Here is a 144,179-nt window from a genome sequence, read left to right as displayed (position 1 = left end):
CTCCTCCTGTCTGTGGAATCATCCAGACACCCACCAAGCTCATCTCCATTTCTAAGTGTCATGTCACAATAACTAGAAACATATTTTACCCTGAGGCGCCAGGGACCAAAATTATCATGATCCTAGACAAAGTTCCTACCAGGTAACATGCAGCCAAAATACACTCCAAACAATGGCAGAAGGCAAAAGAAATTAAAAAAAGAAAAACACAGAATCCCAGAATCCACAAAATAAAGACTAGTCCAGATATCAACACCTAGAATTATAATCATCTCAAACCTAGATGCCTAGATATCAATGTAAAAATATAAACAATAACAATAACAACCAGAACTCTGTGTCTCCACTAGAGACCCATAACACTACTGCAGTAGCCCCTGAGTATTGCAACATAGTTGAAGCACATGATAAAGTTGTTAACATACCATTTATGAAAATGATAGATGTCCTTACAGATGAAACGAGTAAATCTCTCAAAGACGTCTGTGAAAACACAAATAAACAATGGAAGAAAATGAATAAAACAGTTCAAGATGGGAAAGTGGAAAAATCAGTAAAGAAATCTCTAACTGAGGAAAACCTGTAAACTAAAAATGTAGGAACTCAAACAGGAACCTCAGATTCAAGTCTCACCAACAGAATATAAACCGTGGAAAAGGGAAAGTCAGGCACTGAAGAAAATAGAAAAAAAAATAGACCCCTTTGTAAAAAAAATGTAAAATCTGAAAAACTCCTGGCACAAGGCATTCAGGAAATCTGGAATATTATGGAAACATCAAATCTAAGAATAATTGGAATAGTAGAAGAAAATCAGGTCAAAGGCATAGGAAATATTTAAGCAAAACCATACCAAGACATTTCCCTAACCTAAAGAAGGAGGAGGCAAAATGGTACCCGAAGTAAGCACAACACAAAGTAGACTGGACTAGAAGGAAAATTTGGTACAGAAAAATCAAAACAGTGAATGTATGAAACAAATAATTGAAAGCTGAATTTGAAAATTAAACAATTAATCACTTAACCAATTAACACATGAAGGCAGAGCCTAATACTTGACTTCTCTGTGGAGTCTTTAAAAGTCAGAAAGTCATGGGCAAATGTTATACAGACTCTAAGAGATCGTTGATACCAACCCAGGCTACCATACCCAGCAATTTCAGTTACCATAGTTGGAAAAAATCAGACATTCGATGATAAATCTAAATAACTGTCTACAAATATTGCCCTAAAGAAGGCACTATACAAATAATATAACCTAAAGTGGTTCCCATACCCTAGAAAAAAAAAACAGGGAATAAATGATTCTGGATGAACAAATCAAAAGAATAAAAACACTCACACCAACACTGACACACACACATGTCCAGCACTACTAACACAAACACCACAATAATAACAATAACAACAAAATAAGAGGAATGAACAATCACTTGCATTAATGTTTCTCAATCTCAGTCATTGCAATTCCACAATAAAAATACATACACTGATAGAATGGATGTGAAAACAGAATCCATTCCTCTTCTGCATGCAAGAAAAATGCATTTACATCATGGATAGACATCATTGCATGGAAAAAGTCCAGAAATACACATTAAAACCAAATGTATCTAGGAAGCATGCTAGTGTAGACATTTTAATATCTGATAAAATATACTTCAAAGCAAAATTAAATGTGAAGAAATAGGAAAGGACACTAGACAGTCATCAAAAGTAATACTCTATGTAGATGACATTGCAATTCTTTTTTTTTTTTTTTTTTTTTTTTTTTTGGTTTTTCGAGACAGGGTTTCTCTGTGTAGCTTTGCGCCTTTCCTGGAACTCGCTGTGGAGACCAGGCTGGCCTCAAACTCACAGAGATCCGCCTGGCTCTGCCTCCCGAGTGCTGGGATTAAAGGCGTGCGCCACCACCGCCCGGCTGACATTGCAATTCTTAACACCTGCACATTAAAATTAAGGACACACAAGTACATAAATAAAACAATCTACATCTTAAATGACATATTGACCCTCAAACTTTGAGGAAGACTCAATGTTCCACTCTCATCAGTGGTCCTGCAATTCAGGGTACAATTAAGCAGAAAAGTGCTGACTTGCTGATATTAAAAAACAAATGGGCCTAAGAGTGACTTTCAAAACGTTTTGCTCAAACATGCACAAAAAATATAATACCTTTTTTTGCAGCAGCTCATTTAACTTTCTCCAAAATTGAACACATACTCAGATACAAAGCAAGTCTCAATAGATAAGAGAAAAAATGAAATAGCACCATGCATCCACTCTGAAAACCATGCTTATATCAGGAATCAACAAAAAAGGAAACAGAAGAAACTTTGCAAACCCATGAAAAATAAAGGACTCATCACTAAATGAAAAGTAGCTTAAGACATAAATTAAAGACTTTCTAAAGTTGAATGACAATCAATACAAAGCATACCAATATTGAGCACAGGAAAGAGTAAAGAGAGTTCTGAGAGGAGAGTTCATAGCACTAAATGTCTACATGAAAAAAGAAGAGATATCTCATACTACTAACAAAACAGCACACATGAAATCTGGAGAAAAAAAGAAATCATACCCAAAATTAGACAGCAAGAAATAACTGAACTCACGGCTTACATCCATAAATAGCAAAAAAAAAAAAAAAAAACAAATATATATATCTCAAAATCAATGAAACAGAAGATGTTTCCTTGACAAAATCAATAAAATTGAAGTACCCTTGTCCAAACTAATTAAATTTGGTGAGAAAATAATTCCAAATTAGAAAAAATAAAAAGGAAAAGATGACATAAAAACAGACACCAAGGGTATCCAGAGAATCAAAAGGACATATTTTAAATACCTTGTCTCCACTTAACTTGGACATTAAAATATATAGATAATTTTCTCAGTGCATACCACTTACCAAAGTTAAATCAACATCCCATAAATAATTTTAAGAGAATTATAACTCCTTGTGTAATAAAAGCAGTCATTTGAGCTCTCCCAACCAAAAAATAAAAAGAAAAAACAAAAAAAAACCTCAGAACCAAATATTTTAGTACAGAATTTCACAGAAGACCTAACACAAATAAGGTGGAGACCATATTAAGCCTAGTGGATTCCTTGAATATGGGCCTAAAGTTTTAATTCTCTGCCTATGAAGAGAGTTTGTTGGTAAGAAATAATGCTCTGTTGGTGTCCCAGTTCCTCCCCTGAAATACTTGTCTGGTTACAGGAGATGGCTGATTTAGGCTCCATACTCCCTATTGCTAAGAGGATTAGATAGGGACACTGTCATTGATTCCTGAGAGTTTCCATTGCTCTAGGTTTCTAGATCATCACAGAGATGCCCCAGACTCCAGTTGTCTCTTCCAGTACTGTCCTGCAGGGGACTGATCTAATCCATCTGCATACATGTTACAGTTGTGTAGCTTAGTCTTCTTGTGGGAGTACTAACAGTGGGTTGAGGGTCTGTCTCTGATTCTGTTGCCTGATTTTGAGACACATTACTCCTACTGGTTTGCCTCCTCTATCCTTAGTAGAAGAGGAAATGCCCAGTCTTACTGCAACTTTATATACCATGGCTGGATGATATCTATGGGAGGTCCACATGTATCTGAAGAGAAACAGGGGAGGAGTACTGGAAGGTTGTGTTAGGGGAGTGGGAAGATCAGAGGGTCTGGGAAGAGGGGAGGGGGGGAAAATTGATTGGGATTTAAAAACAAAAAAAATATACACACACACACACACACATAAATAATGTTGTGTGGAATACCATGACGGTGTATAAGGTGTTCATTAAGGTACTAGACGTTAGTTTTGACATGTGCATTATGTCCAGATAGGCAAATCCATAAAAAGAATAAGTATCTAGTCCATTAAGATGAAAGTATTTTGCTTTCTTCTTTTTAATTTTCCAACTTTTATTAAAAACATATTCTCTTCTCATACAATATATCCTGATCATAGCTTTCCTTTCCTCCACTCATTCCAGTTCCACCCAGTCTTCCCTATTAAGATCCACTTGATTTCTTTCTCTCATTAGAAAAGAATGAGCTCCTAAAATGTAACAACAAAACATAAAGTAAAATTACTATGTGCTAAACCAAAAGCCAGCACATCATGGGATCTAAGTAATATGTTCAAAGAATGTTGTGCCTAAGTAGCACATCCCTTACAGGACAATACACAGCATCCACATATCCTGTTAGGTTATCTCAGTTCATCTTTCTATGCTCTTAATAGATAAGTGATATTTTTCTGTGTATAGGTGATGGAGGGATTTCCTAATTTCACTGCCAACTGAATTATTTAAATGTTTCAGTCTGCCTTCTACGTATGACTCAAAAAGAGATAATAACGGTTATCAATCTTCAGACTAGTGTCTGTGGGGTTTTGTTCACTCCACTCTTTCATACATTCTTCAGGGAGCTTATATACGGGTTGCAGCATCCACTCCCTAACACAACACAATACAAAGTACTTTCACTGAGTTACCTTATGCTGTGAACTAGGAAATAGAGGCCTCCTCATCACAGCTTCATTTGGTTTATTAGATGAAGGATTCATTTAGAGGCTTTAAATTATCATGCTTTATACGGAAAAGAGAAGGATTTCCCATCACCCTCGTATAGGGTAAGTAGCTGGTAAACCCCCAAGGTATGAATTAGAACAAATTATCTACTCAATGGTTTACTAAGGATTAACTAGGACAGCAGTTGAGCAGTAGCTCAAAGCCCAGAATCTGAACAAGAAATTTCATTTCTGAATTAATTAGCTCATTTGGAATGGAATAATTTAGTAGGACCATTAATTCTCTCAAAATGAGAAATACATGGATTGTATCAGGTGTGGACATTACATTGATCTTCATGTTTAGATGTATTATAGAAGGAAAGGAACTCTGATAGACAGACGCTAAACAAGGGAGAATCCACCTGTTTCCTTTAGTTTTGTAAATCACGATGACTCAATCATTCTGGTGGGTTTCATCCATCATGGGATTTTGATCCTCTCTTTCCCACTACACTTGGAACGTCATCATCTAATGTAGCCTGTTTACAACAAGCTCAGTTGTTTTCATATGAAAAGTTTCTTGCTTCATTCTTGTGACCCCATTATCCAAAGAGGACTTCATCCCTGAGCTCTTACTGTCTGTTGTTTTAGATGAAATCACGGTACCTATGGGTGTAGAAGAAAATCTATAAACATACTTTCCAGCTTGTTTTTCACGTGAATATAGGGCCTCAGATGCAGAGCCCAAGGGTAGAAAGAGTTCCAGAATTCTCAGTGGCAGTGGAGGAGGTATAAGAAAGTGCTCACACTGTGACAGCCTTCTGGGTTATTGTGACAGCCTCACCCATCAATAAAGTTAGAAGCACATATGGTCACAAACACTTGAGCTAAGTATAAACCTGCAGGACACTGTGAGATCTGGATCCATCAGACTTATGTCTGAGCAGACATGTGTGTTGGTGGGATGTTTTCTTTTGGTTATTATTATCAGTATCTTGTTTAATCACAGTCATGCATATACCTATAGCTCCTCTGAGTGTTATTTCAGAATCAAAGAAGACTTTCACCATGAAGGAGATGTGGTCATTGGTGTATTTTTCCCTGTTCATGCTATCTACACAGGTAACAAGTTCCACATCCTAATCTGCTGTACTATTTCACCAACCTTCACATATAGTAAGTGCTGTTGTTCATTTATGTTGTTTCAGATTTCATGTTACAAGTGACCCAGGTGATATATGTATTCAAAACTCTAAAATTCCTGTTTTTATGAGGAAAAACCCTTCTCCAATCCAAAAGTCCCTATTTAATTGTATGTTAGTCTTCTTTTATTTTCTTTTCTCAAAGATGATACAATAAGGTTACTTGTTTAGTAATTATAGCTTCCAAATATGATAGTTGTAATCTTGTGATCTTACTTGGCCATGCCTATACAGCCACATGTTTTTCATGTTACATCTTCAGAGGGAAGATGGTTTTATCACAGTTTGACCTGCCTCTTCAGGGCAGTCCAGAATTCTAGATGTACTCTTATGAAAAGAGGTGATGCCACCAAAAGCTGTTCCTATGGAGGGATGTGATGGTAGGGTCACAAATTTGCATGTGTTAGATGCCACTGATTTAGCAGTAAGAGTGTGAGACTTAGAAGGTGGGAATACTTCTTTGTGTAAACATCTCTGCCTGTCTGCAAGGCTCTTTTGTAATTAAATTAGTTATTTGCTAATCTTTTATTCTCAGACTTGTTTACCATTTTACATGTTTGTTCCATGCATTTTTAATAAGTTTTTTTTTAGTCTCATTTTGATGTGTTTGTTCGTAAGACACATTGACATGACTGTGGCCATGTAGGGTTGTTTAGTATTAAGTCAGAAATAAAATCAAGCTAAGTCTGTGGTAGGGAAATATTTTTGTTACTATAAAAGATCAATATGTTTGTTTTTCCTTTTTTCCTTTCTCTCTCAAAATCTACCATTGGACAATCTTGCCTAATTTTTTTCATACAAGTTGGGGTACAAGAAGTGTACATATCTGGGGGGCTGGAGAGATGGCTCAGAGGTTAAGAGCACTGACTGCTCTTCCAGAGGTCCTGAGTTCAATTCCCAGCAACCACATGGTGGCTCACAACGATCTGTAATGAGATCTGGTGCCCTCTTCTGGCCTACAGTCATACATGCTGTATATGTAATAAATAAATAAATCTTTATTAAAAAAAGACAAGGAGGTTCTAAGTCAGAAACAAGAGAAAGAAAAATAAACGATTTCTTCAAAAAAAAGTGTACATATCTGAAAACTAACATCATTTCGTAGGGCTTCTGATTGCATCCTTTATTACAGTTTGAGAGTGAATATGTATGTTCAAAAGGGAAGGTGTCATTTGTCTTTGAGCCTCTGTTTCTTTGTCTCTTTTCAATTGTTTCTGAATTTTTACATGCCTAGAAATACTCATCTTAGTTTTCAAGATTACAAAACTAATGAGCTGTGGGCAGGAACTTCACTCCACTACATTGGTTTCTGTGTGTTTAAAATTACTAAATGGATTTCACTTTAAGGCTATGATAACTGTTCAGGTAATATGATATATGAACATTAAAATTTTATACCGACTTTCAGATTAATATGTTATCTTTTCTAGGCAACATGACTTCGTCTATTGGAATGCACATGGTACAGACTTTTTAAAGCATTTTTTACTACATTTTTGTGTGTGTGTCCATGCACACTCATGCCTCAGGTCTCACATGCAGGTGAGAGATCATCTGTGGAAGGACAACTTAACCTCCCACCATGTGTGTGTTTGGATCAAACTCCTCTCATACTCAGTGCTAGGTTTTTGCCCTGGGTGAGCCATATTTTCTTCCATATGTCAAATCCTGTTATATATAGTGGATGTTATCCTTCCAAATTAAAATTGGCATTATCTCTAGGTATATATGTGATGAAGAACAAATCCCTCCCATTTACTTAAAAATGTGTTTGACTTGATATGACAAAGTAGATTTTCCCCAAAATACAAACATTTCCTACATTAATAATTTGATATAAATTCATTTATCATATGAGTATTATGTTTCACAATTTGGATGTTAAGAGATTTTCTCTTCTACTATAAATATATCTCCTTTTGTGTGAAGTTTCACACATCTTATCCAAAAGTATTTTCTTGCAGCTTATTCTAAAATATCTTGCATTGGGATGCTTGTTTTAATTTTTTTATTACTTCATCTATTTTTGAAAATATAATATGCACACTCATGCCTCAGGAGAATTTCTCTTTTCCTTCATTACCTCCAAACCTTCTCACATAACTCTGGTTCCTCCCTTTAAAATTCATGAGAGGTTTAAAAAATTGTTAACAGCAACAGTTGTTGATTACCCAATGGAGGCCTTACTCTCTATGTAGAGGGGATGGGGTGGGATGGGGGTATGTTAGGGGAGTGGGAGAAGATGGAGGAGAAACGGGTTGGTATGTTAAAGGAAAAAAAATTAATAAAAAATTATATATTAAATTATATGGAAAAAAGAAAATAAAAATATAAATTTCAAGATTAATCAAAAAAGTAAAAAAATAAATGTTACATGCATCTATATCTGTATATATATGTTCCTAAATACAGACAGATCAGAATATATAAAGCTACTGTACTATATGTTTTTTGAGGGTGACCATTTGATATTTGATGTTTGATTCGTTTGCTCTTCTTTGTCGAAGATTATTTCTCTGACTCTTGGCACTCCGTTGTCTCTAGCTCTTTGTTTAGGATTAAGACCTTCTGATGTTTCTCCCAGCCCCTTTGGTGTCTATTATTTTTTCCTCATTCATATCATATTTAAGCAATTGTGTTCATGAAATTTTCAGGAGAAGACATTAATTATAAAATGTCAATTTTTTTTAAACATATTCCCTAACTTGGACTGACAAAGATTTATCAACATTGCTTTTTATTAATAGGAATACATAGTTCTATTATCTTTTAGAGGATATAGTTTTGGAAAACACTACAAATACATATAAAATATGTACATTTTTTCCAGAGTTGAAAAAAAAGCAATAAAGAGTTATAACTATCAATTTTCTGAAGCATAACTCATACAGAGAAAGTCACTTTGCACGTTTTCCTCATGTGTATTAGCAGTGAAAGTGGCTCTACACCTAGCTCCATGCAGATTCTGAGCTCTTTCTTCCATTGTCACTTATTCTGGCAACCAGGGGACCAAGACACAAGGCACACATGGAACTGTAAACTCTGTATTCCTATCTGAAAAATAAACTCCAACATCCTTCACTTCTCCAATACAACCAAACACTTAAAGTAGTTATCAGCAAGTAATGGTTAAGATAGGATAAAGTCTGCTGCTATGCCCAACACTAGCTAATACCTTCCATGTTACTATCTTCCTCAATTTCAAGTCCAGGCTTGGAGGAGTGTGGTTTGGACCATGATCCTGTGTTCATACCCACAGTGAAAACACAAGATTCAGGAAGAGGTATAAGGGCAGGAAATGGAAGAGCCTGGGGACCTATGAAACCTTATGATTAATGAGGCCATATTCCAGACATAGTCCATTTGAGAGCAGCTTCTGTGGCTTCCCGTTTCTTTATCTGGGTGTGGTGTCTCTATGGTGTTAGCACCTACCCTCACCACTAGAGGAGTGGAGAGGATCACATTGTAGGGCCCTTTCCAGATTAGTTCCAGTGTCCCTTTGGCTGCTCACTTGAGACAGAAGATACCATTCTTCTTAAGCTAGGTGAAAGTGGTGGTGGATTCAGAGGTGGGCTGGGTATCTCAGATAATTCAGTATGGAGAACTGGAGGGACCTTAGTGCCTTGATAGAGGAATGGTTAGAGAGTTTTGTCAAATGCTTGTCTCTGAGCCTGGGAATCAGGTGGGGAATTCTTCCAAATATAATCTCAAAGCTGGTTAACCCCTCCCTCTACTGGGTAGAGTAAACTGAGGCAAAGTAAAGGAGGAGGCCTATCCATCATTCTCTTTTCGAGAATTTTGTTAAAGTTTCCTTTTTTGTTCTGATCATTCTTTCTGCCAGCTCAGAACTCTGAGGTGTAGTGCACAGTGAAGTTTTTGCTCTATGTCTAAAGTCATAGCTATTAATTAAGAGGGTTTTTGGTATGAATATCAGGCCGTTGTTGGATGGATGCTAATGTTAGACAGAAGCCAAATCAGAGCGTCTCTTCATGCCTTAGTTTTTAGCTACAATTGGAACAGTTTCAGTCTAGGTGGGGAACACTTCAACCCACTAAAAGATGGTATTTCCAAGAAAGTTGCAAGTATTTTTATTGTCACCAACAAGCCAGATCTTGGTGAAAGTCAAAGTCAAAGTTTTCAAAGTTTGACAGGGTGCTGTTCTCTCGTTTTCATCTTTTACTTGGTAAGTACTCTCTGATTTTGTTTCCCTTCAGCACTAACAGAGATAGCCCACCTTAGTGTGTTCCATATAGGTATAACATACCTTGTTCTAAACAAGACAGACACTTGTAGTGTCCAGATGAGTAGCCTGCTTAATGCTACAAGTATCAGCAGTATCTTGACACAGCAAACTTGTTTGCATTGTTAGTAAGATAGAAGCAGTCTCTATAGATCTTTGACCAGTGTGCCATCATGTGGCTACAGGTTGCAATCATTTGGACTGACATGTCATGGGGAATTTCCATGGCCCCAACATTTGGGTAAAACCCCCTTTGTCATTTGTATCATGGAGTGAAAATGAGAAGGTTTTGAGGCGTCTTTAAGTTCTAGGACTGGAGCCAATTTCAGGGATATTTTAAAGCCTTGAATGTTTTTTGTTTAGACTCAGTCAAGATCAGGGACTTAGTTCCCGTGATTTGTGCTTGTGTATAGAGGAATTTCTGTTTCAAAGAGCTCTTGTATCTACAGCCTAAAATACTGAGCTACATCTAGGAATTCTAGAATCTGTATCTTAGTCTTTGCAGTTGGAATCTGTAGGATGGCAACAATCCTGCTGAGAAAGTCTCTTTTTCCCTCTCTTCAGCTTGTATCCAAGAGAGGTAGCCTTCTATAAATTTGGCCTTTTTTAGACAACATTCTATAGCCCAAGGTCTGTGACTCCTGTAATAGTCCCTCAATGGCCCTTTTATAAACTATTTTCCCACTAAACTTTTGATGGAAGGGCAGGAGTTCAGCATTTTGTGTCTATACAAACAGGGTTGTAGAGTTTTTGAAATTCTTTGTCAATCCTGATCCAGGTAAGTTTTTCACTGTAGACCTCTCTCTGGGTTTGTGAATTTAAAAGCAAAGATGAGTTGACTCACTTCTTCAAATGTGAGGCTGAATAATACATCATTCAGGACCAGGAGAGTGTACACCTTTTTCTCTGGAGGAATCAGATTCATGAGATTCAGAGGTCCCAGGTTTCTTTACAGGTAAGGATGACTGTCAGACAGACCATCAGAATGCCTGTCTCTTCTCACCTGGCCATGTGGGCATTAACTTTCCCTTTAACTTCCACAGTCATTGGGTATTGTTTTATCTGGAGAGAGGTATCTGAACCTGTTAGGTGATCAATTATAGGAACTTGGTGCTGGGCCAGTGCTGTGGTGTTGTTTTCTCTGACAGAGGTCAAGACAATAAAATTCTGCTGGATATCTGTAAGTCTGTATCTCACTACGAGAGAAAGTGGCTTTCAGTTTATGCAAAAGGACTCATCCCACTCAGTTCCTTGTTGTTAATCACACTTTGAGCTACCTCCAGCAACCAGGACCTAATTATACGTTAGATTCTTTGAATTTCCTTAACATTTTCTAATATCTGTTTCCAGCTAGGTGACAAAGGGCATCTTGTTAGGAGCTGTCTTTCACCATTGAAAAAGTACTTAGTAAAAGTTATATAAAGTTCTTTGGTCAACTTGGGCAGAGACTCGACAAATGATACAGGACTTGACAATTAAACTATTTTTTTTCTTTTCAAAATTCCTTAAAGATATCTTTATCCCTAGAAAGCAAAAAGGAAAAGAGAATATAGATATGAGATAGATCATCGAATCTACTCTGAGAAAAATGATAGAGAAATAATAGGATAAATAGGTAGATCACTGAATCTACACTGATCAAGATGGCTGGGGGTGAGGTTGGAGTGACTCTCGGGCAGCCACATCTTTCCCGACAGGATCTCGCACATTGGATGTTACCAAGTTGACACCACTTTCACATGAAGTTATCAGCAGACAAGCTACAATTAATATTGGTACAATTGGTCATGTAGCTCATGGGAAGTCCACTGTGGTAAAGGCTATTTCTGGAGTTCACACCGTCAGATTCAAAAATGAACTAGAAAGAAATATTACCATCAAGCTTGGATATGCTAATGCTAAGATTTATAAACTTGATGACCCAAGTTGTCCTAGACCAGAATGTTACAGGTCATGTGGAAGTAGTACACCAGATGAGTTTCCTACAGACATTCCAGGGACCAAATGGAACTTCAAATTAGTCAGACATGTTTTCTCTGTTGACTGTCCTGGCCATGATATTTTGATGGCTACGATGCTGAACGGCGCAGCAGTGATGGACGCAGCTCTTCTGTTGATAGCTGGTAATGAATCATATTCTCAGCCTCAGACTTCTGAACACCTGGCTGCCACAGAAATCATGAAACTCAAGCATATTTTGATCTTACAAAATAAAATTGATCTGGTAAAAGAAAGTCAGGCTAAGGAACAATATGAGCAGATTCTCGCATTTGTACAAGGAACAGTAGCAGAAGGAGCACCAATTATTCCCATTTCTGCTCAGCTGAGATATAATATTGAAGTCGTCTGTGAGTACATAGTGAAGAAAATACCAGTGCCCCCAAGAGACTTTACTTCAGAACCCTGTCTCATTGTTATCAGGTCATTTGATGTCAACAAACCTGACTGTGAAGTTGACGACCTTAAGGGAGGTGTAGCTGGTGGTAGTATTCTGAAAGGAGTGTTAAAGATAGGCCAGGAGATAGAAGTGAGACCTGGTATTGTTTCCAAAGATAGTGAAGGAAAACTCATGTGTAAACCAATCTTTTCCAAAATTGTATCACTTTTTGTGGAACATAATGATCTTCAGTATGCTGCCCCAGGTGGTCTCATTGGAGTTAGCACAAAGATCGACCCCACTTTGTGCAGAGCTGACAGAATGGTGGGACAAGTGCTTGGTGCAGTTGGAGCTTTACCTGAAATATTCACAGAACTGGAAATTTCCTATTTCCTGCTTAGACGTCTTCTGGGCGTTCGAACTGAAGGAGACAAGAAAGCAGCAAAGGTCCAAAAGCTGTCTAAGAATGAAGTCCTTATGGTCAACATAGGATCCCTGTCAACAGGAGGAAGAGTTAGTGCTGTCAAGGCTGATTTGGGCAAGATTGTTTTGACTAATCCTATGTGCACAGAAGTAGGAGAAAAAATTGCCCTTAGCCGAAGAGTTGAGAAACATTGGCGTTTAATTGGTTGGGGTCAGATAAGAAGAGGAGTGAACATTAAGCCAACTGTAGATGATGACTGAAGAATCCAAGTTAAACAATGCCTTGGGATGGAATTGGGATTTCTTTTAATATCTAGGGGTATATTTTCAAAGCAATACTAGGGAATTAATTTCGTAGCTCATTACCTTAGTAGTAGCTGTAAGAATATTCTCATATTTTGGTGATAAATTTAACCTCAACTTCTAATATAGGGCCTACAAGTAAATGTCAAAATACATACTATATTGGGTTGAATCTACATTTTAGCAGAGGTTAAACATTCTAAAATGATGTCTGATTTGTCAATGAGTGAAAGTTTGAAGTGAAACTTAACTACAACCAGCCTTTGCTATAGCACACATATCATGAACCTATCGAAAATGAAACCGGTCTCTTTTTCATGATTTCATCTGTGAGTGGCTCCATGGTGAAGGACAGTTGTTACTGTCAAAAACAAGGGCCCACACTTTCCGTGACCCACTCCCTTTATTGGATCTTCTCTTATCTGAAATTGGAAGGAAAGGAAGACCAGTGAGCTCAAACGAGCAAGGCTCTTAAAAATTGAGTGCTCAGTCCCTTGCCACAGGTGACCCTTTGCTATTAGCTTTTTCCTGGATGGGACCAGGAGAATTCAGCACCAGAAGGTGTCGCCCTCTTCCAGTGCCCCGAGACTGTGTCTTTCTTATTTACACCTAAAAATCTCAGTCTTCCCTCACCAACAAATAGTATTATAATGATGGATGATTGATAGTTGACAAAGTTCTGTCCAGGTTGTTTCCTGGGGTCTTTGTTTTAGTAACAGAGTCTCCTGCATGACGAACAAGCACCTGCTGACTACTGCCCCTAGCTGTAGTAGTTGGTAGGATTATGGTATAAATTATGCTATTAGTAATCTTTGAGTCTTGGAAGAGATAAAGACTGTTCAAAAGCAGAGTATGTTGGTTCTAAGTCTATCCCCCATGTGCCTGCAATTTTCCTGTGCTGTGTTTTTGAATTAATCGTGATTTTGCTTAATTAGATGTTCTATTAGAGCAGTGATTTCCAACTCTAGCTGACATGAGAATTGCTGGGGAATTAAAAAAAAAAGCCAGGCAGTGGTAGTGGTAGTAGTGCATAATAACTTTAATCCCAGCACTATGGAGGCAGAGGCAGCCAGCCTGGTCTACAGAGTGAGTTCCAGGAAGGTCAGGGCTACACAGAGAAACCCTGTCTCAAAAAACTTGGGGGGGAACAACTCCCCAGTGTTGAAAGAAGTTTAGGGGGTTGAGAAATACACATACTGAATAGTGTCACTGGCTTTTGGTAGTTTGATATTTGACACTCTTGTTTGCTTTTCTTTTGATTTGCATAAAAATGGGATTTAATTCCACAATTAGTGTGTTGTGATCTTTTGCATACTGAAGCTGCCTTATAGAGGTGTAGACCTGTGGCTGTGAGTTTTTAAGAGTTTTGAGGAAACTATTGACTTTAGGTATTTGATTGACTCTGAAGGATTGTATTGTAGCATGAAGAACACATTTAAATAAAACAAGTTTCTGAGTCAAGCATTAATTAAAAAAAGAAATAATAGGATAAATAGGTAGATCACTGAATCTACACTGAAAAGAAAAGGGGGAAGATATAAAAATGACAAAACGTAGACTACTGAATCCATTATGAAAAGAAAAAAGAGAGAATATGGTTATGATAAGATAAAAGGGGAGATTATGGAATCTGCTTTTAAAAAGGAGCTACTTGTTTTTAATAAGAAAAATAATGAAAATTTTTTGTCTTAATGAAAATTTTTTTGTCTGAGTTTATCAAATGTTACTGGACTGGACATTGTTATATATTAATGGAGTTTTTTATCTGAATCTGTCAAATGTTAATGGACTAGACATCAATAATATAATCTTGACTGTGTATATTGTATATACTTACTGGATATAATTTGTCTTGTATTAGTTATAAGCTTTTTTAAATTTTAGACAAAAAGAGAGGAAATGTGGTATTGTATTCCCCCAAATATTGTGCACTCTAATAAACTTATCTGGGGTCAGAGACAGAGCAGCCACAATATTAAACATAAAGGTTAGTCAGTGGTAGCACATGCCTTTAATCTTAGCATTCCAGAGGAAGAAATCCATGTGTTCAAACATACAGCCAAGCATGGTGACTCATGCCTTTAATCTCATAAAGTGAACCTTTAATCCCAGGGTGTGGTGGTAGAAAGCAGAAAGGTACATAAGGCGTGAGGACCAGAAACTAGAAGCATTTGGCTGGTTAAACGTTTGGCTGGTTAAGCATTCAGGATTTTGAGCAGCAGTTCAGCTGAGAACCATTGGGATGAAAACACAGAAGCTTCCAGTCTGAGGAAACATGACCAGCTGAGTTGGCCAGGTGAGGTTAGCTGTGGCTTGTTCTGTCTCTCTGATCTTCCAGTGTTCACCCCAATAACTGGCCTCAGGTTTGATTTTATTAATAAGACTAAGATTCATGCTACAATTAGACAGAGGAAAATCTGTTTGGACCAAGCTGTGTTGTCTGGCAGAAATCACCCTGGAAAGAACCATGGGGAGTTTTCTACCTTTATTTCATTTTTTTTTTAAAGAGAGAATTCTGGTTTTGAGTTTTCAAATTATATGGATCACTGAATAACAAAAAAGACTTAAATCATGAAAGAGAAATGAGTAGGAATTTCTCTTTTCCTTCAGTCTCAGACCGGGGGAACTCCCCCCTTTTGCAAGAATGCTTAGAGCAAGCTGAAAGTGGAGGGAATGCTCCCCTGGGGAAACTACTCCACCCTCACTTTTTGTATCCTCATTAGATGTCAGAGGCCACAGATCAGAGGCCTGAATCCTCAGCATGTCCACACAGGGACAAGCCTGGACTCTGAGTAGGAGTCAAGCAACAAAACAAAAAAGAGAAAGTGTTCCTGCTCCTAGTGTGGGAGAGGTGGAACTGTTTGATTGTTTGTTTCCCTGAGGTAACTATCAGAATCAAAAGGATTTTGGTCCCCAACAGGAGAAGGCACAGGTCTTAAGTCAGGGTGCAGGAGGGTGTCACACCAGTGAAAGACATAGGTGAATACAGGGAAACAAAACTGTTGCAATACATAGATGGACACACACACACACACACACTAAAAGCAACCTGGGCTGGCCACCACACATTCATACACTGAACAGACCAAGGGAACCCCATGTCATCTCACATGGTTCCTGGACACTTGGCCAGCAGTCATCTCTGACTTCTCTCTTATGTGTCCAAACTTAAAGTACCTTCATCAGAATTACCTGCGGAGGTGACAGACCAAGAGACTTTCTAGTTTGTTTCATTTTGGGGGTGAAGGTGTCAGATTCCTCAGATTCCTTAAGCAGAAATTGATCAAAGGACATTCTGGATACATGGACCTCTGCCTGCAAACCCCCTATGAATTCCTTTATCCCTGCACTCTTCCTTGCTCTAAGGAGCTCTGAGACACTTTATATCCAGAGGTCTTGCTCTGATACCTTGGTGGACCCTAAAGAAACATTGTGGATACTGACCATAGAACACTGCTTGGACATGAGTTCAAGGCAATAGAAAGTCTTTATTGCTGGCTTAGAACTATACTAGGTGCTCACGATCACAGTTCAGCCCTGAAATGTTATCAGGGTGAGCTATTAAGCACAAAAAATCATCTCTGGGTTGATACATTTCAATTAACAAGACAAGTTAGCCAGAAGCAGAACTACTCAAGTCAAAAGTAAGTTAGTACATTTAGAGACATTACAGAACAATGGACTTTGATAAATTATGTCTTTGTTTTCATTTTGGGCAGGTGGTGCTTTCTATGTGCTGAGTTTTACAGGCTTAATAACACCTCTATTGCTGAATCAGTTGTGCTAAGGGCTGAGGGACTACTAAGTTTTGAGCTCCTGTTACAGTAGTTGAACTATGAAAGTTACCCAGTGGGGATGAAAATTATAGTAAAGTAGCATCCTGATATCTCCCTATTCTATGACTCAGCTAAATATTGTCTTTAACAATACCATCTTTCCATGAAGTTCTGAAAGAACAAATAACATATTTATGTAAAAATACTTTATTAGTATTTGAAAATTTTCAAATAATATATCTCAGCCACATTAATCCCTGACTCTTCCAACCAAATCCTTCAAATTTACTCTCTCAGCCCCTCTTCATGTTACTTCTCTTAAATTGAAAATATGTTGCAACATTTGTCCTGGCCTCTGTCTCATAACAGTTTTTTGACCTGCCTTCTTTGAAGTTTCCTGGTGTTTAGGTTAAGGTATTGTAAATGTATTAATTGGGGTCAGACAATCTGCAGTTGGTTAAACAGTATATTATTACAAGTTAGGGCATTCTGTAATGGTCTGTGTCTACCATATAAAAAAGCATCTTTATACTGGGGGAGAGCTATACTATTTGTGGATATAAGGTTAAGTTTAGATTATAGTTAGAGATTATACTAGTTAGAAAACTGACAGTAGTAGGTTCTTCACTAGAGTCCATGCCTTCTGCTACAGGTAGTTGTCAAAATGTACAAGCACAGTTACAGGCAAAGCATCCTTCCTATCCCATCATGCCTTAAGCCCAATTTAGTAACTGTGAGTTATCCAAGGCTCTAAGTGTCATGATTACACCTATCAGAATATCTGACTCTGCTTACTCTTGTTGTCATTCATTGTCCAAAAGATGGATAGGATTACTGGTAGCTTTTCAACATTGTGAGGTTGTATGACTCCTTCTGTAACACTGGGAGCCAGTCCTTAGTAGGGAAGCTTCCTGGTAAATACAGATTGATCCTTTCACCTACTGTTTGAAGTATATGATGTGTTCAGCAATAAGATCTTACCTACTTTATCTAAAAGGCGTGAAAGTCTTGGGCAGCAGTCTATTTTTGGAGGAAGTCTCTTGGACTCCCCTAAGAATTACAATTCAAAAACAGGTTTCCATTGCCTGGCAATTGTTTTTTAAATTATTATTTTATGGTATTCTGATGAAACCTATTTTTCTGAATGTCAGGTATTAACAACAAAATAAGGAATATCTCAGAAGTTAAAAATGCTCCAGGTCCAAGTGAGGTTATCTGAGTCCAGATCCACAAAAAAATTCTTGAGTCAACATGTGTAATCTAGGGATCGTGAGGAGGAGAGGAGACTTAAACATGAGAAGCCCTGGAAATATGCAATAAAGATATTCTGACATATACAAGGGGAAGAGTAGAGCCTTTGTTAAAAGGAAAAGTAAGGTCAGGACTTCTTGTGGAGGTTGTCCTCTGTCTTAGACTCATAACATTTAATTCCAACATTTTCACACACAATGGCACATACATAAATGGTACAAAAGTAATGTTAACTCACACAAATATAATATTGTAAAAGTATCAAAACTATTTATAAAGACAAACCACATTAATTCAGTGGTATTCTTTGATTAAAATATTATTTTGCGCATGTAGATCTCATCCATTTCTCCATCACTGGGTGATCTGAGTCTGGGTGACCTCACTCAGGATGATATCTTTTATTTCCATCCATTTACCTGAAAACCTCATGATGTCATTGTTTTTCTCTACTGAGTAGTATTCTATTGTGTATATTTACCACATAATGGAGGGCAAGGAACGGGGGTGGGGGATGAGAGCTTATAAGAGCAGGAGGTTCGAGCTGGAATGGGAACAGTTTGGGAGAGAAAGGAAAGAGATACCATGATAAATGAAGACACCATGTGAATAGGGAGAAGCAGAGTGCTAGGGAGGTTCCCAGGAATCCACAAGGATGACTCCATTATAGACTACTGGCAATAGTCAAGAGGGTGCCTGAGCTGGCATACTCTGATGATCGGATGGCTGAATACCCTAACTCTCATCATAGAATCATCATCCAGTGACTGATAGAAGCCGATGCAGAGATCCACAGACAGGCCCCAGGTGGAGCTCTAGGAGTCCAATCAATGAAAGAGAGGAGAGATTCCATGAGCAAGGGATATCTAGACCATGACTGGAAAAAGTACAGAGACAACTAACAAAACTAGTAGAAACACATGAACTGTGGACCAATAGCTGAGGAGCCCCCATGGTACTGGACTAGGTCCTCTGGATAAGTGAGACAGTTATTTAGCTTGAACTGTATAGGGGGCCAACAGGTGGTGGGATTGGTACTTGTCCCTAGTGCAGGAGCCGGCTCTTTATAACCTAGTGCTCATGGTGAGACACTTTGTGTAACCTTGGTGCAACAAGGAGGGTCTTGGACCTGCCTCAACTGAATGTACCAGGCTCTGCTGACTCCCCATGGGAGAACTTGCCTTGGAGGAGGTGGGAATGGGGGGATGAGTTGGGAGGAAGGCTGGGAGGAGGGAGGAGGAAGGACAGGGGAATCTGTGGTTGTTATGTAAAATGAATAGAAAAATCTGTTAATAAAAATATCTGAAAAAAGATATTATTTTGAAGAAGGTATGAGTCTAGTTGAAGAAAGAGAAGAGAGATTTTATGAGCAAAAGGCATCAAGATCATGTTGGAGAAACATACAGAGACAACCAAAACAATCTAGTAGGAACTCATGAAACGTGGACCAATAACTGTGGAGCCTCCATGGGACTAGACTTGGCCCTCTCATAGGAGAGACAGTTGTGTAACTTGACCTGCTTAAGCAGCCCCATAGCAGTGGGATCAGGATCCATTCCTGGTACATAGGAAGGCTTTTTGGAGCACAGTGTCTACGGTGGTACACCTTACATAGCCTTTGTGCAGGTGTGGGGGTGGCTTGAACCTGCCTCAACTGAATGTGTCAAGCTTTGCTAACCCCACTAGTATTTCTAATCTCCTCTACATGACTTGAAAATTGGGATAGAGTAGCATGCAAAGTATATAAGACTTTGGATAATGCTTTGTTTGTCTTGACAAAGTTGACAAAATCCTACATGCTGTGTTCCTCCTTCTCACTGGTGCTGTGTATGGGGGCCACATTGTTTGGGCCAGCATATCAACTGTTCTTATCTTGTACACGTGCAAGTAGAGAATGCAACACATGCCCAGGACCAAAACTTCCCCAAGATCTTCCACTGACTCCAAGGCTATCAAAACTATCCTTCTTCAGATGAGTACCTTTGTGTTCTTTTATATAATCACTTGCCTCTTTCAATTGTTTCTGGTTTTCTTGAATAATCCTACCTGGTTCCTGGCAAACACAACCATAGTCATCTCTCAGTGTTTCCGAGCTGTGAGTCACTTTCTGCTCATGCACCACAATTCCATAGCATCCAACCACTGTGTTCCCTGGATGAGAAATTTATAAGAACCTGATATGATTAAAAACATGAACTGAAGCACCGTACATGGTTTTTTATTAATCCCTTATGCCTTGGAAGGGTATGCACATTGTGGGCAAAAAACACAAGAACATTGTTAAGCATTTATAAACTTCTGTATTGCAATATGTGTATGTGCTTTTATGCATTTGTATTTAAGTAAGTGCACAAAAACGCTCACTCAGATTGTGTTTACCCTACTTAATGCAATGTATTTGTCAAGTTATTGGTGACATATTGTAATCTACAAAGGCTGAATAAAAAACAAAATTGCAAAATTTAGATTTCTGAAAAAAAAGTTACTGTGACCATGATAAATAGACTAACAAGTCCAACTATGTTTATGTTTTTTGGTACGTTTGGTGATTAGCTTGTTAAATAAAACTTACTTCTCCTTGCTCTGATTCTATTCTTTTATCATTATCCGTATTTTTTTGAGAGCCCCATCCAATTGAATGCTATCAAACAGTATTTGATAGGAGCAACTGGAAATTGTCATGTTTTATATAGCAGTGGAATCAGATAGAAAACTTATGATCTAATGTCTGTTTTTTACACTTCTTCAAATTCCATCTATTTATTTTTTATTGTTAATGCCTGTTGATAATTACACATTCTGTGTTTAAAACCTTATTCTGAAAGTCCAATTGTGTTCTGCATTCTCTATCCCACTTTCTATTAGGAGTCATGACATTATTATATTTCATTTCTAATACCTTGGGTTGAAACATTGATTTGTATCTTAGAAATGGTTTTTAAAAACAAGTCAGACATTCTTTGTTCAATGAATTTCCTAAACTAAACCAAAGTCTACATGCAGATTATACATGTAAGAATAATATCTTCAATCTCAAATGTGCCGCCTGATGCTTCTCATGTAACTAAACAATGAGTGGTGACATATGACTTTTCCCAGCATAAACCAAATGTAACTGATTATATTTAAAGTTGTAGAATACATATGTATGAATTCTGTTGTACCAGATATTTAAAATTTGAAGTACTTTTAATTTTCCTAATTGCTCATATGTTGCTTATGAGATTTAACAGTGACAGTTTCAATAAATTTATACATTGTTATGCTGATACACAAATCCAGTTTTGTGCACAAGAATTCAAGTTTTCCCTCAAGGGATATAGTGGGGCTGTTTGCAAACACCACGGCCTATAGAGTAAGATGCACTTGAGGCAAGAAGCAAATCCAGTTCAATACAACTCATTATCCATGGTTGACTCAAATTTCTAGAGTCTGGGCAGTTTATTTTAGGCATGTTTAAGCACAGCACAAATTTGGGGAAAGGTTTTCATGTGATGATTAATTTATTACCATGTGTACAACAAGGTTTAGGACATGTTAACATTGAAACGTTTTACAAAGTACATATGCTCTCTTCCACAAAGGTGGGTTCTATTAACTGACAAACAACCCTAAGCATAAGGTCTAAAGAGAGGAATTGAAATTGGCATAAAATTCTGTGGGAGTCAGGTGTGTCCTAGAGATAATACCTAGGCTATTGCAAAGTGCATGTGATATCTCCTAAAAGGATAGAGTCTATTGACTGAGAAACAATGCTTGAAAGCCTAGGAACTAAGTGTCTTGGATAAGCGAAATACTCCGGGGAATTCATGTGTGACCTGGCCCCACAGATAGCACAGGTTTTCATACTATTCATTGCATCCAGTCACAACATTCTTTGTAGAAAAGAAGTTAACATATATCTCTTTCCTTGAAGAGTCAACACTGTATGTTTAGCATTCCTGGATTCCCAAAGGCTTATCTGTGAGCCCAAAGACCTCATGACCTCTACAGTATAATAACATAGAATTTTGGCCCCCTCTTATAAAACCAAACACTTCAGTAGTAGACACTCTTGTTAAAATTGTACGTGGAATAAGGGGGCCTGGGAGGTGGCTCTGTGGATGAAGTACCTACTACCTAAACATAAGGATTAGTGATTAGAGCCTTAGCATCTGTGAAATCCCAAGAGTGATGGTGGAGGTCTACAATCCTACTACTGGAGGCAAGAGGCAAGATGATTTTTTTTGAAATCACTGGCTAGCCTGTGAACAACACAGACTGATTATGCATGTTGGGATTTTTGAAACACTTTGCCTCATAGAAGAATATAGAGAGTTAGAAAATCAGAAAGCTAACATCACATACCTGTTCAAAATAGGAACACACAAAAAATGTGCATTTGCTCTTGCATGTATAAAATCAGACATACAGAGCAGCATACAAAATATTAAAAATAAAGACTGTGTGGTCAGAATCAGCTGGGCTATGACTTCTCCTAGAGATTAAGTTGACTCTGGTAACTATTGAGTATCATGATCCTGGAGTGATGGAAACTTCTGGAAGAAAGTTTAAATTGTGAGGTATTGCTGCCTTTATTTTATGTGCACCCCTTTACACATTAATGTACAAACATCTACTGAGTTAATCTCATGACTTGAGGCTGGATACTGTTACAGGAATAGCCTGTGATTATCTAGAGAAATCATGCTCAAATATGAGAAATCTGCATGTACATGTTGAAGGTCTATCATCCACCTGCTTCCTTTACTCTTAGAGGTAGTGAAAAAAGATAGAGCGCCAATATGTCACATGACCCCTCACCACTACAGGACCTGCAGACCACTTGCTTCTTTTCTTGTTTTTGCCCTCTCTTTTCCTATTCCATTTGGCATTGTTGGAAGATAAGCATTTAAGATACTACATCTTCTAAATAACTTGCTTGTACAAAGTCACAGAAAATGACATTTTGTCAGCACATGGTGTCACATAGCTTCACAGAACACAAGACCACGATTTCTAATGCAGGATGGTCCTTAACTGTAGAGGAGCAATGTCAGGGTGCAACAGTAAAAAAAAATCAAAACAAGAGTTTTACAAAGGAGAATCTGTGGAAATGTAAGTATCTGATTTCCAGTCAACAAGATGATCATTTACAAACCTCTATTTTGTATTCAGAGTATGTTTAAGATGAGGAATATGTTATCAATTGAAAGATCAAATGAGTAATTAAATACAAAGAAAACCTGCCTGAAAAGGAAAGTGACAAACTGAAGAGATAAAAATTTATTTTTTAAAAAAGAAAAATATGCATAATTGAGAGTTTTATATCTTGATCTGCTTAAGAGGCTCCTGGCAGTGAGATCAGGATCCATCCATGGTGCATGAGCTGGCTTTTTGGAGCCCACTACGTATGGCGGGACACCTTGCACAGCCTTGCTGTAGGGGAAGGTGCCTCAACTGAATGTACCTGGCTTTGCTGACTTGCCATGGGAAGCCTTGCCTTGTCAAAGGAGGGAATTGGAGGCTGGTAGGGGGGAAGGGAGTGGGATCTGTGGTTGGTATGTAAAATCAATGAAAAATTTCTTAATAAAAACAAACAAAAAAGAGGAAAAAAAAGAAAAATGAAAAGAAAAAATCTGCAAGGAAAAAATATTAAGAAGAAACAGGAAGACAACACAAAAGACAACAAAACCAAAACCAAATCATCACCACTCATGATATTTTCAAAAAGCCTAAAAAACCCAAATAGCTTACACAAGAAGATAAAAGACTTCTTAATGGTAGCTATGAAACATTGAACACAGAAATTTCAGACAAATCTAGTATATGCAAAGACTGCCCTTTTTCATTATGCATCAGTATCATACAGTTCTCATGGCTACATCAAAGTGAGTTGAATCCAATCTCTATAGAAATTCCTGTGTCAGGCTTCTCAGAAATACATAAAATTAGTCCAAAAACTTATAAGGTAGTTCTCCAAATGTCCAGACATTCAAATCAATCTTGAGCAGGAAAGGCAGTAGCAAAGTTACCATATTACTTAAAATCAGACATACCATATTTAGACCCAGAGGAAAATTAGTTATTAAAAAAATAATTCTTGAAGGTGCAATAACCACAGATAAACAAATAAATGTGGCATGGTAGAAGTTCACAAAGCAAAAGCCCAATTGTGTGCACCTATGGGATTCTTATAAAGAATCTAACCAACACTTCTTCAGAAAAGAGAATCTTTAAAAGAGAAGATGCTATAAAAGTCAGTGTTTACCTGCAGTGTGTTTAACTAGGTCCTTACCAATTACCTTGAGTGAATTGAGTGAACAACTCAATTTAGAATGATTAATACCTTAACAAAAAACAATAAATTAAAATTACTATAGAAACAGATTCATTTCAGTATTAATGTAAAGACAATGACTTCCTGAGTAGTATGGAAATACCTGAGAAAGTAGAGACAGAAAGAGAAAACTCTTACATTTCACAAAGAATACAGTCAGTAGAATAAAGAGGAACCAAAGCACAAATGAAAATTGCTCCATGAACCATACCCCAGTGTTGGGGAATATTATTTTAAATTCTGTTACTTTTGTTTATGTTGCCTTTGACATTGAAGCTGTGATTCTTTGCCTGTTTAAAACACCCAATGGTCTAATATAGAACTTAATAGCCATTAGCAAGGAAAGAGAAAGGATAGGTGGGGCTTGAAGACAGTAAGAATGTATAGGGGGAGAAATCTGGGAGGAAAGAAAGGCAAAGAAAAGGAAGAGGATTCCAGGGCCCAGCCACACAGCTAAGCAGCAAGCCATGGAGTAAGAAACAAAGACAGGTATATAGGAATAGAAATGGAAAAGCCTAGAGGCAAAAGATAGACAGGGTGATTTAAAGTTAAGAAAAGCTGGCAAGAAATAAGCCAAGTTAAGGCCAGGCATTTATAAGTTGAGTTAGCCTTTGTGTGTGATTTTTTTGGAAGCTGGGTTATGGGGCCCCCAAAAGAATAAAAACAACCAACAACACCCCAGTGTATTAAAACCAAGAATATGTAGTGAACTAGCTAAAGTTAATTTCAAAATAAAACAGTGGAATTGAAAGACTCAATGAATCATATAAGAAAACACAGTATACAACAGGCAGACTTGACAGTGTAGGAGTGTAAAGGATGGAGGGAAAGTCCATGGAAAACCACATTCAAACACCAATAGTGGAAAGTAAGATGCATAAAGCACACAAGATCTCTGGGATTTGATCAAGAGAACAAACCTAAGTTAAAAGTTATCAGAGAGATTGTGTTTAATGATGGGATAGGAATTTCCCAAATGTAAAGGAAGAAATGGACATTCAAGCAGAAGTAGCATTTAGAGTTCAAACAGTTATGGGCAGAGAAGAAACCCTTTCCCTCATACTGTAGTCAGATGTTGGGAAATACATAACTAATGTAACAAATAACAAGATATAAAGGAAAATGATATCACTCTGAAAGTTTAAACAGAACAGAAGGATATGAGGCCTCTCATTAGCATCTACTCATCAGCATGGCATGGGAAAATATAGTTTAAAACTTAAGGAGGCCACTGCATTAACCCAAGCACTGGGAGGGCAGAGACCAGTGGACCTCTATAAGCTGAAGGACATTTGTTTTATGAAGAAAAGTTGAGGGCTGCTGGGGCTACATAGAGAGATCTTGTCTCAAGATAAATAAGTTAATAAATAAAAAAAGATAAGGGACAACTTTGAACCCAGATTACTGCACTAAGAGAAGCCTTTTTAAAACTGAAGGAAAAGTAAAAATGAGGATTATAAAAACTGCCATGAAAACAGGTTTCTTAGCAGATCCCAAAAATTCTAGTGAATAATTAGGAAACAGCTTAAAATTTCTATTGTAAAAAAAGTGGAAAATACAGAAGTAGACAAATTCCTAGAAATATATGATCTGACACAATTACTTGAAAAGGTATAAGCAATTATAGAAGACTGAAGAAGCATCATGAAAATGGTCTTATAGAAAAAGTCCACGACTGGATTTGTTCTTTGCTGACTTCTGCCAAATCTTTCAAGAGCTAACTCTAATGTTTTAAAGAGTGTCCAAAAAAAAAAAAAAAAAAAAAAAAAAACAGAAAGAGGTAAACAGCAAAACTTACTCATGAATCAATCACCATCATGATCATGTGTTCAATTCTGGTGACCCTCATGTGCAATGAACAGAACATGTGTCCTGTAACCTCCAAATGCTTAAAAAAAAGAATATTTCCTAAACAAAGAAATAAAGGTAATAAGAATATTAACAGAAAAGAGAGAGCATAAAACCCTTGTCAAAAAAAGATTTGAGAGCATATTAATGTGTAAAAATGAAAAGAAATGAAAAATGGAATATGCTAACAGAAATTGCAGTTATTTAATAGATTAATGAACAGTACAGAGAGATCTTGTTAGATGAAAAACAAGACTAAAAGGAAAAAAATAAAAATACAATTGAAAAACAATGTTTGTTTTCCTCTGTATTAGTTGAATGCAAGGCAAATTTTTTTGAGATTTCCCCATGCCCCAGTCAGATGGCTGTCATCAGGAAGGCAAATGTCCCTGTCTCTGAGTGTTCTTTCTCATTCTTTCTCAAACTAAATATTGTCTTTGATGGTTTGTTTAAAGGACTCTGATGTGGTCTCCATCTGTAATTGTGAACAGATTTGGGCAGCAGTGGTGTGTCTGATAGCTACAGACACGGTAGAGTTGGCCTGTCACACCTTCTGCTCTTGAGGCTGTCATTTGCCAGGAGCTTTGAGAACCTCCTGTATTTTTTCTCTACTTATTCTTGTGTTTTTTCCTATGACCAGTAACAATATAAATAAACCACCTTTTACTACAAAATATGATTATTCTTTGACCATGAGACAGACACAGGCAGGTACACAGTGTCACAGTGTGATTGAACAGAGGGAAAAAATAACAGTCAGTATGGACTTAGTGCCACTTTCTTATGATCTGTGAAATTCTTCCTCACTCATTTGTCTCATATCATTTCTCTTTAGTAACTTAAATGATTTAGTCTCTTGAGGAAAACAAGTAGGAAATAACTAAATCTGTTTCCTTGGTGGAGAAAAGAATGAAATTGAACTTCCATAGCTCCCTGCCAGTCCTTCACATGTCATAATTCAGTATTTCTTTCTCACTCCCTGTGTGATCTTGTCTTCCTCCCATGATGAACAATTATCAGATCATCATTTAGAGTGTTCCCATTAAGAGATAGGATCAATAAGATTGTAATTATTCTTGATCACAATTACTTCTGGCAAACATCTCTCAGCAAGGTTTTAAGGTAATTATTTTTTAGCACACAGTGGCTTAGATTGTGGTCATATTCATTGTAAGGTATTTTCAAACTTCTCACATTCATTATTTTTGTTTGATTTTTTTCCACATATTTATGTACTGTCTCTCAAGTCCAGGTCAGTGTATAACAATAAAAGTAGATTCTCTTCTACCATGTGCTGTGGGATCGTCTGTATATCAAATGTGTTGCTCTGATTAGTCAGTAAATAAAACACTGATTGGCCAGTGGCCAGGCAGGAAGTATAGGCGGGACTAACAGAGAGGAGAACTGAGAGAACCGGAAGGCTGAGGGAGTCACTGCCAGCTGCCGCCACGAAAGGCAGCATGTGAAGATGCCGGTAAGACATGAGCGATGTGACAAGGTATAGATTTATAGAAATGGCTTAATTTAAGCTGTAAGAACAGTTAGCAAGAAGCCTGCCATGGCCATACAGTTTCTAAGCAATATAAGTCTCTGTGTTTACTTGGTTGGGTTTGAGCAGCTGTGGGACTGGCTGGTGATAGAGATTTGTCCTGACTGTGGGCCAGGCAGGAAAACTCTAGCTACAACCATGATTTGTTGTCTGGCATCAAACTCAGCTCTTCAAAATCATCAGAAGGATCTTCAACTGACTGAGCAAGTTTGGTGAGCCTTATGGTAATTATATTTATATCTGCTGGCTAATATTCTTCCCCCAAATCTCAAAATGTCACTTTCAATAGATATAAAACAGAGTATTTACTCTTACAATTACTGAATATGTATTTACTCTTACAATTACTGAATATGTGATTGACTTGGTATGTCAATGTGGATTATAACAAGTTATTTCTTACATTAATAAGCATCATAAAATCATGTATCATAGACATATATCCTTAATGATTTGTATTATGTATATGTACATATATATCCTCTTAATAATAACTTTCTGCATAAAAAGCATAAATATTTGCTTTAGGTATTTATGAAATACTTTAGAGTCTGATGTTTTTCCTTTGATTTTTGAAATATTTATATTTCAAATGGAAATGCATGCCAACTTTCAGATTTACCAACATTCATCATTCTTGTGTTACTAATATGAATGAAAACTTAAGTATCATTTGATAAAGATAAATTATTAATTATGAACATACATAATCTTTAAGAAATATGTATTATACATTTCTGACATAGATAAGCAAATATAAAATTGAACATGCTTTTTCTCTACAGTATATACTTTTTTGGTAGATGAGCTGGAATGGAGGATAAAGTAAGGAGTGGGAATGGAGAGGGAATTGTGGGAGAGAACATATGGAGAGACAACCAAAATTAAAGATTATTTGAAGGCTAGTTTGAGTATGGAAACTTCATATAGTAAAAATTCCCATATATATATATATATATATATATATATATATATATATATATATATATATTGGAATATCTATATATGATCTAAAGGAAGTTGTCATATAAAGGGAATGGCCATCTTTTGTCACCAAATGAAGGTTTTAGAATAAGATTGGGTATATCTAACTGGGTTCTTGCTCCAAGAGACTCTATGGGAATCCCCAAACAACCCAGGCTATTGCCACGAAAAGTTTATTCTCTTTAAACTGATAACTGATAACAAGGCCTCATTGCTGAACACAACACCTATTCAACTTATTGAGCATGGAGATGTTAAATAGGTGCCTATGTAGAATATTCACCCTTCCTTTTTGGCATCTTTTGTACAGAAAATTACTCTGCTTGCTGCTTAAAGAGATGTGTAAACAGAAACTTAGTCACATACCCTTTATCTACAATGGTGTACTGCCTGAAAGATATGCTAGGGTAAAGAAGGCACAATGCTTATGGCAGTCACTAGCTTTGAAGAGATTTGACTTAAAGCCCACTCCATAATCCACACCCAACACTGGATTAACAAGATCCTGAGATTAGATTGCCTAGGGATCTACAGTAAAAGCAAATAATACTGGTGTAGTGGATAAAATAATACTGGTGTAGTGCCTAAAAAAGAAAAAAAATGTATTTTGTCTTTTATTATATAATCTATAATATTAATTAGATAATATAAAATTAATCATGAAATTAAAATAAAATAAAATTTTCTTATTTAATGTATTTTATATTTTATGTATCTATATATTTATAGACATGAAGAATATATATGTATATATGTATGTGTGTGTGTGTGTGTATGTGTGTGTGTGGGTATGTATGTAGTGATAAAATAGCTCTTAGTGATACTCTGTTATACTCAGGGCTTTATTCAGCTATCATCAGAGAAGCTTCCTCTTGCAGCAGACTGGAACAAATATATATGACCCCCTTACATTACGCAAAGAATGAGACTTTGTACCACTCAGCCCTAAATGGGATGTCTCCATCAAATCCCTTCCCTCAGAGCTCAGGTAACCACATGTATGAGGGGGAAGAAAGAGTTTAAGAGCCAGTGAAGAATGATGAGAAAAAGTTAAGTCCCTAAACATATATGATCAAACACATATGAACTCACAGTTACTACACAAGTATACACAGGGCTTGCACAGGTCTGCACTAGGTCCCCTTGCTCACATTATAGCTTCCAGTTTAGTATTTTTATTTGATTTCTGCTGCAAGCTGCAAAAAATATGTGCTGTAGAAATTTATCTGATTATGGCAAAGCAATACCTAAAAGAGTTAAGAACTCTTCCAGAGGATGAGGCCAAGGCTCAAGGAATCTTGGTGATATTGGCTTTTGATTATTAGCCATTTCCTGCTATGAATTCCCATGTGCTATTATAGCTTTTCCATCATTTATTTTCCCCTCTACTAAAGGAATATTTAGATAACCTTCTGTGCACTAATGCCATCAGGACCCCTAATTTCAGGCCTTTCTGAAATTATCATCATTAGCAGCATCTGGCCAGGACCATTCCCAGACAGAAAAGAGTATCTTATCAGCAGACTTAAGCATCCAGACTATCTGTTTGAGAAGGCCTAGCAGATGTGCTAATTAAGCCTAACTCTCTCCCTTTCCAAAGTCTTATCTCTAGTTTTTGATCTACCTTTAACTATTGACACAGAAATAAAGGGTTTCTACTTACAGGTACATCAAGTTGACTCAGACTTCCCATCCAAGGAGTTCACTCCCCTGCCCTGCCAGAAAATGACAGTAGCCAAGATATTTGGACAGATAGGGGCCAAAAGGAAATATGGCAGTTTTATTTTCATTTGTCACTGATAGACTCCTAACGCTTTAACTAGCTACATCTAAGAATAAAGTTGGACAATACAATCCCTTTTGGTTACTGAATTTAGCCCTCAGTTAATTCTATTCCCCATCGGTCACTTCCCTTTTGGGTTGTATATGGTAGCTGGCAATTACTACTCGTTTGTGTGGATCCTATTGTCCCTCCTTTTGATCCTGAGGGAATTCAAGCCTGGTGATCTTGCCTTAGCCAGAGCATTGCTATTGAATGAATATATAACTGTAAACATCAGTGTAGCTAGAGCTTTCCTGCCTGGCCCAGAGTCAGAACAAATCTCTCTCACCTCCCAGTCCCACAGCCTCTCAGACCCGACCAAGTAAACAAGGAGACTTATATTGGTTACAAACTGTATGGCCATGGCAGGCTTCTTGTTAACTGTTCTTACAGCTTAAATTAATCCATTTCCATTAATCTATACCTTGCCACATGGCTCGTGGCTTACTGGCGTCTTCACATGCTCTTTGTCCTGGTGGCAGCTGGCAGTGTCTCTTTGACTCAGCGTTCCACTTTCCAGCTTTATTCTCCTTGTCCCGCCTACACTTCCTGTCTAGCCAATGGCCAATCAGTGTTTTATTTATTGACCAATCAGCAACACACTTGACATACAGACCATCACACAGCACATCAGAGACTTGAGAACAATATTTTACTGGAGAACTAGAAGGAGAGCAAGAAGGATGAGATGGAAAACGAGGAAGAGCCAAAAGCCAAGAACTAGGTGGATAAGAACAAGATGAGAACGACCTAGGTGGGGCAGAACTAAGAGGAATTAAGATAGCACTTAGAGGGAACAGCAGAAAGAGGGAGAGAGAATCAGGCAAGAAAGGAGCAATTTATGAGAGCAGAGAAGAAGCTGTGTAGAGAAAGAACTGACTCCAAAAAATAAAGTGGATGGACTAAAGGGTTTCATGTATGTAGATTTATTAGGGTATCCCTCAGATTAATCAGTCACCAGCATCTCTTCTGAAACTCTGAGTGAAGGTTATCAAGGGACCCAAAAGCTTTCAATAGACTTCAAAATTTGAAAACTAGTGAGTCTCTGATTCTTGTGCCATCTCTGGGGCACTTTACCTTCTTTCAGTTTGTCTTCTCCAACTTTGATGTGACAGTTTTGCTTGATTTCATTATATTTTATTTTATGTAAATGGATGGATGGTGGAATGAATGAAGGAATGAATGAATGAATGAATAAAATCCTTTCCACTAACACAAGTATTAAATATGAACTCTTTTTTTTCTTGTTGTGATAGGGAAATTGAGTTTTCTCCTATAGAGTGACAGTATGTATATCAACCACTGTAGGGTAGGTCTTGTGTTCAGGAGCTGGTGATCAATATATAATAAACTTCACAGTTTTGAGTGTGTGATTTTATTTGGTTGTAGTCTGGTGGAGTTTTTTTTGTTAGTGTTGTTTTATTTTCTTCTTTTGGGTTTTGGGTGTTTTCTTTTACTGAGCTTCTGTTTGTTTTTTGAGACTGAAATTGAATTTGGAGGATAGGAAGGAGAGGATATGGAAGGATGTGAGAGAGGGGAAGAATATGAATGAAATATATTTGAATTTAAAATATTTTTACAATTAAAAAAATAAAATAACATGAAAATATTTCACTATTTTCAATATTACTTTTCTCAATATTACTTTTTCTTCTTTCATCTCTCTGTCTCTCTCTGTCTCTCTCTCTCTCTGTTTCCTTCTGTGTGTGTGTCTCTCTCTATTCATTTGCATTCCATCTACCAAAAGTTATTGGTGACAAGTACTTCTTTGACATTGCAATGATGTTTGAGTTCTCAGACTGTAAACATATTAAGTAAATTCACATCTTTAATGTTTATATCTGCAGGTCAAGCATTTCATTATTAATTTTTTTCTTGTTTTTTGAGACATGGTTTCTCTGTGTAGCTTTGCACCTTTCCTGGATTTCGCTCTGTAGACCAGGCTGGTCTCGAACTCACAGAGAGTTTACTGCCTGCCTCTGCCTCTCTAGTGCTGGGATAAAAGGCATGTACGACCACTGCCCAGCAAGCATTTCATTATTGCAGCAGAATTTTACAAATACATCAGTGCGTGGATCCAAAGAAAGAAAAGTTTATCCAGAAGAAAATAACTGTTAAGTATTCGCTTTAACTACTTCTGTCTTTATGAGAGTTTATGGGGTATGAAGCTTATAAAAACACACAGTACTATTTATTTCTTTGTTTTAAAGAGATTTTAGACCATTGTATGAAAGAACAAATAGTATTAGGACTGGTGAGTAGACTAATAAGAAATTAAAATATTCACTACTTACACAGTTGAGGATGAGGGTACAGAAAATGCACTGTATTAGTCTGGATTCTTTAAAGTAAGACAGCATAGAGAATGATTACATATATGTGTATATTTATGGGATTTATGAGATAGGTTTCCATGTTGTGTTCCAGGCTGGTCAGCAATGGAAATAGATATCTCACACTGGAGAGACAGAAAATCCAGTAGTTCAATTCAAGAGACTAGATGTCTCAGCAGTCCAAATCTGGTGTTGTAGTCTGTGAAGATTCCTGGAGAGATGCTGATTGTCAATTTACTTGAAAGTATAAAGGTTCTGGAACTAATATCAGTGAATTAATTCCAGAGCAGCAGTAAAGTTTGACTTGGTAGATGAGTGAGGACATGTCTCTGAAAATCGTATTTTTTTGTCCTATACAGTTTGTGTGATCTGTTACCAGAAAATGATGCCCATGTCTATGGTAGGTCTTTCTGCTTCCAGTAAACTCATTAAGATAATATGATACAGGATTTCTTAATAGCTTGTTAGATTATTTCTGACGCAATATAGTTGTAAACAGAGGTTAACCACTCAAAATCCATCCAACATCAACATGACACACAATCAAATCTCTTTCTGTCATGTTTTATTATTTATAAAAACAATAACCCGGTCACATGTTCCAAATAATATGATACAACAATCTTAAATACAATGTCAAATTCATTATACATTTAAAAGTAGATGGTGATGTCCTTTGAGGAATACTTAGTCTTTCTTCCCTATAAATTTAGTACCCATGAATATATCAATCACTGTCTTTACCCATAATAAATATTTAATTAAATCATAAATACTGATATATATATGCTTGTTTATACACAAAAAGTTGTTTTTAACCAAAAAAAATCATTATTTCCACAGCTGTTCATGTAATCTTAGCTGGTGTTACTGAACTTACACTACTACCTCTCATTATTTATTTCCCCACACAATAGCTAAGCAACTTTGAAGGTCTTGACTATTTCCCTGAATGTGTGATCTCTAAATTCATTCTGAAAATCATGGACTCTGTATCATTCTACATAGATTAGTTCTAGTTCCAGTTTCCTACTGGCATTAATCACAGAACATAGTAATACAGACCATAGTCGTAAAGGATCTTCTGGAAATCAGACATAATCTTCTACTCCTTCATTGCAGAAAAACAACCAAGTTTTCCCTCAGTAGTGTGGACTAATCACATCTCCTAGCTCTGTTAATATTTTAGTAACATGTTCACATCAGAGCATTGAAAGCTCAAGTTGACCAGGGTGAAATATTAGGTTCTAATTTGAAGAAATAGTTATTGTGTCTCCAGGTAGTAGTACTCCAGCTCCTGAAAGCACATTTCTAGGAGAGCAAACCATAAAGACACTGCAGCAGGAAGCATTTTTCCCCTGGGTCATGAGTGGTAACGTTGAGTGGAAATATTCCAATTTCCACACTAGAATTCCTTGACCCATAACTGATAGAAAGACAGCATACATTACACTGAATCCTGTATATACCACCTTCTGGAAAGCACTGTCACAGCCCTTTATGCAAACACCACATAAATGGTATCTTATCTTTAAAAAGCTATATACCATGCTTGTTGATAAAGGATGGTGAAGGACATATTAAACTAGTGGTTTCCATGAATATGGGCCTAATGTTGTAATTCTCTTCCTGTGAAGAGAGTTCCTTTGTAAGAAGTAATGCTCCATTAGTGTCCTAGTCCCTCCACTGAAAGATATGTCTTGTTACTGGAGATGACTGGTTTAGTCTCCATATCCTGTATTGCTAAGAGACTTGGCTAGGGTCACCATCATCTATTCCTGGGAGTTTCGATTCCTCTGGGTTTCTAGCTCTTTGAAGAAATGCCCCCAGATTCCAATTATCTCTCCAACATGGGACTGATCTAAACTCTGTGCATGTATGTTAGAGTGGTATAGCTTAGTCTTCTTGTGTGACTCCTAACATTGAGATGAGGGGCTGTGTTTGACTCTGTTACCTGCTTCCTCCTTCTGATTGTCTCTTCTAGCATTGATAGAGGAGGAAGTGCTCAGTCTTCCTGAAACATTAAATACTATGGCTGACTGATATCCATGAGAGGTCCAAATGTATCTGGAGAGAAACAGGGAAGGAGAACTGGATGGGTATATTGGGTGAATAGGGATGAGAGGAGGACTCGTGAAGAGGGAGAGAGAGAAAACTGATTGGGATTGAAAAAGAAAAAAAAACAAATAAACACACACACACACACACAAACATTCACACAAAGAAACAATGCTGTCTGGAATACCATGATGGTGTGAGATACTCAATAAGGCACTCAATGTTAATTTTGACATGTGCATTATGCTCTGGATAAGCAAATTCATACAATAATAAGTATATAGTCCATTAAGGTGAAATCATTTTGCTTTCTTCTTTTTAATTTTCTTTCTTTTATTAAAAACTGATACTTTTCTCATCCAATATATCCTGATCAATTTTCCTTCTGTCTACTAAGACCAGTGTGTCCCACTCTTCCATCATATCGAGATCCACTTGAATGAGATTCTAAGAGATAACAACAAAATATAAAGTGAGATATAGTATGCGAAAACAAAAACCAAAATATCATAGGATCTAAGTGACAAAGTTCAAATAGTGTTGTGTATAAATAGCAATCCCTTAGAATACATTCACACAGCATCTAGATATCCTGCTTGGTTAATTAAATTCCTCCTGCTTTCTATGTTCCTGAAGCACAAGTGATGGAGGGATTTACTAATTTCACTGCCAACTGGACTATTTTGATGTTTAAGTTTGCCTTCTAATGCACATGACTGAAAAAGAAATAATAATGTTCATCAATCCTCAGACAATTGTCTGTGGGATTTTATTCACTCCACTCTTCCATCCTTTCTTTAGGAAACTTACCAATGTGTTGGAGCACCAATCCATTTATACAACATAATACAAAAGACTTTCACTGTGTTACTTATCCTGTGAACTAGGAAATAGAATACTGCTCATAATAGCTTCATTTGGTTTATTAGGTGAAGAGTACATTTAGAGGCTATTAAATTATTATGCTTCATAGAGAAAAGAGAAGGATTTCCTATCATCCTCATGTTCTCAGAACAGGGTAAGTAGCTGGTAAACCCACAGCACTAGATACAGGTATTTATCAGGACAACACATCTACTCAATTATTTACTGAGGATTTGCTAGGACAGCAAACGTGCAGTAGCTCAAATCATAGAATTTAAACAGGAAACTTTATTACTCAGTTAGTTGGTGCATTTGAAACTGAATAATTAAGTAAGATCATTAATTTTCTGAAAGTGAGAAATAAATGGATTTTATTGGATGTGGACATTATATTAATATGCATATATAGATGTATCATAGAAGCAAAGAATTTCTGAGACACAGACACTAAGCAAGGTAGAATCTACTGACTTCTTTTGGTTTGGAAAATCATGATGTCTCAATCATTTTGGTGGGTTTTGTTCATTATGGGATTTTAGCCCGTTTTTCTCCCACTACACTGGAAATGTCATCCTCTGATGTAGATTGTTAACACCAATCTCAGTTGTTTTCATATGAAATGTTTCTTGCTTCATTCTTGCGACCAAATTATCCAAAGAGGAGTTCATCCCTGAGCTCTTACTGCCTGTTGTTTTAGGTCAAATCATGGTGCCTAAGGGTGCAGAATAAAATCTATAAACATATTTTCCAGCTTGTTTTTCACCTGAATACAGGGACTCAGATGCATAGCCTAAGGGAAGAAAGAGTTCCAGAATTCTCAGTGGCAGTGGAGGAGGTATAAGAAAGTGCTCAGAGTGTGACAGCTCTCTGGGTTACTGTGACAGCTTCACCCATCAAGAAAGTTAGAAGTGCATATGGTCACAAACACTTGAGCTAAGTATAAACCTGCTGTACACTGTGAGATCTGGATCCATTAGACTTATGTCTGAGCAGACATGTGTGTTGGTGGGAAGTTTTCTTTTGGTTATTATTATCAGGATCTTGTTTAATCACAGTCATGCATATGCCTATAACTCCTCTGAGTGTTATTTCAGAATCAAAGAAGAATTTCACCATGAAGGAGAGGTAACCATTGGTGTATTTTTCCCAGTTCATACTGTGTACACAGGCAACAAAGTTCCACATCCTTATCTGCCATATGTTTATACCGACTTTTACATACAGTAAGTGCTGTTGTTCATTTATGCTGTTTCAGATTTCATGTTAAAAATGACCCAGGTGATATGTTTATTCAAGCTCCGATGCTTCTTATTTTTATCATGAAATAACCTCTTCCAATCCAAAATTCCTTGCTGTGGGATGTTCTGTATGGCAAATGTGTTGCTAATTAGTCAATAAATAAAACACTGTTTGGCCATTGGCTAGGCAGGAAGTGTACGTAGGACAAGGAGGAGAATAAAGCTGGGAAGTGGAAGGCTGAGTCAGAGAGACACTGCCAGCCACCACGATGACAAACAACATGTGAAGATGCCGGTAAGCCACGAGCCACGTGGCAAGGTATAGATTAATGGAAATGGATTAATTTAAGCTGTAAGAACAGTTAGCAAGAAGCCTGCCATGGCCATACAGTTTATAAACAATATAAGTCTCTGTGTTTACTTGGTTGGGTCTGAGTGGCTGTGGGACTGGCAGGTGAGAGAGATTTGCCCTGACCGTGGGCCAGGCAGGAAAACTCAAGCTACAATTCCTTATTTTATTGTATGTTATTCTTTATTTATTCTCTATTCTCAAAGATGATACAGTAAATTGCTTGTTTGTTTATTGATTTTTGTTTCCAAATATGACAATTGAAATATTGGATCTTCCTTGGCCATGCCTTTACAGTCACATGTTTCTCATGTTAGGTCTTCAGACGGAGGATGGTTTTATCAAAGTTTACCTGGCTCTTCAGGACAGTCTAGAAGTCTATATGTACTAGTGTAAAAAGAGGTGATGCCACCAAAATTTGTTACTATGGAAGGATGTGATGGTAGAGTAACAAGTTTGCATATGCTAGATACCACTGATTTAGCAGTAAGGGTGTCAGATTTAGAAGTTGGCATTAGTTTCTTGTTGTCAAAACAGCTCTGCCTGTCTTCAAAGTTTTTAGTTAAATTAATTATTTACTAATATTTTACTACCAGAAGCATTTTTCTCTTTTACATGTCTTCCCATGCATTTCTAACAAGTTTTTAGTCTCATTTTCATGGATGTGATTATAAGGCACAATGACAAGTTTGTGGCCACTTAGGGTTGTTTATTATTAAGTCAGAAATAAAATTAAGTTTGTAGTAGGGAGATATTTTTGTTACTACAAAAGAGTAATATATGTGTCTCTCTCCCTTCCCATTCCTCCCTCAAAATCTTCCATTGTACAACACCTTTCCTAATTTTTTCATACAAGTTGGGAAACAAGAAGTGTATGTATCTCAAAGCTAAAATTATTTTGTAAGGCTTCTGATTACATCCTTTATTACACTGTGAGAGTGCATATATGTATTCAAAGAGGGAATATATTTGCTCTCTAAGTCTCTTTGTCTCTTTTCATGCATAGAATTTTTACATGCCTAGAAATGATTATCTTAATTATCAAGATTACAAAATGTATTAGCTGTGGGCAGGAATTTTGCTTCACTACATTGGTTTTTTTGTGGTCTAAATTTTTAAACAGATTTTTCTTTAGGGCTATTATAACTATTCAGATAATATGATATACAAACATAAAATTATATATTAATTTCCAGACTAATGTAAGTTTTCTTTTGAGGCAACATGACTTAGTCTACTGGACTGCACATGATACAGACTTTACAAGGTATTTTACCACAATTTTTGTGTGTGTCCATACACATTCTTGCCTCAGGTTTCACTTGCAGGTGAGAGATCATCTGTGGAAGGACAACTTCACCTCCCATCATGTGTGTGTTGACATCAAACTCATCCAATACTCAGTGCTAGTTTTTTGTCCTAGGTGAAATATTTTTTTTCCATACGACCAATCCTGTTATACATGGTGCCTGTTATCCTTCCAAATTAAAACCTGTACTGTTTCTAGAAATGTGTGAGATGAAGTACATGTTTATCCCTTTGACGTTAAATTTTGGTTGGTTAGATATGTCCAAGTAGATTACCCCAAATCTTCAAACATTTCTTATGTTAATAGTGTGACAAAAATCCGTGGATCATATGAATATGATCTTTTACAATTTGGATGTTAGGATTTTTTCTCCTCTACTATAAATATATACCCTTTTGTGAGCAGTTTCACACATCAAAATTGAAAAGTATTTCTTGTCAGTATTTCATTTATTTTTGAAGTTGTAATGTATTTGGAGTATTTCTCTTTTTCTTCCTTACGTCCAAACTTTGTCACATAACACTTCTTCCTCCCTTCCAAACTTATGGACTGTTTAAAAAAATTATTGATACATAAATATATGTGTGTACATATATATACATGTTCCTAACTACAAACAGATCAGTCTACATAAATGTACTCCTAAGCATAGTTTTGAGGATGACCATTTGATATTGGATATTCGATGGCTTTGCTTTTCCCTGTAGAAGACTATTTCTCTGACTTTTGATAATCCTTAATTGCCTCTAGTTCTGTGTATAGAAATAAGACCCTATGATCTTTCTCCCAGCCACTGTGGTATATCTATTATTGTCTTCTTAATTCATATCATGTTTAGGCAGTCATGTTCATGAAACTTTTAAGACTTTAATTATAAAATGTCAAAATTTTCAAATATATACCCTCATTTGGAATGACCAAGATTTATCAACATTGCTTTTTAATAATAGCAATAAATGCTTTTATTATCTTTTTTCAAGACAAATAGTTAAGAGTAACACCACATACACATAAATATATGTACATTGTATTTTTGGAGAATTGAAAAAAAGCAATAATGAGATATATCTATCAATTTTCTGGAGCATAACTCAGACAGTAAAGTCAGCTTTCATGTTTCCGCCCAATCTGTCTTCCTTTGGTGTATTAGCAGTGAAAATATCTTGATGCCTACCTATATCATGATTCTGAGCTCTTCCCTCCATTGCTGCCTGTGGCCTTATAATTGATCTCTTCTTTCCATGAATTGAAGCTCTGTGGCCTTTTCCCTTCATATGGGCAGAGTACTCTTTGAAAGCTCTCTACACCCTTGTATGAAGGTCTATGTGGACTGCCTTAATTTATTAGAAAGCCCTTCTTTGGTGTCCATTCTGTTGTAGCCACTGTGCTTTGTTTATCCTGACTTGGTACTTTTCATTAGCATGGAGATCTTATTTGCTAGCTCCCCTTTTCTTAGGGTGTTTCACAAAGAATGTGTAATCTTCCATGTTATTTTACAACACAGCAAGAAACTCACATACAGCTAATCAGATACACACCATCCTACCTGGTGTAAGAATGTTTTTTGGATTCTTGCAGAAGTGAGTACTGATGGCTGTCATTGTTAGCACTATGGGAATTCTTTTATTACTTACCTCAATGTGTTACTTGCAGAAATATATGTGTCTATCTATCACTGTATTCACATTCAGTGATACTTTGGACCATTTTAGACTGAATTTGTCTAATAAGATTAATAAATATTAATTTATCCAATGTCACTCTCATGCCTAATGTAATTGAGTTAATAAATAATGAAATCTATGATTTCCAGTTGAAAGTAGGCAATGCAGGGACAATAATTCCTACAACACATTCTCTGATTTCTAAACCTTTCAATATGTCTGTCCATCTTCTATAGCAATCATCCAGTGAAAATATTGTACATCATAGGTTACTAAAATACATTTAGGAAGAGACAGAATCTAGTATTTTTATTTTTCACCATTTTTGCCAATTTCTTAAGTTTTTCACTTTAGTTAAAATTGTTAAAAATTAATGTGCATGAAATATATTAAAATCCCAAATCAATTTTAACTAGGAGATAGGCGATAGGATTGAACTTTCTTGTGTATAACGATAGTGAATATTCAAATCACAACATTTATGTACTTGAGTATGTCATAACTTTCCTTGTTTTTGAACACAGCTGAGTGCTCTTTCAGAAAATCCTAATTTCATTTTTTTCCTTTCTATTTCTTTCTTTTGGTTTCTTGACAGATCCTCACTGTGCTTCAGTGATATCTTGGACTCCCTTTCTCTTTCTCTGAAGCCATTTTCCCTGCAATGTGACCTCTCAATATCTGTCTAACCTCCATGTTTGATGAACTCATGTAGTTAAGCATGGCTGTCTTTCTTCTCTCTCCCATTGTCCTCTTCCAAGAAACTGGTATGATGTTCTCCACACCTATCTTGGTGCTTTTTCATTTTAAAAATCTAATAATATAGCATTCAAGCTGAAAAAACCCACATTTTAGTATCATATATGAACTTGACATAATGTTCTATATATAGAAGAAAAACCAGAGATCTAAAAAATACTGATGAGATTTTGTGATTAAAGTTTTCATCCCCTTATCATTGCTTAGTATTTGGAGGCTTTGATCACCTCTGCTGTCTTTTCATGGAAAATATAACAGGGATTATGAATATAATGGGCTCATAAGACTACGTACATGTTGTAAATTCTCAAAATGCATGCATTATATGTGTGTGTACATATATACATACATATGTATATGTATACACATACATATATACATCTACATATACATACATACACACACATATACACACACACACACACACACATTTAAATCTTTCTGTTAGGAATGAAAACTTGGTTTCCATTATTTTTCTTGGTTTCCACTATGAAGGACTTTGGTGCCCATTTCCCTTCCAGTACATGCCTTTATTTATCATTTTGGTGTGTCTGGCTGCTTTCTTGTTGATTTGTAAATGCCTTCATGAATTAATTGAGAACTTATATACAGTGAGTTTTGATTACAGTCACTCCTCCCCTAACTCCTTCCATATGTGCTCCTTTATACTGACCTCCTGTTCACCCAATTTGACATTTCTTATTTTTACTCAAAGAAACCTGTCTATGTTGTTGTATTACTAATAAAACTGGAACATCCTCTGTTAAGGTGGTAAACATAGTAGAGTTCAAAGCTTTAATAATAACTGACTATCTCAAAACCTATCAAGTACAAAATCCCCACGGCTAGTGGTGTGATTTCCCACAAGACTCTCTTCTCTAAGCTTGAGTTTTTTTCCCTAGCATGACCTTTTGCAGCTCTGGTGCCCCTGATACTATGCATTTGTATCTACAATTACTCTATTCTTTCTGGAAAATAATTTTCTTTTAATTATCTACAACATCTGGAAGATCACTGAGATTTCTTTGCCTGAGAATAATATGTCTTCCTCATCTGAAGCTGAACATTATCCAGTGCCTAATTCTCCTAAACATGATCAGTTGAAAGTCTCTTTTAATTTACACCTAACAGCAGAGGTTTCTGTTACAAAAATGGATCAATGTTCTCATCTATGGTTTGAAAAATAAATTATTAGGAATCATGCTAATTCTATGTCCATTTAGCATAATAATATTTTTATATTCTCTCGGGTTTATGGTCTCTTTTGTGTTCCAAATAACCGTGCTATGAATGAATTTCTTCTCATGGAACATGTCCATGATCCAAACAGAAAATGATTTGAATATTCATGTAACATTTCTTTTTCTATTGCATCAGAAGGCATGTCTTATTAGGTCAGTTATTTTTGCATCTTGCAGGGCACATAACTGGATGATGTCAACTAATTTTTATTTCTGGTTTCATACAATTTAGTGTTTAGGGTATTCACCAGAGAAGAATTTTGGAACACGATTTAAGCCAATAGAAAATCTTTCTTAGCCAGCCTGCAACTCTACTGGGTGATCAGAATCCCAGGGTAGCATGGAGACTTTCTCAGGATGAGCTTTTAAGTACAAAAAAACATGTTCTGTGTTAAAATACATCAGTTAACAAGAACAGATATCTAGAATTGGAACTACAGAAGCAAAAAGCAAGTGTAATACATTTAGAATCTTTCTGAAAACTATGTGTGTTGTTTTCATTTTCATCAGGTGGGGCTGTCCATTTGCTGAGCTTTACAAGCTAAATGGCACTTCCACCATCCAGTCAGTTGTGCTAAGCTCTGGAGGCCTACTAAGGCTGGGGGCACTGCTACATTCACCACTGTTCTCAGGGAATGAGCCAAATCATGACCATTTTAGTTTATGAACCAATCAGAATGAGAGTTAGATGCCCACCCAGTGCTGAGAGTGAGTAGTTTGCCAGGGGGAATCAAACATTTTCACAGCAATGCCAAATACTTCTCTAATTTCTCCTGATTAGTTAGTAAAGAGAAACCGGTTTCTTCCAAATCCATACATACTTTCCTTTATTTCATGAGAACTCTAAGCCTCTCCAATTTTGTAGGAACATTTCTGCAAAGAAATCTGTTTTTTAATTCAGAAACAGGAACTTTTATTACCTCTAAGTTCTGATCAACATATCTACTTATTTTGGAAACAATTAGAAGAGCCATTGAGTCAAAGAATTTGTATGTAGTAGTCCACCAAGTAGTCCCAGAGGCCCAGTATATTGCATATATTATAAATCATCCCATTAGGCTGAATATCAGCTATCCAAATAAGGAAAAGTGTGTAGGTTAAAAATTTGGGATTTTAGATTTCTTTGTCCCTTGTAGGTCTCCTAATGTTAATTAAGGCTACCCCCAGTCACTGTAAGTATGTCAGTCAATGGGCTGACAGTCTGTTTAATTCATATCTCTATGTAGTATGAGGGCATGGTCTAAGCATAACCAGCAATTCTGGCTGATTTTGGATGGGAATGATGTAACACTATCCTTAAGGTCCCACCTGCAGAATAGAGTCTGATTTCTTAGGTTATTCCTATTTCCCAAAGACCACAATCTTTTTAAATCAGTCTTTTTAGAATTTCCCAGTTTTACAATGGAAACCTCCTTGATGCTGGCAACTAGGGGACAAAGCCATGGGGAATGCATGGAATCGTAAACTCTGTATTCCTCTCTAAAAAGGTAAACTCTCACGTCCTTCATTTCTCCAGTACAGCCAAACACTTAAAGTAGGCATCAGCAAGTAAAGGTCAAGATGAGATAAAGGCTGCTGATCTGTAGTCACATTACATAATACCTTCCATGTATCTGTCATCCTCAATCTCCAGTCCAGTCCTGAGAGCAGTGAGGCTTGGACTGTGACCCTGTATTTGTACCCATAGTGAGCAACACAAGATTCAATAAGAGGTATAAGAGTAGGGAGTGCAAAAACCTGGAACCAATGAAACCTTATTATTAATGGGCTCATAGTTCAGAGACATTCCATTTGAGAATAGCATCTGTGGCTTCCACTTTCTTTATCTGGGTCTGGTTGGTCTGTGATTTAAGAGCACCTACTTTCACCACCACATGAATAGAGAGAATGACCTTGTAGGGTCCTTAGCAGATTAGCTCCAGTGTCCCTCTGGCTACTCACTTGACACAGAGGATATCACTGAACTTAACAAAGATGAAATTGGTGGTGGACACAGAAGATGTCTTGATATCTCACATAATTCAGTAAATAGCCTGCGTGGAGAACTAGAAGGCCTTTAGTGACTTGATAAGGGAATGATTAAAGATTTTTGTCAACTGCTTGTCTCTGAGCCTGGGAAGCATTTGAGGAATTCTTCCAAATATCATCCCATGGGTAGTTAATCCCTCCCTATATAGGGAACAGTAAACTGAGGCACAGTAAAGCAGGAAGCCTATCCATCTTTTTCTGAACTCTAATGAGAATTTTGTTAGAGTTTCATTTGATGTCCTGTTCATTCTTTCTGCCAGCTCAGAACTCTGAGGTCTAGATACACAGTGAAGTTTCTGCTCTATGTCTAAAGCCATAGATATTAATTAAGAGGGTGTGGGTTATGAAAATCGGGATATTGTTGGACCCTATTGCTAGAAGGAAGCCAAATTGGAGCACCATTTATGCCTGAGCTTTTTAGCTACTATTTGAACACTTTTAGTCTATTTGGGGAACACTTCTAACCACTCAAAAATGGTATCTTTAAGAAAGTTGCAAGTATTTTTCCCTTCCCCAGCAAGCCAGATCTTGGTTGAAGTCAGTTTTTCCAACATTTGACAGGGTGTTGTTCTTTCATTTGGATCCCTTCCTGGGTGAGGACTCTCTGTTTTCAATTTACTTTTAACACAATTCTTGTATATTGCTTAGATATGCCATGCTATTGTGTCACTTATATCTATAACATACCTTGATCTGAACAACTCAGAAAGTTTTGTGGTACCCAGGGGAATAGCCTGGTGAAGGTTTGTTCCAGAATCCAGCCATATGACTTTCTGTATACTGCAAATATGTGTTGCTCTGATTGGTTGATAAATAAAGCCATTTGTCTTATGGCAATGCAGCTTAGAGGCAGCATTAACTTCAAAGAGAGAGAGACAGGAAGAAGGCAGGGAGAGATACCAGCAAGCCACTCAAGGAGCAATATTTAATGGGACGGGGGTAAAGCCACAGAATATATGATTATACATAGATTAATAGTTATGGGCTAATTTAAGATATAAGAGCTAGCTAACAAAAACCTTGAGCCATGGCCATGCAGTTATAATTAATATAAGCCTCTCTGTGTTTACTTGGGGGAGGCAAGTGGGAGAGATTTGTCCCAACTGCCATCAGACCAGGACATAGGAAATCTCCTGGCCACATGTAGTTTTATACTGACCATTTTTCTTTACCCTGAAGTATCAGGTAGCACTGGTTTGTGGTATGTATCATCAGAACATTACCAAGTTTTAGCGTCAGCTGTCAGACAGTGAGTTAAACTGTGTGCCATGGAGGACAGCAATTTCTAGGGGAAGCCATATAGCCCGTAGGAGGACCAAGATTTTTTAATGTCCTCTTTTTCCAGTAGTGAAATGCCATCTTTCTCTATACATCACACAGTTGACATACCCACTTGTAAAATCATATCAACTGATGGTCTATGTATATATTAATAGAGTTTCCTTTCCTCATATGAGATAATGGGTCGATCAATCAGTTCCTCCACCTGGGATGAGGTTCCTGCTTTCGGCACAAATAATTTTATTAAAAGTAAGTATTGCATCTTCCATGTTCCTGATTTCATCTTTTGTCTAGTGACAGTCTGGTCTGAGCACCTGTAGGTCATCATCATGCAAGAGGGATAGCTGGATTGATGACAAACTGAACTCAAGTTGGGGCCAGGAGTAGAGTCTTGTATTGGGTCAAAGAGTCCTTAAGCAGTTGATGATTTTTTTTCCTCAGTAGAAGACCTCATTTTTCCTAGATACTATGTGTATCAGATCTTAACACATTTAACTCCAATGCATTCTTTTATTAAGCTAGCAATACTGTCCACACATGTTTGAGAGACAGGCCATCCTATGGCTACAGGGTCCAATCATTTGGACTGGTGTATCACAGGGAATTTCCATGGTCCCAACATTTGGGTAAAACCCCTTTGTCTTTTGTGTCATGGACTGGCAATGAAAAGGTTGTGAGGCATCTGGAAGTTCTAGGGCTGTAGCCAAATTCAGAGATATTTTTAAAGCCTTGAATGTCTTTCATTTAGTCTCAGTCAAGATTAGGGTCTTAGTTCTCCTACTTTGTGCTTATGTATAGAGGTATTGCAGTTTCTACAAACACTGAAATACCCAGCTACACCCAGGAATTCTGGAATCTGTCCCTTAGTCTTGGAAGTTGGAATCTTCAGTTCTGTGTTGTCTATAATTTCCTCATGTATGTTTTTTCAATCTCTGCAGATATAATTTTAAAATATACCAGTCAGTTCTGGCCCTGGTGTTTGCAATTGAGAAGATCAACAGGAACCCACATCTTTTACCAAACATATCTCTGGGATTTGACTTCTATAATGTCCCATACAGTGAGAAAAACATTCTTATGAATGCTCTTTTTTGGATCACAGGCCTCAGTAGATTTCAGAGTCTTCACTCTAATTATAACTGTAAAAAGGAGAGAAAGACAACTGCTGCAATAACAGGACCATCGTGGGTAAAATCTGCCCATATTGGGACACTGCTTCAGCTCTACAAATATCCACAGGTGAGGACTTGTATGGGATAAAAATGCAGCTCTCCTTTGCTGACATTTCAGGTGTGTCCATAGGTAAAAAGGTATATTTGGATTAGTTAGATATAAATGGCAATTGTCCAGACAATTGGAAATGGACTTCTATTTTAGTCACTGGGAAAAGAAAGTGGAGGTTGGAGCAGACAAGGAGGATTAATAAAAATAGAAAATAGGCCAGTCTTTTTCTGAAAACCTCTCTCACAGAAATTTGCCTTTAAAATCAGGGTGAACCATCATTGTGCTAACCATTTCCATCTGTTTCTGCAGAACAAGGAATGTGCATAATGCCATTTTTCTTTCCCTGGTTGTTATTTTTTTTTCTCTTCAGCTCACTGTTGGTCCTTTTGAGCCTATCTTTAGTGACCGAGATCAGTTTACTTCTCTCTACCAGATGGCCTCTCAAGGCACAACTCTGTCTCTTGCCATGGTTTCTTTGATGCTTCATTTTGGCTGGACCTGGGTTGGTCTGATTATCCCAGATGATCACAGAGGGACTCAGTTTCTAGCAGATATCAGAGAAAATATGGAGAGAAATCAAGTCTGCATAGCTTTTGTTGAAATGATCCAAAGCACCTGGAATTCATTTTCATACAAATACTGGAAAAGTCTTGGCATCATCCAGGAAACATTGGCCAATGTTATCATCATTTATGGTGACAATGATTCACTACTAGGTTTAATTAGCAATCTAGGGCAACAGATTTTGATGAGTAAAGTCTGGGTCATGACCTCTGAGTGGGATGTTACTAATATCGCTGATTATTTCTTGCTGGATTCATTCCATGGAAGTCTCATTTTTTCACAACACCATGAGCAGGTGGCTGAATTTAAAAATTTTATCCAAACAGCGAATCCTTATAAATACCCAGATGACAATTACCTTCCTAAATTGTGGTTTTTGTTCTTCAAGTGCCCATTTTCAGACCTGGATTGTCATCTTTTGGAGAACTGCCAACCCAATGCTTCCTTGGAATTACTGCCTAGACACATATTTGATACGGTAATGAGTGAAGACAGCTACAATACATACAAGGCTATATATACTGTGGCCCAGAGTCTCCATGAGATGAGTCTTCAGCAAGTACAAATGCAACCATTTGGAAATGGGGAAAAATTGGTCTTCTTTCCCTGGCAGGTAATATTCCTTCCATTGTATTAGAGCATCAACAATGTGAAATTTTGACAGTCTTTAGAGGCACCAAACAAGGTATTACATATTTCAGTATTTACTTATAGTATATGTATATATACATACATATATGTATACGTGTGTGTGTTTGTGTGTGCGTGCGTGTGTGTGTGTGTGTGTGTGTGTGTGTGTGTGTGTGTATCCATCCATAGGAGATTCTTCATGTGTTATCTTATCTTCCAGGTCAGTGCAGATCTTTGTGTCCATGTTGCAGTGGACTAAGGTGCTAGTGGCAAAGAGGAAATGATTTTAATGAATATAAAAATTGTGTCACAAATATCTGCACAATTTTTTCATTGTAATGATTACACCAGAACCCTAAGATTTTTCTCAGTGAAACAATGAAAGCTCATTATCCCAAGCTGTTAGTATATAAATGATTTCTTTCAATTACTATTTAGTCATAAGCACCCACATTTTTCTCCATGAATTTTGAGATGAACACTGTGTGTAAATGGGTATATCTTTCTTTTAAAGAAATTGAGATTTGCTTCAATCAATACTCGCGGATTCCATTCCTAAGTTTGTATAGAAGATGTTCCTGAGGCTGACTGTTTCTCAGATGCAGAATTGTATCCCATTAACTTAGGTCACCATTGCTGCCCTTCAATCATACCTACATTATTATTGTGTCCTACACCACATATTATGAACATTGAGAGTTATTCTACAATCCACTGGTGGTCAAACTCTCAGAACTTCATTAAAACATCTTCTTGCATCATTCCAGCTTCATCCTTTCTTGAGGAATGTCTATGTGGGAGCCAACATGGCCTTAGAATGGAAACAGAAGTTAGATGCTGATAAGTATGATATTCATAACTTTTGGAATTTTCCAAAGGGTCTTGGACTAAAAGTGAAAGTAGGAAATTTTTTGCCCAGTGCTCCCCAGAGTCAACAGTTGACTTTATCTGAGAAGATGATACAATGGCCTGAAAGATATTCAGAGGTGGGTTATATATTATCTCAATGCATTAAACTTATCAAATAACACAAACATATCATCCAGTATAACAGCTTCTGCTTTGAAATTAAATCCCAGTACTATAAATTTCCCAGTAGACAAAGACAAAAATAACTACTAGAAGATAGTGCTTTATCATCCCCTGATTCTTAAAAAAGGACTTTTTTAAGCTTTAAATATCTGCTAATATTCAGTGGTGCATGGGTTAAATTTTGTCTTTTTGAAACAAATTAAGTACACCTGAGAAGCGGTATATGCAGTCCTGGTAATGTCTCACAAGACACGCTGATGTAGAAAATATCTACATTCACAACAGAAAACTGAATAAGTTATATTTTCTTGGTATGATCAAACATCATCACCAGAAGTGACTTTTGGAAAAAAGAGCTATCTCACTTTTGGTTCTGGATTTTCACATGTCTTTTATACTCAAGAGGCATGCCAGTGTTTGGCATCTTTGGAGAGATGGGCAGGAACCTGAAACAAAATGTCTCAGTACACACACTGGAAGCAGAGAGTGAATAGTGGAATTAGGTGAGGTTCATACATTTTCAAAATCCCCAACCACTGTAATAATTCTGCTAATAAGTCTGGAACTCTCAAAGTTGCAATTACTCTCAAGATAGCACCACCATTGAGGAAATATATAGTCACATATCTGTGTTTATAATTGCCACTTTTCATTAAAACCAATACACAATGTCTCTATTATAATTCCTTCACTGTATCCAAAATTTAAGTAGTTCATCTTGATTCCATGCTTAAAATTACAGAAGATAAACAGTTACCCTTGAACTGAAATACTATATCTTGCATGTGTGTCTGTTATTTCTTGGTCTGCTACTGAAGATGCATACATACCTAATGTAACTTAAGCAAGTGTTCTTTTGGCTGACAGTATGAGCCTTCAGCCCTTATCTTTGGAAATTTACTGCTCTAGGAGCATGAGGTTCCTGATGACATCATATTCTCAGTCAATAGAAACAAAGTAAATACCACGAAACACCTTTTTTTCATTCTCAATTCTGAGACAACAGCCTACAGAATGGTGATGCTCATTCTTAGAGAGAACCCTTTAAACTTCTCTTTAAAAACACTCACAAGGATGCCCAACAATTTGTTTACATGGTGATTGTAAGTGCTGTCAAGTTGAAAAGAAAGACTTACAATCATAAAAGTTTCTCAACACATTAGAAAGCAAGCACAGAGGCAAGATCCATCCGGAAGGACCATTTGACCTTCTAGGTCATGTCTTCTATAATCTATCTTCTATCCCTACCTCATTATGATCCAAAGTATCTAATAATGGGATAATCCTCAGACCAATTTTGTATAGATCACAGATGCTCAAATTCCTTTTCCACTCTTATAAAAATAAATGACTAGGCCCCAGGTGGATCTCTGGGAGTCCAATTAGCGAGAATGAGGAGGGTTTATATGAGCGAGAATTGTTGAGACCAAGGTCGGATTAAGCACAGAGACAAATAGCCGAACGAACGGAAACACATGAAATATGAACCAATGGCTGAGGGGTCACCAACTGGATCAGGCCCTCTGAGTGGGTGAGACAGTTGATTGGCCTGATCTGTTTGGGAGGCATCCAGGCAGTGGCACCGGGTCCTGTGCTCATTGCATGAGTTGGCTGTTTGAAACCTGGGGCCTATGCAGGGTCCCTTGGCTCAGCCTGGGAGGAGGGGACTGGACCTACCTGGACTGAGTCCACCAGGTTGATCTCAGTCTGTGGGGAAGGCTTTGCCCTGGAGGAGATTGGAATCGGGGGCGGGCTGGGGGGGGAAGGTGAGGGGGGTGGGAGGGGGGAGAACAAGGGAATCTGTGGCTGATATGTAGAACTGAATTGTATTGCAAAATAAAAAAAATTAAAAAAAAATAAAACTTGGAAATTAATTATCTGATATTAAAAATATTATTGAGAATTTCAATGAACCATGAGAATTTGTTAACTTTGCTCCCATTTTTCTCAGATTCCTCATTCGGTGTGCAGTGAGAGCTGTGGTCCTGGATTCAGAAAAATTTCCCTAGAGGGCAAGGCTGTTTGCTGCTATGATTGCACTCCTTGTGCAGACAATGAGATTTCCAATGAGACAGGTAAGAATAAATCTTACCGAAATGGTTCCACATTTCTACAGGATTCTGCATTATCTTAAAAACAGAAAAATATCTAGAGAGTAGTCAGAAAAATGTATTCCTTCTCTTATTTAGGATATGAAATGTTCATCACCATGTCTTGAAATCATGCAGAGTATGCACTGAAAATTACATTACATTAAATTGATTTATACTTATGATCAACTTCAGCTATTGTTTCCTACAGGAAACTCCTATTCTCTGTACTAATCAATATGCTTTATTTTCCCACATAATTTAACACACAGTAATAAAATGCACAAATTGGATGTTTTCCTAACTTTATAGAAAAAGTGGCTTAGAAAAGAAGGGATAACTTCAGCTTGGATTAAATCTCACCTTCATTTCTAATCAGGTTTGGATAAGTGCATAAAGTGTCCAGAGAGTCATTATGCAAACACAGAGAAGAAACATTGCCTACAGAAAGCTGTGAGTTTTCTTAATCATGAGGATCCGTTGGGAATGTCTCTCACATCCACAGCTCTGTGCTTCTCTGTACTCACAACTGTGGTTCTTGGACTCTTTGTGAAGCACAGAGACACTCCAATTGTCAAAGCTAATAATAGGACCCTTAGTTACACACTGCTTATCACACTCACTGTCTGTTTCCTATGTTCCTTGCTCTTCATTGGCCATCCCAACACCACAACCTGTATCCTGCAGCAGACCATATTTGGATGTGCATTCACTGTGGCTCTTGCCACTGTGTTGGCAAAAGCTATCACTGTGGTTATTGCCTTCAAGGTTACTTTTCCAAGGAGAGTGGTGAGGTGGTTAATAATATCAAAGGCTCCAAACTTCATTATCCCCATGTGTACTCTGATCCACCTTGTCTTCTGTGGAATCTGGCTATGGACCTCTCCTCCCTTCCTTGACCAAGATGTTCATGCTGAACATGGATATATCATCCTTGTGTGTAACAAAGGCTCAGATTTTGCCTTTCATGGTATACTGGGATATCTCTGCTCCTTGGCACTTGGGAGTTTTACTATGGCTTTCATGTCACGGAATCTTCCAGACACATTCAATGAAGCCAAGTTCCTGTCATTCAGCATGCTGGTGTTCTTCTGTGTGTGGATCACATTCCTCCCTGTCTACCAGAGCACCAAGGGGAAGATCATGGTGGCTATGGAAGTCTTCTCTATCTTGGCTTCTAGTGCAGCCCTCCTTGGCTTCATTTTTGTCCCAAAGTGCTATATTATCTTAATAAGGCCAGATAAGAACTCAGTTCATCATATCAGGAACAGGCCACATTCTAGAAGGAATAACCCTCTCAAAACCTAGTTCAAAAGTCAACATAGTTCTCATATTAAGACATGAACTTCAAAGATGAAGTCCAGTTGATCTCTACTGCACATATGTGTTATGCAATTAGAGTATGGGTTTGATTCTTTGTGCTTTTACATGGTCATCTGCTTGCAGAAATATTTCTGTCTACAGTCATCTAATTGTCCTAGAGCCTCTTTATACTGGAGCTACTGGAGTTATGCACACTTGAAATCCAGGTTGTATTTTCATAAGAGCAGGACCTCAGTATGTATCTGGGCTTGTCTGAAACAATCTGTGAATATCATGATATTTTGAACGCATAGAGATCTACCTACAACTGCCTCTGCTTTTCTGAGATGGACAGCTTCACACCACCTCTTCTAGGATTAAAGATGTCCAGTCCCACCACCCCTCCATATTCTTCTATAATATAGACTGTATGATTCACGTTATTGATTTAAATTGCTTGAAAGCATCAAGTATATTCTCTTTTCCAATTGTACTCATCACATGTTGTTTTAAATTTTGAAAGTATTTCCTAGTAAAATTATATCTTGTCTTTCAACAGCTATGTTAAAATATATAGATCAAAATTTTATTTTATATTCAACTTTTAATATACCAGATTTGTAGAAGAATATCCATCTGTTTCATAAGGTCTCAAGGCCCTTTACTTAATTATCATGTTTTCATTCAAGTTTATGTAATTATACTGAAGAATATGGGATTTTCAAAATGTATATGTAATCTTTTATGTACATAAGGTTTCATCAGTCATAGAATAATATGTTGCATGCTAAGTTAGAATGTAGACTTACTACGAATTATATTTTATTACCCAATGTCAAATGTCAGTCAATCAGAACAAGTAACTAGGTCTAACTACATGGATCCCTTATTGGCCCTCATATGATGTATGTCACATTTCCACCTGTTTTAAGTCTAGCTGACTACAACTAGTTCCATTTTAATATAGACATTTACACATCATTTACCTAAATGCTTCTTCCAATTAACTGCTTTTCATTGATTTAGTATATACTCTTCATGTAAAATCATGAATAAGTTACAATGTGTCATTTTGTTATTACATATTTCTCCAGAATTCATCACCATTTCAAACAAATATATATAATATATGAAGTAAAATATTTTCTATTTCAACATCATTAAATAAAAGCAAAACTGTATAAAATTGTTAGACTTTTACTACTGTGAGTTTTGTCTTAGCTGTGGTGACTCTTTTGCTCTTATGTGTATATACTAGGCTAGGAGGTTTCACAGATGCTATTGTTAGCTGTAATTGAACATAACTTCTGCTTGTCAAGAGGGAAACCAACCCTAATTATGGAAACCAAAGCAACAACCAAGAACTAGTGAAGTTTTGGATCTCAGAGGAGAAGCTACAACTGCCACTTTACTAAAATAGCAAAGTCCCTAAACATTCTAAATATTTGTTCTCATATACAATAAAGTCTATTCTTCAGATCTCTTTAAGGATAAGGCATATTGAAACAGATGCATACAATTATACAATGCCACAAGCAATCAAATAGAATAATTGTGAACCCCAGTTCCAATTGATATATTTACAGTAAATACTCCCCTAAGGTTCAGGATTCATTGAGGAAGATGGCACAGAAAGAATCGAAGTGCCTGAGGACCTATGAGTTTGCTGTGAGATTATGTCTCTTAGGAATGTTACATATTACTCATAGAGACACATAATGTCTGATAAGCATGACTTCATAAATATGAGCAGAACTAGGAACACAGCAATAGGCATGCATATGTGAATGGCAAACCTCAGTAGACCTCAACCATACAAAGATTACCAGGAACAAAGTAAAGCTGACAGAGGAAGAAAATGTCTTCCATGAGGCAGAGCACACTAAATGATTTGTAAGACAAAATGGTATTCATGTGCAATTTAGGACTGTATATTTATATGTATTCATATACATGAATCATATAGTACATAATTTATATGTTATAATTGAAATTATATGTATGTTATATAAGGTATATATTATGTAATGGAATTATACATATTTTTATATTCCTAATATGTACTCACAGATATTTGAATGTATATATGTAATAACAACTTAAAAAAAGAGTACATGAGTTTGTAATAGAGAAAGAATAGGTATTAAGGATCATTTAGCCAGAGAGAAGTGAAGGGAAAAATGATGTAATTCCATTATAATATGAGAAATAACAATGCTGTTCTATTAATAGGCCTTTAAAGTTCATTTATATCTTCTATATTTTTAATGTTGTTCTTTAGCTTTTCTTACTAAGTAATTAAATATGTTGTGAAATAATTATCTTTCAAATCACATCAAAATTTTTTTGAAAGAGTTGTCCTCTACAGCTGTGGATCCTGCATGGAACCAGAGTAGAAATTCTGCATATGGGAGATGATTTTGTAGCTGGGTCTGTTTGAGGGGACCTTGGCAGTGTGATCAGGATCTATAACAGGTACAGGAACTGGCTTTCTAGATCCCATTACCTGTGGTAGGACACACTGCTCACCCTTGATGCAGCCAGTAATGGCTTGGTCCTGCCTCATCTAAATGTACCAGACTTAGCTATACTCCCATGGGAGAACTTACATTGTTAGAGGAGAGGATGAACTTACCCTGTTGGAGGTGGGATGGGGAGGGAGAATGTAGATGTAACCAACTGTCTTATTAAATAAGAAACACAGAAACAATACAAAGAAGAAATCCAAGAGGTCAGAGCTAAGAGCTAAAACCTTACCTTCCCTCCTGTGGTGGTCCTACCACTCAGAAAGAGAGCTACTTCCTGTGTTAAAGTCTTTATATAGACTTTCTGTTCTGCCATCTCATTGGTTGTAAACCCAACCACATGACCGCCTCATCACTGCCTGTCTGTATAGACCTCCAGGTCTTCTACAGTTGGTATTGCGATTAAAGGTGTGTGTATCCAATGCTGGCTGTATCCCTGAACATACAGAGACTGACCTGGCTCTGCCTACCAAGTGCTGGGATTAAAGGCATGCACCACCACCACCCAGCTTTCCTACGGCTTGCTAATAGATTTAACCCCTGGGCAACTTTATTTATTAACATACAAATAACATTTTAGTACAAATTAAATATCACCATATTTCCCCTTTTCTATTTTAGTAAAAAGGAAAAAGGAAAAAGCTTATAACTAACATAAGAAAAACTATGTACAAAAGTACAAAAACTATATACAATATATACAAGTAACGAATACCTAAACAATGTCTAGTCCATTTGTATTTGACAAATACAGAGAAAATAATTCCATTATCTATCCTATTTTGGTAAGTCCAAAATGTAACTAATTCACCTTATATCCTAATTAATCTTCAACTATAAATAACTAACCTTCAACTCCCTCAGAGACCCAAGAAGGAAATAATATTAACTAACAAAAATAAAAACAGGAAGTACATGCAAGCAACTTCCAAAAAATTGTGAGTTGACAGAAACAGCCAGCTTCTTGGACAGTCATCTGAGGTTTCTCCACAGTATTGGGGCATCATCTTCAGCCTATAGGCTTAGCATATCTGACAAACTCATTTGTGAAGTAGGGTGTACACAAGATCAAGAGTTCAACCTCACACTGGGTGAGAGCACTAGTGTCATGTCATGATTCAGAATTTTAAATTCTGGAAATTGTTGATGTTTTTTTAATTCAGCTGTCCATTCTTCTTGGATATGTGTGTATGTGGCTTTATCTCAGCATGCTGTTCTTCTCAACATCCCTCTATTAAATGCCATTCTACTATTGAGAGGTGTGAACTTAGTTACTCTTCAAGAATAACTGTTTCAGCTGCTGTTCCATTGCATATCAGAAGCCATCGGCCCACTGGCTGTTCACCTGCCTTTGAAGAAAAGGGCACTGTACCTTTTCCGGATTGCGAAGGCCACTTCAGGGATGGTGCCATATTGTCCTGGCCTCAGAAGATGCCTTTTGATAAAGCCATAACCACACTTCTTTTGACAAGAATCAGTAGTCCTTTGTTTTGTGTCCTGTCTGTACTGTTTTCAGCAGTTGATTCGAGGATACTTTGTTGTCCAGTGGCTAACTTTTGCCACAATGAAAGTTAACTCCAATTGCAGTTTTTTTCAATGCCCATATTTTCTCTGAAGTAGATTGGTACTGCCAGGAGCCAACATGTCTCACAGTCATAACAAAAAAAAAATTTTCTAAGTTATTAAACATTTTAAATGCCATATTCTGTAGATCTCTGAAGGGTTTGAAGATAACCTGTCTATCTAAAATATATCTGCTCAATCTTGAAAACATACCTAATATGACTACAAGTTCTATTATAATGTCTAACTACTAACTTTCATTTCTTTATATCCTAATAGGTGGTAATGACAACATTCAAGGATCAGAAAAGTATATTATATTGTTAAATGAACAGTATAAATACAGTTAGAAATATACATATAGCATTTTCTAACAATATCAAATTCAATATATATTTTATATACAATATAAAACAATCCAATCCAAAGTAAAGTATTTAAAACTAGTAATTATTTTTTTTCTTTTTTTAAAAAAACAAGAACCTTAAATCTAGTCTCCTTTGCTTAGCCCTTTTCCTAACCCTTGACAACAACTTGTAACCAACCCCCCTAATCAATGAAAATTATCCCAGACCCAAAACACATTAAAAGACAAAAAAAAAAAAAAACCACCCGCCCCACACCACCTCTTTGGGAATGTGGGTGTCGTATTCTTAAAATTGCTTCCTGCTGGGTATGGGCGAAGGTATCTTTATCCTGAAAAGAAAAATTTTAGGTTAATGTCAAATTCTAGGAAAGGTAACTATATCCTTCATTATCCAGTCTGTGTATAATGCCAAAGTTCAGGGTTTTTCTCAAATCCTTATTCAAGTAGTCTTCGGGACTGGATCATCTCAGCTAGCCCTCTCAAAATTGCTCTGAGCACTTTGTAGTTCAAAGCTGATCTGTAGATGATGTTTGTCAGCTTAGTAATGTTATTATTGTCCACGTGGAATTGTTGTTGTGTGGCCCCATCTTCTTCCTGGAGACTTCAGTTGATGTTAGGACTGGCTGGGATTTCCTGCAGAAAACTGATAAGAAACTCAAACAGAAAGACATATATATGCAGCTAATTGAAGCCTTTTTTCTTTTTAGAATTAGTTAGTACTCTATATGACCATTCATATCTTAACGAAGTTTAATATATATATATTAATCTTGTAAATTTTGATATAAAATTCATACTTTAAGAATAATTTAAAGAATCAGAGAGTTGAGAGTAGTAATAGATAGTCCCTTAATTAATTTGGCTTTTCTCCTGTCCCAAAGCAGACGATGGCTCTTTTCTTCTGGTATGATACAGGGAGTTTGCGTTTTCCTTTTAACAACATGCTTGAGTTTAAAGAAGGAGAGAGCCATTCTCCAATTCCAAAGTCAACTTTAAATTTTAATTGAACTGGGACTATTAGAATACCAATAGTGTTAAATCTTTAGAGAAAATCAGAAACAAACATTTAGGAAGACATAAATTTTTTTTATATAACATACCCTTACACCATTTCACTCTGTTTCCTGGGATAGATGATTTGTCCCTTTTCTTCAGTTGTCTCATTTGTCCAGTGTTCTTCAGGTTCCTTAACCTTCATTCTCCTAAAAGACAAAAATAAAAACTTTTCCCCAAGACTAATTTTGGGGATGTTCCTTTTTGGCAAGTTATTATCTGATTAAATGAAAAGGCATGTGTTACTGGTATAAATTAGTTTAAATTAGATGTTCATGGTGGTTGATGTACTATCACCTCCTCTAATTAAGAGGTCTCTCTTTTTCAAATTGAACCTTTATCAATTTTGATGGTACCCACAGCTTATCTTCTCCTGTAGAAATAAAAGCAAAACCTTGTCCCCAATGTAACACATATCCTGGTTTTCATTCTGAGGTCAACACATCCTTAAAGTATATAGGCTGATTTAATTCTGTAGTTTTTTCTATTATCCAATGTCCCTCTACAGCTGTTGTTCCTTTCTCATTGGCATTGAGAAAATTCAAAGTTAATAGAGCATTATGCAGTTTATTTCTGGGGGGTTTTGTTACCCTTCTCTGTTTATTTAGCATATCCTTTAGAGTTCTGTTTGATCTTTCTATAACTGCTTGACCTGTAGGATTATGTGGTATACCTGTAATATGCTTTATATTGTAATAAGCAAAAAACTGTTTCATTTTAACAGAGGCATATGATGGAGAATTGTCAGTTTTGATTTGTACAGTTATAACCATGATGACCATAACTTCTAGCAAATGAGTGATTACAGAATCAGCTTTTTCAGAACTCAAAGCAATTGCCCATTGAAATCCTGAATAAGTATTGAAAGTGTGGTATACATATTTCAATTTTCCAAATTGTACAATGTGTAACACTGAGAGCAAATCTTTCTCTGCTTTTTCTTTTAAGGGTATTGAAAAGAAACAGTCTTTTAATTCAATAACTATGAGAGGCCATCCTTTTGGTAACAGAGTAGGCAAAGGAATTCCAGATTGTAGAGAGCCCATTGGCTGAATTACTTTGTTAATTGTTCTAAGGTCTGTTACCATTCTCCATTCACCAGATTTCTTTTTAATAACAAATATAGGAGAATTCAAAGGGCTTGTTCATTCTTCAATATGCTGAGCATTTAACTACTCTTGTACCATCTGCTCTAGTCCTCTAGTTTCTCTATTATTAAAGGTCATTGCTGAATCTATACAGGCTTGTCTATTCACCATTTTAAAGGTAGGCTGTTGGTGTCTTTGAAAGATCAGAATCTGTTGTGCCCTCTTCTTGTACAATCTGGATGATTGGTGACTGTTCTTTATAATACTTTCTATATGTTTTTTCAGAAACATGTTAGTTTATGGTTTTTTTCTGATGTTTAAGGAATGTTATTCTGGGTACGCTATTGTAAGAAATCATGTCCCCATAGATTCAAAGCTATATTAGCTACTATGGTTTTAATTTTCCCCTTTTTCCTTCTGGCCTTATATATTTGGGCTATCTCACACTCTTTTTTTTTCACTTAAGATAATGTTCCAATCCCTAAGAGCGGAACATTTACCTCCTGAAGAGGCCAATTTGGATGCCAAGATTCTAGTGCAATTATTGTTATGTCTGCACTTGTGTCTACAAGACCCTCAATGAGAATGTCATTTATTCATATTTTTAATTTTGGTCTTTTTTATTTATAGAAGTTTGCCAAAAAAATTCACTATATTGTTTCTCTGGAATATTTTGGTCTCCATTCTATATCTGTTCTATATCTCCAAGCAGTGGTTTTTTGTTTGTTTGTTTGTTTTGTTTTGTATTTTACAATAGGCATTAGTTTATTTAATTGGTCTTGGAAGAGGTTTCTTCTATGCTGGAGGAAGGGACTGAACTGAATTTGTCATGATGGCCTGCAAGAGGCCCCTCAAGTCATTTCCCAATGGCAAAAGGAATGGATTACCTTGACTGTCTTGTGTTGATCTACATTCATTAGTTCAATGTTTTTCTTTACCACACTTTCTGCATGTTCCATAAGGGAGGGGCAGTCTGTTGTCACTGTTCCTTGAAAAAAACTTTTTTTCTAAGAATACTCTGTTTACAGTCCCTTTTTTAGGTGACGTTGTTTACCAAAATTGAAACACCTGACATTACTATTTTTCTTCAAGACTCTGGAAATCACATCCTCTATACAAGTATCATCATGGTCATGAAATTCAATATTCATTGTATCTCAGATCCATTCCGCCAAGGATGCTGATCTTGCCTTTAATAGTCCAATCACTCTTTTCCATTGTGCATTAGTATTTTCAAAAGCCAGGATTTAATTATTATCCATCTGGTTTCTGAATTTGGTATCATTCTATTTACTGCTGAGGATAGCCTTTGTAAGGATTCAGTGAAGGTTTCTTTTGGGCCTTGAATGACATTGTAAATGACTCAATTTTCTTTCCTACTTCCTCAATTCTGTCCCAAGCATTCAAGGCTGCCATTTGGCATAAAATTAGGGTGTGGTCATTAAATAAATATTGTCTGTGTATATCAACAGAATCAACTTTTCCAAGAAGTTGATCTTGTGAAATTTCCATACCTCTAGCCCTACATCATTGTTCAATGATCTTAGCTTCATCTTTCTACCATGTCCTCCATTATAAATGGTCACCACCCTCTAAAACAGATATAACCAAATATTTCCAGTCTCGAGGAATAATTCTGTTACAAGTGACCAAAAGTTTAACATTTGATTCACATACAGAGCATGCATACCATATGACACTGTAGCTTCGTTGAATCTCCTCAAATCTAATGTTTTCACATAAGTCCAACCAGCTTGTACAGAGCCTCGAGTATTTGGCACTTCCTATATGTTTATTGGATAGATCAAACTTTGACTGTTTGAAAAACAGGCTATTTCTCTGTAAACATATAATACAATGCTGAGATAGGTTCACCTTTAAATTGCTCTGTCTGGGTCTGAATTTCTCTATGATTGGTTTTAACAAGTTTTTCTAAAACTTTTTCTTGGCATTCATATTAACCAACTGTAGCTGGAGAGTTTTGTCTGGGTCCTGCCAAGCCCTGGCAGTCCTACAGCCAACTTATAAAATAAACACACAGATGCTTATATTATTTACAAAGTGTATGGCTGTGGCAGGCTTCTTGCTAACTGTTCTTATATCTTAAATTAACCCATTTGTATAAATGTATACCTTGCCACCTGGCTCATAGCTTACTGGCATTTTCACATGCTACTTGTCATGGTGGCGGCTGGCAGTGTCTCCCCCCACCTTCCTGTTCCCTCAATTGTCCTCTCTGTTAGTTCCACCTATACTTCCTGCCTGGCCACTGGCCAATCAGTGTTTTTTTTTATTGACCAATAAGAGCACCATACATACATCCCACAGCACGTCCCCTCTTCTTTCTTTCTTTGTTTTTTAAATGTAGGTTTTAACTTTTACACATCTCCAAAGCCAGCTTTGTATATTTGGGAATTTGAGTGTAGCTTCTCTTACTACTTCCTGCTAGAGGGGTGTGCTGTATCTTATGGGGACACAAAGAAAATTTTAGGAATATGGAGTAGTCCGACAGGGTGTATCGTTTGAGCCAGTTGCTTTGAAACCATTATGGATGTTGAATCACATGGGCCTTGGTGTCTTCGGAGACCTTTCAGGGGATCTTGGCTGGTCAAACCTGATGTATCTTAATCTGGAACAAATCCATAGCCTCTGGTTTTCTGTGAAAACAAAAGCAGAGCCTCCTTTCCAAAGCAACGTATCCTTACATCCAAATTTTGAAGTCAAGGGAACTTTAAAATATACATTTTGGCATAACTCAACAGCTTATGTAATCAAATGTTTTTCTTCAGTTACGAATATCAAAGAGAACATAATCCAGATTCTCTGTGTGGTAGCCATCTTTATGTGGCTTATTTTTTATATTACCTTGAGCCTATTGCTTTAAACTACAGCATTCTAAGACTGAAACAGTGCTGTGGCTGTTGGCTCTGCCCACTTCAGCTTCCCAACATGATGGTGGTGTGTTTTCCACCAGCTCTGGGAGCGATTAACTCTCAGAAATAGTAGGTCATTCGTTACATGAACTATGAACCAATAGCTGAGTAGCCCCAAACTCGATCAGGCCCTCTGAATAGGTGAGAGAGTTGATTGGCTTGATCTGTTTGGGAGGCATCCAGGCAGTGGGACTGGGTCCTGTGCTCATTGCATAAGTTGGCTATTTGAAACCAGGGGCCTATGCAGGGTCGCTTGGCTTGGCCTGGGAGGAGGGGACTGGACCTGCCTGGACAGAGTCTACCAGGTTGATTTCAGTCCACGGGGGAGGCTTTGCCCTGGAGGAGATTGGGAATGAGAGGTGGGCTGGGGGGAAGGCAGGAGGGTGGGTGGGGAGAGAACAAGGGAATCTGTGGCTGATATGTAAAATTAAATTAAATTATAAAATAAAAAAAGAAATAGTAGGTCTATTCTTCTATCAAAGCAGCGTGTAGCCCAAATATCTCTTTTTTTGTTTTGTACTAGCAAAGGCTAAATCCACCGCAGCTCAACATGCTACATGCAGAGTCCTTATTCCTGCCATACTGCAGTTGGAGCAAGCTTGCCAAGAACCCACCATAGTAGATAGTAGCTCAAACACATAGGCTGCCACTAGCTTGAAAGAGACAACTAGGAACTGTTTTTAGTTTTGTTTTAGAATCTTTTTATTCAGGTTTTTAGGTGGAAAGTCTCAATGGCCAACACTTTGAGCGCCATTTGTAGCTGGAGAGTTTTCTCTGGGTCCTGCCAAGCCCTGGCAGTCCTACAGCCAACTTATAAAATAAACACTCAGATGCTTATACTATTTACAAACTGTATGGCCATGGCAGGCTTCTTGCTAACTGTTCTTATATCTTAAATTAACCCATTTCTATAAATCTATACCTTGCCACATGACTCGTGGCTTACCGGCTCTTCACATGATGCTTGTCATGGCAGCGGCTGGCAGTGTGTCTTCCTCACCTTCCTTTTCTCTCAATTCTCCTCTCTGTTAATCCCACTTATACTTCCTGCCTGGCCACTGGCCAATCAGTGTTTTATTTATTGACCAATCAGAGCAACATACAGACCATCCCACAGCAACCAACTTTTTAAATTATAAAACAAAAATGATCAAACAAATAATATTCATAATTGATGCTATGTAAGTCTCATCAACATTAATTATCCTCTCATTTAATTACTCCGTTTTCAGATCACTTAATGCGCTACCAAACAGAGACGAAATTTCCTCCATTGTAAAAATGTTTCCCCTTTTTTAATGTGTGAAAAAAATTCTCTTTTAACTAATTCCTCCTTTTAAGTAATCTTTGACTCACCAAATTTTCTGATAATAACGATTTTAATGTGAGGCTGACTGCTTCAGAGTAGAGCAGTAGAAGCCCAAGCGAGTTTCAAGGCTGCTACCTAGTGTAGTAGCAGTCCGAGGTGGGGATCCAGAGAGAGCCCACAACCCACTAGGAGAGAAAAAGCCAAAGAGACTCTGGCCCACATGGTGTATAGACTCTGGCTACATGCAACTTGGGCCAGTGCCAAGGACCTACAAGGCCAAAAATGGTTTTTTAGTGAATTCACTCCACAAATGTTGGGTTGCCAGATGTAACATGAATTGCTACATTGTTTTCTTAATTAAAAAAAAAAAAAACAGATCCAGATATTGGGGTAAAATCTGAAAGATCAGAGAGGCAGAACATCAAGCCACTACTACTTACCCCTATGGAATTCTCAGCCTAAACAAAGCAAGCTCCTCTCTCCACCCTGCCTTATCACTTCCTCTTTCTGCCCAGCTCTATTACTTCCTGTCTGTCTGCATAGACCTCCAGAACTCTGTAGTTAACTAGCATCTAGCTAATCCTTGTGATTATCAGGCAAGCTGTTTTTGTTAGATCACAAATAAAATATCACAACCGAGGAGGGAAAATGCCGGCCTGTAACAATAAAGAAATTCAAAGCAGCCATATTTTGAAGCAAAATCTTCATGAATGTATATATCTGATTTCCAAGTCAACAAGATGAACAGTTACAAATATCTAATTTTCATTAAGAATATGTTAAAAATGAGGAACATGTGATTGATTAAAAGGCCAAATGAATAATTCAACACACAGAAATCCTGTCTGAAATGTAAAGTAACAGACTGAAGAGATAAAAAATTCTAATAAAACAAAGAAAGAAAATAAAAAAATCTGCAAGAAGAAATATTAAGAATAACCAAGAAGACAATGCAAAGCAAAATAAAACCAAAACCCAACAAGCAACATTCATGATGTTTTCAAGAAGCCTAAGAAACCCAAATAGCTTACACAAGGAGATAAAAGATTTACTAATGGGAACTATGAAACACTGAACACAGAAATTGAAGACAACCTAAGTATTTCCAAAGACTGCCCTTTTTCATGGTCCAGTAATACCATACAGTTCACATGGCTACATAAGTCAGTTGAGTCCAATCTCTATAGAAATCCCTGTGCAGTCTTCTCAAACATACAGAAAATTAGTCCAAAATTTTATAAAGCAGTTCCCCAAACCTCCACATGTTCAAATCAATCCTCAGCAAGAAAAGTAGTAGCAAAGTTACCACAGTATTTAAAATCAAATATACTATGTTTACTGCCATAGGAAAATTAGTTACCAAAAAAAGTAATCATTGAAAGTGAATTAAGAGCAGACACATAAGTGAATGAGGTATGATAGAAGTTTATAAAGCAAAGGCCTAATTGAATATAATCCTCTGATTCTTGATAAGGAATCTAAACAATGCTTTTCAGAAAAGAGTGCATTAGGAAGAGAAGAAGCTATAAAATTCAGTGTCCACCTGCACTGTGCTTAACTAAGTACTCACCAATTACCTTTTGAATAACTCAAATGAGGATTATGAAATGCCTTAACATAATTCAAGAACGTAAAACTACTCTAGGAAAAGAGATTCATTTGAGCATTGATGTAAAGACAGTGACTTCCCGAGTAGTATGGAAATACTTCAGGAAGTAGTGATAGAAAGGGAAAACTCATGTGTTTCACAAAGAAAACAATCATCAGCATAAAGAGGAATCACAGGACAAAAGAAAATCTTTCCCGGGTAAACATCATCCAATTCACCAAAATCAAGAATATATAGTGCACTAGGTAAAGTTGATTTCAAAAGGAAACGGTGGAATTGCATGAGTTATTGAATCAAATAATAAAGCACAATGCAAAACAGAAAAACTTGGCAGTATAAATTGTGAAAGATGGACAACAAAGCTACAGAATACCACATTCAAACACCAATAGTGAAAAGGAAGGTGAATGAAGAACACAACATTTCTAGGATACGATCAAGAGAACAAAACTAATTTAAAAGTTATCATAGAGATTGTGTTTAATGAAGGAACAGGAATTTCCCAAATGAAGAGAAAGAAATGGACATTCTAGCATGAGAGGTGTTTAGAGTCCAGACAGTTATGTCTAAAGAAACTCTGTCCCTCATATTGTAGTCAGATATTGGGGAATACATAACTAATAAAACAAATAACAAGATATAAAGAGAAATGACATCACTCTGAAAGTGAAAATACAACAGAAGGATGTCAGGCTTCTCATTAGCATCAAGTTAGCAGCAAGACATGGAAAGATGTAGTTCAACACTTAAGGGGAGCACTGCTGTAATCTAAGTACTGGGAAGTCAGAGACAAGTGGATCTCTACACATTCAAGGACAGCTTGTTCTTGGAAGATAAGTGGATGGCAGCTAAGGCTACATAGAGAGATCCTGTCTCAAAATAAGTAAGTTATTAAATAAAAAAGATAAGGAGATGACGTACAGCCAAGATTTCTGCACTAAGAGAAGCCATTTGTAAAACTGAAGGAGAACTAAGTACAAGGATTATAAAATTTTCAGTGAAAACAAGTGTCTTAGCAGATCCCAACAACATTTAGTGAATTATTAGGGAACATGTTAAAATTTCAATTCTAAAAAAATGAAAAATATAGAAGTAGACAAATTCCTGATACATATGACCTGATTTGACTACTCCAAATGGTATAAGCAATTATAGAAGACTGAAGAATTATCATAATGGTTTTTACACAAGAACCCGAGGACGGGGTGGGTCCTTTGTTGACTTCTGCCAAAGCTTTAAAGAGCTGACACCAATGTTTTTAAGAGTGTCCTAAAAACCAGAGTGAGAAAAAATACAGCAAAACTCACTCACTGAGTCAATCAACAACCTGATCATGTGTTAAATTGTGGTGGCCCTCATGTGGAATGAAGAGAACAGTTGTCATGTAACCTACAAACTCATAAAAGAAAGCACCTCCCCAAAATAAATAAATGAATGTAATAATAATATAACAGCAAAAGAGCATAAAATCCTTATTACTAAAAGATTTTAGAGTATATTAATGCATAAATCATGAAATAAAAAAATTAAATAAACTGAGTTCCAGGAATTATGGAATTGCTAAATACATTAATAAATAGCAAAGAGAGATCTTGGTTGAAGAAATATAAATTATCAAAAGAAAAAATAATAGTGTTTATATCCATCTGCATCAATTGAAGGCAAGGTAAATATTTGTGCTATTCCCCATCCCCCAGTTAGATGGTTGTCATCAGGAAGACAAATATCCCAGTCTCTTCATGCTCTTTCTCATTTTATGGTTTTGTGGATTTGGAAATGGTGGAAGAAATGGAGAGAACTCTGATGTGGTCATCATCTGTAGTTTTGAACAGATTTGGGCAGCAGTGGTGTATCTGACAGCTACAGATATGGTAGAGTTGGACTGGCACAGCATCTGCTCCTGAGGCTGTCTTTTGTCAGGAGCTTTGAGAACCTCCAGTGTTTCTTCTATATTTAATCTTTTGGTTTCTTTCCTGTGACTAGTAACACTCTAAATAGACCACACTTTATTACAAAATATAACTACAGATTGGCAATGAAACATGAGCATGTAAACAGTGTCTGAGTGTGATTGAACAGAGGACACAATAACATTTAGGGTGGAATATTTTCATTCAAGGCCACCCTTGTCTACAAAGCAAGATCCAGGACAAGCAGCAAAACAATACGGAGAAACCATGTTTTGAAAAACAAACAAACAAACAAACAAACAAAGTACAAGCAAGCAGAACATCAAGTAGACTGGACCAAAAAGAAAATGTCACTTGGTACATAATAATTAAATTGCTGAATGTATAAAACAAGGAAGTATATTAAAACCTGAAATGGAAAAGAATCAATTAACCAATTAACATTTAAAGGCAGAGCCTAACACCTAACTTCTCTGGGAAGTCTTTAAAAGTCAGAAAGTCATGGACAAATATTATAGCGACTCTAAGAGACCTTTGATGCCAACGCAGACTATTACCCAGTAAAATTTACAGTCACTAGAGATGGATGAAATAAGACACTGAATGATAAAACTAAGTTTTAAAAATAACTGTCTGTAAATGTTGTCCTACAAAAGTCACTAGAAAAATAATATAACCTAAAGAGGTTAATCACAACCTAGGGAACACAGGAAATAAATAATTCCAGAAAAGCAAATTAAAAGAATAAAAATGCACATACACACACACACACACACACACACACACACACACACAAACACACACACATACACACCCCAATAACAACAACAAAATAACAGAATCAACAATCATTTGTCATTACCATTTCTCAATCTCAATGATTTCAATTCCGTGATAAAAATACCCACACTGATAGAATGAATGTGAAAATAGAATCCTTCCTCTGTTGCATTAAGGACACATGTCTTTACATCAAGGATAGATACCATCTCAAGAAAAAGATCAGAACTATATATTTCAAGCAAATGGACCTAACAAGCACTCAGGTGTAGCCGTTTTAATGTCCAATAAAATACACTTCAAAACAAAATTAATGAGAGGAAATAGGGAAGGACACTACATACTCATCAAAGAAATACTCCACCTAGAGGACATTGCATTTCTTAACATCTATGCACTAAAATTAAGGATACACTAGTACATAAACTGACTCCCAAACGCTGATAGTCGAAGATTACAATGCGCACTCTCATCAAAGGACCAGGCATGCAGACAAAAATTAAACAGAAAAATGCTGAAGCTTGCTGACATTAAAAAAATGGATCTGAGAGTTATTTTTGGAACCTTTCACTTAAACATGCACAAAAAATACCTTCTTCACAGTAGCTCATCTAAGTTTCTGCAAAATTGACCACATGCTCAGACACAAAACAAGTGTCAACAGACACAAGAAAAATAAAATAGCACCTTGCATCCTATCTGAGCACCGTGGTTATATCTGGAATCAACAACAATAAAAATAGGTGAAAGTTTACAAACCCATGGAAAATACAGGACTAACTACTGAATTAAAACTGAGTTAAGATAGAAATTAAACACTTTCTAAAATTAAATGAAAATGAATACAAAGCATACCAAATTTGGGTAGGGGAAACAGTGAAGGCAGTTCTGAGAGGATAGTTCATAGCACTAAATGTCTACATGAAGAAAGCACAGAGACATCTCACACTACTAACGTAGCAGCACATGTGAAATCTGTAGAAAAAAAAGAAGAAATCACACCCAAAATTAGAGAGCAAGAAATAATTCAACTCAAGGCTCAAATCAATAAAATAGAAACAAAAACAAATATAAATCCTAGAGTCAGTGAAACAAGAGTGGGTTCCTGAAAAAAATTGATAAGATTGAAATACCCTTGTCCAAATTAATTAAAGTTGGCTAGAAAAAATCCCAAATTAGCAAAATGAAAAAAGAAAAGAAGAACATAACAACAGACACCAAGGAAATGCACAGAATCATAAGGACATATTTTAAATAAATTGACTCCACTTAACTTAGATATGTAAAAGACATAGAAAATTTTCTCAATGCATACCACTTACCAAAGTTAAATCAAGATCAGACAAACAACTGAAACAGATCTATAGCTCCTTGTATAAGAGAAGCAAACATTTGAGCTCTCACAACCAAAAAGGAAAAGAAAAACACTCCAGGACCAGATTGTTTTAGTGCAGAGTTTTACCATAATTTCCAAGATGACATAATACAAATTCTCCTCAAATTAATTCACAAAATATAAAAAAGGAACACTGTCCAATTCATTGTCCAAACCCAATAAGCACACAGCAAATAAAAACAATTACAGACCAATTTTCCTAATGAACATAGATGCAAAATTTCTAATGTAGTCAAAGTACACATCAAAATGATCATTTAACATTATTAACTATATTTCATCCTAAAGATGCAAGTTTCTTCAGCAATGGGGTGTTACCATTATGGAGGGTCTAATCCTATACCTTACCAATATATATGCTAAATAATAAATGTGGGAAATATATGGTGTTATTCTTTCAGATTATGACACATTTGGATTAAAATTCTGGTCCTCAGCTCTATTTTTCTACAGTTATTATGATTTTTTACTTCCATACAGGTGAAAAAATCTTCATCATGTTAGTCTTGCATCCAAATACATGTACATAAGGTGCATTTTCTTTATCCAATATTATCTGAATAAGCACCTAAAACATTTTTACTGCCTTAAACAGTGCCAAAACAAAAAACAAATGTGTGTCTAGGTGACGTGGTATGTTGATTGAGATACCCAGAAGTCCAACAGTCTGTTCAGGTGGAATGTGTCTGTTTCAGTGGTACTGCATGTTTGTGTGGTGCACATGTTTTGCCTTGTGCACTTACAAAGATATATATATATATATGTCTCATTCTCTGTCTCTTTCTCTCCCCCATCTCTCTATTCCTTTCTCACTCACCAATTGCTTTCATTATTTTTTTACACACATAAGAATATTCATCATGAATATAAAAAGTCCTAAGTTGTGGACTAGTGTCATGGACATTATTTTAGCTTTTGTATGGTTTAAGTTTATAATTAGACTTATTTTCATGCTGTTACAATTCTTTAGATGATATATAATAATTTATTAGATTCAGAAAATGAGTAAACATAGGGTTCCTAATTAAGGTAACTAATTTTTAGGTGCACAGTGGCTTGGACTGTGGTCAGATACATTGTAAAGTATTTTCAAACTTTCTATCCCATTCATTACTTTTGTTTGATTTTCCCCACATATTCATGTACTGTCTCTCAGATTCTCTTCCAGATTCTCTTCTACCATGACTTGTATGCTGGGATCAAACTCAGCTTGTCAAAATCATCAGAAGAATATTCAACTGGCAGAGCAATCTTGGTGACCCATATGGTAAATATATTCATACCTGGTGGATAATGTTCTTCCACAAAATGTCAAAATATCATTTCCAATAGGTATGTAGCAGAGTACTTCTCTCTTATAATTACTGAAGATGTGATTGACTTGATATGTTAATGTGAATTACAGAAAATGCACATCCATTTAATGTTAATTTCATCATAGAACCTCATGCATCATAGGAATATATACTTGAAAATTGGAATTTTAATAGTTTGTCTACTATATATCTATAACAATATCATTATAGATATAACATTTCATTAAGCACTTTTATGCATTAATAGCATAACTATTTGCTTCAGGCTGTTATAAAACACTTTACTGTTTGATGTTTCTTCTTCTGATTTTTGATATATTTATATTAAAATTGGAAATACTTGCCAACTTTCATATTTACCAACATTTGTAACTCTTTTCTTACCAATAGGAATGAAGACTTAAGTATCTTTTGAGAAAGATAAATGGTTAATTACGAAACTACATAATCTTCAAGAAGTATGCATTATACTCTTCTGGCATAGATAAACAAATACAAAATTGATCTTTTTTCTCCATAGTGTATACTTTTTGGTATAGGAGCTGGAATGGAGGACAATGTAAAGGGTGGGAAGGAAGAGGGAGTTGTGACAGAGATCACACGGAGAGACAACTAAAATTCAAGGGTATTTGAGGGTTACTATGAGTATAGAAACTTAATGCAGTATAAACTCCCTAATACATAAACATATTTGTAGGTGATCTAAAGGAAGTTGTCAAATAAAGGGGGGAAGTCCCAACTGGCCATCTCTTGTCACCAAATGAAGACTGTAGAGCAGGATTGAGCTATATCTACTTGGGTTCTTGGTCCAAGAGGCGCCCTGGGAATCCCTAAACAATCCAGGTAGTGGCCAAGCCAAGCTTCCTCTCCTTACAAGGATAACAAGGGGGCATTGTTGAAGATAACACCTATACAACATGGAGATGTCAAATTTATGCCTATATAGAACATTCACCCTTATGTTCTAGCATCTTTTGTATAGAAACTTACTCTGCATGCTGCCAAATAGAAATGTAAGCAGCAAGTTAACCACATATGTTTTATCTATGATGGCGTACTGCCTGCAAGATATGCTAGGGTAATGAAGGCAAAATGTTTGAGTGAATCACCAAATTTTAAGAGATTTGACTTAAAGTCCACTCCACAATATAAAATCCATACCCAACACTCACTGGGTGACCGAGAAGCTGAGATCAGATTACCTAGGGATCTATAGTAAAAGCAAATAATAGAGGCTTAAAAAAAAGTAATATGTATTTAGTCTTTTATTATATAATAAATAATATTAATTAGATAAAATAAAAATAATCATAAACATTCTCATATAATTTATTTTACATTTTATGTATCTATATGTTTATAGATATGAAATATAAGTATATATATATTTATATATTAGTGATAAAATAGCTCTTAGTGATACTCTGTTATACTCATAAATAGTCCCTTATTCAGCTCTCATCAGAAAAAGCTCCCTCCTGCAGCAGACTGGAATAAACATCAATATGACCCTCTTATATTATGCAAAGAATTAGAGACATTGTAACACTCAGCACTAAATGGGATGTCCCCATCAAATCCTTCCCCTCAGAGCTCAGGTAACCACATGTATGAGGAGGAGGAAACAGTGTGAGACCCTATGGGGATTGAGGAAGAAAAAATAAATCTCTAAACATACAGGATCAAAGCTCACATGAACTCAGTTACTAAACCAGCATACACAGGGCTTGTACACGTCTGCTTCAGGTCTCCTTGCTTGTGTTGTAGCTTACAGTTCAGGGTTTTTATTAGATTTCTAAGTTTGAAAACTCAAGGGGCTCTGATTTTTGTGTCATCTCTGGGGCACTTTTCCTTCTTCTAGTTTGTTTTCCTCAACTTTGATGAGACAGTTTTGTTTGATCTTATTATATTTTATATCATTTTATGTAAATGCATAGATGAGGGAATAAATGAATGAATGAACAAAAACCTTTCCATTAACATATACATTAATCATTGAACTAATTTTTTAGCCTTTTGGGATAGGGAAATTCAGTTTTCTCCTATAGAGCAACAGTGTGTATATCAACCACTGTACAGTAGGTAGGCCTCATGTTCAGAAGCTGTTGATCAATACATAATGGACTCCACATTTTGTGTGTCTGTGATTTTTATTTGGTTATAGTTTGGTGGGGTTTTATTCTTTGTTGGTGTTGTTTTCTTCTCTTGGGTTTTGGTGTTTTCTTTTCGTAAGCTTCTGTTTTTTGAGACTGAACCTGAATTTGGTGGATAGGGAGAAGGAGAGGATCTGGAAGGACTTGAGAGAGGGGAAGAGTATGAATAAAATACACTTCAATTTAAAATTGTTTTACATTATAAAAATAGAAAACAATTAAAATTGCATACAAAAATTTCACTATGCTCAATATTACTCTTTCTTCTTTCATCTCTCTGACTCTCTCTGTCTCTGTCTCTGTTTTTCTCTTCCTCCATTCATTTTCATCCCATCTGTCAAAAGATATTAGTTACAAGTACTTCTTTGACACTATAATGTTGTTTAATTCTCAGAAGACAAACATATTAAGTAAATTCACATCTGTAATGTTTATATCTGCAGTGCAAGCATTTCTTTATTGCAACAGAATTTTTCAAATGCATCAGTGCGTGGATCCAAAGAGAGAAAGGTATGTTTGGAAGAAAAAAATTGTTAGATATTTACTTTAGTTACTTCTGTCTTATTTATGAGAGTTTATGAGGTATGAAGTTTATAAAAATATACAGTACTATTTAGTTCTATGTTTTAAAGAGGTTTTGGACCATCATATCAGAAAACAAATAGTAGTATGTCTGATGAGTAGGGTAATAAGAATGTATAATGTCTATTACTTAGGCACTTGAGGATGAGGGTACAGAAAACGCATTGTATTAGTATGGATTCTTTAAAGTAAGACAACTTAGAAATGAGTACATATATGTATATATATATATATATATATATATATATATATATATATATATATATATATGGGATCTATGAAATAGGTTTCCATGGTGTTTTCCAGGCACTTCAGCAATGGAAATAGATATCTCACACTGGAGAGACTGAAAATCCCGTAGTTCAATTCAAGAGGCTAGATGTCTCAGCAGTCCAAATCTGGTGTTGGAGTCTTTGAAGATTTCTACAGAGATGCTGTTTTTCATTCTGTGTTGAAATTATAAAGATTCTGGAACTTATATTAGTGAACTAATTCCACAGCAGCAGTAGAAACTGACTTGATAGGTGAGTGGTTACAGGAGATGACTGGTTTAGTCTCCATATCCTCTAATGCTGAGAGACTTGGCTAGGGTCACCCTCATTTATTCCTGGGAGTTTGCAGTGCTCTAGGTTTCTAGCTCATCACAGAGTTGTCCCCAGATTCCAATTGTCTCTCTAAGTATTTTCCTATATGTGACTCACCTGAACCATCTGCATATATGTTACAGTGGTATAGCTTAGTCTTCTTGTGTGAATCCTAACAATGAGATGAGGGGCTATGTCTGACTCTGTTACCTGGTTCCTCCTTCTGATTACCTCTTCTAGCATTGATAGAAGAGGAAGTGCCCAGTCTTACTGAAAATTTATATATACCATGGCTGACTGATAACCATGGGAGGCCCAAGTGTATCTGGAGAGAAACAGGGAAGGAGAACTATATGGGTCTGGCTGGTGAACAGAGATGAGAGGAGGACTTGTGAAGATGGAAGAGCGGGGAATCTGATTGGGAAAACACACACACACACACACACACACAAAAAAAAAACAACAACAACAACAAAAAAAAAACAATGCTGTCTGGAATACGATGATGGTGTGTAAGATTCTCATTAAGGCACTCAATGTTAGTTTTGACATGTGCATTATGCTCTGGATAAGCAAATTCCTACAAGAATAAGTATCTAGTCCATTGAGGTGAAAGCATTTTGCTTTCTTCTTTTTAATTTTCTTCCTTCTATTAAAAACAGATTGTTTTCTCATACAATATATCTTGATCAATTTCCCTTCCCTCTACTCATACCAGTACCTCCCACTCTTCCATCAAATCAAGATTTCTGTCTATCATTTAAAAAGAATGAGCTTCTAGGAGGTAACAACAAAATATAAAATAAGAGAGAATATACTAAAACAAAACCCAACATATCATAGGATCTAAGTGACAAAGCCCAAATAGTGTTGTGCATAATTAGCAATACCTTAGAAGACATTTACACAGCATTTAGATATCCTGTTTGGTTAACTGAGTTCATCCTGCTTTCTATGTTCCTGATGTGAAGCACAAGTGATGGAGGGATTTACTAATTTCACTGGCAACTGGACTATTTGAGATGTTTCAGTTTGCCTTCTAATGCACATGACTGAAAAAGAAATAATAATGTTTATCAATCCTAAGACAATTGTCTGTGGGTTTTCATTCACTCCACTCTTCCATCCTTTCTTTAGGGAATTTATTAATATGTTGTAGCATCCACTCATTGATACAACATAATACAAAAGACTTTCACTGTGTTAACTTATCCTGTGAACTAGGAAATAGAACACTGATCATAACTGCTTCATTTGGTTTATTAGGTGAAGGGTACATTTAGAGGCTATTAAATTATTATGCTTTATAGAGAAAAGAGAAGGATTTCCTATCATCCTCATGTTCTCAGAACAGGGTAAGTAAGTAGCTGGTCAATCCACTGCACTAGAAACAGGCATGGATTAGAACAACACATCAACCCAATTATTTACTGAGGATTAACTAGGACAGCAGAGGTGCAGTAGCTCAAAGCATATAATCTAAACAGGAAACTTCATGTCTCAGTTAATTGGCCGATTTGTAACTGAATAATTTATTAAGATCATTAATCATCTCAAAGTGAAAAATAAATGGATTGTACTGGATGCGGACATTATATTAATATGCATACATAGATGTATCATAGAAGGAAAGACTCTCAGAGACATAGACACTAAACAAGTTAGAATCCACTGATTTCTTTTGGTTTGGAAAATCATGATGTCTCAATCATTTTGGTGGGTTCCATCCATCATGGGATTTTGGTCCTTACTCTATCCACTACACTTGGAATGTCATCCTCTGATGTAGACTGTTAACACCAATCTCAGATGTTTTCATATGAAAAGTTTCTTGCTTCATCCTTGTGTCTGAATTAGCCAACGAGGACTTCATCCCTGAACTCTTACTGCCTGTTGTTTTAGCTGAAATCATGGTGCCTACAGGTACAGAAGAAAATCTGTAAACATATTTTCCAGGTTGTTTTTCACCTGAATACAGGGCCTCAGATGCATAGCCCAAAGGAAGAAAGAGTTCCAGAATTCTCAGTGGCAGTGGAGAAGGTATAAGAAAGCGATCAGTGTGACAGCTCTCTGGGTTACTGTGACAGCCTCACCCATCAACAAAATTAGAAGCACGTATGGTCACAAACACTTGAGCTAAGTATAAACGTGCTGGACACTGTGAGATCTGGATCCATCAGACTTATGTCTGTACAGACATCTGTGTTGGTAGGATGTTTTCTTTTGGTTATTATTATCAGGTTCTTGTTTAATCACAGTCATGCCTATGCCTATAGCTCCTCTGAGTGATATTTCAGAATCAAAGAAGACTTTCACCATGAAGGAGATGTAACAATTGGTGTATTTTTCCCAGTTCATACTTTCTACACTGGCGGTAATGTTCCACATCCTTATCTGCCATACATTTACACTGACCTTCACATACAGTAAGTATTCTGTTTCGGTTTTCATGTTACAAATGACCCAGGTGATATGTGTTTTCAAGCCTCTATGCTTTTTATTTTTATCATGAAAAACCCTTATCCAACCCAAAATTACTTATTTAATTGTATCTTATTCTTCATTTATTTTCTATTCTCAAAGATGGTAATATAAGATTGCTTGTTTGTTTATTGATTTTTGTTTCCAAATACGACAATTGTAATCTTGTGATCTTCCTTGGCCATGTCTTTACAGCCACATGTTTCTCATATAAGGTCTTCAAAGTTTATCTGGCTCTTCAGGACAGTCTAGATTAAAAGTCTACATGTACTCCTGTGAACAGAGGTGATGCCACCAAAAGTTGTTACTATTGAGGGATGTGATGGTAGAGTGACAACTTTGCATCTGTTAGATATCACTGACTTAGGAGGAAGGGTGTTAGATTTAGAAGATGGAAATAGTTCCTTATTGTCAAAACAGCTCTGCCTGTCTTCAAAGTTTTTTAGTTAAATTAATTATTTACTAGTATTTTACTATCAGACATATTTTCTCTTTTACATGTCTTTCCATGCATTTCTAATAAGTTTTTAATCTCATTTTTATGGATGAGGTCATAAGACACAATAACAGGATTGTGGCCACATAGGGTTGTTTCTTCTTAAGTCAGAAATAAAAGTAAATTAAGTGTGTGGTTGGGAAATATTTTTGTTACTACAAAAGATTAATATGTGTGTCTTTCTCCCTTTCAATTCCTCCCTCAAAATCTTCCATTGTACATCTTTCTTATTTTTTTTCATATGAGTTGGGGTACAAGAAATGTATGTATCTCAAAGCTAAAATCATTTTGTAATACCTCTGATTACATCCTTTAATACACTGTGAGAGTGCATTTATGTTTTCAAAGAGAGAATATGTCTGCTGTCTAAGTCTCTTTGTCTCTTTTCATGCATAGAATTTGTACATGCCTAGAAATGATCATCTTATCAAGATTACAAAACTCATAAGCTGTGGGCAGGAATTTAGCTTCACTACCTTGGTTTTTGTGTGGTCTAACTTTCTAAACAGATTTTACTTTATGTGTATTATAACTATTCGTGTCATATGATATATGAACATAAAATTATTTATCAATTTCCAGATTAATGTAAGTTTTCTTTTGGGGCAACATTACTTAGTCAATTGGACTGCACATGATACAGACTTTTCAAGGCATTTTTACCATAGTTTTTGTTTGTGTCCATGCACACTCATGCCTCAGGTCTCACATGCAGGTGAGAGATCATCTGTGGAAGGACAACTTAACCTCCTACCATGTATGTGTTGACATCAAACTTATCCAATACTCAGCGCTAGGTTTTGGCCCTAGGTGAACTATATTTTATCCATATGAGAAATGCTGTCATACATGGTGCCTGTTATCTTTCCAAATTAAAACTGGTGCTGTCTCTAGAAATGTATGAGATGAAGAACATGTCCATCCTATTAATTTTAAATTTTGGTTGACTAGATATGTCAAAGTAGATTACTCCAAATCTCCAATCATTTCTTATGTTAATAATGTGACAAAAATCCATGTATCGTACAAATATTATCTTTTACAATTTGGATGTCAGGATTTTTTCTCTTCTACTATAAATATATGTCCTTTTGTGAGCAGTTTCATGCATCAAAATTGGAAAGCATTTCTTGCAGCTTATTCTAAAATACTTGGCAGTGGGATGCTTGTTTTAATAATTTTATTACTTCACTTATTTTTGAAATTGTAATATAATTGGAGTATTTCTCTTTTTTTTCTTTATGTCCAAACTTTGTCACATAATACTTCTTCCTCCCTTCCAAACTTATGGACTGTTTAAAAATTGTTAATACAGAATCATATATGTATATATATATATATATATATATATATATATATATGTACATATTCCTAAATACAAGCAGATCAGTCTGTATAAATCAACTCCTATGTATATTTTTGAGGATGACCATTTGATATTGGATATCTGATGGCTTTGCCTTTTCCTATAGAAGACTACTTCTCTGACTCTTGACATGTCTTAATTGCCTCTAGTTCTTTGTCTAGAAATAAGACCCTATGATCTTTCTCCCAGCCACTTTGATAAGTCTATTATTGTCTTCTTCATTCATATCATATTTGGGCAGTCACATTCATGAAACTTTCAGGATAAGACATTGATTATAAAATGTCAAAATTTTCAAACAAATATCCTAAATTAGAATGGCCAAGATTTATCAACATTGCTTTTTATTAATAGCAATAAATGCCTTTAATGTCTTTTGGAAGACAAATAGTTAAGAGTAACATTATATACACATAAATATATGTACACTGTATTTTTCAGGAATTGAAAGCAATAAAGAGATATAACAATTAATTTTCTGGAGCATAACTCAGACCGAGAAAGCCAACTTTCATGTTTCTCCCTATCTGTCTCCTTTTTGTGTATTAGAAGTAAAAATGTCTTGATACCTATCTGTATCATGAGTCTGAGCTCTTCCCTCCATTGTTGCATGTGGCCTCATAACTAATCTCCTTCTTTCCATGAAATGAAGCTCTGTGGCCTTTTCTCTTCATGTAGGCAGAGTGATCTTTGAATGCTCTCTACATCCTTATATGAAGGTCTATGTGAACTGCATTAATTTATTAGAAAGCCCTTCTGTGGTGTCCATTTTGTTTTAGCCACTGTACTTTGTTTATCCTCACTTTGTACTTTTCATTAGCATGGAGATCTTATTTTCTAGCTCCTTTTCTTAGGGTGTTTCACAAAGAATGTATAATCTGCCATGGTATTTTACAACACAGCAAGAAACACATATACAGGTAGTTAATCAGATACACACCAACCTACCTTGTGTAAGAATGTTTTTAGAGGTTTCGCAGAAGTGAGTACTGATGGCTGTCATTTTTAGCAGTATGGGAATTCTTTTAATTTTTACCTCAATGTTTCGCTTGCAGAAATATATACATATATGTGTCACTTACAGAAATAAATATAGTCTATCTACCACTGTATTCACATTCAGTAATAATTCGGATTTCGTCTAATAAGATTAAAAAATATTAAATTATTCTATATCATTCTTGTAGCTAATGTGATTGAATAAGTAAATAATAAAATCTTTGAGTTCCACTGGAAATTATACAATACAAGGACAATAATTCCTACAACACATTCTCAGATTTCTAAACTTTTTAATAGGTCTTTCCATCTTCTATAGCTGTCATCCAGTGACAATACTGTACATCATTGGTTATTAAATATATTTCTGAAGAGTCAGAATCTTGTATTTTTATTTCTCACCATTTTTACCAATTTCTTAAGTTTTTCACGTTAGTCAACATTTTTAAAATTATTGTGCATGAAAAATATTAAAATCCAAAATCAATTTTAACTAATACATAAGAGATAGTATTAAACTTTCTTGTAAATAAAGATAGTGAAATATTCAGATCACAACATTTATGTACTTGAGTACATCATAACTTTCCTTGGTTTTGAACACAACTGAGTGCAGATTCAGAAAATCCTAATTTCATTTTTTTCTATCTATTTCCTTCTTTTGGGTTCTGGACAGGTCCTAACTATGTTTCTGTAATATCTTGGGCACCCTTTATCTTTCTCTGAAGCCATTTTCCCTGCAATGTAGCTTCTTCTACATCTCTGTCTATCCTCAATGTTTGCTGAACTCAAGTACTTATGCATGGCTGTCTTTCTTCTGTCTCCCATTGTCCTCTTCAAAGAAACTGTGTTGATGTACTCCAGACCTATCTTGGTGCATTTTTATTTTTCCAAATCTAATAATAAAGCATTCAAGCTGCAACAGCCCCACATTTTATTATCATATATAAACTGAACATAATTTTGATTATATATATATATATATATATATATATATCCAAAGATCCAACATATACTGATCATATTTTGTCTTCAGAGGCTTTGAGCACCTCTGCTGTTTTTTCATGGAAAATATAACAGGGATTTTGAATATAATGTACTCATAAAACTACATATATGTAAGAAATTCTGAAAATATATGCTATATATATGTGTACACACACACACACACACACACACACACACACACACACACATATATATATATATATATATATATATATATATATATATATATATATATATACACATTCAAATCTTTATGGTAGGAAAGAAAACTTGGTTTCCACTATTTTTTCTTGATTTTCACTATTAAGGATTTTGTGCCCATTTCCCTTCCAGTATATGCCTTTCTTTGTTTATTATTTTGGTGTGTCTGGCTACTTTCTTGTCTTTAAATATTTATCATTTAATTGAGAACTTAAATACAGTGTGTTGTGACCACATTCACTCCTCCCTAACAACTTCCACGTGTGCTCCTCCTTGAAAACCATTCTCTTCATTCAACTTTGAAATTTCTTCTGTTTTCCATGAACAGTCCTGTTTATGTTGTTGAATTACTCATAAAACTGGAGACTTCTCTGGACTGTGCTAAACCTACTAAAGTTCAAAGTTTTGATAATAACTGAATATCACAAAGCCTCTCAAATGCAAAATCTCTATGGCTAATGGTGAGATTTCATTCTCTTCTCCTTGGTTGTTTTTTTGTTTTGTTTTCTAGCATGAGTTTTGTAGATACAGTGTCACAATAGTTATGCACTCATATGCATAATTGCTCTGTTCTTTGTGGAAAATAATTTTCTTGTAATTATCTACCACATCTGGAAGATCACAGAGATTTCTGTGGCTGAGTATCGTACCTATCCCCCAACTGAAGCTGAGCAATATCCAGTGCCTTATTATCTCTAAAATGACCAGTTATAGGACTCTGTTAATTTACATCTAATAGAAGAAGATTCTCTGACAAGAGTGGATCAAAGCTCTGATGTTATTTTGACAAATAAATTATTGGGAATCATGTTAATTCAATGTCTATTTACAAGAATAATACTATTATATTCTCTCTCTAGGCCTGTGACCTCACTAGTTACACTTTCATGTTACAAATAACCATGCTAGGAAAGTTTCCTTTCATGGAATGTATCCTAGACCCAAATAGATGATTACTTGAATATTCAAGTAGCACTGCTTTTGTTAATGCATCAGAGGGCATGTCTCCTTAGATCAGTTGTTATGCATCTAGCAAGGTGCATAGCTGGAGGATATCAACTACTTTTCCTTCTGGTTTTACCCATAGCATTTAGTGTTGTGGGGTATTCACCTGGGACAATAGGTCTAACATGGTTTAAGTGAATAGAAAATCTTTCTCAGTCGGCCTGAAAATATACTGTGTGATCATCATCCCAGTGTAGCATGGAGACTTTATCAGGATAAACTTTTAAGTAAAAAAAAATGTTCTGTGGTAACATTCATCATTTAACAAGAACAGTTAGCCAGAAGCAGAACTACAGAATTAAAAAAATAAATAAATAAATAAACAAGTTTACTACATATGGAGACTTTCTGAGAAATATGTGCATTGATGGATTACATCTTTATTTTCATTTTTGTCAGGTAGTGTTGTCTATTTGTTGAGCTTTACAAGCTGAATGGCACTTCCTCCATGAAGTCAGTTGTTCTACGGTCTGGAGGCCTGTTAAGTTCTGGGCCTGTTACATTCACCACTGGTACCAGTGAATGAGTCAAATCATGAGCTTTTTTATTTTATGATGCAGCCCCCTCACTTAATCCAATTCAAATGAGAATTAGATGTTCAGCCAGTGATGATTGCAGTAGTTAGCCAGGGGGACCAATCATTTCCCCAACCACACCAAGTTTTTTTTTCCAATTATTCTTGATCAATTAACAAAGAGACAACAGGTTTCTCCCAAATCCATACATACTTTCCTTTATTTCATGAGAATTCTAGCCTGTCCATTTTCGTAGGACCATTTCTGCAAATGAATCTTTTTTTTTTTAATTTAGAAGGAGGAACTTTTATTGTCTCTAAGTCCTGATCAACCTACCTACATAGTTTGGAAAGCATTAAAAAAGCCATTTAGCCAAACTATCAGCATATGTCCATCAAGTAGTCTCAGAGGCCCATTGATGTGTCTTCTGTATATATGAACTAACCCATTATGCTGAATAGCAGGTGTCAGAATAAGGGAACATGTATAAGTTAAAAGTTTTGGATATTAGACTTTTTGCTCCTTGTAAGTCCCTTAATGTTAATTAAAGATGCCCCAGTTAATGTATGTATTGTCAGTCCATGGGTTGACAGTCCATTTAGTGCATATCCCTATGTAGTATGGGGGCCAGGTGTCTAAGCATAACCAGCAATCCTGCATGATTTTTGGCTGGGAAATATTAACTCTGTCCCTAGGGTTCCTTCCTACGGTATAAAGTATTAGGTTATTCCTATTTCCCAAAGATAAGCATCTTTTAAAATCAACCTTCTTAGAAATCTCCAGTTTCCAGTTTCTGGCAACTGGGGGACCAAGCCACAGGGCATGTATGTAATCATAAACTCTGTATTCCTATATAAAAATATCTTTACATTCTCTAATTCAACTAAATACTTAAAGTAGGCATCAGCAAGTGAAGGTCAAGATGGGATATAGTCTAATGGTCTGTAGTCACACTAGCTAATACTTTCTGTGTGTCTGTCTTCTTCAATTTCCAGTCCATGCCTTAGATAGAGCAATGGGGTTTGGACCTTGAGCCTGTATGTGTACCAATAGTGAAAAATGTAAGACCCAGTAAGAGGTATAGGACCAGGGAGTGGAAGAATCTGGAGCCCAATGGAACTGTAGTATTAATTGGTCTATAGTCTAGATGCAGTTAATTTGAGAGCAACATCTGTTGCTTCCACTTTTTACCTGGATATGGTGTGTCTATAATGTAAGGTCATCTACTCATCTACCTTCACCATTATAAGAATCAAGAGAATCATCTTGTAGGGTCCTTTCCAGATTAGTCCAGTGTCCCTTTCACTACTCACTTGACATCAAGGGTGTACTGGACTTGAACATGGGGAAATTGGTGGTGGACTCAGGGGATGGCTGGGTCTCTCAGAATGAATAACCTGATAACTGGAGGGTCTTTAAATTATTTGAAAAAGGAATGTTTAGAGAGTTTTGTCAACTACTGGTTTTGGAGACTGGGCAAAAAGTGGGGTATTCTTCCAGAGAATCTCATAGGAGGTTTATCATTTCCTATATGGGGTACAGGTAACTGAGGCAAAGTAAAGGAAGGATGCCTATCCATTTTTCTCTGGACTCTAATGAGAGGTTGGTTAGAGTTTCCTTTGATGTCCTGTTTATTCTCTATACCATCCAAGAACTCCAAGGTCTAGATGTACCATGAAGTTTTCACTCTAGGTCCAAAATCATACCTATTAGTAAAGAGGGTTTTGGCTCTGAAAGTTTGGCTATTGTTGGACCTTCTTGCTAGAAAGAAGCCAAATCATGGCACCCCTTCATGCAGGAACTTTTTAGTTACTATTTGAGCAGTTTCAGTCTAGGTAGGAAACTTCTACCCACACACTAAAAAGGTAACTTTAAGAGTAGCGAGTATTTTCATCCTCCCACAGTAGGCCAGATCTTGGTTGTAGTCTGCCACATCTGTATCTGATGGGAACAGCAAAAGTCATAAAGCCAGGACAACTTCTTGACAATGATCCAGAAAATCTGACCTGTATGATGGCCTCCATGCTACCTTCTTTTTTCCTCGCCCTCCTGTTGCATACTAGGAACACTTTTAATATTTGTACAATTTGGGGAAATTAGATGGAAAATTTCTCATGAATCATTTATGCCTTCCCCAGGGAATACTGCTTTGAAGGTTCTCCAGGACAGTCATGAACATAGTATCAAAGCCCCCATGTCTGCTTCTAAGTAGATATCATTATCTGCTCGAAGGTCTTCTTTACACCTTGGAGGTTGTGAAATACATAAAGAAGTCAGAGGTCTTGTTTTAAGGCTATGAGACTTTTTTGAATCATCTGTACCTTATTCAAAAACAAGATAACCAAAACAAAGTAAACTTAGAAGGCCAACAAGATTTATTTGGCTAGAGGAGTTGACCACAGATCAGATTACAAGCCCCATCCCACAATTCACTCAGATAATTACTTGGCATATATGATAACAAAGTTAGAGTAACTGATTTTACTTCTGCCCTGAATAGAAACTTATACTGATAGGCAAAGAATGATGTAGAAAGATGATAGAAGTATGAGATGTCAAGACCTCCCTTTTCTAGAAATATTAACTTATGCAGAGCCACTGTGGTGGTGTTTGACCAAGGAACAACAGAATTGGCATTACAATTTAGACTTACAAACAAATTTTATGAAGATATAAATGTGAGCATTGTGTTATGCCAGAATTTGAATAATAACTGTAGCAGCTTTGGACTGAGGATTATTCCTAGGCATTTTAGTCATTAAGAGTCAATTATAGACTGCTTGGGACATGACAATATGCCCTGGGTGGCTTGGAAATTTTGTTTTTGTCTAGCATCCTTAAAGAAACCAGAGCTACCAGCCTGAGAACAGGCTATTATTTGCCTCTAGATTCTTAAAAATTTGGTTACAGGGTTAATGAGTAAGAATTATAACTCTGTTTATTAATGACATCAAACTACAGGTAAAATGATTAGAAATGATAAATTTGTTCTGTTATAGTTTATTAATGGTGAATAAAGATGATCAAAAGGAAATGAAACACATGTCCAAAAACAAAAATTATATGATCTATGTTTTAGAGCATCATGAATATATCCCTGCTTAGTAAATTCTGTATAAAAAAGAAGCACTCTGGCTGCTATTCAGTAAACCCACAAGATTCTCCCAACCACCATAGCCTGGATCACACCATTCCCTCGCCAAATCCTCACATCCTGTGCTGCGACCTGTCCCACCAGGGATTGCTCCCATTAGAGTAGGACAAGCCATGTGGAGATATGCTTCCTCTCTGTTCATCTTTCCTAAAAGAAAACTAAGAAGTATCCCCTGTCTGCTTCCTCCCCTTGCTGTTCTTGCATCCACCCATCTTTAGACCCTTCCCTCATCTGGAGCTGGATTCTGGCAGAAGTCCATTTTTACAAAGTTTGCCAGGGTGTTGGTTTCTCATTTAGACCCTTTTTCTGGATAAGGACTCGCTGTTTCTGATTTACTTGCTCACAAACCTGGTATATTACTGAGAGACCCCATGCTATTGTGTCCAGTATAGGTATAACATACCTTGGTCTGAACTACTCAGAAAGTTTTGTGGTCCCCAGATGAATAACATGGTGAAGGGTAGTTATCAGAGTCCAGGCAGTTATTTCTGAGAGAATGATCTTTTATTATTGTATCCTTCATTAACATATAGCTTTGAACTGTCCATTTTTTCTTTATCATGCAGTCTCATATAGCACTGGGTTGTGGTTTGTGTTATCAGAACATCAATAGGCCCAACTGGTCTTAGGGTCATCTGTCAGACAGTGAGTTCAACTGCCTGACCATGCAGCACAACAATTTCTAAGGGAAATCACATAGGGGGCTAAGATTATTTTATGTCCTTTCTCCCAGCATAGAGAAGTCATCTTTCTCTATAGATCATACAGTTGACATACCCACTGGTAAAAGCATACCAACTGATGGTCCATGTATATGGTAGTGGACTTTCCTTTTCCCCATATGAGTTCCTAGATGAGAACAATCAGTTCTTCTACCTGGGTTTAGGTACCTGGTTGGGGCACAAACCATTTCATTTAAAGTAACTACTCTATCTCCCATTTATCGCATTTCATCTTCCATCTGGTGACAATATTCTTTGAGAACTTTCATGTTATCATCAGTAAAGAGGATAGCTGGATTGATGTCAAACTGGACTCAAGGTGGGGCTAGGAATAGGATCTTGTACTGGGTCACACAATTTTCAAACAATTGGTGTTCTTTTATTCCTTAGAGGAAGCCCTCATCTATGCTTGATGCCAGGAGTATCAGATTCTGACACACTGAAATCATTTGCTTTCTTTTAATAAGCTAGCAGTAGTCTCCATAAATCTTTGAGTAAAGTACCATCCTGTGGCTATAGGGTCAAATCATTTAGACAGATGTGACACAGGGAATTTCCATGGCCCCATCATTTGGGTAAAACCCCCATTGTCTTTTGTGTCATGGACTGACAGATGGAAAGGTTTTGAAGTATCTGGAACTTCTAGGGCTGCAGTGAAATTCAGAGCTATTTTTCAAGCTTTGAGTGCCTTTTGTTTAGTCTCAGTAACAGTTAGACACTTAGTTCTCCTGCTTTGTGCTTGTGTATAGAGGCATTGTTGTTTCCCAAATTCTGGTATCTAGAGGCTGCGTCTAGGAGTTCTAGAACCTTTCCCTTAGTCTTTGGAGTTGAAATCGGAAGGATGGCAGCAAACCTACTGAGAAAGTCTCCTTTTTCTTCCTTCTGCTTAAAGCTAAGAAAAGAAGCATTCTACAAATTTGGCCCTTTTCAGCTGACATTCTGTAGCCCAAAGGCTGTAAATCTTATAACAATCCCTCAACGTCCCTTTTATAAATTATTTTCCCAGGAAACCTCTGATGAAATGGCAGGAGTTCAGCATTTAATGTCTCCTCAAACAGGATGTGAGAGTATTTAAAATCCTTTGTATATTCTGATCTAGGTAAGTTTCCCACTGTAGATCTCCCTCTTGGTCTGTCCATTTAAAAGGATAGATGTGTTGACTCAGCTCTGCCATTGTGAGGCTGAGGAATACATCATTCAGGACCAGAAGAGTGTACAACATTACCTCTGGAGGAATCATACTCAAGAGAATCTGAGGTCCCAGGTTTCTTTACTGGCAGGAAAGGAGTATTCCAGGGTGACTGACAGGATTCCAGTGTGCCTGGCTCTTGTCACCATTCAATATGGGCTTCAATTTTCCCTGCTGCTTCCAAGGTCGTTGTTTCACTCCTACCTTAACTCTTTCAGCATGTACTTAACCATGCTAACCTTCCTATTCACCCAAGTTTGAAATTCCTTCTTTTTTTCCCAAAGAGGCATGTTTATGTTGTTGAATTATTCATAAAACTGGAGCTTTCTCTAGACTGTGGTAAAGCTACTGGAAGTCAAAGCTTTGATAATAACTGACTATAACAAAAACTATCAAATTAAAACTATCCATGTCTCATAGTGAGATTTCACACTTAACTCTCTTCTCCATGCTTTTTTTTTCTAACATGAGTTTTCCCAGATGTGGTGTCACAATAGCTATGCACTAAATATGCACAATTGCTCTGTTCTTTCAGGAAAATAATTTTCTTGTAATTATCTATAACCTTTGTACAATCACAGAGTTTTCTGTGGCTGAGTGTAATATGTATGCCCCATCTGCAGCTGAGCATTATACAGTACCTCATTGTCTCCAAAATGAGCACTTGAAGATCTCTGCTAATTTACATCTGCCAAGAAAAGTTTCTCTGACAAGGGTGAATCAATGCTCTGATCTATGGTTTGACAAATAAATTATTAGGAACCATCTTAATCCTAAATCCGTTTAGAAGAATAATACTATTATATTCTCTCTTTGGGCCTAGGACCTCACTAGTCACACTTTCATATTCCAAATAAACATGCTAGGAATGAGTTTCTTTTCATGGAATGGGCCCTAGATCCAAAGAGAAAATTACTTCAATAATCATGTACTATTTCTTTTACTATAGCGTCAAAGGGCATGTCTCCTTAGGTCAGTTGTTTTTGCATCTTGCAGGAATCATAACCAGATGATATTGACTATTTTTTCTTCTTCTGGTATTCATCAGAGAAGACTACTCAAACTACTCATATCCAGCCTGAAACTATACTGGGTGATCTGGATGACAGTGTCGCATGGAGATTTTATCAGGATGAGCTTTTAAGTACAAAAAAATGTGTTTTGTGTTAACATACATCAGAAAACAAGAATGGGTAGCCAAAAGTGGAAATAGAGAAGCCAAAATCAAGTTTACTACACTTAGAAACTAACAGCCTTTTTGTTAGTCTGTAGTCACACTAGCTAATACCTTCTGAGTATTAGTCTTCCTAAGTTTCAAGTCCAGACCTGATAATGTAAGGAAGAGGTATAGGGGCAGGGATTGGAGGAGGCTGCGTCCAATGGAACTTTAGTAGCAATGGGTGTAAAGTCCAGAGACAGTCCATTTAAGAGATGCATCTGTGGCTTCCACTTTTTATCTGCATGTGGTGCAACTATGGTGTAAGACCTACCTGAACCACCATAGGAGTTGAGAGAAACATATTGTAGGGTCCTTTCCATGTTAGTTCCAGTGTTCCTTTGGCTACTCACTTGACACAAAGGGTATCACTGGACTTAAACATGAGGAAATTGCTGGCTGACTCAGGGGTTTTATGGGTTTCTCAGATAGTTCATTGAATAGCATGTACAGAGAACTGGAGGGTCTTTATTTGAAAAAGGCATGGTTAGGGAGTTTTTCAACAGCTGGTCTCTGAGGCTGGGAAGTAGATGGGGAATTTTTCCAAATATAATCTAATAGGGAGTTGATCTCTCACTATATGGGGTTCAGGGAACTGAGGCAAAGTAAAAGAAGGAGGCCCATCCATTTTTCTCTGGACTCTAATGAGAGCTTTGCTGGAGTTTCCATTGATCTCCTGTTCATTCGTTCTATCAGCCAAGAACTCTGAGGTGTAGATGTACAATGAAGTTTTCACTCTATGCCTACAGTCATCATTATTAATAGAGAGGGTTTTGGCCATGAAAATCAGGGTACTTTTGGATCATTTTGCTAGAAAGAGGACAAATCAGGCACCCCTTCATGCAGGAGTTTTTTTTTTTTAAGTACTACTTGAACAGTTTCACTCTACTTGAGAAAATTACTACTCATCCAAAAAAAGTTACTTTAAGAAAGTAGCAAGTATTTTTATCCTCCCACAGCAGGCCAGATCTTAGTTGAAGTCTGCCACAGCCATATCTGATGGGAAGAACAAAAGTCATATAGCCAGAATAGCTAATTGACAAAGATCAAGCAAAGCTGAGCTGCATGATGACATCCATACCACCTTTGATTTTCATGTCTACCTGTTGCATAATTGGGTCACTTTTAATATTTGTACAATTTTGGGATATTAGATTGATGGAAAATTAATTTAAATCATGTATGCCTTGTCCCAGGAATGGTGCTTCTAAGCTTCCCTGAGACAGTCCTGAACATACTACTCACTCCTGCTTGGAAGATATCCCTTTCTATTTGAAGGTCTTCCTTACACCTTGGAAGTGGTGACACAGATAAAGAATCCAGAAATTTAATTTATGAGGTCATGCTGGGGAACACTTTCTGTATGCTGTGAATATATGTTGCTCCCATTGGTTAATAAATAAGCTGCTTTGGTCTATGTCAAGACAGCTTAGGGGCAAGTGGGCAATCCAAAGAGAGAGACAGGAAAGATAAAGACAGAGTCTGGGGAGATGCCAGCCTGCCACCAAGGAGCAAAATGCCAGCAGACTGAAACATGTGGCAAAACAGAGATTAATAGAAATGGGTTAATCTAAGATATATGAGCTAGCTATCAGGAGGCCTGCCCTAGCCCTTACAGTTTGTCAATAATGTTAAGCCTCTGAGTGATTATTTTATAAGTGGCTATGGGATTGTGAGACCAGGCATGACTGGAGAAATCCTTCTGGCTCCATTTGGCTGCATAACATGTTGGCTTGAGTATCCACATAAAACCTGAGATAACTTAAAAAGAGATTCTAAAACGGATCTCAAAACAGATTCCTACTTTATGTCTCATGCCATAGATGTAAGATGTGGGCTGTGAGACACTGCAGCATTTGGGCTTGAGTGTAGCATATTAGATTTCTGCTTTAGTACACAGAGATGTCTTCAAGCTGTGCAGAACATTGCATTGTGGATTTAGCCTTTACTCATACAGACAAAAAGGGTTTATGGGCCAGCTGCATGATGTCTGATGGCATCATGGACTGCAGAGTTGTTGGGATAAGCGTGACTCTCCTGGGTACCACCATCATGTTGGGAAACTGAAGTGGGTAGAGTCAGCAGCCAGGGCCACAGCTTTGATCTTAGCCCTGCTGCAGTTTGTAATGATCAAAAAAAAAGAATTATAGGTACACAAAAGACAAATTCAGATGGAATAAACCTCAAAATAATTTACATTATGTGTAAAAATGTACATAGGCTTGGAAGACAGAGGAAAAATAGCATAGACTGTTATATAAAGTAAGAGATAGTTTAAAAAAATAAAGTCTTTAAAGAAACAATGAAAGTAATAAAAAATAAGCCATGTAAAGATGAAAATCATGCAGAGGGTCTTGATTATATTGTCCTGGTATTTTTAACTGTCGAAAGCATTTGATTATAAAGGCTGCTGCGTTAAAACAATATATTTTTTTCATGGTATCTTGACTTCAAAATTTGTGTCTAAGGATGTGTTACTTTGGAAAATAGGTTCTTCTTTTATTTCCAGAGACAATGAGAACCTGTGGATTGCTTCCAGGCTAATATGGTTTGATCAACCAAGACCCCTTGTAGATGTAACCAACTGTCTTTTTAAATAAGAAACACAGAACCTATGCAAAGAAGAAAGCCAAGAGGTCAGAGCTAAGAGCTAAAACCTTACCCTTCCTCCTGAGGTGGTCCTCGCTCTCCAAACCAGAGCTACTTTGTGTGTTAAAGTCCTTATATAGAATTTCTGTTCTGCCTTCTCATTGGTTGTAAACCCAACCACATGACTGCCTCGTCACGGCCTGTCTGTATAGACCTCCAGGATTGAGGTTAAAGACATGTGTATCCAATACTGGCTGTATCCCTGAACACACAGAGACTTACCTAGTTCTGCCTACCAAGTGCTGGGATTACAAGTGTAAGCCACCACTGCCCTGCTTTCCTATGGCTTGCTAATAGCTCTGACCCCCGGGCAACTTTATTTATTAACATACAAATCACATTTTAATACAAATAAAATATCAACATAACCCCCTGAAAAATTTCCAAAAACAACTATGGCTCAGATAATCCAGCATCCAAATCAGCTTCAAAGCAACTGGATGAGATAATCCATCCTCACAGATTATTACAGCCAAGATTTAATTATAATTCTTAATTTTTTCAGGATCCTTTTAAGATAAGCAGTGCCCACAATCAGAAGGAAGTAGCCTAGAAAATTATGCCCACATTCCAAAAAATAGATTGTGGATGTTTGCCCTTGTTCAGGGGTTGGTTAAAAATTGTTACTGGTCATAATCTGTCTCTTTCTAAAAGAAGAAAGGGGATATGATATAGAAATGTAGGATATAGATATGATAGAATGAAGGGTAGATTTTTGAATCTACTTTAAAACAGCAACGACTTGTTTAAAAAGTTTTACATTAGTACGGATTTTAGTTTATTGATACAAATTTAAAGTTAATTTTGTTACACTATATGTATGTTTCTACTCTTGTTTAAAATATTGTTTGTGCAGTTCATTTGAAACAGTAATGTATGATTAAAAGTAGAGATTAATAATCACCTAGGACAATTAAACTTATAGTCCTATTAGATAAGTTTTCTAGGTATGTATAGATATACTTCAATTAGGTAGGAAATCTTCAAACACTTCAAAGACCTGAAGAATATGGCATTTAAAATGTTTTAAAAACTTAGACTTTAAGGACAGTGAGACAAGTCTGCTCCTGGCAATACTGATTTACTTCAAAAAGATGATAGGCATCAAAGAAACTCCATATGGAGTTGGCTTTCCTTATGGTAAATGTTAGCCATTTGGGCAAGAAATTGTTCTTGCCTGGACTGCTTGACCAAATGTTGCATTGACTTGACATACAGGACCCCTGAAAAAAATGACCACTAAATTTTGTCAAAACAAGGCAAAAGGGTCCTTCAGTTTCCTGCTTCCAAAAGGATATTGCCAGATATTCTTAAGGACACAGGGAAAAGTGACTGAAAAACTCTAGGCCTATATGCTGAAGATGGATACCTCAATATTGTAGAGCAACTTTGGGTAACTGTCCAGGCAGCCAGTTGTCTGTTTTTCTAGATTTTTAGAAGTTGTTTACAATGCTCTTGCTGTTTACTTAGGTAATATTATATCCTTCTAGAGTCTTTGATGTAGCTGAAGCCTAGATAGTTATAATTATAATTATACTTGGGTGTGATAAAAGATAAATTAGATATGAAACCTTAGACTCACAAATATAGAATAGATAGAATAATTTATTTAATTTTGCCAAAAACATGTAGACTAGATATTGTAACTGTAGTTCTTGCTTAATAACTGTTTGGTTATATATAATTTTACTATGTTAAAGTTAAAACCTTCCTTTTGATTAGATGGAAAAGGTGAAGTGCTGGAAAATGTCTTTCTGTACTGTGTGAATATATGTTTTTCCCACTGGTTAAAAAAATAAGCTGCCTTGGCTGATATCAAGGCAGCTTAGGGACAGGTAATCCAAGGTGAGACAGGAAAGAGAAAGGCAGAGTCTGGGGAGACTCTAGTCTGCAGCCCAGAGAACATGCCATCAGACTAGGAAAGCCACAAAACACATGGAAAAACATATATTAATAGAAATATGTTAAGATATGAAAGCTAACTAGCAAGAGACCTGCCATAGATGATATAGTTTGTAAATAATAGTAAAACTTTGAGTGATTATTTTATAAATGTCTGAAGGACCACAGTGCCAGGTGGGACCAGAGGAACCCAGGATCTGAGAAAATTTCAACAACAAGGCTGTGAGTCATGCTTGAAACATCTGTTACTGTACTTACTGAGAAACAAGATAATCAAAACAAAGTAAACTTAAAAAGGTCTACATGATTTAGTGAGCTAGAGGAGTTGGCCACAGATCAGATTGCAAGGCCCCTTCCCTCAATATACTCAGACAATTTTGTGACATATACAGTAACAAAGTTAGATTAATTGAAGATAAATCTTCCCTACACAGACACTTATACTGATGGGCAAAGAATGATATAGAAAGATGATAAAAGTATGAGATATCAAGATCTCTCTTTCTTAGAAAATTTAGCTCATGCAGAGCCACTGTGGTGGCATATGACCAAGAAGAACAGAATGCCAGGATTAGACTTGTAAACAAAATTTATAAGAATATGAATATGAACATTGTATTATGCCAGAATTTGAATAATAACTGCAAGAGTTTTACCCTGATGATTTTTCCTGGGCACTAAGCCCTTTAAGAGTTAATACTACAAGTGGTTGGGACATGGAAAGATGCCCAGGATGGCTTGAAAATTTTATTTTGGTCTCAAATCGTTGAAGCAACCAGAGCTACAAGCTGAGAAGAGGCTATCACATGCCTCTAGATTCTTAAAATATGGGTTATAGGTTTAATGAGTAAGAATGATAACTCTGTTTACTAATGATATCAAAATTTGAGGGAAAATGATTGGAAATGATAACTGTTCTGTCATAGTGTGTTAATGATGACTAAAAGATAAGTAAAAGGAAGTGAAACACATTTCCAAAAACAATAATGATATGGTCTATGTTTTGGAACATCATGACTGTATCCCTGATTATTAAATTCTGTATTAATAAAGAAGCACTCTGGTTGCTAGTCAGTCAGGCTACAAGATTCTCCCAATTACTATGGCCTGTCTCACTTCCTTTCCTTACCAACTCCTTTCATCCTCTGCTGGGACCTGTCCTGCTGGAGATGGCTCCCATCAGAGTAGGACAAGCTATATCAGTGTCAAGATGTGCTTCCTCTCTGTCTACCTATCCTAAAACCGAACTAAGATGTGTATCATGTCTGATTCCTCCCATGGCCACTCTTGAATCCACCCATCTTCAGACCCTGCCCTCATTGGGAGATAGATTCTGGCACAAATATGTTTTACAAAGCTTCTCAGGGTGTTAATCTTTCATTCAGACCCCTTTCTGGGTCCAGATTTCAATTTACTTGTGAGCAAACATCATATATGACTGAGAAACCACATGCTATTATATCTAGTATAGGTATAACATGCCTTGGTCTGAACAACTCAGAAAGGTTTGTGGTCCCCAGATGAGTAGCCTGGCGAAGGTTAGTTATCAGAGTCCAGGCAGTAATTTCTGAGAGAATGATCCTTTCCTCTGGTATCCTCCATTCACATATAGCTTTGAACTGTCGTTTTTTTTTTTTTTTTTTTTTTTTTTTTAATAATGCAGTCTCTGGTAGCACTGGGTTGTGGTTTGTGTCATCAGAGCATCAATAGACCAAACTGGTCTTAGGGTCATCTGTCAGACAGTGAGTTCAACAGCCTAGTCATGGAGCACAGTAAGTTCTACTGAAAGCCACAAAGGCTCTACAAGAGTCAAGATTATTTGATGTCCTTTTTCCCAGCATTGAGAAGCCTGCTTTATCTATAGATCATACAGTTGACATGCCCAATTGTAAAAGTACGTGGTGCATGTATATGGTAGTGGACTATATTTTTCCCCATCTGAGATCCTGGGTGAGATCAATCAGTACTTCTCCCTAGAATGAGGTACATGATTGGTAATATATATATATATATATATATATATATATATATATATATATATATATATATATATGTAAGATGTAAGTACTGTATCTCCCATGTACCTGGTTTCAACTTTCAGTCTTGTATGAGCACCTGCATGTCATCATCAGGGAAGGGGATAGCTGGATTGATGACAAACTGGACTCAAGTTGTGGCCAGGAGTAGGGTCCTTTCTGGGTCACAGAGTCATTAAACAATTGGTATTATTTCATTCCTCAGAGGAAAACCTCATCTGCAGTTGATGTTATAAATATCATATTCATACACACTTAACTCATTTCTTTCTTTTAATAAGCTAGCAGTAGTCTCCACAAATCTTTGACAGCGGGGCCACCTTGTGGCTATAGGGTCAAATCATTTGGACAGATGTGAGACAGGAAATTTCCATGACTTCAGTGTTTGTATAAAATTCCCTTTGTCTTTGGACAAAGACAGATGAAAAGGTTTTGAAGCATCTGGAAGTCCCAGGGCTGGAGGTAAATTCACAGCTCTTTTTAAATCCTTTAGTGCCTTTTGTTTAGTCTCAGTTAAATTAAGGGCTTAGTTTCCCTGCTTTGTGCTTGTGCATAGAGGCATTCTATTTTCACAAACTCTGATATGCAGAGGCTGACATACTCAGTTGCACCTAGGAATTCTAGAACCTGCCCCTTATTCTTTGGAGTTGGAATCTGAAGGATGGCAACAATCCTGCTGAGACAGTCTCCTTTTTCCTCCCTTCTGCTTGTAGCCAAGAGAGGTAGCATTCTACAAACTTGGCCTTTTTTAGATGACATTCTGTTTTCCAAAGGCTATAATACTTGTAACAGTCCCACAATGGTCCTTTTATAATTTATTTTCCCAGGAAACCTCTAAAGGAAGGGCAGGAAGTTAGCATTTAGAGGCTCTTCAAACAGGGTTGGAGTTTTTAAATCCTTGGTGCACCCTGATCCAGTTACGTTTCCCACTATAGACCTCCTTCTAGGTCTGCCTATTTAAAAGCAAAGATGGGTTGACATACCTCTGCCAATATGAGGATGAAAAATACATCATTCATGACCAGGAGAGTGTACACTTTTTCTCTGGAAGAATCAGACTCAGAAAAATCACAGGTCCTAGATTTTTTTTTTACAGGCAGGAGAGCAGTTGACAGGGTAACTGACAGGACATCAGTATATCTGTCTATTCTCATCATTCAATATGGGCTTCAACTTTCCCCTTTGCTTCTAAGAATATTGTGCATTGTTTAATCTGGACAGAGCTAGCTGAAGTAGTTGGTTGAACAATTATAGGAACTTGGTGTTGGGCCAGTCCTGTAGGGTTGGTTTCCTCTGGCAGAAGGCAAGACACCAAAATTATGCTTGATTTCTGTAAGTCTGTATTTCATCATCAGAGAAGGTGGTGGTGACTTTCAGTTTATGCAAAAGGTCTTTTCCCACTCAGTTCATTGTTACATACAGGATAAACTACCTCCAGCAACTAGGACCTAAGTAAACCTTAATTTTTAAAATTTATAACATTTTCCTAACATCTGATGCCAGCTGGGAGACAAAAGAAATCTTTTTAGGAGCTATCCATAGTCATTGAAAAAGTACCCAGCCAAAGTCGTATAAAGCTCTTTGGTCAATGTTGGACAGAATGGAGAATCTGTTCTGTCCATGCTGTGTTTTCTGGCAGATATCACCCTTATGAGCATCTTAGGAGTTTTTCTACCTTAATTTTTTATTTTAGAGAAAATTGTGGGTCTAGAGTTTTTAAATTATATGAATCTTTGGTTAATAAATTATATGGATCTTTGGTTAATAAATCATGAAGAGAAATAAGTAGAAATTTCTGTTTTCCTTCTGGCTCAGTACAGGGTAATTTCTCCTTCTGGAGGACTGCTTAGAGTAGATTAAGTGTCGAGGGAATGTTTCCCAGGTGGAACAATTTCTCCCTCCCTGTGTTCATTCTACTTAGATGCAAGAGATCCTGGATGAGAAGTCTGAATCCTTGCCATCTCCAAACTGGGACCAGTCGGAATTTGAGCAGGAATCAAACAACAAACAAAAAGAGAAAGTGTTCCTGCTCCCAGAGTGGGACAGGTAGAGGTGTTTATTTGTGTATTTACTTGTTTGTTTGTTTTACTGAGGGACCTAGCAGAGCCAAAAGGATTTGGATCCCAAACAGCAGGAGGTCCATGTTTTAAGCCAGTTTGGGGGATGGTTTCACACCAGAGAAAGCCAAGAGTGAATACAGCAAAACAAAACTAACAGAAAAACATAGACACACACACACACACACACACACACACACACACACACAGAGAGAGAGAAATGCAGTAAAAACAATCTGTGCTGGCCCCCACACATTCATACACTTGAACAGACAGAGGGATTCAGTGTCATCTCACATGGTTCCTAAGCACTGGGTAAGCAGGCATCTCTGACCTCTCTCCTATATGTCCAAAGAGAAGACACCTTAATATGACTTGCCTGCAGATGTGACAGACCATGAGTCTTTCTAATTTGTTTCATTTTGGTTTGGAGGTGTTAGATTCCTCAGATTCCATAGGCAGAAATTGTTTGAAGGATATCCTGGGGACATGGAACTCTGGTTGCAAACTCCCGATGTGTTCCTTGACAATTGCACTTTTCCTTGCTTTGAGAGGCTCTGATACATCTTATGTCTCATGATCTTGTTCTGACATCTTGGTGGGACCTCAGGAAATGTTGTAGATTTTCACCGTAGATCACTGCTTGAACATGAGTTTAAGGCAATAGAACGTCTCTATTAGCTGATTTACTACTATACTGGGTGCTCAGGATCTCAGTCTATCACTAAGACTTTATCAGGATGAGCTCTTAAGCACAAAACATCAACTTCTGAGTTTACATATTTCAGCTAACCATACCTGTTATCCAGAAGTAAAAGTACCCAAGGAAAGACCAAGATAGTATATTTAGAGACATTCCCAGAACAATGAACTTTGATGGATTAAGTCTTTGTTTTCTTTTTTGACAGCTGTTGCTCTCTACCTGCTGAGTTTTACAGGCTTAATGAATGCTCCATGATTGAATCAGTTGTGCTAAAGTCTGAAGAGGGCCTACTGAAATTTGAACTCCTGTTGCGCTAGTTGAACTGTGAAAGTTATCCACTAGGGTCGAAGAGTGCAGTCCAGTACCAGCTTGATAGCTCCATGTTCTATGACTCAGCTATATATTGTTTTTAGCAATACCATCTTTCCATCAAGTTCAGAAACAACAAGCAGTTATTTTCAAAATAAAATATTTTGAATAAAGTAATTATTAATACATGGAGATTTTCAAATAATTTATCTTACTCACATTAATCCTGACACTTCCAACCAAATCCTTCAAGATTACTCCCTTAACCCTTCTTCATATTGTCTCTCTTAATATGAAGACAATATCTTGCAACAGTTCTCCTGGACCTCTCGCTCATATAACCCCTCTACTACAAAGTTTCCTGATTTTTAAGTGTAGGGATTGTGTGGTAAATATATTAATCAGGGATAGACAGCCTGTTGTTGGTAAAACAGTATATTTTTAAAAGTTATGGCATCCTATAATGATCTGTGTGTACCATAGACAGAAGTGTCATTATACAGGGCGGGGATTACATGTAGAAGTACAGAGGAAGGCATGGCTTCCTTCCTATCCCATCATGCCTTAACTCCATTTACATAACTGGGAATTATCCAAGGCTACAAGTGTCAGGATTACACCTGTCAGAATATTTTTTGTTGCCTACCAGTGTTGTCACTCATTGACCTTACAGATGGATAGGACTACTGAGGACTACTGGCGGCTTTTCATCATTATGAGCCTGTATGACTTCTGTAACTATGGGAGTTGGTCCTCAGCAGGGAGGCTTCCAGGTAAATCCAGATAGATACTTTCACATACTGTCTGAGGTGTCTGATATCTTCAGCAGTAGGATCTTACCTTCTTTTTCTGGAAGACACAAATGACATGGGCTGCAGCCTGTATTTTTGGAGGAAGTCTCTTGGATTCTCCTAAAAATGACAATTCAAAAACAAGTTTCCAATGCCTGGCACTGGATTTTTACTATTATTTTATGATATTATAATGAAACCTATTTTTCTAAATTTCAGACATTGACACTAATAAGGAATATCTCAAAAAGTAAACATGTTTGACGTGCAAGTGAGATTACCTGAGTTCAGATACACAGAAAATTCATGAGTGCACCTCTAACTGTATAGAACTGCATGTGGAGGTTGTCCTCTGTCTTCTGGTCATAATATTTGAAACTCAAATATTTTCACAGTGGTGCACACACACACACACATGCAATCAACATACACAAATGGCACCAAACAACGATGTAGAATGAATCTTAACAGTTCTTATTAATAAGATCAAACCTGAGGTCAGTTATTGGGATGAATACTGGAAGGTCAGAAAGACAGAACAAGCCATAGCCACCTCACCTCACCTGATCCTCAGCTGGTCTTGTTTCCTCAGACTGGAGGCCTTTGAGTCCTCATCCAGAATGGGTCTCAGCTGAACTGCTACTCGAAAGCCTGAATGCTTAACCAACCAAACGCTTAACCAGCCAAATGCTTCTAGTTTCTGGTCCTCACACCTTATTTACCTTTCTGCTTTCTACCACCACTCCCTGAGATTAAAGACTCGCTTTCTGGGATTAAAGGTGTGTGTCGCCATGCCTAGCCGTTTCCATCGTGGCCTTGAACTCACAGAGATCCCAGATGAATTTCTGCCTCTGGAATGCTAGGATTAAAGGTGTGAGTGAAAACATTTTCTAGCCTAAGTATCTAGTGGCTTTTCTGTTCTCTGACCCCAGATAAGTTTATTAGGATACACAATTATTTGGGGAACACAATACTACCACACTACATAAAGTCACAAAAGAGAATATTGTCAAAGAATCACAACTATTTAAAATATGAGTCACAATAATTCAGTGGTATTCTTTGATAAAGATATTTTCTTGGAAAGCTGTGTGTCTTAATGGAGGAATATTTATTTTCCTCTAACTGTAGAAGCTATATAACAAAGAACAATACAGCAGAAAATATTATACTTTGACAGGTTATTTTTTTTACATTCATAGGCAAAATTTTAATGTACCAAATACAATAGAAAATATAGTAAGCAGTCATGGGACAGCCAACTGTAAGGGTCATTCTTATATGCTCTTATATCATCTTATCAAATTAACACAATCAGTTGAATTCTAGTCATTTATTAGGAGATTTCAAATGAGTATTTTATATAAACACTAATATTTGAACTAGAAAACTATTGCATTAATCTGCAGCAATATTTCATCTATAATATCATCAGATGTATTTTCTTCAATTTATATAGGTATAATTTTAAAATGTACCAGTTGGTTCTGGCCCTGGTATTTACCATTGAGGAGATCAACAGGAACCCTCATCTTTTACCAAACATATCTCTAGGATTTGATTTTTATAATCTCATGTTCAGTGAGAAAAACATTCTTCTTAATGCCATTATTTGGCTCACAGGCCTGAGTATTCCCATCTCTAATTTTAACTGTGTAGAAGAGAGAAAGTCATCTGCTGCACGAACAGGACCATCTTTGGCAAAATCTACCCGTATTGCGACACTGCTTCAGCTCTACAAATTTCCACAGGTGAGGAGTTGTATGGGAAAAATAGTCCAGTATCCGTTGCTGACATTTCAGAGGTACGGAAAGGTAAGGGGGACACTTGGATTACTTAGCTATTGATGAGTAATGCCCAGCCAACTGAAAACAGATCTAATTTCAGTCACTTGGGAAAGAAAGAAGGGAGGATGTAGGACAAAGGGAATTAATAAAAATGGAGGAAAGGCCAGTACATTTCTGAAAAAATCCTGTCAGAGAACTTTGCCTTTTAAATCAGGATGAATCTGTCCTCATGCTGACCATTGCCATCAGTTCCTGCAGAGCAGAGATTGTGATTATGACATTGTTCTTCCTCTTGTTTCCATTTGTTTTCTCTTCAGCTCACTGTTGGTCCTTTTGATCCTATCTTGAATGACAAAGATCAACTTCATTCTCTCTACCAGATGGCCCCCAAAGGCACATCTCTGTCTCTTGCCATGGTCTCTTTGATGCTTCATTTTGGCTGGACCTGGATTGGTCTTATTGTCCCAGATGACCACAGAGGAATTCAGTTTCTATCAGATATAAGTGAAAATATGGAGAATAATCAAGGATGCATAGCTTTGGTTGAAATGATTCAAAGTACCTGGAATTCATTTCCTTACAAATACTGGAAAAGTCTTGGTATGGTCCAGGAATCATTGGCCAATATCATCATCATTTATGGTGACAATGATTCACTACAAGGTTTAATGAGAAATCTAGGGCAACAGATTTTGACGACGAAAGTCTGGGTCATGACCTCTCAGTGGGATGTTACTAATATGGCTGATTATTTCTTGCTAGATTCATTCCATGGAAGTCTCATTTTTTCACACCACTATGATCAGATTAGTGAATTTAAAAAATTTATCCAAACAGTTAATCCTTATAAATACCCAGAAGACAATTACCTTCCAAAATTGTGGTTTTTGTTCTTCAAGTGCTCATTTTCAGAGCTTGATTGTCATCTTTTGGAGAACTGCCAACCCAATGCTTCCTTGGAATTACTGCCTAGACACATTTTTGACATGGTAATGAATGAAGACAGCTATAATACATACAAGGCTGTCTATACTGTGGCCCACAGTCTCCATGAGATGAGTCTTCAGCAAGTACAAATGCAACCATTTGGAAATGGGGAAAGAATGGTGTTCTTCCCCTGGCAGGTAATATCCCTTCTGTTGTATTAGAGCATCAACAATGTGATATTTTCGGCATCTTCAGAGACACCAAATTAGGTATTACATATTTCAACACTATATATATATATATATATATATATATATATATATATATATATCTTCCAGGTCAGTGTAGATCTATTTATTTGTGCATGTTGTTGAGAAATAGGGTGCTAGTGGCAAGGTGGAAATAATTTTACTGAATATAAAATCTGTGTCACAATAGCTGCACAATCTTCTCATGTTAATAGATTACATTAGAAAACTAAGAATTCTCTTAGTAAGTTAAACAATGAGAGCTCACCCCTAGCTATTAGTATGTAAATGATTTTTTTAACTACCATTTAGTCATCAGTACCCACATTTTACTTGCTTTACTTTGAGACACACATTGAATAAAAATGTGTATAGCTTTGTTTTAAAAAATTTGAAATTTACCTCAACCAGTACTCACGGATTCTTTTGCTGCATACGTTTAGAAGATTTTTTTTGAGACTGACTGTCCTTCAGAGGTATAATGGCATCCCATTAACTTAATATTGCTCAGGTATAGTGAAACCTACTTTTTTTTTTTTTTGGTTTTTCGAGACAGGGTTTCTCTGTGTAGCTTTGTGCCTCTCCTAGAACTCACTTGGTAGCCCAGGCTGGCCTCGAACTCACAGAGATCCGCCTGGCTCTGCCTCCCGAGTGCTGGGATTAAAGGCGTGCGCCACCACCGCCTGGCTAGTGAAACCTACTTTAATGTTATGTCCTATGACAGAGATTGTGAACAATGAGAGTAATTCTATAATCCATTTTTATCAACATCTGTTATATACTTTAAAATATATTTTTGCTTCCCTTTCAGCTTCATTCTTTCTTGCGGAATATGCATGTGGGTGCCAACATGGCTTTAGAATGGAAACAGAAGCCAGATGATAAGTATGATATTCTCAACTTTTGGAATTTTCCAAAGGGTCTTGGACAAAAAGTGAAAGTAGCAATCTTTTCGCCCAATGCTCTCCAGGGTCAACAGTTGTCCTTGTCTGAACTGATGATAAGATGGCCAGAAAAATATTTCGAGGTGAGTTATGTATTATCTCAATTAATTATACTTATCTTACAACAAATATATCCCCCAGTATAATAACTCCTGATTTGATATTAAAACCCATTACTATATAACTACCAGTAGAGAAAGACAAAAAATAACTACTACACGACAGTGTTTTATCATCCCCTGATAATTAAAATATAAGTTTTTAGCAGTAAATGTCTGTTAGTATTCAGTCATCCATAGGTTAGATAAGTACACCTGAGAAGGGGTATATACAATCCTCAGAATGTCTCACAGGACACTCAGATATAGAAAATTTCTACATTCGCAGCACAAAACTGAATAAGTTATGTTTTCTTGCTATAATCAAGCACCATCACCAAAAGTGACTTTTGGAAAAGAGTTTACTTGACTTATGGTTCTGGAGGTACAAGAGATCCTTTATGATCAGGAGGCATGCCAGTGTGTGGCATTTATGGAGAGATGGGAAGGATCTTGAAACATAGTGTCTCAGGCCACACATTTTAAGCAGAAAGTAAAAACTGGAATGTGGGTGAGAATCATTTATGTTCAAATTCCACCAACACTGAAATAATTCTACTAATAAGTTTGCAACTCTTACAATTTCAATAACTCCCCAGATAACACCAGCATTGAGGAAATGTGTAGTTACATATCTGTGCCTATAATTGCTATTTTCCTTCAAACCTATGTACATGTCTCCATTAGAAGTCCTTCACTCTACAAAAAATTGAGTAGATCATTTTTATTTCATGCTTAAAAATTACAGACCATAATCAGTTATTTTCTTTCTTCTATCTCTTGAAAGGGAAAATACTATATTGTGCATGTGTGTATGTTTCTCTCCTGTTCTAGTATTGTAAATAAAGGCATACCTAATATAACTTAAAGAAGTGTTCCTTTGGCTGACAGTATGAGGGTTTATCCGTTATCTTTTGAAATTTATTGCTTTAGGTCTTGAGGTGACTGATGACTTCATATCCTCAGTAAGTAGAAATAAGCACATACCATAGATCACCTTTTTTTTTTCTCATTCTCATTCATTCTGAGGCAATTGTCAAGGCTGACACTCAGTTTTGTAGTGAATCATTTAAACTTCCCTTTAAGATTATGTTCAGACATGCCCAACATTTTGTTTCCATGGTGATTATAAGTCCTGTTAAGTTGAAAAGCAAGATTCACATCCATGGTGGAAATAATAGTTTTCAACACATTTGAAAGTAAGTCCAGAGACAGGATCCATCTGGAAAGACCACTTGACGTTCTAGGTCATGTCTTCACCTACCTGCATTAAACTTGTCCCTACCTCATTATGCTCCAAACTGTCAAATAGTGTGACAATCCTCAGACCAACCTTGTGTAGGGCACAGATGTTCAAAATAGTTTTCTACATTTATAGAAGAAAAACCTGCAAGTTTATTACATGACATTGAAAAATAATATTTATTGTGGTTTTCAATAAAGACTTAGCATTTGTTAACTTTGCTCCCATTATGCTCAGATTCCTCAGTCTGTGTGCAGTGAGAGCTGTGGGCCTGGATTCAAGAAAGTTTCCCTGGAGGGCAAGGCTGTTTGCTGCTATGATTGCACTCCTTGTGCAGACAATGAGATTTCCAATGAGACAGGTAAACAGAAATCTTACAGATAGTGGTTCCACATTTCTACAGGATTCTGCATTATTTTAAAAACTAAAAAATATCTGGAGAGAAGTCAGACAAATTTATTCCTTCTCTTATTTCAGATATGAAATGTGCATTACCATGTCTTGAAATAGTGCAGATTGACATAGAAATTTATAATTGATTTATGTTCATGATCAACTTTAGATATTGTTGCTCTGTAATGATCAATATGCTTTTTCCTCATATAATTTAACACATGGTAATAAAGTAACAAACTTGGATGTTTTACTAACTGTATTTGAATAATGATTCAGACTCACCTAAGTGTAGGATAGGTTATTAACATAATGATTCTTCCCAGCAAGCTTTTTCATACAGAACAGAAGATTAGAATCTTGTGTTTGATACGCACAATATATAATTTTTGACTGTAAAGTGTAACCAAAATTTCAAATTTTCTTAGTGAGTACGATTATGTCTTTTTTTTCTGTTCCAACTTTGAGAAATGGTATATAAAACAATATCCACAAGGCAGTTTCAGCAGTATGTTATGGAGAGCAGTACCAAGACCTATTAGCTGCAATGGAATATAGAATCTCTGTTTTGAATAAGAGGTCATGAACCTGTTCACAGCATATTACACTGAGAATAAAAATCTTTAAAAGCTAGTTTTTCCATATGTAATAATAAATTTGTGACCAGGGTTATATCAATTTTGAATTTTTAAAATACTTTTTATGCTTTGAGAATTTCTTATTATGTATTTTGATCATGTTCATATCCTCTCAAATCTTCCACTTTTCTTCCTATCTAACTTCTCTCTCTTTTAAAAAAACGAAGAAGACTTTTTGAATTCAGTTTTTGCTACCCCAATACCCTTTGGTGCAGGACCCCTTGTGGATTATAGACTAATTACCAATGACCACACTCTTAAAGACTGAGTCCTTCCTCTCTTCAATGTACTCCCAGAGTTCAGCCTGGTGCATGATTGTGGATTCCTGGATCTGCTTCCTTCAGTTACTGAATGAAGGCTCTGTGATGACAGTTAGGGTACTCACAAATCAGATTACTGGGGTAGGCCAGTTCAGGCATCCTCTCCACTACTGGTTGTAGTCTAATCCAGTGTCATCCTTGTTGATTGCTGAGAATTTCCCTAGAACCCGGTTTCTTCCTAACCTCATAATCTCTCCCTCTATCAAGGTATCTCATCCACTGCTCTCCAAGAGGGGTTGTATGAGCAGGGGAGGTCAAGATCATAATGGGGAAATCTGTGGACTACTGAACCAAGTTTGTAGGAACTCACAAACTTTAGACCAACAGCTGTGGAGCCTTGATGGTACTTGACTGGGTCCTCAGCGTATGGGAGATGATTGTTCAACTGGGACTGTTTTAGGAGCCCCTGGCTGTGGGATCTGGATCTATACCTTGTGCCTGAGCTGGCTTTCTAGAGCTCATTGCCTCTGGTGGAATGCCTTCCTCAGCCTTGATGCAGGAGGGAGGGACTTGGTCCTGCCTCAACTGAATTTACCAGTTTTTGCTGACTCCCCATGGGAGCCTTTGCACTTTTGGAAGTGGGGATGGGGGGTGGATTGGGAGGGGAGGACTATGGGAGAGCGGGGTATCTGTGGTTAGTATGTCAAATGAATAAAACATTTCTTAAATAAAATAAGGGGAAAAATTCTAGATAATCACCCACTAAAAAAGAGTTAATCAAAAAATATAAAAAAAAGATTTAGTCTTCCTGTTAAATCAGCTCTGATGTCAAATAGCTTCTGAGTTAAGGATAGAACCTCATGCCAACATTCCAAGAATGATGATATTTGGTTTGGTCTGAACTTTCACATGTTGTATGCATAGCATCACACCCAGTATTTATACATTCAACTGCCCTCGTGTGTGTGGATTTTTTCTTCCCTTGCAAGATTTCACAATCTCTGACTTATACAGTCTTTCTGCATCTTTTTCCATGGATTTCTTACATTCAGGTATAATAGACCCTGCCCTGAAACTGCTAGTCATAAGAAACACTCTTTACTGAACATCTGTGTACACATAACTCATATGTATACACACACACACACACACACACACACACACACGCACGCACATATATATATATATACCTATATATTTTCAAAAGTATATATATATATATATATATATATATATATATATATATATATAGTGGGAATGGTTCACTTACTCAAAGTCTTTCATAGTTCCTAAATAATACATATACATGACAAAATTATGTAGCTCAATTATGTTAGACACCTGAAGCTGAGATTTCTGATTTAATTTTATACAAAAAGTTTATAGTAGATTAAAATAGATATCCTTTATATATATATATATATATATATATATATATATATATATATATATATAGGATGGAATTACACATGTCAGTCATTCATTACAAAGTATAAAAGCAAAAGAAAATAAATAAATACACATAAAAGAGAAGGAAGTAACAGAGCACGACACCATACCTTAAAATTTGGTCCTTGGGGGAGATGGATTCCCAATTTTCTAAGAAATCGCCATATTGATTTCCAAAGTGGTTGTACAAGCTTGCATTCCCACCAGCAGTGGAGGAGAGTTCCCCTAGCTCCACATCCTCTCCAGCATAAGGTGTCTTCAGTGTTTTTGATCTTAGCCATTCTGACAGGCGTAAGGTGGTATCTCAGAGTTGTTTTGATTTGCATTTCCCTGATGATTAGGGATGTTGAGCAATTCCTTAAATGTCTTTCAGCCATTTGAGTTTCCTCTGGTGAGAATTCTCTGTTTAGTTCTATAGCCCATTTCTTAATTGGACTGTTGGGCATTTTGGTGTCTAATTTCTTGAGTTCCTTATATATTCTGGATATCAGTCCTCTGTCAGATGTGGGATTGGTGAATATCTTTTCCCATTCTGTAGGCTGTCGCTTTGCTTTGTTGACCGTATCCTTTGCCCTACAAAAGCTTCTCAGTTTCAAGAGGTCCCATTGATTGATTGTTTCTCTCAGTGTCTGTGCACCCAAGGAATGCCCAACCACACCACAAGAGCACTTGTTCAGCTATGTTCATATCAGCATTGTTTGTAATAGCCAGAACATGGAAACAACCTAGATGCCCTTCAACTGAAGAATGGATAAACAAAATGTGGTACATATACACAATGGAATACTACTCAGCAGAGAAAAACAATGACATCATGAGGTTTGCAGACAAATGGATGGATCTAGAAAAAATCATCCTGAGTGAGGTATCCCAGACTCAGAAAGACAAACATGGTATGTACTCACTCATAACAGGATACTAGATGTGGAACAAGGATGACTGGACTGCTACTCACATCACCAGGCAGGCTACCTGGAAAACAGGACCCCAAGAAAGACACAGGGATCGCCCAATGACAGAGAAATGAAATGAGATCTACATGAACAGCCTGGACATGAGTGGGGGTAGTGAAGGGCGAGGGTCGAGGGAAAGAGAGCTTGGGTGAGTGGGAGATCCCAGCTGGATCAACAACAGAGAGGGAGAACAAGGAATAGGAGACCATGGTAAATGAAGACCACATGAGAATAGGAAGAAACAAAGTGCTAGAGAGGCCCACAGAAATCCACAAAGATACCCCCACAACAGACTGCTGGCAATGGTCGAGAGACAGTCCGAACTGACCTACTCTGGTGATGGGATGGCCAAACACCCTAATTGTCGTGCTAAAAACCTCATCCAACTACTGAGGGATCTGGATGCAGAGATCCATGACTAGGCCCCAGGTGGATCTCTGGGAGTCCAATTAGCGAGAATGAGGAGGGTTTATATGAGCGAGAATTGTTGAGACCATGGTCGGGTTAAGCACAGAGACAAATAGCCGAACGAACGGAAACACATGAAATATGAACCAATGGCTGAGGGGTCACCAACTGGATCAGGCCCTCTGAGTGGATGAGACAGTTGATTGGCCTGATCTGTTTGGGAGGCATCCAGGCAGTGGCACCGGGTCCTGTGCTCATTGCATGAGTCGGCTGGTTGAAACCTGGGGCCTATTCAGGGTCCCTTGGCTCAGCCTGGGAGGAGGGGACTAGACCTACCTGGACTGAGTCCACCAGGTTGATCTCAGTCTGTGGGGAAGGCTTTGCCCTGGAGGAGATTGGAATGGGGGCGGGCTGGGGGGGGAAGGTGAGGGAGGCGGGAGGGGGGAGAACAAGGGAATCTGTGGCTGATATGTAGAACTGAATTGTATTGCAAAATAAAAATTAAAAAAAAAAAAAGAAAAAAAAAAAAAAGAAAAAACCAAAAAAAAAAAAAAAATTTGGTCCTGAGAACAGGTATATGAATGAGTCACAATACCTCAAGGAAACAATACTTACAAGATATATAGAAATAAGTTTTTTTTTTTTTTTCGAGACAGGGTTTCTCTATGTAGCTTTGAGCCTTTCCTGGATCTCGCTCTGTAGACCAGGCTGGCCTTGAACTCACAAAGATCCAACTGGCTCTGCCTCCTCAAGGCTGGGATTAAAGGCGTGCACCACCATAATCTGGCTAGAAATAAGTTTTATTCTACCAAATCAAATTGGATTATCAGCTAATAAGTTTTATCAACAAAATAAAATTGAAGTCTTGTGATATATTTCTTTTAAAAAGCACAGGGAAAATGAAAGTGAAAATCTGGCATGCATAAATCAGTGTTTATGTACTTCAAATTCAAGAAGAACTTCATAAATTTTCAAGATCAGAATATTACAGAACTGTTTTATTTCACACCTTAAAACTGTTTCAATAGATCTGACCTTTCCCCAATAGGAATAAGAACTGTTATTTGCGCACTATTCAAGCATTTAACGATGTAGTAATGCCTGTTCACTAAAACCTCACAGAGAATTGTCAAAGTATTTTATAAAGATAAGAAAATTAAGAACCCATTTTTAAGAACACCATTTTATGAAAATAATTTCAAAAGGCTCCTCCCTATATTGCAGTATCCATATGTCCAATTCATAATGTGGATATAACTTATGATGTGGTTTCAGAAATGATCTAGGTTAATGTATTGTAATTCAGTATTTTAACGACTTCCAAAAGAGATGCACCAATAATACGAGGCAGTGAAAGTTTATAAGAGATAAAAGGTGTAAGGCATATTAGATTTATATCACTATAAAGAAGATGAGTTGTATGAGAATCTAGCGGAAATTGATGAATACTCCCAAAAGAGAGACATCACTTTTCTTTAAAATTATGGACTCTGAAATGTTACTCATACTTAAGTAAGTGCCATCACTATATATATCAGAGAGTAGGCTCATTGTATATTAATACCTAAAAAGGAGAAATAGTAAGCACATTATGTTGTGAGGGAAGAGTGGGAGAAGGTGAGTAGTGGAACAGGAGGAAAGAGAGCTTAGTTGTATTTAAACAAGTTATATATACATATAAATAATTACTGATAAAGAAGATGGGTGGTACAAATAAGAAATTATTCATCACAGAGTTTGTATTTATTTGTATTTGAGAAAAAGTAAAGTAATATCCGTAACAGTCCTGCCCACATGCACAGAGAAATGGCTTAGAAAAAAAATGAATGCCTTCAGCTTGGATTAAGGATCACTTTCATTTCTGATCAGATGTGGGTCATTGCATGAGGTGTCCAGAAAGTCATTATGCAAACACAGAGAAGAAACATTGCCTCCAGAAAGCTGTGAGTTTTCTTGACCATAAGGACCCCTTGGGGATGTCTCTCACAATCAGAACTCTATTCTTCTCTGTCCTCACATCTGTGGTTCTTTGACTCTTTGTGAAGCACAGAGACACTCCAATTGTCAAGGCTAATAATAGGACACTCAGTTACATGTTGCTCATCACACTTACTGTCTGTTTCCTCTGTGCCTTGCTCTTCATTGGCCATCCCAACACCACAACCTGTATCCTACAGCAGATCACATTTGGATGTGCATTCACTGTGGCTCTTGCCACTGTTTTGGCCAAAGCTATCACTGTGGTTATTGCCTTCAAAGTCACTTTTCCAGGGAGAGTGGTGAGGTGGTTAATAACATCAAAGGCCCCAAACTTTATAATCCCCATATGTACTCTGATCCACCTTGTCCTCTGTGGAATCTGGCTAGGGACTTCTCCTCCTTTCCTTGACCAAGATTATCATGCTGAATATGAAAAAATCATCATTATGTGCAACAAGGGCTCAGCTTTTGCCTTCCATGGAGTCCTGGGATACCTCTGCACCTTGGCACTTGGGAGCTTTACTATGGCATTCATGTCCCGGAATCTTCCTGATGCATTCAATGAAGCCAGGTTCCTGTCATGCAGCATGGTGGTGTTCTTCTGTGTTTGGGTCACATTCCTCCCTGTCTATCATAGCACCAAGGGGAAAATTATGGTGGCTATGGAAGTCTTGTCCATCTTGGCTTCTAGTGCAGCCTTATTTGGCTTCATTTTTGCCCCGAAGTGCTATATTATCTTAATAAGTCCAGAGAAGAACTCAGTTCATCATATCAGGAATAGGCTACACTCTAGAAGGAATACCATTCTCATAACATAGTTCAAAACTAAACATACTTCTTATATTAAGAGATGAATTGCAAAGATGAAGACCAGTTGATCTCTTTTGAAAATGTGTTATGCAATAATAGAATGGGTTTGATTCTTTGGGCTGTTCATTGTTCATCCAACTGTATTAGAGCCTCCTTATACTGGAGCCATTGAAATTTTCCATGCTTAAAATCCAGGTTAGATTTTGATATGAGTAGGACCTCATTATGTATCTGGCCTTTTCTGAGGCCTTCTGCAAAGACCATGATATTTTGAATTAACGGAGATCTTCCTGTATCTGTCCCTACTCTTCTGGGATTAAAGATAGCCAGTCCCACACCTGGCTCATGTCATTCAATCAAAACAAGTAACTAAGGGTAACTATATGGACCCCTTATTTACACTATGATAATGTATTTTAAGTCTAGCTGAGAACCACCACTTCTCTTTGAAAATAGACATTTACACATCTTTCATCTGAATGTTTCTTCTAATTCACTTCTTTTCTTTGAATTTTTATACATTCTTCATTTAAAATTGTGAGTTGGTTATAATTTACAATCTTATTATATGTTTTTCCATATATGAGAGAATGTGTATATATATATATATACACATACACACACATATATTCATATATATGAATTATATAAATTTCACATGATAGTTTAAATTTTATGTATAGATTATATATGTATGCAATATAAATTATATTATGTATTTTTATTATGTATATATCTATATTCCTATAAACCTTTATCCATGAGGGTGGATTTGATCATCCTTCTGCCCAGGGTAGAATATACACTGTCTGGACTGGATAACCAGGAATACCAAGGATAGTGTTGTCTATGGCCCAGGTAACCTGAGATTCAAAGGTGCCCTTTGGGGTCAGACATCCCAAATGGAAGCCATCGACTTCACAGAACAATACGAGGTGATTCTTGATCATAAGATAACCATATTATGGGCTTATTTATAGGAGGGTAAAGTGTGTCAAAATTTAATAAAACACAGCTTAAAAGAGTGTCAGGCTTCTTAGTCTTCTTGTCAATCTTGTCTGTCCATCCAGCGGGACCAAGCCCAGATCATGGAAGATTTACAATAAAGAAACAGAAAAGACACACAAAACACAGAACATGCAAGATATCAGGGACCAAGAAATAGGCTTAAAAAGAAAGAAAGAAAGAAAGAAAGAAAGAAAGAAAGAAAGAAAGAAAGAAAGATAGAAAGGAAGAAAGAAAGAAAGAAAGATAGAAAGGAAGAAAGAAAGAAAGAAAGAAAGAAAGAAAGAAAGAAAGAAAGAAAGAAAGAAAAAAGAAAGAAAGGAAGGAAGGAAGGAAGAAAAGAAGGAAGAAAGAGAGAAAGAAAGAAAGAGAGAAAGAAAGAAAGAAAAAGAAATCAAGGCAAAACAAACAACAATAACAGCAGAAAACAGATGGGCAGAGGAATAACCAATTTAACCTTGGACAGGGGTTCAGATAATTTGTCAAGTACCCCTTTGTCCCCAGGCAGGATCCCACCAGAACTAATACTGGATGTCATAGAACGGGAGGCCTTCTTATGACTTAATGGTGGAAGACTCCTCAGAGAGAAATTTGCTAGTTGACTTTTTTCTCTGCTCTTCACCTCAATAGTCTGTGGAACCAAGAGCTCATTTGAGAGCCCTGGAACATTGTCAAGGTGTGCCCCTTGAAAGAAAGTGGGTTTTCAGTGCTAGAGAATGGGAAGAAAGAATCTCCAAGATTAGAGTGGAGTTTAGTCTCACTGGGGCTTCCAAGATTCTTAATCCCACAAAGCAAGAATGAAAACCACCATCCAAATTAAACCAATCAAGCAAGTTTTATTTACTATACGTAGTTCTTACTCTCCAAAGTGAGATTTCAGAGTAGAGTGTGGGTTAACGCTTCAGACCACTTTCATTTGAAAATTGAGTAAACTGGGTATTTTGTAACATAAGGATTTGGTAATTGAATTTTACGGAAGCAGATAGCAGATTAGATTATCTGAGAGATCATCTTGGTAGAATATCTCAATGTTCCTTGAAAGAGCCTACTTTGGGTCAATCACCTTACATAGCTAATGTCAAGCAACCCAGGAATACAGCCATAACTGTTTCAGAAGATGGAGTTTTCCTTTTTAAACAGTTCCTTGAGATTTATTTTAATTGGTTCCATAACTGTGCCATGGAAGGGAGAGAAATCTGAGCCTCAAATGAGCTTTCCAAGTGTTCCACCATTGAAGGACATTTACAGACTAAATGGAAATTAAGGAGACCCAGGCCTTTGTGAAACACAAAGGCATATTAGTCATTCCAAGACCTGGTAGGAATGAGAAGGAATAGACTGTTGAATTAGCTCTCCCAGGGGACAAGAGAAGGCCAGTTGGCAGTGGAACATGCAGTTGGCAGTGGGACATGCAGCCAGAGCAGACTCAGAGCATGTTTTATAAGCTGTGAACTGAGCCATTGATGGCAGTGTCCTTGACACTCTCCCTACAACTACAGCTCTAATTAGAAGGCAGAGTAAGACTATGTGCCAGTTCTTCATCTACTCACGAATGAATGCTTCTCACTCTTCCAATAGCAAGAAGGTCATAAGGGAAATTTGACGTCAGTTATATTTCTCCTAAGTTCTTCTCCTTCACTAGTGATCCATTTCTGATTAGCAAAATCTGCCAGTGTCCATGATGCAAAGGACAACAAAAAGAAAGGATTTGTTGCAACCTCACATGTGTTAGTCCCATTAATTTGGAAAGGTGAGGCAGGGGCTTTACAATGAGTTGAAAAATGCCCAGACTACATATTGAGTTTCAGATTAGTTTGAATATTACCACTAAATAAAAAAGAATCAGGCATTCAGGGTCATCTTTAGCTACTTATCAAGTATCTTGCCATCCTGGACACATAGGACCAAAGGGGAAAAAAGAAACAAACAACTATTTTAAAAGATTGATTTGGGAGCCGGGAGGTGGTGGCACACAACTTTAATCCCAGCACTCGGGAGGCAGAGCCAGGTGGATCTCTGTGAGTTCGAGGTCAGCCTGGTCTCCAAAGCGAGTTCCAGGAAAGGTGCAAAACTACACAGAGAAACCCTGTCTCGAAAAACCAAAAAAAAAAAAAAAAAAAAAAAAAAAAAAAAGATCGATTTGGGTGTCAGGTATCTCTGCTATCACTCCAAGTTTATTTTCTTTATTTGTAGCCCTCGAAATCTAACCCTGTGTTTTAAATAATATAGATTTTTCTAGGTTCCATAAAGAGACACAGCCTGAGAAAGGATTTCATGGGATCTGGTCCCTTAATAATGCAGGATACTTAAAGCAGAGGGAGCTGCCATGGCAGTCCAGGAGCAGCCAGTGGAGCAAAGGTGGGTCTTTCCTTTTGTGGACTGCAGACGACTTAGAGAAAAGAGCCTTCCATGTTCAACAGATTAGTTGAGGTACTAGATCAGTGATATTTTAATACAAGAAGTTAGTATTATTGACAGGCAATAGTTGTGCACAACATTAATCTCAGTACTCCGGAGGCAAAGGCATGAAGATCTCTGTGAGTTTAAGTCCAGTCTGGTCTAAAGAGTCATTTATGGGACAGCCAGGACTGTTACAGAGAAACACCGTCTCAAAGCAAAATAGATAAAAAAAAAAAATCAGTCAGTTTTAATTTTCCCACTGTATCATGGGCCTGCTACATAACTAGGAAATTCAGGTTAATGCAAGTTACCAGATGGAACACAGAGCTTGGCTCTCCTCCTGCCCTCTGCATAGTCCAATAGCAGCCTCTGACCTTTAACACTTTTAGCATGCTTATCAAGACCTCTTGCTGGTCTATAACCCAAATTTCCCCTCTCCATATATATGTACCTATACGTGTTTATTTGATCTATCTCTCATCCCATCCCTTTTCCCTTTCTGAGGCAGTGACTTCTATATCCCAGGCTATTCACATTTCAGGCCAGCAATGCCATGTAGGAAGCACAGCTCACTGTACTTTTCTTCCATTGGGTCACATGCTTTCATGTAAATTCCTGAGGCTTGCTTTAAACTCACTTTTAATCACAGACATGGCTTGACATTTTACTTTCATACACACCCTCCTGAATAAGTGCCATTATAGGCTCCCATCAGCACACCCAGCTCGGCAACTTGAAATAAGACTATTCATAATCTGACCTGGAAAAAGATCTCCTTCTATTGATTTTTTTGATGTTGTTTTTTTCAAGACAAGGTTTCTCAGTGTATGTTTGGAGCCTGTCCTGGAACTTGATCTACAGACCAGGCAGGCCTCAAACTCACAGAGATCAGCCTGTCTCTGCCTCCCAAGTGCTGGGATTAAAGGTGTGTACCACCAATCATCAGCCTTAGGATTCTTTCTAATGTCAGAAACAGGTTAAACACTCTGCTGTGTCACTCAGAACTCTGAAGTCAACTTTTAATAAAAATGGGGTTTGGCTGAGTCAGTGAGGGAATCTTGGTCATCCAAAACTTTCCCTGGCCTCCAGACAGACAAGATGTGCTGTGATTTTGAGCTGTGCACAGGCAGGAAGATCAGACATTCAAAGCCAGTCTGGGCTACCTAGTGGCTTTTAGGTAAGTTTGCCTATATGAGGCCCTGTTTAGAAATATATAGAGATATTGTATAGTTCATTCCAGACACAGTGAAGTTGACAACTAGGAATAGCCATCACACACATCTCTCATTTCATCTTAATGTTTCCATTTTGTTATTGTTGCTATTGTCTTTATTTGTTTGGTGTGACTACAGTGAAGAAACAAACCTCATGTAGCCCAGGCTAGCTATGTGTCATGAAAAAACTGATGCTTCCACCTCTACTTCCTGAATTCTGAGACCTTTAAGCTGCCGTGTGATCTTTATAGAGTGCGGATGATTCAACTTGCAGGGACGCAGGAATTGAGCATGCACTCTATATACAGACCACCATCTCTAGATACAGCTTAAAGTTTTTCAATTAAAAATGATTACAGATTTATTACGTAAAAATGAAGAAAATACTATAACAGAGGACACAAGGCTATGAATTCCAGCATAACATCAAATTTACAATTCCCAGTCCTCAATCTTCTAAAGAACAGGCTGGAGCTCTGAGCTCATGGCTCCTGATTCTAAAGCTTTGGGAGTAAAAGGAACTATATCAATTTCCCAGATTATCCCTGCTAGTTTTATTAATTGAACTCAATGAATAGCTTGAGCATGGGACAATTCACTTTCCCATTGAGGGCCATCAGAGATATCTAGAGAAAAATGCCCACAAAAGTTTTAGCCTCCTCCTACTCACATCTTAATGGAATAGGATTCTGGGCAGCAATGGCTGCAACTGGGGCAGAATATCATTAAATATCTTCGCAAGGGGGAGCTTATAAATCCTACAGGAAGCCTGTGAGGGAACTGTGACTTTGATAATGACAGACACTGAGTAATGGGAAAACCAACTGTATCACCATTGCCAGAGCAGAGCAGTGACTGAGGCTCTGCTTGGTTTTTGTAATGAGATGACAAAAGCAGCTTCTTATCAGTGTTTTGTCTGAAAGTATTTCTTCCAGTGGATGTTTCCACAGCCTCTGTCTTCCTGAAGGGTGAAGATGAGCTTCCAGACACTAACCTCTTTGCTGAAACTGGAAAGAAGTAATGTGCAAACAGATAAAGCCTTGGAAACATCTGTTCTGCAGTACTTGCCCTGTCCCCCCACTGTTCAAGGGTACCATTGCTGGCAAAGTGCTAGGGACAGCAGAGATTGGAGAAAGGGGGACCCGAGACTGTGGATCATCAACCCTCTGTGTGTTCCCTCCATATCTTCTGCTTAGCATGCCTCTATAGGGTCAATGCAGAAATGCCTACATGTCCCAAGGTCATGCTTTATGGCATGAACATGTCCTGTCCTCCTCCATATAAATACTTCTTGTCTTTTTCTTCTATCTGATCTTCATGTTCTGTGTTCCTGGATCAATGGTGATTTCTGTGATACAGGAAAGGATTGAAGTAAATTTCACAGGAAATTATACAGAGATGATCACCCAGGCTGGGGTTAAGGCAGTTATGCAGTTCATGGGAAAGAACCTGCAGTTTAGGAAAGCTTTTCAGGCTTGGATAAACTGTACCTAATGTGTGGTCAACTACAGCACATGATATGATGTGTATCAACACACTGGACTCAAATGGGCCATGATGAATAATTCAGTTTCTGAGGATATTCCTAGGACATTGTGTAAAACTTGAGACTCTAAGGGGTATTGGCTGAAGACTGTGGATGGAGTAACATATAGATGGGATGAAAAACTGTAAGTGTGGGAACCTAGAATAGGAGAAAAATAGTGGCCTCCACCAAGAAAGGGAGATGGTAACTTTAATTCAGATATTTTGAATTCCTCCTGCAGGAGTGTGGAGATAATGTGACAATCAATGGAATGATTGCTACAAGCTTTATTGAGTTCCTAGATTAAAAGGAGCTTCCAGAGAAGGTGAGCTTCCTTTCATAGAAACTCTGAAAATTAAATTAGGTCTTCCTTGGAATTGTTGGGATATAGAAGGAGAAAAGTTGCTGACTTACAGGTACAGATTTCTTGTCTGAGTCATTGGGCTTGGTGTTTGCAGAGGACTGAGGAAGAACTTAGGTGGTTGCAGGGGTCTTGAGGTCGGAGCAGGCTGTGTGAGAAGGAAATGACTGTCTGGTATATTGACCACTGTTTTTCCTTTTACCTTTTTTTGTGAATTGCATGTTGCTAGCCTCTGGGTCAAGTGCTCAGAAGACTGTATAATCATTAATAATGAAAATAGATTTTGCTTGCTTTGGTGTTAAGTCTGGCATAGTTCCTGTGTTTAGTAAAAAATGATGAAGAATATGTTGGTGATTTTCTACGAATAACCTTTGGAATCATGAGAACGTTCTGTATTGGATGATTTCCCCTTTTCTTTCTGTTCCCCCTTTACTTATGATAATAAAAGACTGAAGTTACCAGTGCAAAAGCAGAAGCTACAAGAACCTAGGGAAGCTAACAAAACTGTAACAGAGAAGCTACTCAGCAACTGCAAATGCTTGAAGTGACCTGTCAGCTTGCAAGAGCACTCTCTCTGTGTCGTTATGGCTCCTTCCAGGTATCCCATCCTTCAGACCCCCAAAACTGCTGAGGCTGGTCCCTGGCAGCAAGGAAACTAACATCCAGATGATGGTGGTTACCTGGGCCTTCCCAAGCCTGCCTTTGGGATCCCCGATGAAGGCCTAGAGACTTTGAAGTCTGTATTTTGCAACCAGATTTTTGATAGCACAAAGGGTTCAGCCAAGGTAAGTGAGATTAAGGTAGCATGCAGGGGAAGTATATGGAGGGATGGAAGTGAATACAGAGTTCAGAATGTGATCAAATTTGAAATAGAGCCTTCTGATGCCACTAGCTTGCAGAAATGAGATAATGGGAAAAGGCTAATGGTGTGTAGAGCACAGGCCAGAACAGATGCCATCTACATGGAAGTACCCTGTTCCCGACAATCCAGCCAGTAGATGGGGGAACATACTGGATTCAAGCAATGGAATAATGTTAATTTCAGATATGGGGTCAAAGTAGATTATAAATTGGGTCTCCTGACATCTGGATCTCCTTCCTTTTTGACCCCCAGAAAGTGAAGATGACAAGGGCTCAATTTGAGTTTGCCTGACACAATTTCTGGAATGTGCGGGTTGGAAGAGTGGATGGTTTTTTCTCATCAAATGTCATTAAGAAGATGTAGATGAATTGCTAAATGGTCTTATTAATAAAAAAAAACCCTCAGTGTCAGCTATTGGAGTGAATTCTGAAAAATCAGAGAGACAGAACAAGCTAAAGCTAACCTCACCTTGACAACTTCTCTCAGCCTATCTTGTTTACTCAAACTGGAAGCCTCTGAGGCCTCATCTGAATGGATCTCAGCTGAACTGCTGCTAAAAGCCTAAAAGCTTAAAAATCTCTAATTCCTAGTCCTCACACCTTAAATCTCTTTCTGCTTCCTACCATCACTTCCTGGGATTAAAGGTGAGTGTCACCATGCCTGGCTGTTTCCAGTGTGGCCTTGAACTCACAGAGATCCGGATAGATTTCTACCTCTGGAGTGCTAAAATTAAAGGCATGTAATACCACTGCCTAACCTCTATGTTTAAGATAGTGACTGTTTTGTTCTATGACTCCCAGATAAGTCTATTGGGGTGCAAAATATATTAACCAAAAAAAGATCCAACCAGTGGTGTATCTTCCCAGAGGAAGGAGGGAATAGCCTGTGTGAGTATAGATAAACAATTCTGTCTAGTCCAGCCAATCATGTACATAAATAAAATATTTCTTTTAGTGGTACTATCAGAGAAAAGATTCACATTATATGTTCTGTCAAAAGCTAGAGCTTTGGTTCAAAAAAGTATATAATCTCCCTGACATTTTGGACATAATAAGGACAGGCACTATACAGGAATTGGATATAAATCATGCAGAAATGTGTTCACAATTGCATTGATAGCCCTTGCCTGGACCAAGAGAGAAAATTTCAGAAATCACTTCTAAATGAATTACACATACTCTGGTGTGGCTTGGTTACCAAGGAACAGAAGATTGGTGTTGCTGGGCAGTGGTGGTGCATGTCTTTAATCCCAGCACTTGGGAGGCAGAAGCAGGTGGATCTCTGTGAGTTCAAGGCCAACCTGTGCTACAGAGTGAGTTCCAGGAAAGGTGCAAAGCTACACAGAGAAACCCTGTGTCAAAAAACTAAAAGAGAAAAAAAAAAAGACTGGTGTTTTACACAGATCATTCCTTTGTTCTCCAAACTCAAAAATCTACAGCATCTATATTTGAAAGTCTACTTCCTGAATGAACACCTGGAATTAGTGTTCAAATAAGGAAGGATTGAGAGCTTACTCTACTGGCCAGAGCCAAGATTTTCTGGGTTGCATTATCTTTTGCAAGACACCTGCAAATTCAGTGCACTGTGGAGTTCACACTGATGTGAAATTGAATTGATATAGGATTCCTTCCTTTATTTTTTTTCAAGACAGAGTTTCTCTGTGTAGTCCTGGCTCGGATGTCCTGGAACTCATTCTGTAGAACAGACTGGACTTGAACTCATGGAGATCCACCTGCTTCTGCCCCCCAAGTGCTGGAATTAAAGGCATGCACCACCAGAGCCCAGCTGATACAGGAATCTTACTGCTACTCTAGCATCTTAAATTGTCACCTCAGTAAATTCATGCTCTTATGCATGTGTCCTTGCTCTAGAAAATTTTTCCACTTGGGAACCAGATGAAGGGAAAATTGATCTACAAAAGATATGTGTGCTTATATCACAGATTATGACATGTCACCTCTATCCTCAGATCTGTAAACAGGATACATCTGTCTCTGATTCCTTTGTTTTAGAGGCTATTTGAGCACAAGTAGGGCCTGAGTATAAGGGAATTGAGTAACAGTGGTTAGGAACAATGTGAAGGCATTTGAACAGGACAGAGCTGTACTGGGGAGGTAGGGCTCATTGAGTACAAGGTTGGCACACCAAGAATCGTTCTAGTTTTCTCATGAGTGGTCTTTCTGTGTACTCCTGCTTACATCATCTATCCACTGATTTGGTTTTGTGCTTGACCATGGGAAGGGAACTGTTGAGCTTAGTGCAGAAGCAGTCACAGTTTAGGTTTTTAATTTGGAGGCAATGGACTCAGAAATTCAAAGCCAGGTGTTGTAGTGGGTAGCCATTCCAGCTTTGATCTGGAAGTTCCAACCCACATTGAGGCTTCAGCAACTGTCATGCCTACAAGGTGGGACCAAAGAAGGCACCAAGAGACCCGAGATCTGGATGCTCTCTGTTCCTGGACCCTAGACGGTGGAGGTTGACTGAGCAGAGCTCCAGAGAACACTGCTGGACTGCACCTTCCCCAAACCCCGCGACCTACTTATCCCTTCATTTGTAAGTTACCCACTAAATAAATCTTCCTTTTAACTACATGGAGTGGTCTTAATAATTTCACCAATATCTGGCGCTCATGTGGGGCAAATTCCAAAGGCCTGGGTGGCTCCCACCCTCAGCCTCCTCCCCGGCTGGCAGGTACTTAAACCCACCTGCAAAGTTCCATATAAGCAGGGAAGCCCTGCATGGTTCTATTCCTGAAAAAGGGAGCAGCTAGTCCAGTCTCAGTTCCCTAGCTTAACCCTGAGACCACCGAAAAACTGCAGTGAGTGAGGCATTCTTCTGCTCCCTGAGTGCCGGCTCCGGCTCATCACCATCTGGATTTCTGCCTATAGCTGCGGTCAGCCAAGGTCACCAGCAGGCCCTACTTTGGACCTGAACCAACGCCACTTTCTGGCTGAAAAGTCCTACTACACTCCCAGAACCACAGAAAGGTAAACTAGGCAAAGCAGTGTCTTATTTCAAATAAAAGTAATTGATAATTTTATATTTTAAAATTGACTAACAAATTTTGAGTAATTATTGTAATATGACCGACAACATTACCTCAAAAGAATTTAAAAACTGTTTACCTGTATTATGAACGACATTATCATGGAAATATATGACCTTCCTCAGGCATATTTGGCCTGTACCATTTTGGCATTCATCGTAATAATTCACACAGTGTTCAAACACTTGTTTAATAATAAGAACAAAGATGAGTCATTATTGGGATTGATACAGGCTTTAAAATATCACAATAAAAGTTTACAGAGAAAGATTTTCTTTCTTGAATCTGCTTTCAAAGATAGCAATGAAAGCTTACAGAAAAAGATTCTCTTTCTTGAATCTGCTTTAAAAGATAGCAATGAAAGCTTAAAGAAAAAGAATCTCTTTCTGGAATCTGCTTTCAAAAATAGCAATGAAGGCTTACAGAAAGAAGATTCTCTTTCTGGAATCTGCCTTAAGAGACAGCAATGAAGGCTTACAGAAAAAGAATCTCTTTCTGGAATCTGCTTTCAAAAATAGCAATGAAAGCTTACAGAAAAAGATTCTCTTTCTGGAATCCGCTTTAATAAATAGCAATGAAGGCTTTCAGGAAAAGGTTCTTTCTCTGGAATCTGCTAATCAGGATTTACAAAACATGCTTGTACCCAAAATTGATTTTATTGATAATAAATATGAATATTTAATGGATAGAACACTAACTCTTCAGAGTGAAGTTGTGGCTACTCAGACACTATATCAGGAAGAAAGATTATCATTAATTGATAAGATAAGGTCCATGGAATCATGTGTTTCTGAGGAACATAAAAACTTCTATGATTCCATGAGAAATCTGGAGACCCTTGCCAGAGAGGAGGTTCACCACCTAGAACAGACCCTAGTTGCTCATTTGCAAGCTCTAGAAGAAACTCTCAGTAAACACGACAAGGGAACTAATAAGCAGAAGGTCAAGACCATAGAGGTTGTAACATCTCCAAATAGCTCTCATACAATGGCTTATCCTGTTATCATCCATGAGAAGCCAGCAGATGACACACACCCCGAGCCATATAATACATATACATTACAACCAATTTCAACAAGGGACTTTAAAAATACAAAGGAAGCAATAGTTACATATGGGATACACTTCACATATGTAAAACAGATGTTAAATTTGTGGTCTACCTCACATAGAATCATTCCAGATAACTGGCATCAGTTAATTTCAGCTGTTCTAGAATATAACCAGCAGTTACAGTGGAAAAGCTGGTTGAGAGAAGAGGCAAAAAATTTAGAACAACAAGGTAAACTTAGAGGTATTGTGATCTCCCAAGATCAAATACTTGGTGAGGAATGTTTCTCTGACAGGAATGTACAAGCCACTTATGAGCATACAATATCCCTATGCCATACAGCAGCTCTAAATGCTTAGGAAAAAATTCCAAAACCTAGAAAACCAACTGAGGTATACACAAAGATATTTCAGGGTCCACACGAACCCTTCACCAATTTTTTACAAAGGCTGAACACAGCTATAACAAAAGCTGTATCAGATAAAGAATTAAGAAAAGTATTAACTGAGTCCTTGGCGTTCGACAATGCTAATGCAGAATGCAGAAGAATACTTGCACCATTAAAGATCAGATCAGCTCCTTTGGAAGAATGGATTCAGTATACTAATGGTGTTGAATCTCTTAACTACAGTAATGAGGCTTGGATAGGAGAGACAAATCCCAGAGGTGAAAGAAGCCCCCGTGCTACCAAATGTTTTAAATGTGGTACACCAGGTCATATAAGTAAAAACTGTCTGTGGGGTACTCCTAGAAGTAATACTCCCTTTAGGAATAGCCTATATAGGAGACCCCAAAAACCTCCTGGATTAGGTAGAAGGTGTGGCAAAGGCTGACATTGGACCAGTGAGTGCAGATCAAAAATAGATATATGAGGTAACCCTTTACCGGAGTGAAATGCCTCAGCGGGCCTCTTGCAGGCCCCCAAATCAAACGTAGTACGAACATCCCCAGCCACTGTGCAAGAAATTCCTCTCCAGGACAACTGAATAAACCATTGCCTAATGTAAAAATTGATACTGCAATGGATGATAAAACAGCTCTGATAGATGGATCACAGTTTACAAAGAACACTATAAAACAAATATTTTGACAGACTTTCATAAATGAACAAAGACCAAAACTTAGAATTCGAATTAATGGCCTGGTTCTGGAGGGCCTGGTAGACACAGGTGCAGATGTGAAAGTAATTACACCAAAATCATGGCATCCGAATTGGCCTCTTCAAGAGGTAGATGTCCAACTTTTAGGGATTGGAACCCTATCTCAGATAAAACAGAGTTCGAGATGGTTTGAATGCATAGGACCAGAAGGACAGAGAGGAAGGCTGAAGCCATATGTAGCAATTGTAGCAGTAAATCTTTTGAGCTGAGATCTGTTACAACAGTGTGCTGTGGGATGGTCTGTATGTCAAGTGTGTTGCTGATTGGTTGGTAAATAAATCACCGATTGGCCAGTGGCCAGGCAGGAAGTAGAGGCGGGACAAGGAGGAGAATAAAGCTGGGAAGTGGAAGGCTGAGTCAGAGAGACACTGACAGCTGCCACGATGAAGAACAACATGTGAAGATGCTGGTAAGCCACGAGCCATGTGGCAAGTTGTAGATTAATGGAAATGGATTAATTTATGCTGTAAGAACAGTTAGCAAGAAGCCTGCCACAGCCATACAGTTTGTAACCAATATAAGTCTCTGTGTTTACTTGGTGGAGTCTGAGGGGCTGTGGGACTGGCAGGTGAGAGAGATTTGTCCTGACTGTGGGTCAGGCAGGAAAACTCTAGCTACAACAGTGGAATACCCAGATTAAAATTTCTACACTCTCAGGAAAGGAATACAGACCAATGCATGTTTCTAGGAATAATATCATAACGTGCTATAAAAAACAGTCACCAACAATTCTGTATACAAACAGAGCACAACTGCTAATGAACTCTCAGAAGTACCAACTGCCTTACCTTTAAAAATGGCTAACTAATAAACCTATCTGGTTTGGGCAATGGCCTTTGACAAAAGAGAAGCTACAAGCTTTAGAAGAGCTGGTTCAAGAGCAGTTAAATGCTCAACACATTGAAGAATCTACCAGCCCTTGGAATTCTCCTGTATTTGTTATTAAAAAAAAAGTCTGTTAATTGGAGAATGCTGACAGATCTGAGAGCTAGTAATAAAGTAATTCAGCCAATGGGCTCCCTACAGACTGGGATGCCCTTGCCCTCTCTGTTACCCAAAGAATAGCCTATAATAGTTATTGACCTAAAAGACTGTTTCTTTACCATACCCTTACAAGAAAATGATAGAGAAAAATTTGCCTTCACAGTACCTAATTATAACAATTCTCAGCCAGTCAAGAGATATCAATGGAAGGTCCTCCCACAGGGAATGTTAAACAGCCCTACTCTGTGCCAATACTTTGTGCAGAAACTGTTGAAGATAATTTGTGTAAAGTTCCCACAATCCATAAATTGTCACTATGAGGATGATTTCCTATCAGCTGATCCAAAGTTAGATACATTAGAAAGCATGTTTGAAGAAGTAAAAAAAGTTTTGTCTCACTAGGGAGTGCAAATTACTCCTGAAAAAAATACAAAGAGGAGATTCTATTAATTACTTAGGACATAAGATAGAGCTACAAATAATTAGACCCCAAAAGGTACAACTAAAGAGAGATTGATTGAAGACTCAATGATATTCAAAAGTTATTAGGAAGTATTTCCAACTTATTGGGTATCATGGGAATACCCAAAGACGGACTACAAAATTTGGCTAATACTCTAGGAGGGGACAAAGAATTAAATAGTCCAAGAGAATTATCAGCCGAAGCTGAGAAGGAATTGGCTCTAGTAGAAAAGACAATTCAAGAAGCACATGTAGATCATGTGGATCCAGAACTTAAATAAATTCTTATCATATTCCCCTCAAGACATTCCCCTGCAGGTATTTTGATGTAGAGGGAAGACATTATATTGGAATGGATATTCCTACCATGTAATCCAAATAAGAAATTAAAGACATATACAAAAGATCTCTGATTTGATTCAAAAAGGTAAATTAAGACTTCGTCAGTTGACAGAAATGGACCCAGCAGAAATTGTAGTACCTTTAACTAATGAGGAAATTTCATCACTATGGAATGATAATGAATACTGGCATAGAGCCTGCAGTAATTTTGGGGAGAGATTAACAACCACTATCCCAAAAGCAAGAGAATTAAATTCATAAAGAAGACTGAATGGGTCCTTCCTCACATTGTATGACAAAAGCCAATTTCTGGAGTCCTCACATTCTATACTGATGCAAATAAATCAGGGAAAGCAGGATATAAATCAGGAGACTTATGTGAAGTGCTATTAAGTCCATACAGCTCTGAACAAAAGGCAGAAGTGTATGCCATTTTTATGATACTGATGGACTTCACAGAGCCCCTCAATATAGTCACTGACTCTCAATATGCAGAGAGAGTTGTTTTATATATTGAAACTGCTGAATTTATTCCTGATAATACAGAATTAACTTCATTATTCAGACAATTGCAGGTAATCATCAGAAAAAGGGAACATCCTATACATATAACACATATCAGATCCCATACAGGTTTGCCAGGACCTCTAGCACAAGGTAATGATGAGATTGATCAGTTACTAATAGGTAATGTGCTAGAAGCCTCAGAATTTCATAAGAAATACCATGTAAATAACAAAGGTTTGAAGAAGGATTTCTCCATCACTTGGCAACAGGCCAAGGATATTGTGAAAAAAAAATGTCTTACTTGTTCCATCTATAACCAAATTCCATTGCCTACAGGGAGCAATCCAAAAGGTATACAAAGAAATGAAATTTGGCAGATGGATGTGTTTCATTTTGCAGAATTTGGAAGATTAATGTATGTACATCATAACATTGACATCTATACAGGATTTCAATGGGCAACTCATATGAGTTCTGAAAAGGCTGATTCTGTGATTAACACCTTTTAGAAGTTATGGCCATCATGGGAATACAAGTACAAATTAAGACAGACAATGCCCCAGCATATGTCTCCAATAAAATGAGACAATTCTTTGCTTATTACAATATAAAACATGTTACAGGTATACCACACAATCACACAGGCCAAGCAGTCATAGAAAGGTCCAATCAAACTCTAAAGGATATGCTAAATAAACAGCAACAGGTAACAATGACTCCTAGAAATAGATTGCATAGTGCTTTATTAACCTTAAATTTTCTCAATGCTGATGAGAAAGGAACAACAGCTGCAGAGAGACATTGGATAACAGACAAAATTCCTGAGCTAAACCAACCGGTTTATTTCAAGGATGTGCTGACCTCAGAATGGAAACCTGGATATGTTCTACATTGGGGAAGGATTTTTGACCATGTTTCTGCAGGAGAAGAAAAGATATGGATACCAAACAAAATTAATAAAAATTCTATTCGAACAGGAAAAACCCCTTGATGAGAAGTAAAAGATCATCCACCAATGTGACATCTCTACATGTTGTAAGAAAATTTTAACAATTAAAGGTTGGGATAGGGTTCTGTTTTTTGTCTTTCCAGGATAATGGAAATACCCATCTTCCAAAAATCATAAGGCCTTGGATATCTGGATGTTTACAGCAGAAAGAAAGAATCTATTGGTATCAATTTACACATGGTAAAATCTCACTGCCTAACATCTATCTCTCTATCATTCTAGAAAAGTTGTGGTTCCACTTCAATTATAAGCTAAGCTGGAGATGGAATTGGCTCACTCCTTCTCTAAACCCAAGCATATTGCTAAAAGTAAAGTTTGAGAGATTCTTCAGTCCCATATCAGAAGAGCCCTCTGGTGTGGGACAGAAGGAAACCAATAAAAAGGGACCATTGTCTTCTAGATTCTTATTCTCTCCATGCTTACTCTTGATTTCCCAGAATCCTTTCTTACATGCTATGTCCTCTTTAAATCCAAACTTTCCATTTTGATGAAAAATAAGTTTTTCCAATAGCAATCTTGAAAGTCTCCAGAAGAAAGATGGGGCCCCAATAACAACTCTTCCCAATCCAGAATGATGCCATGGCAATAATCATCATACTACACTTCTTGCCAGAATGTCATACAATCTTAGCCATTACTCTAAGACTTGCTGCACAACCTACAGTTAGTCTAACTGAGATTTAACTATCTGAGTTTTCTCACAGTACCCAACAGAGATAACATCACCCCCTAAACAGCAGGAAGCAATTATAAGAAAATGACGCCCCTTCTCCCTTAGGTTTCATAATTCTCAGTGTTATGGATGATGGTTAAAGGGTTGGGGGTGGAAGAAAATATTAAACTCAGTATTCTAAAAAAAAGGGAAAAGAAGAAATGGAAGGAATAGGTATAAGATATTATGGTAGATTATTGTATATACTAGTAAACAAATTTAGTAAAACAGAAGTCTTAGATAATTTACACTGTAGTTTGCACTGTTATGGATTCTTATATGTTGATACACATGTAAACTATTTTTATATTCCTGTTTAAGATAATTTGTATATTGATACAAATACAGAACTATATTTGACATAATGTACATATATTTCTACTCTTATTTGAAATATTTGTATATTGGTACAAATGTAAATTTATATCTGTCATACTTTATGTATGTTCTACTTCTGTTTAGGATATTCAGTATATTGATATATATTTAAGATTATTGTCAATTGCATATCGCACTATATATTCCTACCTCTGTTAAAAATATCTTGTGTATTGTCACAATTTTGAAGTCATCATTCTTTACCATACATTTGCTTAGACTGTTTACCTTGTTTACATGAAGCCTTAGTCCTTAGGTTATTTCGGTAGATAAGACTTATAGATTCATAGTCACCTTTGCTTGTCATCTCTATAGTTACATTAATTAGGTTATCCAGATTTACAGATACATAGGTCAGATAGACAGGTAATCTTCAAACACTTCATAGACCTAGAGAATATGGCATTTAAATAATTCAGAATTCTGTTGATGTGAGACACAATTGCTCCTGGCTGAACCAATTTGATCCTGAGAGAATGTTGGGCTTCTAAGACATTTCCATTTGGAAGTTTGTCTACTTGGAACAAAATGGCCTACTGGGCAAAGAACTGCCCTTGCCTCGACTGATGACAGTATGAATGCAATGCTGTCCTTTCTGGACAAGTGGGGGACAAGGAAAGTGACCACTGTACACTGCAAAGACAGGGTAAGATGGTCTTTCAGAATTCCTGCTTCTGAAAATGGTCTGTCAGATACTCTAGGCCTGTAACCAGTTTGAATGCACCAACAATGCTGAGAAACATTAGGTGACTGTCCAGGCTGCCAGCTGTCTCTGTCTACTCTTGCAAGATTTCTGAAAGTTGCTTGCATCCATCTACCATTTCTCAGGCACCACTGTATTCCTTCTCAGGTCTTTGATGGGATTGAAGACAAGCAGTTATAGTTACAACTTTATATATATATATGTGTGTGTGTGTGTGTGTGTGTGTGTGTGTGTGTGTATGTATGTATATATATGTATGTATGTATGTATGTATGTATGTATGTATGTATGTATGTATATAATCTTAGATAGAACATATTAAGTTTTAGAGTCAGATTCCTTAGGATAGGACACTTTTGGAATGATCTTTGTAACATGCCATTTACCTATGCTCTATACTTCTCTGGATTTTAGTATGTGTTTCTTACTTGATATTGTTCGCATTGGTTGTAGTTCCATCTTATCTAGGTCATTATCCCTCATTATTCCTGGACAATATTTGATAACCATTCCTTTGTATATAGTCTTTTATTAGGTTAGAACCTTCTTATTTAGACAAAAAGGGGGAGATGTAGTGGGTAGCCATTCCAGCTTTGATCTGGAAATTCCAACCCCCATTGAGGCTTCGGCAACTATCACGTCTACAAGGCGGGACCAAGGGAGGCACCGAGAGACTCAAGATCTGGATGGGCCAGCACACTCTCTGTTCCTGGACCCTAGACATTGGAGGTTGACCGAGCAGAGCTCCAGAGAACACCGCTGGACTGCAATATACCTTCCCCAAATCCCACAACCTACCTATCCCTTCATTTTTATGTTACCCACTAAATAAATCTCCCTTTTAACTATGTGGAGTGGCCTTAATAATTTCACCAATAAGATGTGGCCTATTTAAGAGGTCCATATGGGTGTCCATGTGATGAGATTCTATTTTAGTGAGATTAGAGGTAAAGTGAGGACACCATCTTCAGGAAGATTGTTAGTAACCCATGGAACATTGCTGTATCCTTCTGGAAATAGGCTTCTAGTTTTGCAGGATTTCAAAGGGGGATGCAATAATGACTGAGGGAGATTTTACCTTTTCTCACATTTGTTGGGAAAAATTCCAATTTGTATTGCAGCATGAAGGATGCTAATAAGGAAGAGTGACTTATGGCTGCTTCTCTGACAATGTAGAGTTCTGTTATGTTGTTATTTTGAGAAACAGAGATGGTCTATAGAGGTTTGGCTGTTCTGACACTCATTACATAGAACAAGATGGTTTCAAATACATGGAGACCTACCTAGTGGACCTCCTGGGTACTGGGATTATAGGTGTGCCCTACCATACCTCTGCAATGAGATCATCCATAGCACATTTGTTACCCTAATTGCTCTCCTCTTAATCCTGAAACAATGATCCAATGAAATCATGGAAAGAAAATTCCAAGGAGAATATGAAGCTGATGTATGGATTATTGAATTAGAACAGTTTACGTGCTTGGGGAATCTCTAAATTCTGAAACAGCATTATTTGTGGAAATTTCTGGAGCTGATTGTTAGAAAGTACACCAGAATATCTGGTTTTTCTGGGTTTAAAAGTGTACCAATGCAGTTTGGACGCTCAGACTCTGAATGTATTAATCCATGTATTATCTATGTGCACTCAGTTCTAGCATGATATTATTTTAACAGAATCTGACTAACATATTAGTCCATGGATCCAAAGACTAAATTGCCATGGAAGGAAACATGTGGTCTCTGTTTTCCTTAGATGTTTCTCTTTTTGTCTAAGGAAGTGACCTGAGATGTAATACTTGAAGCAGAGCAGTCTTGACGAGTTTCATTATTTTAGGATGTTCATTGTCCATTGTGTAAGAAAAGGCATAGTAGCAGGGATAGTTGTGTCCAATGCATGCTTGTCATGGTAAACTCCTCACATGATAGACTATAATATATCAGACAATATAGAAACAGAAGTGTGAAAAGTCTTCATAAGTCAGTCACTAATAATAGACTTCCACTTCAACTATCAACCTCTCAATTTGTACCATTTTCAAAAGACAGAAATCATGAAGACTGAGCTGAAAGATGAACAATATGTGTAATGGAAAACATTGACTACTGCTGTTGCATAGCCAGATTGTAACAGATTTGGAATATTCTAGACTCCACTTTGACAGTCCCAACATTACATGTTCTACTTCAGCACATAATACCTGAAGCTTTTTCAGTATCCTTTCAGAAATGCCTCTTTTTTCAGGTTAAGACCCATCAAATGTCACATCATGCCATGGCCTCATTACATAGAGTCTGGTTCTGCCATCTACATCCTGGACTCTGTGACTTTCTGATATCCATATAAAAACTACCTTGTACTCTTCATTTTTGTATCTTTTATTCCTGCCAAACAGTACAACATAGAAATTATTGTCACGTTCACTACCAGCTGAAGACATAGCCTGGCTACGTAGGCCACAGTTTCCATGTTTTCTGTTTGATATCCCAAATAAAAATATCCTCAGATAGTTCTTTAGTGAAAGTAATTATTTGATAAACATTCCCATCTCAGGATCTCTTCTTTTCAAAAAAAATGCATTATAAAATGTTGAACATTATGTGATGTAGACGATCTAGAGTGCAAAAGGGATAGGCCATAGGTGGTCAGACCCAGTATGTGACCTGTGTTATGACATCAGGTTCAGTCTTTACTATTGTCCCATACAGAACATGAACTTTCTTTAATTATAATGGTATTAAGATCTCTAATACTTTCAGATGTTTGGCAAATTATTTGTCAAGCCAACATTCTCACATTACTTTCCTAACCAGTTTTCACACACTTTTGTTCGACATCTTGTTTTTCTCATTTTACTCCTTAATCTGATTAGTGAGCAGCTAAATTATCTGTTCAAGTGTGGTGTATGGTGATATTTTATTTGTACTGAAATGTGATTTTATTTGTATGTTAATAAATAAAGTTGCCTGGTGGTCAGAGCTAATAGCAAGCCATTACAGAAGCTGGGCAGTGGTGGTGCACACCTTTAATCCCAGCTCTTGGGAGGCAGAGCTAGGTGGATCTCTGTGTATTCAAGGATACAGCCAGCATGGAGACACAAGCCTTTAATCTCAGTACCAACCATAGAAGACCTGGAGGTCTGTACAGACAGGCAGTGACAAGGTGGTCATGTGGTTGGGTTTACAACCAATGAGAAGGCAGAACAGAAAGTCTTTATAAAGACAAACACACAGGAAGTAGTTCTCTTGGCTGAAAAGGATAGCTGCAGAGTGAAGGGTAAGGCTCTTAGCTCTGACCTCTTGGGCTTTCATCTTTGCATTGGTTCTGTGTTTCTTATTGAATAAAATGGTTACTTCTACATTTGGCACCCAACGTAACAAGAATCCATTAAAAACTAATTGGTTTGGCTTGGTGGCAGGTACGGTTTTCTGCCTGGGCTGCCTGTCTCCCTAGCTCAGGCCCAGGTCAACTTGGTCTCAGGCCGGACTGATCATAGCCCTTAGCATTTAGCTGCAGCTGGAGCTACTTGCTTAAAGCCTGTGCTACAAACAACTCAGGCCTGCCCTGCCAAAAAGGGCCCCTGCCTGTAAAGCCAACACACATGGTCAGAGCTTAAGGAAGCTGGAGCCCAGGCTTGACTTGGCTCAAGCGGGAATACGTGGCTAGATTTAAGCTTTTAGCCAGTACTTGTGGTTTGCTTTCTTGCTCTCTCTCTCTCTCTCTCTCTCTCTCTCTCTCTCTCTCTCTCTCTCTCTTTCTCTCTGGATTCACACCTCAGACACTAGGTGGCTGTTTTGAAATTCCTTGGATTTCTACTGTTCTATGCAGACTTGGTAAGTCAATTAAGATATGAGATATTTTAGAGGAAACTATGTAAAAGAGAAATTTTTTCCCCATTTAAAAAATGGGTTTTATGTGTACATTGGAAGAAAATTGGGCTTTGTTTGCAATTTTAGGCAGTCTGACAATGGAACAACTATATGAGAAGATTAATGTTGATCGAATTATGCACTTTATTGCTTTTCTTATCCTCATTTTACTATTTATAAAGATAGCCAATTTAAGTGCCAGGATAAAAACTTTTAGAAAAACCTGTTAAACCTGTTAAAATGAATTATAGAGAAATTCAAATTCAGAAAGAAGGAATTAACAGTGAAGTTGTTTCAAGATTGGATCATAAAGTTACAGGAAGAAAGCCTGTTTTCACACAGTCACACTTAATTTATCAGGTAGCCGTACAGCAGCTACCTGGTGAAGAGAATGGACAAAATACTTGGATTCCAATTGAAATGTTAGACTTACAAAGATTTAAGGAGGCAAAAGCATCTTATGGTATGCATTTCCCATATGTAAAGCAAATGATAAACCCCTGGTCAACATATAATAGTATTTTACCACAGGAGTGGCTGGAGCTGGCACAGGCTGTTCTGGATGTTCTGGAACCCGGACCAAAACTCCAGTGGCAAATGTGATTCAAGGAGGAGGCTAAAATATAGAAAAACAATGGAGGGATAAAGGAACACAAATCTTCCAGGATCAGCTTATTGGAGAAGGCCAACATGCTTCAGTACAAACACAATGTTTACATGATGTCCAAACCCTAATTCTATGTCGAATGGCAGCCTTGAATGCATAGGACAGAATTGAGGAACCACGGAAAAGAAAAACTGAGTCATTTACAAAGGTTAAACAGGGCCCAACAGAATCTTTCACAGATTTCTTACAAAGATTGACTTCAGCACTACAGAGAATGGTACTGAATTCAGAGGCTATTCAGATAATAATCAAATCTTTGGCTTTTGACAATGCAAATGCAGCATGCAAGAGAATAATCAGGCCCTTAAAGGCAAGATCTGCACCCTTGGAAGATTGGATTGGAGACACGGTTAATGTTGCGGCTCACGACCATGATGACAAGTGGGTAGGAGAAGAATTTCAAAAGGTTTGTGGAATGTTAGAAGTTTTGGATGTGGAAAGCAAAGACATTTGAAAAGGGACTGTAAACACGTCATTGCTAGGAACAGTGTTTCTTCAAGGAACACTGGCAGCAGAATGTCCCTTCATTCTGGAGTATGCAGAAGGTGTGGTAAGGGAAAACACTGGACCAATGAATGTAGATCAACAAGGTACAGGCAAGGTAATCCTTTGCCTCAGGCTTTGTGAAACTCTCAGAGGGGCCTCAGGCAGGCCCCCACAGTAAATCAAGTTCAAACCTTTCCTGCAGTTGTAGAGGAAACCCCTACTCAGAGCAACTAAATAAACAAATGCCTATTGGAATAAATTATGCTGGTCAGGATGATGAAACAGAGAATAGAAAATTCAGGAAAAAAACATAAAGAAGAAATTTTTGGCAAACTTCTATCAGTGAACGAAGAACAAAAATAAAAATAAAAATAAATGGTGTTTTGTTGTCTGGTCTGGTAGACACAGGTGCAGATGTTACCATAATTGCACCAGATTTTTGGCATCCAACTTAGCCTCTTCAGGAGGTAAACGTTCAACTGTTAGGAATTGGGACATTATCTCGAGTGAAACAGAGTACAAGATGGCTCGAACGTATAGGTCCAGAAGGACAGAGGGGGAAATTAAAACCATATATGGCTAACATAGCTATGAACCTGTAGGGTCGAGACTTGTTGCAACAATGGAATAATCAGATTAACATCCCTCCAATCTCAGAAACAAATTATATACTAACACATGTTTCTGAGAAAAATATTAGAAGGCATTATTCTGAGTGGTCACCAGCCATCCAAATTATACAAGAACAGGGTACAACAACTGATGATCTTTCAAAGACACCAACAGCTCTACCTCTAAATCGTTAACAGACAAGCCTGTTTGGGTTCAGCACTGACCTTTAATAACAGAGAAACTCCAGGCTTTAGAAGAGCTTGTAGAAGAACAGGTAAATGCTCAGCATATTAAAGAATCAACCATCCCTTGGAATTCTCCTGTATTTGTTATTAAAAAGAAATCTGGTAAATGGAGAATGGTAACAGACCTTAGAGCAATTAGAAAGTAATTCAGCCAATGGGCTCACTACAATCTGGAATTCCTTTGCCTACTCTGTTACCACAAGGACGGCCTCTTATAGTTACTGTTTTAAAAGACTGTTTCATTTCAATACCCTTACAAGAAAAAGACAGAGAAAGATTTGCTTTCACAGAACCTATTATAATAATTCTCAACTGGTTAAAGATTTCAGTTTAGGGTCCTCCCACAGGGAATGTTGAATAGCCCAACTCTGTGCCAATATTTTGTAAAACAGACATTGGAAGTGATACCTAAAAAATGTCCTAAATATATAATTTATCATTATATGGATGATATTTTACTAGCTGACTCAAATGAAGATACTTTAGAAAGAATGTTTGAAGAAGTAAAGAAAATTTTGCCTTGTGGGGGATTACAAATTGCTCCAGAAAAGATAGAAAGAGGAGATTCTATTAATTATTTAGGATATAAAATAGAGCTACAAAAAATTAGACACCAAAAGGTGCAAATTAGGAGAGATCGATTATAGACTCTTAATTACTTTCAAAGATTATTTGGAGACATTTCTCATCTATGAACTATTGTTGGGGTAAAAATTGATGAACTGAATAATTTGTTCAAAACCTTAGAAGGTGACAAGGACTTAAATAGTCCAAGAGAATTATCACCTGAAGCTGAGAAAGAATTGGCCTTGGTAGAAAAGAAAGTATATGAAGGACATGTGGACTGTATCCATCCAAAGCTGGATTGCATTTTGGTTATTTTACCTTCTAGGCATTCTCCTACAGGAATATTAATTCAGAGGGAAGATATTATATAGAATGGATATTCTTATCAAACAAACCAAATAAAAAAATAAAAACTTTTGTGGAAAAAAAAATCTCTGACTTGATTTGGCAAGGAAAATTGAGACTTTGTCAACTAGCAAGAATAGACCCAGCAGAAATTGTCATACCTTTAACTAAGGAGAACATTGAAAAATTATAGACTTAAAGTGAACCTTGGCAAAGCGCTTGCAGTAATTTTTTTGGGAGAAATTAACAACAAATATCCCAAAAGCAATAGAATTGATCTTATAAAGATAGCTGATTGGATCTTGCCTTAAAATGTATGGAAAAAAATCTATATCTGGAGTTCGTACATTTTATACAGATGCCAACAAACAAGGAAAGGCAGGTTACAAATCAGAAAATTTAAGTAAAGTGGTTCAAAGTCCTTATAATTCAGTTCAAAAATCAGAAATGTATGCTAATCTGTTGGTATTAATGGATTTTTCAGAACCTCTCAACATTGTAACTGACTCTCAGTATGCTGAAAGAGTAGTATTACACATTGAGACTGCAGAATTTATCCCTGGTTCTTCAGAATTAACTTCACTATTTATTCAATTACAAGATACAATCAAGAAAAGGTATCATCCTTTATATATAACTCACATACGATCCTGTACTGGTCAGCCAGGCCCTCTAGCACAAGGCAATGATGAGACTGATAAATTATTGATAGGAAATGTGCTGGAGGCCTCATAATTTCATAAAAAAACATCATGTCAATAGTAAAGCTTTAAAAAAGGATTTTTCCATAACCTGGGAACAAGCCAAAAAAATCATAAAGAAATGTCCTACTTGTTCCTTCTACAGTCAAACACCATTATCAGGAGGATGTAACCCAAAGGGTGCTCAGAGGAATGAAATCAGGCAGATGGATGTGTTTCAATTTGCAGAATTTGGAAAATTGAAATATGTACATCATACCATTGATACTTATTCAGGATTTCAATGGGCAAGTGCTTTGAGTTCTGAAAAAGCTGACTCTGTAATCACTCATTTGCTAGAAGTTATGGCCATCATGGGTACACCTGCACAAATCAAAACTGACAATGCTCCATCATATGTCTCTGTTAAAATGAAACAGTTTTTTTGCTTTTTATAATATAAAGCATATTACAGGTCTACCACATAATCCTACAGGCCAAGCAGTTATAGAAAGATCAAACAGAACTCTAAAGGATAAGCTAAATAGAGAAAGGCATAACAAAAACACCAGAAATAGACTGCATAAGTCTCTATTAACTTTGAATTTTCTCAATGCTAATGAGAGAGGAACAACAACTGCAGAGAGACATTGAATAATAAAAAAAAAAACTACAGAATTAAAACAGCCTATATACTTTAAAGATGTGCTGACCTCAGAATGGAAACCAGGATATGTGTTACAATGGGGACGAGGTTTTGCTTTGTTTCTACAGGAGAAGATAAGCTGTGGGTACCATCAAAACTGATAAAGGTTCAATTTGAACAAGAGAGACCTCTTAATTAGAGGAGGTGATAGTTCATCAACCAGAATGAAGATCCAATTTAAACTGACTTATACCATTAACACATGCCTTTTCATTTAATCAGAGAATAACTTGCCAAAAAGGAACATCCCCCAAATTAGACTTGGGGAAATGTTTTTGTTTTTGTCTTTTAGGAGAGTGAAGTTTAAGGAATCTGAAGAACACTGGACAAATGAGACAAGTGAAAAAATGGGACAGATCATCTATCCCAGGAAACAGAGTGAAATGGTGTATGGGTATATCATCTAAAAAATTTTATAGGTCTTCCTAAATGTTTGTTTCTGCTCTTCTCTAAAGAAATTTAACACTATTGGTCTTATAATAGTCCCAGTTCAATTAAAATTTAAAGCTGACTTTGCAGTTGGAGAATGGTTCTCTCCTTCTTTAAACTCAAGCATGTTGTTAAAAGGAAAATGCAAACTCCCTGTATCATGCTGGAAGGAAAGATCCATCTTCTGCTATGGGACAGGTGAAAAACCAAATTAATTAAGGGACTATTCTATTACTAATCTCAAATCTTTGATTCTATTCTGATTCTTTAAACTTTTCATAAGGTATGAATAATATATATGTGTATATATACATATATATACATATATATATATATATACATTTTAAAATTTGTTAAAATTTGAATGGTCATATAGAGTACTAACTATTTCTAGAAAAAAAGGCTTCAATTATCTGCTTATACATGTCTTTGTGTTGGAGTCTCTTACCAGTTTTCTTCAGGAAATCATGGCCAGGCCTAACTTCAACTGAAGTCTCCAGGAAGAAGATGGGGCCCCACACCAACAACAATTCCACGTGGACAATAATAATATCACTAAGCTGACAAACATCATCTACAGATCAGCTTTGAACTACAAAGTGCTCAGAGCAATTTTCAGAGATGATCCAGTCTCAAAGACTACTTGAATAAGGACTTGAGATAAACCCTTAAATTTGGCATTATACACAGACTGGATAATGAATTATATAGTTACCTTTTCTAGAATTTGACAATTAACCTAAAATTTTTCTTTTCAGGATAAAGATACCTTTTCTCATACCCAGCAGGAAGCAATTTTAAGAATATGATGCCCACATTCCCAAAGAGGTGTTTTTTTTTGTCTTTTAATGGGCTTTGGGTCTGGGATAATTTTCATTGTTTAGGGGGGTTGGTTACAATTGTTGTCATGGGTTAGGAAAAGGGCTAAGCAAAGGAGATTAGATTTAAGGTTCTTATTTAAAAAAAGAAAAAAAAGAAAGAAAAAAGGAAAAGACAATTACTAGTTTTAAATACTTTACATTGGATTGGATTGTTTATATTATATACAAATTATATATATTGAAATTGATATTGTTAGAAAATGTTATATGTATATTTCTAATTGTACTTATACCGTTCATTTTACAATGTAATGCAATTTTCTGATCCTTGAATTTTATTATTACCAACTATTAGGATATAAAGAAATGAAAGTTAGTAGTTAGACATTATAATAGAACTTGTAGTAATATTAGGTATGTTTTCAAGATTGAGCAGATATATTTTAGATAGACAAGTCATCTTCAAACCCTTCAGAGATCTACAGAATATGGCATTTAAAATGTTTTAGTAACAGAAAATTTTTCTGTTTTGTTACAACTATGAGACATGTTGGCTCCTGACAGTACCAATCTACTTCAGAGACAATATGGGCATTGAAGAAACTGCATATGGAGTTAACTTTCATTGTGGCAAAAGTTAGCCACTGGACAACAAAGTATCCTTTAATCAACTGCTAACAAACTGAATAGACAGGACATGAAACAAGGGACTATCGATTCTTGCCAAAACAAGTGTGGTTATGGCTTTATCAAAAGGCATCTTCTGAGGCCAGGACAATATGGCACCATCCCTGAAGTGGCCTTTGCAATCCAGAAAAGGTACAGTGCCCTTTTCTTCAAAGGCAGCTGAAAAGGCAGTGGGCCGATGGCTTCTGATGTGCAATGGAACAACAGCTGAAACAATTACTCTTGAAGAGTAACTAAGCTCATGCCTCTCAATAGTAGACTGGCATTTAATAGAGGGATGTGGTGAAGAACAGGATGCTGAGATGAAGCCACCCACACATATAAATAGCCAAGAAGAATGGACAGCAGAATTCAAAAACCATCAACAATTTCCAGAATTTAAAATCCTGAATCATGACATGACACTAGTGGAATTCAGGTATTTCGGTATACGGACTAATTTCACCCAATGTGTGGTCGAATTATTGACCTTGTGTACATCCTACTTCATGAATGAGTCTGTCAGATATGCTAAGCCTAAAGGCTGAAGATGATGCCCCAACACTGCGGAGAAACTTCAGATGGTTGTCCAAGCAGCTGGCTGTTTCTGTAAACTCACATTTTTTTTTTGGAGGCTGCTTACATGTATTTCCTCTTTTTATTTTTTATTAGGTAATATTATTTCCTTCTTGGGTCTCTGAGGGAGTTGAAGATTAGTTAGTTATAGTTGAAGATTAGTTAGGATAGAAAGTGAATTAGGTACATTTTGGACTTACCAAAATAGGATAGATAATGGAATTATTTTCTCTGAATTTGTCAAATACAAATGGACTAGACATTGTTTAGGTATTTATTACTTGTATATATGGTATATGGTTATTGTACTTTTCTATATAATTTTTCTTATGTTAATTATAACCTTTTTCCTTTTTATTAAAATAGCAAAGGGGAAATATGGTGATATTTTATTTGTACTGAAATGTGATTTTATTTTTATGTTAATAAGTAAATTGCCTGGGCGTCAGAGCTAATAACAAGCCATTGCAGAAGCTGGGCGCTGGTGGTGCACACCTTTAATCCCAGCTCTTGGGAGGCAGAGCTAGGTGGATCTCTGTGTATTCAAGGATACAGCCAGCATGGAGACACATGCCTTTAATCTCAATACCAACCATAGAAGACCTGGAGGTCTGTACAGACAGGCAGTGACAAGAAGGTCATGTTGTTGGGTTTACAATCAACGAGAAGGCAGAACAGAAAGTCTTCATAAAGACAAACACATAGGAAGTAGTTCTCTTGGCTGAAAAGGATAGCTACAGGGTGAAGGGTAAGATACTGAGCTCTGACCTCTTGGGCTTTCATCTTTGCATTGGTTCTGTGTTTCTTATTGTATAAGATGGTTACTTCTACAGTGGTGCTGTCTTATCATTGTCTCTGCAATAGGAACTTGTCAATTTCTCTTTAACTCAACCTCCCTCAATTTTGTAGGACATGAGGAAATGCTTTGGGAATTTATTATAGTACAATATGTTTAACCAAAAGATACTTAATCAATCAACCCTTTTTTTACAGAGGTGGATAGCCAAACAGATCAGAGATCCACAACTACCTTATCTTACCACTTTACTGCCATCAATTCCCCTGAGAGCTTCTTCCTGTCTGATTTGTGTTTTTATTGCCTTTCTGTTCTCCTTTCTCATTGGCTCTAAGCACAGCCATGTGACTTCCTCATCACTGCCTGTCTCTACAGACCTCCAGGTCTCTATGGTTGGTACTGGGATTAAAGGCTCATGTCACCACACTTGGCTGTGTCCTTGACCACATGGAGACACTACTTGCCATGTGATCAGATTAAGGGTGTGTGCTACCACTGCCAGATTTTGCTTATGGTTCGCTAAGTGACTGCACTATGTGACCTCTGAACTCTAGGCAAACTTTACTTTTTAATTTTATTTTATAATTAATTTAACTTAGCATATTAGCCATGGATTCCCCTGTCCTCCCTTCTCCCGCCCTCCCCCCAATCTACTCTCCATTCCAATCTCCTCCAGGGCAAGGACTCCCCTGGGGATCTCAGCCTGGTAGATTCAGTGGAGGCAGGTCCAGTCTCTTCCTCTCCTCACCCAGACTGAGCAAACTGTCCCAACATAGGCCCCAGACTCCAAAAAGCCAGCTCATACACTAAAGACAGCTCCAGGTACAACTGCCTGGGGGCATCCCAAACAGTTCAAGCTAATCAGCTGTCTCACTTATCCAGAGGGCCTGATTCAGTTCCATGGGGGCTCGTCAGCTATTGGTTCATAGTTTATGTGTTTTCAATAATTTGGTTATTTGTCCCTGTGCTTTTTCCAAGCATGGTTTCAACATCTCTGTCACATACAATCCCTCCTCTCTCTCACCAATTCGACTTTTGGAGCTCCACCTGGAACCTGGCAGGGAACTCTGCATTGGCTTTCATCAGTCATTGGATGAGAGTTCTATCACAACAGGGTGTTTGGAGATCTGATCACCAGAATAGATCAGTTTGGGCTTTCTCTCGACCATTGCCAATATTGTGGAGGTATCTTTGTGGATTTCTGGGGACCTCTCTAGCACTTTGCTTCTTCCTATTCCCATGGGGTCTTCATTTATCATGGTTTCTCTTTCCTTGTTCTCCCACTCTGTTCTTGATCCAGCTGGGATCTCCCCCTCCCCTAAGCTCTCTTTCCCCTGACACTTGCCTTTCATTACCTTCCTCATGTCCAGTTTGTTCACATAGATCTCATCCATTTCTCTGTTGTTGGGCGATTCCTTTGTCTTTCTTAGGGTCCTCTTTACTAGGTAGCCTCCCTGAAGTTGTGAGTAGCAGTCTGGTCATCCTTTGTTTTACATCTATTATCCACTTATGAGTGAGTACATACCATGTTTGTCTTTCTGAGTCTTGATTTATCTCACTCAGGATGATTTTTTTCTAGATCCATTTGCCTGCAAACCTCATGATGTCACTGTTTTTCTCTGCTGAGTAGTACTCCATTATGTGTATATGTACCACATTTCCATTATCCATTCTTCAGTTGAAGGGCATTTAGGTTGTTTCCATGTTCTGGCTATTACAAACAATGCTGATATGAACATAGCTGAGCAAGTGCTCTTGTGGTATGATTGAGCATTCCTTGTGAATATGCCCAAGAGTGGTATAGCTGGATCTTGGGGGAGATTGATCCCCAATTTTCTAAGAAAGTGCCGTATTGATTTCCAAAGAAGGCTGTACAAGCTTGCATTCCCACTAACAGTGTAGGGGAGTTCCCCTTGGTCCACATCCTCTCCAGGATAAGCTGTCTTCAGTGTTTTTGATCTTAGCCATTCTGACAGGTATAAGGTGGTATCTCAGAGTCATTTTGATTTGCATTTTCCTGATGATTAGGGATGTTGAGCAATTCCTTAAATGTCTTTCAGCCATTTGAGCTTCCTCTGTTAAAAATTCTCTGTTTAAGCCGGGCGGTGGTGGTGCACGCCTTTAATCCCAGCACTCGGGAGGCAGAGCCAGGCGGATCTCTGTGAGTTCAAGGCCAGCCTGGGCTACCAATTGAGTTCTAGGAAAGGCGCAACGCTACACAGAGAAACCCTGTCTCAAAAAACGAAAAAAAAAATATCTGTTTAGATCTATAGCCCATTTCTTAATTGTGCTGTTGAGCATTTTGATGTCTAATTTCTTGAGTTCTTTACATATTCTGGATATCAGCCCTCTATCAGATGTGGGGTTGGTGAAGATTTTTTCCCATTCTGTAGGCTGTTGCTTTGTCTTGTTGACCATGACCTTTGCTCTACAAAGCTTCTAAGTTTCAAGAGGTCCCATTGATTGATTGTTTCTCTCAGGGTCTGTGCTACTGGTGTTATATTTAGAAAATGATCTTCTGTGCCGAATGCATTCAAGACTACTTCTTACTTTCTCTTCTATCAGGTTCAGAGTAATTGGGTTTCTGTTGAGGTCTTTGATCCACTTGGACTTAAGTTTTGTGCACAGTGACAGATATGGATCTGTTTGCAGCCTTCTACATGTTGACATCCAGTTAGGTCAGCACCATTTGTTGAAGATGCTTTCTTTTTTCCTTTGTACAGTTTTGGCTTCTTTGTCAAATATCATATGTTCATAGGTGTGCAGATTAATGTCAGAGTCTTCAGTTCAGTTCCATTGGTCCACATGCTGATTTTTATGCCAGTACCAAGCTGTTTTTACTACTGTAGCTCTATAGTAGAACTTGAGGTCATACATAGTGATGCCTCCAGAGGTTGTTTTATTGTATAGGATTCTTTTGGCTATCCTGGGTTTTTTGTTTTTCCATATGAAGTTGAGTATTTTTCTTTCCAGATCTGTGAAGAATTGTGTTGGTATTTTGATGAGGATTGCATTGAATCTGTAGATTGCTTTTGGTAAGATTGCCATTTTTACTATCTTAATCCTACCTATCCATGAACATGGGAGATCTTTGCATTTTCTGACATCTTCTTCAATTTCTTTTTTCAACGACTTAAAGTTCTTGTCATACAGGTTTTTCACTTGCTTAGTTAAAGTTACCCCAAGGTATTTTATATCATTTGTGACTATTTTAAAGGGTGTTGTATCTCTGATTTTCTTCTCAGTCTTTTGTCAATTGTATATAGGAGGGCTACTGATTTTTTTAATTTAATCTTGTACCCTGCTATGTTGCTGAAGGTGTATATAAGTTGTATGAGTTCCTTGGTCAAATTTTTGGGGTCACTCATGTATACTATCATGTCATCTACAAATAGGAAAGGTTGACTTCTTTCTTTCCAACTTGTATCCCTTTGATCTCCTTATTTTGTCTTATTGCTCTGGTTAGAACTTCAAGTATTATATTAACTAAGTATGGGGACAGTGGACCACCTTGCCTTGTTCCTGATTTTAGTATAATTGCTTTGAGTTTCTCTCCATTTGCTTTGATGTTGGCTGTTGGCTGGCTGTAAATTGCCTTTATTATGTTTAGATATGTTCCCTGTATTCCTGATCACTCCAAGACATTTGTCATGAAGGGGTGTTGGATTTTGTCAAATGCCTTTTCAGCATCTAGTAAGATGATCAGGTGTTTTTTTCTTTCAGTTTGTTTATATGGTGTATTACATGGATGGACTTTTGTATGTTGAACCACACTTGCATCCATGGGATGAAGCCTACTTGATCATGGTGGATAATTGTTTTGATGTGTTCTTGGAGTCTGTTTGCTGGTATTTTATTGAGTATTTTTATGTCAATGTTCATGAGGGAAATTGGTCTGTAGTTCTCTTTCTTTGTTGCATCTTTGTTTGGCTTGGGAATCAGGGTTTTGTAGCCTCATAGAAGGAGTTTGGTAATATTCCTTCTGTTACTATTGTGTGGAACAATTTAAAGAGCATTGATATTATCTCCTCTTTGAAGATCTAGTCCTGGGCTTTTTTTGGCTGGGAGACTTTTAATGACTGATTCTATTTCCTTAGGGGTTATTGGCCTATTTAAATAGTTTATCTGGTCTTGATTTAACTTAGGTATGTGGTACCTATCCAGAAATTTATCCAGTTCTGTTAGATTTTCCAGTTTCATGGAGCAGGGGTTTTTAAAGTATGACCAGATGACTTTCTAGATTTCCTCGTGTTAGATATTGTGTCTCCCTTTTCATTTATGATTTTGCTAATTTGGATGCTCTCTCTCTGTCTTTTGCTTAGTTTGGATAAAG

The 144,179-nt window shown here is 37.1% G+C and overlaps 4 pseudogenes; all 4 read left to right on the top strand.

The window, feature by feature from the left end:
- Nucleotides 1-11,585: 11,585 nt before the first annotated feature.
- Nucleotides 11,586-13,395, top strand: LOC131894493 (eukaryotic translation initiation factor 2 subunit 3, X-linked-like; annotated as a pseudogene).
- Nucleotides 13,396-13,774: 379 nt separating this feature from the next.
- LOC131903748 (vomeronasal type-1 receptor 2-like) lies at nt 13,775-20,242 on the top strand (annotated as a pseudogene).
- Nucleotides 20,243-27,720: 7,478 nt separating this feature from the next.
- On the top strand, nt 27,721-52,691 carry LOC131903741 (vomeronasal type-2 receptor 116-like; annotated as a pseudogene).
- Nucleotides 52,692-71,455: 18,764 nt separating this feature from the next.
- Nucleotides 71,456-110,670, top strand: LOC131903731 (vomeronasal type-2 receptor 116-like; annotated as a pseudogene).
- Nucleotides 110,671-144,179: the final 33,509 nt, after the last annotated feature.

This window comes from Peromyscus eremicus, chromosome 1 (genome assembly GCF_949786415.1).
Source record: "Peromyscus eremicus chromosome 1, PerEre_H2_v1, whole genome shotgun sequence".
In the NCBI taxonomy this organism is placed as follows: Eukaryota; Metazoa; Chordata; class Mammalia; order Rodentia; family Cricetidae; genus Peromyscus; species Peromyscus eremicus.
This window is presented reverse-complemented; position numbering and strand designations above follow the sequence as displayed.